The 144,179-nt window shown below is 45.5% G+C and overlaps 1 protein-coding gene and 1 non-coding gene across 2 annotated transcripts; one reads left to right on the top strand and one right to left on the bottom strand.

Annotated features, from left to right (window-relative positions):
• Positions 1 to 18,712: 18,712 nt before the first annotated feature.
• On the top strand, positions 18,713 to 88,629 carry ST6GAL2 (ST6 beta-galactoside alpha-2,6-sialyltransferase 2). Its single transcript, XM_004594233.2, has 6 exons — positions 18,713 to 18,842; positions 54,544 to 55,543; positions 65,131 to 65,228; positions 66,700 to 66,801; positions 68,917 to 69,091; positions 88,355 to 88,629. Exons 2-6 carry the CDS (start codon positions 54,604 to 54,606, stop codon positions 88,624 to 88,626), a joined length of 1,587 nt encoding a protein of 528 aa, XP_004594290.2. The 5' UTR covers positions 18,713 to 18,842; positions 54,544 to 54,603; the 3' UTR covers positions 88,627 to 88,629.
• Positions 88,630 to 104,905: 16,276 nt separating this feature from the next.
• LOC118760783 (small nucleolar RNA U13) lies at positions 104,906 to 105,009 on the bottom strand. Its single transcript, XR_004996989.2, has one exon. It is a non-coding gene; the product is annotated as a small nucleolar RNA U13 (small nucleolar RNA).
• Positions 105,010 to 144,179: the final 39,170 nt, after the last annotated feature.

Raw genomic sequence — 144,179 nt, forward strand, 5'->3', positions numbered from 1 at the left:
CTTGCTGATGCACGCATCTTTCGCAAGCTCCGAAGTCAGCCAGAGCTGGTCTCCAGTAATTACCCATGTTAAAAAAGAAACAGGAGGTACCACTACACACCCCACGTTGGTAAGATCACTACCGAATACTATGGTGAACTCACCGCTTTGGAGACTCAGGCTAAATGAACCAAATTTCAAACACAAAAAAGTACAAACTATCACAACTCACTCAATGTGAAGTAGATGACATGAATTACACTAAACTGGAACAACTGAACTTTTGAATTAAAAATTTCTGAAAGTGGAGTCTTCAGTCATAGGTCATGTTTTAGCATTAATGCACATGCTTTGAGTAGAATTAATATCACCTCTACTAGAAAACAGAAGGAACTCCCTTAAAACTCATTTTATGAGGTTAGTGTTACCCTGACACAAAGAAAAACAAAAACTAAAGCAAAATACCATGAACCTTTAGGAATATGAAGGTAGCAATTCTTAACATAATATCAGTGAATAGAATCAGTGGTATGTGAACTCAGGTGGAGTTTCTGCATTATGACCAAATCATCTTTATTCCAGAGATACAAGGCTGGTTCTATAGATGAGCCTAAACCAAGGCTTCCAACTTCCTTGTTTTCAACGACACTTGGGTCTCATTCCTCGACTGAAAGAACTATCCCTTTAGTGCATATCATTAATTTCATCTAAGTCCAAACAACTTACAAATGATCTAAGGTTTTTCAGTTGTTCAATGAATGTGTTTGAAAGGCAGAGAGGGAAAGAGAGAGAGCATGTGTATGGTTCATCAGTTTGTTCAGTCTCCAGATGGACTGGATGAGGCAGCAACTTGGAGCCAGAAGTTCAAGCCACGTCTCTGGGTAACTGGATGCCTGGAAGCCAAGCACTGGAACCACCACCTGGGGAATATTAGCAGGAAGCTGGAAGTGGGAATAGGGCAGGGACTAGAACCTGGAAACTGGTTCCAATGCTTGCCCTCAGTAACTGTGGGTTAAGGAGCAACACTGTTGATATTTTCATTGCTCACCTACTTACTAAAATGTAACCTAAAAAGGTAGTTATAAATCACCCCAAATCTGCAGTCAAATGCTCTACCACTGAGCTATCCTCCCAACTCACCCCCAAATCTTCATGATGCATTTGCAAGTCATTTAGGGACATGAACAAAGCAGTGGGTGACACACACCTTCCCAGCTGACGACAGCGAGGGACGGGCTGTCCTCCTGGTTATGTGGTTTTGTATTTAGTGCCATATTTCTCTCCCCTTTATGTTTTTGTGGATGAATTCACTTTCATCATGCCCTCCAAGCACAATGTTGAAATGCTATCTACTGCCCCTAAACTCAGGATGGGTGTGAATACCTTATGCAGAAAATACATTACCTTAGATGAGCCTCATTCATCATGATTCATAGCGCTGTTGGCCAAGAGCTCAGTGCTACTCGACAAAGCCTTACACAAGGTGTCGTTAAACAGACACTATATTACATACAACAACCCAAGGATTGATCAATTGAAGAAGAAAACATGGCCAGGATCTCATAGAAGCCAATCTGTCCTTCCCTTGAAAACGGTGTTTGATCCTGATATGCCTTTAATATCCTTTTTGTTCCACAACAGGTTGGGAGGGCAGAAAAATCTTCCAGCTTCTTAGAATGTATGAGGAACATTTTAAGTATAATCTATTAAGATTGCAACAAGTGACTTAGAGATAACAGATTCTTGACTGCGTTAGACATCAGCAAAACTAGAGACTTGCAGTGAGATCCAGAAGCAACCCTGACAGCCTCCTAACAGGAGGTCATAGGTACAGAGCAGGAGGGGACCCCAGGGAGCAGCAGGAGGATAAAATGAGGTCTGTATCCTAGACCCAGTAAGACCCCTGGAGGCCTCCCAATGCTTCTGATGCAGAAGCAGCGGATACTTCATCAAAGATTGTCAGTATGGGTATCAAGGACCATATCCCAACTGCCAAGGAGATCACAGGGAATTTGAGTGCCCTCGTAGGCTGAGAACTCTGAGGTCAGTCAATTCCTCTCAGATTTCCCACATGGGATTGAAGCATCCCATAACGTTCTTCATAGGGGCTGGTGATATTGGAACAACAGCCAGGAGCCCCGGGTGGACCTCAGGAATCAAAAAATAGTAAATTTCTTTCTGGAGAGGAGTTTTCTCTGGTCCTTACTTAGTTCCAGCTCTGGCTCCCCATCCTCTCTTGCACTGACCATCAGGGTCACTCAGGAGCCCCGAAATTAGCTTAGATACACAGAGAGAGACTAACAGAAAGTTTTGGACAAGAAATCAGCTGGCCTATAATTGCTCAGTCTGTACCTTACTGGTCAGACGTCCTGATTTGGCTTTTCCTAGACCTCACTGGGTAGAATGTAGAGTTCAGTTATTCCTCACTTGCCAAGTTATTGGGGATCTCTACTCATCCGCCCAAATCTGTTCTACTCTTCAATTGTTAATATATGGCTTGTTAGAGTTACAAGATTGTTGCGATTGCCCTAGAATGCACGAAGTTCTGTAAAATCTTGCTTGAATACTAGAAACTGCTAAGTTTTAAAAAAGAATACTAATCCTTTCAGGAATTAGGGACAGAAGGAATAGGTAAATAAATTTGGGGATTTAGGAGGTTTCACACGAATTTTAAAACATTTTTCTGTTTCTCTTAAATGATGAGATTTTATTAGGTTACCTAAAATGTTTCTTTTAAGTACTGTACATTTTACCAATGTTTCCTACTATATCAACATGGGATTTCTTTCCACTTGTTTGTAACTGCCCTGATTACTGTCATCAATGTTTTAGAGTTCATGCTATCAAAATCCCTATGTCCTTGGTCAGAATTATTCCTAAGTATTTAATTATTTTTGATGCAACTATAAATGTGATTGTTTAAAATAAATCAATAAAACAACAACAACAAAAAATGGTCTTTGATGTACCATTCTAGATCATAATACTAAGAATAATGAAAATGAACTGTGCTGGGTTTTAGTTTCCCACTGGTGGGCACAGGAGCCAGAATACAAGAGGCGATCTTGTATGAACACAGCATGGGTGTGGACTGGGTTTAGTGTGCCAGATTGGGCTAGACTCCAGCATCCACTGGTGCTCGTGAGAGCCAGGGTGGGTATAGAACAGCCTGAGCTAGGTCTCAGCTCTGCTGAGCCACATGAGAGCTGTGTCAGGGCATGAACCATGTGTGGTTTGCCTATAACACCCAACAGTAGGAACCGGAATGGGTGTGTCAGCTGGACAGGGCCACAGTGTCTGTGCCACAACAGGAGGTGGACTAGGTTAACCTGGGCCAAGAACCCATCTTGTGTGTGAGAGATCTGCCACTGGGAAAAGACCTGAGAGAGCAGCTTGAGGAACTCTTTTGTCAGGATGCAGTCCCTTGCAGATCAAGGCAAGAACCAAGGCAATGAGCAGTCCAGACCAAGTCAGGTTACAGTACCTTCTGGCATATGTGTGTGTCAGGTCTGGGGCCAGGCTGGGCCAATTCACAACACCAACTGTCAGATCTGAGAGCCAGAATGAGGTGCAGGACAATTCGCATTGGGCTGAAACACCATGAAGTTGACATTAGGGCTGGAATTGGGGGCTGGTTGGACTGGGCTCACCAGCATGAGCTGGAACTAGGGGATGGCTGGGCCAGTCTACAGCACCCACTGGCATATGCCAAGGTGAGATAGCCCATACAAGACTGAACCACAGCACACGCCAGTACATGCAAGACCTGGGGGTGGGGGATTGTGAGCCTGGTAGGGGTTCTGTGGGACTTCCCTGCTGGGCCACTACTCCCTTTCGTGAGCTTGAGAGCAGGGACTGGGGGCAGAGCAGGCTAGACATGGCTATAACTCCTGTTGGCCTGCATGTGAACTGGGTTGGGAGGAGAGCCAGGATGGGCTAACTGACTGTATCCACTGGTGTAGGAATGAGACAGAGTAAGGGCAGGCTAGTTGGGCTTTGCCACAGGATCAACTGGCAAGTGCTGGAACTGGGGGAAAGTTCTGTCAAGTTAAACTGCAGAACCACCTGGAGAGTGTAAGATCTGGACTGGTTCCAGTAGGGAAACTGTGGGCACATCTCTGATGAGCTGTGTCTCACACTGGGGAGCATGAAAACCAAGACTGGGAGGTGGGACTGGCAAATAGGTGGTGGCATCCACTAGCATGAGTGAGGGCTGGATGGTGGAGTTGGTTCGGTTGAATTAGGCTCCAACACCCAATGATGTGTACAAGAACTGAATGGGATGTAGAACTGACCAGACCAGTCCACTGCACATGTTGGCAGGCGTAGAAACCAGGGCTTGGGGATAGCCTAGTGGAGATTATTGGGGGTCGCTCTGACTGAGCTGCAGCTCGCAATGGTGTGCACGAGGGTTGAGTATGTGGTGGGCAGGAATGGGCTAGGCCACAGCATCCATTGGTTTGTGTAAGAGATACCTCGCAAATGCAACTGTCCACTATGTGTATGGGCTGATGTGGGTGACAGAATGAGCCAGACCCCATGCTGGTAAGCACACATGGGAGTCAGATCAGGACCATCTCGACTAAATTTCTTTGAGGGGGTCCCCCAGGCTGAACTGCCAGACTCAGAACTCCAACTATGATGGGGAGAGTGGCAGGACCTGTGATCTGACAGCAGAATGCATGTGGCAGACTTGGGACTCCTCAGTTGCTGAAGACGGTACAGTGGACAGCATACTCCCAGATGCACATGGAGGATTTGGTAGTTCACTGGAGCCTGCAGAGGACATCTGGTACCATAACAGAGGAAGGAGGGCAGAACAAATTAGTTAACTACCCCAGTGAAGCTTGACAGCAAATTTCTGGGCAAATGGGGATTCTGAGGTGGACCATGTCAGCCAACGGACCTTGGAAGGATTTCCTCATCCTTGGATCTGCAAGATCAATTGCAGGTCAAAACTACTGCAACCACTTGAACAGAACCCGCAGAATATGCTCTGTATCGGGAACCCTGGGATGACATCCGCTGGTCGCTCCCATCCCTGGGTGCTGGGGCAGGTGGGAGGCTGGGTGTGGCTTCCCCCTTTTTCTCTCCTCTTTCCCCAGATACAAGAAGAGCAAAAAGAAAATGTAGAAATCATTATCTCACCCATTTTCCCCTAATCCCTGACTCCCTCCCACATTAATCAACTATGTAAACATTATCAAAAATAGAATTAAAAAATAGCTGTGGCAAAAAAAATAGCTGTGGCTATTTGAATAATCATATGTATAGATTGAAGGCGAATGTATACTTTAATGTCATTCTTCTTAAACATCCCAAATTATTTAGTAGTACAACTGCTCAAACTTGACATCAGACTGAACTCCTCTCACTTAATATACTGTCGCACTTTAATTTTCATGGCATCCATTTTAGCTGCAGTAACCGCTGGAAATAGAATATCAATGAGATATGATGTCATCATTAGAAATGCTCCCGGAGCCGATGATGAAACTGTCATGTTGCATTTTCTCAGCAATAAACTGAATATTCTGTGCTTCATTTGGGAATGTCACCCATCCTACAGCATCTCAGTGACTTTGTTGTGGTGGAAACTATTTGTGGGGACTATGGGCATAACAATAAAAAAAAAAACAGTGAAATCCATTGGTTCATTAAAGGGCTACCTAATACAATTACATTTCCAACGTGAATAAAACAAATTGAATTTATGAGAAATTGCCAAAAATAACACTGGAATGTGAGTTTTGAACCAGCAGATGAAATGTTTAAATGCATTTTAAAACTGACTTGTTATTCCAAACGTACGAGGGGATTTTAAAATGTTTACCACTGTCATTAAGAAGTGCCAGGGAAGGCTGCAGCCCAATTCACAGTACTGGGTTCAAGTCCCAGGTTCACCCCCAACCATTTTCTTTTACTACACACACCAGGAGGCAGCAAGTGATGGCTCAGTTGGTTGGATTTTTCCCAACCAGGTAGACCTGGGTTGAGGTCTCAGCTCCTAGCATCCTAGATGACAAACACATCTTAAGCATGAACTAGTGAATAGAAGAGTCTCTCTCTCCCTCTCTCTCTCTCTCTCTCTCTCTTTCCCTCTCCATCCCACCCTCCTTCTCTTTCTCTCATTCTCTCTTCACTTTAGAAAGAAAGAAAGAAAGAAAGAAAGAAAGAAAGAAAGAAAGAAAGAAAGAAAGAAAGAAAGGAAGAAAGAAAGGAAGAAAGAAAGACAGACCCTATGCATTGACATAGCGATTAAGGGCCTCACCCTGAATGCACCAGGATCCCATATGGGCACCAGTTCTAATCCCAGCGGCCCCGCTTCCCATCCAGCTCCCTGCTTGTGGTCTGGAAAAGCAGTCGAGGATGCCCAAAGCCTTGGGATCCTGCACCTGCGTGGTACACCCGGAGGAAGTCCGTGGCTCCTGGCTTCGGATTGGCTCAGATTCAGCCATTGTGGCCACTAGGGGAGTGAACTATCGGATGGAGGATCTTCCTCTCTGTCTTTCCTCCTCTCTGATATCTGACTTTCCAACAAAAGTAAATAAATCTTGTTTTAAAAAAGGAAAGGAAGAAAAACTATACATGGATTTCAACTCCTTTTCAAATTTTTCTTGCACCAAAGTAAACTTACTTCAACCCTATTTTTCCATGAATTCTCTGAAGTACCATTACAGAAAGTCAAAGAATGTCTTAAAGATGAAAGAACAGATTGGCAAATCTTACATAGATATGTCTGTATAATATGTAGGCATATCCCTGTACAGAGAGAGACATAGCCATAGTGTCTTGTGTGTTTAGGTGTGTATTATCATTTTATTATCTTTTTTAAGGTAACCAGATAGTAACCCCAGAGGATACATGGAACTGGGAAGAAATTGGAGGCAAGGAGATCCAATTTTCACCAAATGGTGTAACTAAACCATGTAAAGGGTTTAACTGGATGTTAGGACTCAAAGGGGATGTGAATGTGCTCTGACTGCCAGCCTCCTCCCTTGAGCAGCTGGGTAGAAGGTGATGCCAGCAAGCAAGGTACAACCTGCTCTTCCCTTAGCAAGTTTTTCATTGACATTAACTGAGAAAATAAATTAAAACTCAGTGTTTGTCTACAGGATGGCTAAACTTGACTACTACTGCTATTAAACCCTGTGGGTATCCATAACCATTTTATTTTCTGTCAATGCCAAACCACATTTAGTACATGATGGTTTTAAACCAGAGTTGCTTTTAGTATGTGCGGGACCTAAGTCTGTGCAAGCTAGTTTCAGATTTTGTTTGAAGTCAAACCTTTGGTAGTCAAACCTATATCCTTTTCAAAGATGAACGCACAGGACTCCCAGGACTCAACACTGTCCACTGAGCACACAGAGGAGATTTCTTGGGGAGAAGCAGGTTGGAGTGAGTAGGGAGTAAGGGGAGTGTGGTCCTAGTATTGGGGGAGACCTACAGCAGAGGTCCCTTGGTGGCCCAGGGGACATGGTCTTAGAGCAGGGTCTGTGTCCCTCTGATGACTGCTAGGGAGGCCAAGTCTTATCCCAGCGGAAGCTTCCCTTTTGCTTAAGGCTAACAGAGAGGAAGAGCAAGGAGATTTGACAAGGCCTTTAAGTGAAAGCCACCTGGCGCCTTCCATAGAGCACAGATAGGTGATGGGACACAAGTCCGCTCACTTACCTAACAAACATTTACAAAACCAGCAACCCAGTGGATGAAATCCTTGCCTTTATTGATTGAGACACCTAGGCAATGAGCACTTCAAAGATAAATGCTTCCTTAGCGCAACTCATACATGACAATCACCTTCTGCTGTTGCTTCTTGTCTTCTCTCACCCCTGATATCCTGGAGCCTGCTCCATTAGCTTTAGCCCATCGTTTACTCCCTGCAAGTATTTATTTGATCAGAGCTTTACAAACACAACACTCCCACTGCCTGCATTCTGCAACTTCCGATCTTACTCCTCTTCTCTATAACTCTTATTATCACACCATATAGCTTATGTGTTTATTGGTGAAAGTCTGTCTTCTCCCCATCCTGCACCAGAAGCTCTGGGCTATTTGACATGGTTTCTTCCCTCCACAAATTGAAAGGCAGAGAGAGAGAGAGAGAGAAAGAATGTTCACTCACATGTTCGCGCCTCAAACGGCCTCGCAACCTGGGTCAAAGCCAGGAGACCGGAAATCCATCTGAATTTTCCTCGTGGGTGGCAGGAATCAAGAATCTAGGCCATTCTCTGCTACTTTCCCAGACACATTTGCCAGGAAGCCTGGAGAGAAGAGGGAAAATGCAGATTTAAATTGTAGCTCTGATATGAAATACCAGCATCACAAATGGAGAGTAATCCACTGAGCCATGGTGGCTGGCCTTGGGTTGGGTTCAGTGTTGTTTCTCAGCCCTCAAACTGGTGCTAGAACACATGAGGAGAAGACACTTCACAAGTATTTTCTGGATGCAATTACACTCTTTTAAATGCAGCAATTGAAAACACAAAAGCCATTATATGTTCTGATAGTCTATACTAAGAAAACAACATGGCCTGGAGTATCACCAAGTTTTCTCAATATACCTGTTACCTCAGCTGAGATATTAACATGTGAACAAATGAACTGAAGGAGGTAGAAGAAAGTAGAAGTGCGGGGCTCTGGGCCATGGACCACCCACCCACGTAACGTGGTGCAGTGACGGTATTCTTGGTAGAGAAGTACCAAAGACAGTTACGGTGAACATGTCCGTTTATTGGCAACCAAGCACAAGCTTATATAGGGCGGGGTAAGGAAAAACAAGCCTCGGGATAATACCAATATTCCTATTGGGTTAAGCATTTATTACATGTCATTTAACATTAGTATCACATGCATTGTCGGAACAGCATCATGTACCCCACCACAGCTTATGTAGCTCCACATGCTGGAGTTGTTTATTACAAGATCATTACAAGATGGGTGTGGGAGGAGGTAGGCAGGAGGAAGAGGTGACCCAGTTACTGAAAAGTACCCAAATTACCAAAAGAGATTGAGGGGGAGGGAAATATCTGGAAGGATCTGGCCTCCTACCAACTGCATGGGTTCACGGGGGCCTCTTGGCAAAACAAAAAAAAGGGGTCTCTAGGCATGAAGACCATTGGGGTCTTTAGGCCTGTTCCAAGACCAGAGGGGCCTCGAGGCATGCACTGAAGGTAGTCCCACTGACCCTCGCATAGTCTGAAGTAGGCTGAGAGCCATCCTGGTACTCGCTCACCCACACTGAAGGAGACACCAAGCAGATAGAAACAGGAAGCCAAGGTCAGGCAGGTCCTGGGCAGCAGGCTAACTGATGGATGAGGGGGAGAGCTGATTTCTGTGAGCCTTTAAGAGCAACCAGAGGGCCCAGTATGATAGCCCAGCAGCTAAAGTCCTCTCCTTCATGAGCCAGGATCTTATATGGGAATCAGTTATAAAACCAGCAGCTCCGTTTCCCATCCACCTGCCTGCTTGTGGCCTGGAAAAGCAGTCCAGGACGGCCCAAAGCTCTGGGACCCTGCACCCGCGTGGGAGACCTGGAAGAAGCTCCTGGCTTTGGATCAGCGCAGCTTTGGCTGTTGGGCAGTGAATCAATGGACAGAAGATCTTCCCCTCTGTCTCTCCTCCACTCTCTGTATCTGATTCTTCCAACGAAAGTAAATAAATCTTAAAAAAAAAAAAAAAAAGAGCAACCAGAAGGGTCTGGGGCATTTATCAAGGGAGTCTAGGCGACAGGTGAAGGGTGGAGCTCAGGCCATTGTACCCAAGCCAGACTCCTCTCCCCACGTAGATCCCTCTCTTGGTAAAGTGGGCTGCGACCCCCTCAGTAAGTGGGCTCTGACCCCCTCAGTTAATGCTGCTCCAGCTGTTTCAACGCAGCATGCCCTTTTTCTCTCCAAAACTGAAGATCCTAAAGAAAGCTTTTGGATGTGGTCTGACATGTTTACCATATTTGAAATGAGAAATTTCAAATTATTCAGTTCTCTTAAAATGATAATAAGAGTTACAAGACAGGGGGTTCTCACAGCTGTTCTGCCATCAGCCCCTGCAGCAACACATGACACACACAGGCTGGAGAGGCATGACTACACTCAGGAGAGCAGAGAGAAGTTTAGTCTATGTTCCCCTAATGCAGTCCAGTGGGTATGGAAAACCACAGATTCTATCCAGCCATGCAACCATGTGTGTGTTTTCCTAGACATGTATGTATACACAAGCCTATGATAAAACTTACTTTATAAATTATGTACAGGGATATTAACGACAACAACAAAACAAATATAATCTTGTCCCGTAATGTGTCATCTAACCCTGAGGAATTATTCTTAGAATTTTTCTTTTTAATATTTCCAGATCTCCATTGGCGATTAAAATTACAGAGAGGGAAAATTGAAGAAAACAGAAACTATCCTGATGTGGAAATAGTCCTTGGACCTCCAGCACCCTCTCTGAGTAGGTCCCACTGAGCCTGGGGCGCTTGGTCACACCAACAGGCCTACTGCTCTCCTGGCTGGTGGAAAGCCACCTGTCTGAATGTGGCCAACCCTGGGGCACCGCTGAGCATGGCTTCCCGTGTTCTGTGAATATTCTCATCCTATGGATTTTATCACAGTGACACCACCTGTGTGTATTTTGTCTTTACAGTTCCTTGTTGACAAAATGAACAGGAACACTCACCACAAGCTATATAAACTGGAAAGAATAGAAAAAGTGCTAACCTTTTCAGGACAAATTATTCATCATGTCTCTTTACTATTCCAGCTGTAAGCTACAGCTGCATGGAAAGGACAAAAGATTGATACTGTTCCTCTAATATTATGACATGTCACAGGGTAATTGGTTTCCCTTAGCTAAGTCACTCAAAATTTAAAATTACTTATGCATGAAATAATACATTTTACCTTTTTTTTTTTTGCATTGCTGATTGTTGAATTAGGAGATGTATAGCTATCTAAATTGTGCTATTTAATAAATTGCAGTCCATCTCAATCATGTAATATTCGTGTTATATCCTTGGGACACCGTATTGATTTTAAATAATGCTAGAGAAAGTACAGAAAGATGCTGGGAGGAACAGCTTGATCCAAACAAAAGTGTCACTCAATTTAGTGCTTCTTTTGAAAAAACTGCATGCAATTTTGTAACTGTTTGATCCAAAGTTTCTACTTTGTATTCATGCTTCTGACATCTCTTAATTTGGTATCATTATTATCCATTAGTTTCCATGACTAAAGCTATTTTGTGCTATGTCTGTCCTCCTCTTAAAAAAAAAACCCAAAAACAAAAAAATCAAATCTTTAAAAATCACAGTTGGGTTTCAACTTCTGAAATGCGATGGTGTGTTCAAACCTTCTGTAATTGTGCGCTGGCACTGCTGCTCCACCTAGAATGATAAGAAATTACAGCACTAATCAAAGGGAAAATTACTCAGCAGTTACATGGGTTTCAATTAGTCACATTGCCAGCTTGTTAGGGAGACATATTTGAAAGGGTAATCAAAGAAACATCACATCTGGGCTATTTTTAAAATAGACAATTCTTGACCAGTCTTCAGTACATCTTCAAATCCTTCTAAGGATTTGGACCGGAATCAAGTATCCTGCAAACTTTCTTCTTGTGTGGAAGTGAACAAAGATCAACCAAATGAACATAAGCAAGGCTGGCCATCCAGAGCTTTCTGGAGTAACCCTGTTTCCCAAGGGAGACTCAATTGGCAACAAAATGGTTCCAACTGGAAGCCATTATGTGTACTGAAGTAGAGGAGTCCCGGAAAGATAAATGTGCTCTCTGACATCAAAGTCTTCAAAGTGCAAAATAAATAGATACAGGAAAATAAATGTGTACATATATTCGCATAGATGAACTGTACAGTAGAGACCAGCACACTGGGAAGTGAAGAAATTGCATCTTGTGTGGACTCCCAAATAAATGTAGGACTCCCAATGAAACAGTTACACCTTTACAGGGTGACACCAGGTTGTCTACCTTTGTCTATGTATACCATGCCATGATGCATTCACACAGCAGGAAGTTAACTCTGCAACTCTTCCTTAGGCACTGTACCTCTGTGATGCTGTGGGGGGAAATGGCTAGAAGAGGAAATGTGGAAGGAAGGGAGTGAGGAAGGGTGATGAAACCCCTATACCTACAAAACTATGTCATGAAAAACATTTTTTTTAAGTAGTAAAATAAATGATTGTCAAATACATCGCAAAAAAGAAAAATAACAGCAGGTGGGAATCTCACGGCAGAAGTAAGGCAGGCTTGAAATATGCAATGCTTGCAGTTTACTGTTGTAAGGGAATGTTGGGCAGGTTTCACGGTGCAGTTACTGTGTGATTAGTTAACAGCACATTTTGCGTTCAGTGTCTTACTGGGGAAAAAGCTTAAGGCAGTATTAGCAAGCACCTGTCCTCACACTGACTTCCATGTGCACCCTAGAACAGAACCTGACATATACTTGGTCCTCAACAAATCGTTGCTGCAGAAATATAGTAGAAATCAGAATATCCCTCCATAGCAAAATCATCTTTATACTTTTCCCTGACAACTCTGTATTGAGGTTTCCTTATCTGCACCATGGGCCTATTCCCATCCATTAAATAGCAGCTCCTGCTCATTAAATGATTACCATATGTTCAACTGGGGCAGGCACTTTCACGTCAGTATCTCCATCAGTTCTCCAAGCAACCCCATGACATGGGGAAGTCATCTCAGAGTTCTCCTGCCCAGGTCTCCTGCAGTTGCTAGATGGGTGATCCAAGGCAGCCCTCCTCCTTTCTCTATTGGTTTCTGCTCTTCAGTTTTGAACCCTTTAAAGGAGAATGACAGAGACTTTTACATCCCTAGCTTTTTATTAAATCATTACATTGGGAAGAAGAAAGGTTTTGATGGCAAAATACCAACAATTAAGAGTAGAGGTGAAATACAAATGGAAAATGTGCAGTACTGCATGTCAGATCACCTAAGGAGTAAAAGGTGAGTGAGAGCCTGAGAAGACAGCCACCCAGGACATCTGCAAGAACTGCAGTTGAATGAGAAAGAAACAGCAGGAAAGTCACCAAGTCATCACTGTTAACCTTACCAGGAAGGAGAAAGCAAACACACCGCATGCCTGGGACACACAATGCTCTGTGGTTACTGGACTAAAAAGCTGGGGGAAACAAAAGAAAAAGAAAGGAAAGGAAAAGAAAAAAAAAATCACAGTCTAACTCCAAATCTCATCACAGAGAAACAGCAGACAAATACCCCCAACTGAGGGATATTTAACAAGATAGTCTGAATTCTGCACAGATGTGAAGGTCGTGCAACACAAAAACACCAAAGAACATTACAGATCGTAAAGACAGAAAGAGACACAGCAACTAACCAGAACAGATGAGCCCCGGTCAGATCCTGCGCACAAGGCCTTTTGTTTTGTCTTGGTTTTGTTGCTTTTTGGATGTGAAGGACATTGGAAAGACAACTGCTAGTATTTCAGCAGACTGAAATTTGGTATTACCATTATATCAGTGTTACTTCTCCAATGATGATCACTGAGTTCCGGTTATATAACAGTATGTCCCTGTTCTCAGGAAATGCAAAATGAAATATTTACAGACCAGGGGCGTGATGACTGCAACTCAGTTCCCACCAGTTCGGAATGGAAAGAAGATCTAGAAAATATGGAGTAAACACAGCAAAGTGTTAGTTTTGGGGGGATCTGGGAAGCTGGTGTTGCGTATGTCATTCTCTAGAAGACTCAAATTATTTCAGAAAATTTTTAAGAAGCTAATTAAAAAATCAAGGAAAAATTTTGTCCTGGGTGTTTTTGTCCTGAATGGACACAAACAACATAGGACATGGAGCTTTAAATATTTGGGGTGGGCAGCATGGTACCTTGGGCCACACAGCTACCTGTGACAGCGTAGGCATCCCGCTGTGAAGTTATAGGTCTATGTAGATGTTTCTAAACATCTTGGATGTTTTGAATTTCTCTCTGCCTGAGAAGGCTGAAGGAAAAGTGTGAGTGATGACGTCCTGACGGCCTAGGCGTTTGGCCCCCACCCATAATCACACACAGTACATGAGGTTGATTTTCTTCCTGGTGATCTATTTCTTTAATTACATTTCTAACAATTAAGTGAATTCTTTAAAAAAAAAATTACAGATCAGCTAGGGAACAAATGTTTCTGCTCAATCTTGGCATTGTATTCCAAGTTAGAAAGAATCAGAAATGTGTTATACCACTTTGCACTGATGGATTTGATTTACACTTTAAGCAGGTAGATAAAGAAGATTGCTTCTGGGGACATCCGCTTCTCTCAAGGGAAGAAGTTGGGTGTACTGCCTAGTAGTAGAATGGAAATGATGTAAAAAGTCAAAAGTCAATCAGGCCCACGTGACAACAGCTTAGAAAAACCAGTCCTAAAACCATCTGTAAAACAATCTAAGAGGGGCCAGTGTGTGTCACACTAGGAAAAGCCACCTTCTGCGAAGCCAACATCCCTCATACGTACCACTTAGAGTTCTGGATGCACCATTACTTTTTTCAATTCTACTTCTTTTTATTAGTATCATTTTATGATACAGTCCCATAGGCCCTGGAATTATCCTCATCCCCTCCCCAATTTCTTCCCTCTTCACTAAGTTCCCCTATATCATTACTATAATATAGTTCTTCATATATAGTCATATGTCCATCATTGCAGGCATGGACAATGGCAGAGAGTCCAGCATCCTATTGTCAAGATCTAGGAAACACTTTCATTGGGAGTCCATCTTTGTCCGGAAGTAGAGATGCACACTGCATTGTATCCTCACATCTGGATATGATAGTCTCCATTACAGTTACTGTACATCCCCTTAAATGAAAAATCATAATACAAAATCAACGATAGAAAGAAAAATAGAAATTTACAATGACATGAAGTTAAATAAGATGCTACTGAATGACTCATGTATCGCTGAAGCAATGAAAAAAGAAAACCAAGAAACTTCTTGAAGAAAATGATGCTACTGTATGATCTGGTTCATTGAGGAATTTAATGAGAAGAAAGTGTTTTGAAGAGATGAAGCTAACCACCACAACAAAAAAATCCAATCCATGAGATACAGTTTCTGCTGATCTTTGTTGGTGAAATGTGTCTCCTGTAGGCAAAGAATAGATGGGTTTTGTTTTTTAATCCAGACTACTAATCTATGAGGTCTGATTGATGAGTTTAAACCATTTGGATTCAGGGTTAATATGAATGGGTGGTAATTTGGTCCTGTCATTTTAGCAATGTGTCGTTCATTGGTTTAGTCTTCTGTTGTTATTTCACTGTGATGTTCTTCCCATTTGCCTTTGGTTTTGATGGGTGCTATTCCTTTTCTCTCTCTCAAGAGAACATCTTGAAGTACCATTTGTACAGCAGGTCTGAAAGAAGGCTATTCTTTCAACTTTTTTTTGACTGTGGAAGAATTTTATTTCATTTTCAAATACAAAGGAAAGTTTTGCTGGGTACGTTATCCTGGGCCAAAAATATTTTGCTTTTAGAATCTGAAATATGTCACTCCATTCTCTTCTGGCATATAGAGTTTCCTGTGAGAGGTCTCCTGTGAGTCTATTTGGCATTTCCTTATGTCAGTTGATTTTTTTCACGTGCACATTTAAGCATCTTATCCTTATGTTCAATTGAAGAGAGCTCGATGATCATGTGTCATGGTGAAGATTGCTTCTGGTCAACCCTGTTCAAAGTTCTGTGCCCCACCTGGATGCTGTTTCCCAATTCCTTCTCTTTATTAGGAATATTTTTTCCTCAGTATTTCATTAAATACATTTGTAAACTCAGCTTCTCTTTCTGCACCTTCTGGGACTCCCATAACTCTTATATAAGGCCTCTTATTAGTATCATTCAATTCTTGAATACTATTTTTGGCCTGATCCAGCTCTGCTTCCAGCTTTTTGTTTGTTTTCCCCTGGTGGCATGAAATATCATGTCTAATTCTGAGATCCCTTCTTCTGCGTCCTTCGTTCTATTTTGGAGACTCTCCACTGTACTTTCACTTTGCTCCACTGTAGTCTTCATTTCTGATACATCAGCTTTCATTTGATTCATTCCCAGTGTGATATATCCCTTAAATTCCTTGGATGCCTGTTTTGCCTGTTTCTCATTGTTGATAAGAAGGTTTATAATAAGTGTTTTGAATTCTGTATCCCCCATTTCTCGATGTATTCCTCAGTTAGCTACTCTGAGGATTTTGCTCCTTCGCAGGAGAGTCTTCAGCAATATTCATTGTGCCTCTGTCTCTTCTTTTGCTCTTGGTCATTGTACTTCTGGTTAGCAGAGTCTTCTCCTTGGGGCAGGTTTCTAAGCTGTGTCCCCCACAGGTCTACAGCTCAGTTTTACTTATTGCAGTTCATACGGAGCTCTTTGCTTGCAGTCACTTGTGCCACTCTCTCCAGCGAGTTCCAGGTCTGGATTCTTAAGTTAGGCTTCCACCATGGTCTCTGTAGCCCCAGCTCCTGACTCACCACTCTCCACCTCCTGTGACACTGTGCTGAGGTTGCACTGTTGTCTCTGGAACCTTTCTTCCACTTCTGGTTGGAGCAGGTCCCAGGATTAGGGAGACACCAGGTGTCCTACGTAACTAGGTTGTTGTTGGTGCTGATCTTGCTGGAACCTGTTGGCTGTTAGGTCTGGGTGCCACACAGACCTATTTTGACCCATAGGATGCCACAGTAGGTATTATTTTCCTGTGGAACCAGGAGAGAGGAAGGGAGGGAGGGGGAGGAAGGAAGGAACAATAGTGTTCTAAGTAAACGGGCCAGTGGATGCGCTGTGTATCATAATAAGCTTATTCTTTTTGCTGTTCTCTCTCTTTCGTGAATGTCTCCTGAATCTGTAGACCTCCAATTCTCCTTAGCTTTCCAAGGAACAATTCAAACAAGGAATGTCAATTATTTTGTTTAATATTGCATTGCATTTGGATAGAAACAATCTACTTTTTTTATGTTTATCAAGTGACTTCTTGATTTCCTGCGGAAGCAACGGATTAGTCAGTCTAGCTCTCCTTGCATTGATTACCTTGACTGTAAGTAATAAACCCAGACTATTTAAAATTTTGCAACCGTGATTGGCATATTTGTGCTAGGGTGGCAATTCTTCTACAAGCATACGTTTGTATGCTTATTTAACTCATTAAAATGTATTTAAAGGTAACCCAAACATCCACTGTTGCAACATTTATGCAAAAAAGCACTGGAACTGTATAAAAACACACACACACTGTGAGCAGTGGCTAAAACAGATAATTTTAGAAGCTTCAACGCGACGTGTTTTGAGAACGCCTCCTCTGTCACTGATTACAAAATCTGTAAGGTATCTGCTTTCCCACGCTGGAGGACAAGTTTAGTGCACGGGTTTCACTTCTGAATGCGAACATGAACCTTAGGTGCTGTTCGCACCCATTTTGCAGAAGAGAAGAGGGATCCCACAGAACAGCTGACCAACACAAAGCTCCTCCGAGGACAGGCGGCAGGACTCGGGCAGCCTTCCCCTCCCAGACCCTCCAGCCGCTTGGTTCCACGAGCTTACTGGGGGTTAGGGCGAGTGCACTTTCACAGTATTTCACGTTTATGGGCTGAAGTTCTGTTTAGAAACACAGTGTTCCCTCGGGCAGTTCTGCAAATCCCGAGTGTCAGAGACCGTTAACACAACCGGGAAATGCTGAACCTTCTCAGTGCACGCTTGGGATCGAGCCTAATGACTTCTCGCTCAGTCGGTTTTAGTCTAATTTGTCTGATGTTGCGATTTTTTCCTGCAAACTCTTTGAGCAGACCCACATGCCTGCTGTGGGGCAGCGGGACATATTGTAGGCTGAGAACTTAAGCTGAGTTAGGTAGCCAATCGTTCTCTTTAAGAAAAAAGAAAAGCAAAACATGAAACCATTGAGTTCTAGGAACGGTCTTAGGGATTTTTTTTTTTTAAGCAGCACATTTAGTGACAGATCTGTGTCACCAAAATGTTCCTTCTGCAGAGACGGAGGTTGGCGGGTGACCAACCTCCTCGGAGGTCGCTCCTTGGAAGGCCCATCCCGGACCCCTGGGGCGCCCCCACACTTAAGCAGTCTGTCTTAAATCCGCTCAGGACACCAGCCAGGGAGAGGAGGGCGTCGCTGCGCGCCCGCGGGGAGCGCAGCTGAAGTTCAAAGCAACGAGTTTACCAGCAAACAAAGAACAGCGCGGTCTGGGGTCCCAAGAGCAGCTGCTGTTGGCTCTAGAAAACGCCAGGGCCTCGGTGACAAATGCGCATTCCGCGGGGGAACAGACCGACACCCGATCTACCGCTCTCCGAGGCCCCGCCCGCAGGCTCCAGATGCCTGGTCTGCAACCAGCGGGCTGTAAGGGGGCACGGGTTCACCACTTGCCCGCAGGCACCTGGGGTGTCTCCGTTCCGAGAACTTTGCCGCGCCACTTGGCGTTTGGCGCCGACAGGGAGGCAGGATGGGCAGGTGAGGGTCCCCCAGGAGCTCCATCACCTGGCTTCCTAAGTTATAGGTGGTCTGCTCCCAATATCTGCATCCTGGGGAACCTCGGGGAAGCTCGGAGGAGCGAGGGCCCGGGGTTTGGCGAGCGGGTAGAACAAAGGCAGCAGGCGGGCCAGAGAGGATGCCGAGCTCCCCCGCGCCCCGCCCGGCCGCCTCGCCGGCGCTGCCGGGCGCGCAGGTAGCAGGGCGTAGGTAGCTGCCGGAGGGTGTGTGTTTAAGCTGGGGACTCACTTCCGCGGGCTCCCAGGTTTTTCTTCCCGCTACCCACCAGGAGCTCGCATTCCTGCACCCCAACCTCCGGCGGGCATCCGACCGGTCCCTAGGTGCCAGGCGTGGAGCCAAGCGGGACTGTGCAGGTAACCTTCGGAGGAACTAAGGGTGGATGGAGGCGGCGGCTGGGTAGAGACTTGCCTTTTTTAGGCAACCGCGCCGCCCCACGCAGCCCAAGTCTGCAGTCACTCTCCGCAAGAGGCAGGGTTGGGCGCGGAGCCGGCGGGGGTGGGGGGTGCGCCCCGCCTGCGCTGTCCGCTTGTCCGAGCTGCCAGGCCCAGAGAACGCGGGGTGGGGGGTCCAGTGCAACTTCCCAGTGCCCGCTGCGAACCCGCTAGGTGAGCCCAGGCCGGGAGGCGGGAGGCCGGAGGCAACGGGGGAGGGGAGGCTGGAGGGGCGCGGAGCTCGGGGGGCGGGGCGCCGCGCAGCCTCCGCACCCAGGCCGGGAACCGCCGCCCGGAGTCCCGGAGCTCCCGGCCGCGCTCCCTCCAGTCGCCACCGAATCTCGGAACAATGTGGTGCGCGGCTAAGGGCTGAGAGCGCAGCTGTGCGCCGACTCCCGAGGCCGCGCTGCCCGCCGCCGCTCCCTGTGGTCGCCTGTGTCTTCGGCTACCCGGCGGCGCGGAGCAGCCTTGGGTTTGCAGGACTGATCCCATAGGCCGCCAGGGACGGCGAGCGCGGGGTCGCACCGAGTTCCCTGGGCTTGGTAACTGCAGGATCAGGGCGGCACGCTTGGTGTCTGCAGCACCCCCAACTTCCACGGCTCCCCCAACCGGGGGAGGGGAGGGTCCCTGCTACAAGAGGGCGTCCATGTGAGTGTGGGAGCGCGTGGCGCGCGCGCCCGAGCAGAGCTGGCTGCTGGAGAATGAAAATGTGACACGCACGTCCCCGGCTCCAGCGCAGCGCGGCCGGGGCAGCGCCGGGCACCGTGGGCTCGTGCGCTTTGGGCGTTTCGCAGAAGGCTGGTAAGGAAGCAGCGCTTGGTGGGTGCCGCCGCTCTCGCCGTGCGGGTAGCCAGTCCGCCGCTGTGCGCGGAGTAAGACTCGGTGACAGAGTCTGACCTGCGTGGGTGTGACTCTTGGGGGTGCTTGGAGACGGTCAGCGACCTAGAGGGCAGCGCTTCCAGGAGAGAGGGCACTTGTACTCGGTGGCTCTGTTACGTTATTCTGTTTCGACTCCGAAAGAGAGTGGAGATTGTTTCGCTGGTGATTCTTCAACCTACCCTTAAATGCAGAGCTGCACTTCCAAAAGCTATAACTGTATTCTCTTGACTTCTAATGCTCTGTGGCTGTCATGCTTAGGGACAGAAAGACCGGGTACCGAAGTCACTTGTTCTACGTTTGGCAAGCAAAAAAACTCCGTTTGTGGACTGACTTGTCGCGGGGCCCGGGGTGGGTGTTCTTCGGGACTGCGAGTATTCTGTGGGTTGGTCTGTATTGGACTATGCCGGCGCTAGGGGACAGAATGAAGTTAGACGCAGGGTTCGCCACCAGGGATGCCTTCCAGAGAGAGCTGAATAGCGGTGTCTGGAGAGGCAGCGCTTTCCAGGAATTTCAATGAGATTCTTGACGGTTCCTTTCCAGGTCTGTCCTCCTAGTTCTCAATTTGTTTTGTCAGACTGAACTTTCAAGCTGCTGTATAATCCCAGAAACACTTTGGTGGGGAAAACACTGCTCTCTTGGATTTGGGGGGAACTTGTATTTTTTTTTTTAAGATATAATTATTTCTATCGGAAAGTCAGATATACAGAGAGGAGGAGAGACAGAGAGGAAGATCTTCTGACCATTGATTCACTCCCCAAGTGACTTCAACAGCCGGAACTGCGCCAGTCCAAAGTCTCAGGTGCAGGGTCCCAAGACTTTGGGTCCTCTTTGACTACTTTACCAGTCCAAGCAGGGCCGCCGGAATTAGAACCCACGCCCATAAAGGATCCTGTTGGTGAAGGCAAGGACTTTAGCCTCCAGGCTACCGCTCTGGGCCCGTGTTGTTGTTTTTATTGTAGCTGTTGTTTGGGAGCAGCAGCCCTGGTCTGTTTGACTTGTGCCTTCTGACCTCAAAGGGAGCGAGTTGGGCGGGCGGGACTTGCAGCCTGTGACTAGCTGGGCGCAGGAGTCATTGGCGGCTTGCCTCACGTTTTGGGTTGAAAGTACTTTCTGCACCCAATATAAAACAAACAAACAAACAAAAAATGTCGTGGATTAGTTAATACTTTCTTTTTTTTGGGGGGGGGGGAAATTGTGTTCTATATTTTGGGGCCATTTTGAAGTGTAAGTTATGGCTAGTAACGCAGTAAATGCAGTAAAGTGCAGTGCTATGTATCCTGCTGCTGCAAGTTTAGGGTTGAGGCTTCTTCGAAAGGGAAACATGATGTGTGGACTTGAACTCACCTTCACTCAGCCTCCTCATCACTGCTGTCGAACTGACATAGTTTTTATCGCTCTGGAAGCCTATTTGTACTTATATCGTGGGAAAAAAATTGGGAGCACTGAATGGATGTATATTGGGGTCAACATGGAGGAAAACCTAAAATAAATAGGCAGCTCACATTGACTTTTGCAGTGAGGTTATAAGGCGTGGATATACGTCGGGGTACTTGCCTCACTGCTTGTTGTAACAGGTGTACTTGGTAATACCTTGCCTTTCATGTGGGCTGTGGTGACGCATCTGGAGTTGGGGGCTCCGTTTCTTGTAGAGGATGTGATCGGAGTGGCGGCCCTTAGTAGCCTTTTAGGAAGGTTGTGAAGCCATTGATAGAGAGCAAAGACCAGTGTTTAGTGAGTTTATATGTCTTTGTAAAGACTGAGTTGAAGGTATGTAGATTGAAGGAGGATTCAAGGATGAAGTAATTGAACATTTGGAAATATGTGAATGACATTATGCAGATGAGGGCAATCAGGCCCGTGTGCTCCGCTTCTGATGAGGATGATTAAGAGGGATGTGTATAAACTAAAATGGAAATGCCAATGAAGTAGTCACAGGTTGTGGTTAAGAACTTGCAATTTCTAACACATTGGTCACTCAAAACCATGTCAATTAACCCCTTAATGATGTAAATAGTTGTTCACGCTATGTTGTGGCTTTTCCTTGGACAGGATAATATTCTGCCGGCTTTGCTCTCAGACCAGAGATGGTCACCCCAAGAATCCGCTGAATCTAACTGGACAGTAAGAGGCTGGACTCTATGCATGGCACATGCTTGCAATGGAAGAATCATGACTTGATTTGAGATGCAATACTGCAACTTGGATGGAGGATTCCACCATGGGGGAAGGGCAGGGGGGGCAGGGAGAGGGGTTGGGGGAACCCCAGAGCCTATGAGACTGTCAAAAAATGAAATAAAAAAAAAAAAAAAGAGGGAAAGGACTTACTCTGTGGGCTGGGGACCTACACTAAATCTAGGGATTAGGACCGGTGTAGCCAGAGAGACAGGCTCAGCATTGGAAGGGGCTGTGCGGAAATCCCTGTGCCTGCTTGTTCCTGTACTATTTTATCCTGTAGAGTCCTTCTGAGCTGACTTGAATGTGTGGGTCTCTGATGTATGGCTGATAGGCTAACTGAAATCTTACCCTCTGGGGCTAGAATTTATCCAAGCCTTTTCATGAGCTTGTCTTCTTAGAAGCTTCTGTACCTCCTGGTCGGGCAAATAAATGATGGGTTCCTTTATAAGAACTTGGAGATACTTGTCCTCTGGGAAGCTTAATTAATTTGCAGATTTGCTGCCTCTCTCCCTGATATTTGGAATAAAAATATCTTCTGCATGATAATAAGGACCGTCTTTCCACTGTGTTTTTCTGTAAGTATACTGTACTGTTCTCTAACAGTGTTGTTTTTATCCTTCCTGAGCCTTCTGCCATTTGGGCTTAAAATGTAGTCATTTCAATGAACTCTCTGAAGTATCTCAGTCATGATAAGGTGTGTGTTCACTTCGGATTTTCTTGATCGTTGAAAGTTGAAAAGCTCATCCTTGTAAAAGAACTAGGGGAAGAAATTCACAAATGATTGCACAAGAAGTCACTATGGAGATTGACCAGTTTGGGAACGGGAAAGACACGCGTGTAACACAGATAGTTTCAGTGTTCTATGTAGCTACTGCTGGCCTTTATGATGCCTCTTAACACATCTGAAATTGATCCTGATCTGAAATTTCCCCCACCCTGGCTTCCACGTGGATGGAAAACGGTCGCAATTCAAAGAGGGTAGTTACGCTCTATCCTCTGGGTTACATAGTTTTAAAGAGGGATGAGATAGGAGCTGGCTAGGACAGAAGGTGTTTTTGGAATTGGTGGTCTTAGCCCTGTCCCCTGATGGAAGTCCGCTCTCAGCCAGGCTTTTCTGGTGTGGGGAAGGAGTTGTGAAGCTGTTGGAAATGACCCTGGGTGCTGGCTCTGGGGGAAGACTTTCCACACGCTGTTCTGTGCCCCGCCTCCCGCTTTTGGTACCCTTGACATCATCTGTAGGAAAGAATTCTGAATTCAGGTCGTGCACTGTGTTGCCTGGGTCTACTGTTTCACACGGACCTTCTTAGAGATCAAAGGGCCTGGGAAACTGCGGCCAGTGCCCCTGCAATGACTTGCACTGGGGAATCTCAACTTCACTCCGCTCCAAGGGCTGTCAAAGGAAGACTCGGATCAAAACCCTCTCCAATATGTTTTCTAGTGCTGCAATTCCTTAAAATGGGTCGTTGTTTATCATGACATACTTAAAAAGATCATTCCTTGGTGCCCAGCCAAGAGCAGTCGTTTGCAGAATAATTGATAGTAAATGATTTGCAAGCCTTGTGCACCACACCCTAGCAGTCCTGTTTCACAAATCCAAGGAGCCTCAGAGAGAGGAAGTGATTTGGCAGAGCTGGCTTGGCGTCCTCCCTATGAGACTGACGTGCGCGCTCAGCAGAGCAGGGGGAGTGACTCCGTCAGTGGTTGGGTCACCCCGTGAGCTTTTGGCCACGCTGGCTGCAAGGGGAGGACTGTGAAGGAGCCCTGTGGACAGGAAGCCTGCGCTTGTCAGAACCTGCAAGCAGGAAAAAGGCTTCTTTAACCCCCAACTTAAAATCGGGCCATGACGTTCGGAAATCCAGGCAGTCAGTACTGGAGTGGAATTCTGTCTGATGTGAAGGGGATCATATCAAGTGAAATTTCCAAGGGAAAATGTAGCCTAAGATGCAAGGCCATTATCTGCCTGCTTTGAGTTATTTAGTTGGTGCAGTGAGCGGGCTCAGAAACTAGTCTCTCGGGACACTTAGAGATACATTGTCTAAAGCAACAGAGTACACTGTCAAGACAAAACTGCATTATCTTGATGGTGCTCTATTTTCAGAAGTTGATAATTCACACATGAACTTCTACTTCGAGCTGATTCCAGAGTTTGATCGTGGGAGGAAAACACCTTACCCAGTTTCAACAACAAATTATGCCAGTTTTTCAAGTAAAGGTTCTTGCGTGTTGGTCATTGTTGTGTTTCCTAAAGTGATTTTGTTGTAAATTAAATTTGGCAAAGGTAAACCTCTTTAGAAAGTCTAATAGCTTTCATTATTTGGAAAGTGAATGGGAAAAGTAACTTCTTGAACATGTTAAGGATGACTTTTCTGAAATGCAAGAAAAACATGTTCTTTTGCTCTCTGCTAAGAACACTGACCACAAATGGGCAGAAGAAAAAATATTTGTTTTCTAAATAATATAGTTAACCCATTATGAAATAAGTATATGAATAAATGAATGACATTGTTTCTACCATTAGAAGCGGAATCTTGCTTATAAGTTCTATTTTAACATTGGAGAAAATTGTGTGCCATTGAACATCTTCAGATGAAAAAGAGGACAGTCTTTAAAAATAGTAGGACCTGGAATTAGCCTACCCACATATTAATTGTTGAGAGGCACAGTTGTTGAGAGCCAAAATCAGACTGGGCAAAGAACGTCCTTCCTCTATCTTAATTCTGAGAGAATTGCATGTTCTGTATTATATATGGCTTGTGGCATGCTAGCAAAAAAATGTTTAGAGTTTCCATTTTGCTCTGATTGTATTATACGTAGGACAAATGTGGATTACTGCCTCTGATATGTAGCTGTTGTTGGAGTCTGCGTATTTGAAAACATGGATGGCAGCCGTGGGCACCTTTCCCTACTTGCTGACTGAGCAGAGAGGTTGGCTCCTGAGAGGGACCTGGGACCCGGGTCCAGGGCAATGGCCCAGGGAGGCCAGCTGAAATCCTGAGGCTCAAGTGGACCCAATACCTGGGCGACCTGGAGAATGGATCTTTTCATGTTTCACTGGGTCACAGCACCCTCTAACCCCTGGGGGTAGGAGGGGAGAGTTTTGGTTTTGGAAAGATTGTATCTTCTAGTCTCGTAGGCACGTTTTTGAATAATCAGTGAGTACTGGACAAGCGCTGCAAACTTTGCAAAAACAGATTAATATATGTTTACAGTGTGCATGTAGAGTTTGATTTTCATTTGCCAAAGGGCACTTTTGAGTCACAGTGTAGTTTACAAACATCCTCCTCTGCCTTCTGTTTAAAATTAGTACCCGGGAAAGCTGAGTTAATGAAGTTCTCGGCCTGAGTGAATGCAGGTGACTCTGTATCCATAGGCTTCACATCCAAGGACCCAAACCACCTACAGGGAAATATTTGGGAAAAATATTATATCTGTACTGAACAGATTTTATATTTACTGGTAATTGTCTCCTGAACAACACACTACACTAGCAATTTCCATGGTGTTTACCTCATTCAAGGTGCTCTAATTGACCTAGAGGTGATTCAAAGGCAAGGTGTGCATAGATTCTATGCAAAAAATACTCCCGTGTTGGGAAGGGCCCTGAGCACCTGTGGCTGTTGGTGTTCGTGCAGGTTGTAGAACCATTCCTCTGTGTGTATCTAGGGGTGACGGCTTGATGCAGTATCGTCACATTCAGGGGGTTCCACCAAGTAAGCGCTCTCGTTACCTGCTTAAGTAAGAGTTTGAGTTTTCAAAATTGGCTCAATTGTGTAGGGAAGGTGTGCTTTAAAGTAGTTTGCCTGCGTTCTTAAAAAAAAAAAAAAAGAACTGAACATTTTTACACTCATTCTACACTTTGTACCGCAAAGTTACAACATATCATGCTGCGTTATTGTCATACCCCAGGAGAAAATTACGTGTTACTGTCTCACAGCCATCAAAAAAGCAGAGTTCATATTTTTGGTTTGGAGCTTTGCCAGTGTTGTCTCTTTATTTTTAAGCATTGGGTGTAAAACCACAAGTGGTAGAAGAAAGGCTTGAGACTGTATAATATGTCCCTTAAGGCTTAGTTGAAAGACTCCTGAGCCACGGCACCTTGTGTGTTTGTACATGGGATATGTAACCTAATTATAATTATGATGGAGAACCCCAGGAATATAAGCAGGTGTGTTGTGTGCGTGTTCTAGTGGCAGAGCTAAACTAATCTCCCTAACCCCGCGTTTCCATGTGGGTGGTCTCTCACTTAAATTGGATCCATCTTGTATTTTAACATTGCATGAAAAGGGGGCAATTTCTGATGTAGAAGCGAAACACAGAGTAATCCTGCCAGTGGCACGCTACGTGTTTGCTCTGGGAATGACCACATTGCTCTGGTACACAGCAGCAGTCTCTGAATGCCCAGTGAGGTTGGCCATGTCCCCTGGGTGCTGTCTTCTGGGTCCATGCTCAATCCCGAAGGAAGACTTTCATGGCGGCCACTCCAACCTTACTCTTTGCTGCATTCAAAGTCAACTCTACATTGATCAGTCTGCTTCGAAGATGTATTCTTTGTGGAGACGCCCGTTCTTTTAAGTGACAACCTGAGTTGACTCTGTGGGGAGAGGTGGGTCGAACACAGGACTTGGGCACGATTGAGCTTACTTTTTGGAATCCCTGGAACAAAGCAAGGATTGAAGATGCAACGAGGCATTTAAGCACGCCTGTTGTTTGTCCTGTGCAGTTGCTCAGCAAATCTTTCTTTAGAGATGAGGTTAAGCTCCTTGGTATGTTCAGCTGTGATTCCCAGCCTCAAATTTTCTTCCTTGGTACTGATGGTCTGAAGGGTAGGGGGCACAATGGCTGCATTATGAGCCTCAGTGCTTCTGCTGGTAGAATGGGAGACACACTGAAACTCAACACTAGAAACTCGCAGTCACAAACATGGTGAGAATGGTGCAGGAGCTTGGGCAAGCTGTATCATCGGCTAAGACTCATCTGCAACTTGAAGGCCATCTATCTATCTATCCATCCATCCATCTGTCCATCCATCCATCCATCCATCTATCCATCTATCCTCTATATCCATCTTTCCTCTATATCCATCTAACTGACCACATTTACTTTCTTACTACGTTTTTTACTTACGTTTTTCCTACTCCATGCATTCTTTTTTTTTTTTAAAGATTTTATTATTATTGAAAAGCCAGATATACAGAGAGGAGGCGAGACAGAGAGAAAGATCTTCCATCCGTTGTTTCACTCCCCAAGTGAGCCGCAACGGGCTGGTACGCGCCAATCCGATGCCGGGAACCAGGAACCTCTTCCGGGTCTCCCACGCAGGCGCAGGGTCCCAAAGCCTTGGGCCATCCTCGACTGCTTTCCCAGGCCACAAGCAGGGAGCTGGATGGGAAGTGGAGCTGCCGGGATTAGAACCGGTGCCCATATTGGATCCCGGGGCTGTCAAGTCGAGGACTTTAGCCAGCTAGGCCACGCCGCCGGGCCCCTACTCCATGTATTCTTACAAATCAGACTCCAATAGCTTCTGGGTTGGCACTGTAGTGTCACAGGCAGCATCCCATTTGGGTGGCTGTTGGTGCCACATCTGTTCCGGTTCAGATCCAGCTCTCTGATGGTGCTCTCGGAAAGGCAGCAGAGGAGGTCTCAAGTGCTTGCATCCTGGCACCTGCACTGGAGACATGGCCGAAGCTCCTGATTCCCGCCTTCGGTTGCCCAGTGCAGCCTTGCGGGTGACCCATGGGACGGAGGGTCTCTATGCACGCGTCTTCCCTCTTCCCATCTTTCTGTCTCTCTGTGACTCTGCCTTGTCGATTTTTGGTTTTGCTTTTGGATATTATTTTTATGATTTCCCACGATGCAATTTTTTGTAGATTTAGGAATTCTCCCTTCCGCCTCCCCATAAAGATATAAATCTTTTAAGAAGATACTCTATTAACATTAAGTAGAAAAGATTATAGTGTAACAATATCCCCGAAGTACAGGCTGAGATCTCAAAGAAGCAAATGTAGGCATGCCATCAGCTTGCAAAGTAGATATGCCTAAGGTGGTTTCCTAACACAAGGAAAAGTGGTTACAAATGGCCTGGGTGATGCCTCTCCCTGAGAGTGCATGCATAAGCCAGAAGTGCACAGCAACAGGTGGGATTCGCAGGGAGAGAAGAGCACATAAAAGCATGCCATCCTTACCTGCTCCCACCTGACAATTTCCCTTTTCTCGTAAAGACTCTAGAGTCCTGAACTCTTTCTCCCTCACTCATGAGGAACAGGTGGTGTGTGTGGGGGCGTGGGGGAAACACTCATTCCAGAGCTCAGATTTACTCTAACTTTGGGGCAATGATTTCATCATCTTGTTTTCTTGATCCCTTTGAAGATTGCTATGTAGAATAACTGAGGATTGAATCTGCCAATGCCAACAGCTACAATTCGGAGGTGTGCAGCTAGAATTTCCACAAAGCAAACCCACCTGTGTAACCAAAAGACCAAGACACAAACATGCTAGCACCTAAGGACCTCTGCTTGTACCACCGCTAGCCATAGTCTCTGGCCCCAAGGGTTACTATACTACACTGATTGTGAACAGAATAGATTGTTACTGTCACCAGCCTCTACTACAGCTGAGACAAAAGTACTTTGAACAATGTAGGTCATATTTCTAGACTTAAGGCAGAGGGGACCAGGAACGAAGCAATGATGTACAACTATAGTCCAGGTTGGATATATGCTTTGAAAGCATTCATGCTGTATGACGTGTGTTTGTTTTGAAGATCTTGGAGTAAGTCTGGCCATTTGTTGAATGCTATAGATCATTCTTTCAGTTGACCACAACCACAGGATCAAAACTAAGTTGTAACCTACATTGAATGCTAGGATGTTATGTTGTAAACCTCGAAGACATTTGAATGTATCTTAGTGTATTAAAGATGGACATCTTATATTGGTATGGAAAAACACTTCAAAGTGGAATTCGCTTGACTAATGGAGTTTCATTTCATCAGCTTGAATCACAGAATCTAATTTCATTTGGCAAAATGTGAATTTTGAATAATTTAATATTGCAGTGGACACTGACAGATGAACAACGTTAGGAGCTATTTTACATGGCTTATTCTCATAGGAGATTTTTTTAAAGAACTCCTTCACAGAAAAAGTCATCATGACATGGAGGTCGTACCAATTCTTGGGGATTTTTGTTCTCATAGATAAATTGTAGTCTTGTGTTGAAATTGAGAAATGATAAAAACCTGAAAACCCAACCCAGACCTGTATCGTAGCCCACTAGTTGCCTGGCCTTAACTGAAGCATGCTGACCAACTTTGAGCATGAATTCCACTAGACTAAAATACATCAAGAACAGGTATAAAGGTAAAATGATAGGCTAAAATGAAGTAGGAAGAAAGAAGAAGACCAGTATCCTGTGTGGTGGATTCAGTCATTACGTGTGCTGCTAGTCTCTGACACTGGACCTTCAGTTCGAGTCCCAGCTACTCCACTTCCAATGCAGACGCCTGGGAAGATAGCTGAGCTTGAGCTCCTGCTAGTTGAGTGGTTGAGCTGGTCGGAGTCCAAGTTCCTGGTCTCCCTCTGTCCAACAAAGAAACACGTGTTAACAAAGAGAATAGGAAACACAAATGTGATTTAAAGCAGTGTAAAGGATGACAGGCAGATTGCTTCCTCAACAGCAGGTGTGCTCAGATCACATAATAAACATCTGGAATTGTCCTGAAGCCAAAGAATTCAGCCGTTTGGTGCGGGGCAGCGCGTTTGATAGCCGCTTGGGTCCAGTGGTTGCGTTTCTGCGTCTTGAAACGGAAGGCAGCTCTGCCACCTGCTGCTCTAAGCCAGGCTGCTCTGCCACATGCCCTTGGCTGTGTACTTCCCTAACAGCCTTGCAGATCACTGGGAGGCTGCTTCCGGTGCACGCCCATAAACACCTGCACAGCGGCAGAGTCAGCCTTCCGGCTCCCAACAGGAACCTGTGATGCTCCCTCGGACTTTGACACCTAGATTATCCCCTTGTGTGTGGGACTCCACCCAATTCCCCACAGTCATCTGTTTTCAGGTGCTCCCCTGTGGCAGAATGTGAAGAACCTTGATTTTTATTCCCCTGCTGATTCCTTAACCCAGACTTGATCACACAAGGCAAATTTCATCTGGCAGCAGTCTTGGGATTGTATCCAGCCGCTTAGCCCATTGGCTGGTGCTGAATGCCACAGCTGCCTCAGAAAGGTCTGCTGGGGCCTGGCGTGGTAGCCTAGTGGCGAAAGACCTCAACTCACATGCACCAGGATTCCATGTGGGCGCCAGTTTATATCCTGACTGCTCTGCTTCCCATCGGGCTCCCTGCCTGTGGCCTGGGAAAGCAGTAGAGGATGGCTCAAAGCCTTGGGACCCTGCCCCCATGTGGGAGACCCAGAAGAGGCTCCTGTCTCCTGGCTTCAGATCGGCTCAGCTCTGGCTGTTGTGGCCACTTGGGGAGTGAACCAATGGTTGGAAGATCTTTCTCTCTGTCTCTCTTTCTCTCTGTAAATCTGACTTTGTAATAAAAAGAAGTACATCTTAAAAAAAAAAAAAGCAAGCAAGCAAGAAAGAAAGAAACGTCTTCTGAGTGAATGGAGCTGAGTCTATTCAGTTCAAGTGATGGCTGTCCATTTCCTGAGTGTGAGTCCTAAAGCAAAAGTGACCAGGCAGGGTGTTTGTACTCATTCCTCAAGTTCAGTCCTCATGGAGGGAGCTCCCCTAACCCTACCAACACCTTGAGGACCGGGTTCCTGAATCAGCGGGTCACTCTACACATGTTGCGCTATTCTTCAGACTCCCACGTTGAAGAAACACTTTCATAAGCAATGTTGGAAAATCAGCATCGCTTTTTGTGGCACTGGTGAATCTCAGTGAGATGAGCTGAAATCCCAACTGCTGACCGTAATTATGACAAATATGGTTGAATATCTGTGTTCTTCAGCAAAGTGTTCAGCGGGGGGAGGGGAGGGGAGACAGTAATCAGAATATGCATTGGGCAGGATCTTTCCATGGGACATTTATAAAAGCAATCTAGCTTGAATTCTTACCTGTTGGATCACATGCTAACGACGAGAACGCCCTGCATACATTACCCACACCTGTTGTGACAGTGATCGCCGCCTCCAGGGAACGGGGCCGCAGTATAGTTACTGAGCCACATTTTTCTGCCAGCCCAAGTATCATTTATGAACAGGTGATTCGAATTTGGAAAAGATTACTCTAGACTAAGGGCAATGTACAGTGTCCGCTCTTCATGAAGAATTACAAATGCAGTGCCTTGCCCCTGAGTTCAGTCCGACTTCACTGCAGGTGCAGACACGGGCACGCATTCTTAGCCTGAAGCCTGTGGCAGGTGCTGTGTCCATCCTTTCCCGTGCATGGCAGACTCGTGGCCATGACCCCATTCTGCCATCACTCCCTCAAGGAGAGGGCCACAGGCCTGAGGGCCACCTTCTGAGAAAGGCGACAAGGCGCAGCGTGTACCTGGAGTCGTTATAAATATGGCACATTCTGCGTTTTTATAAATCTTCCCAGGCTCACCTCCTCCTGAGCACTGAACACTATGCATCGCTCTGCCCAGTCTTTAAAGAGTTTTGTTGAGATTTTGCGGGCTCGCAGAAGGTCAGATGAAAGCCAAGAGAAAGGGGGCTAGCATTGTGGCACAGCACGCTAAGCTGCCACCTGCTACACAGGTGCCCCATTTCAGAGCACCAGTTCAAGTCCCAGCTGTTCCACTTCTAGTCCTGCTGCCTGCGAATGTGCCTGGAAAAGCAGCAGGAGACTGCAGTACCCAGAACCCTGTCATGGCCACTCCCTTCATTGTTGCCATTGGGAGAGTGAGTCAGAGAACCGAGGCTATCCGTCTCTGTCGCACTGTTTGTCAAAGACAAAAAGAAATCCTTTAAAAGAAAAAAAAAAAAGAAACAAAGCTGAAGACATGCCTGGGATGTGTCAGTTAATTAAAGGGCCCTTTTACCCAAACTAGACTCATTTTCAGTGATAAAACAAACCTTGCTGGATGTAGTGAGAGTTGGAAGTGAAGGATCAGGGTGTGGAATAGTTAGGGTCCAGTTTTGTCAATTTCCCATGAACGGCAAAGAGCCTTACTGATAATGCAAAAGCAAGCAGAGTTTATTGTGCCAGCATGCTGGGGTCAGACCAATCTTGGGGCGCACAGGCCAGCCAAAGAGGGGTCGGACCCTGAACTAGCAAAAGGCTAGAGATTGTATAGGCCCCTTCAGTCGTAACACGCGTCATAGCCCGCGCAAATCCAAACACAGCAATCAGACAGGTCATCTTTAGGGCTTCCAGGTGCAAACAGTCCACTTCGTTCCCAGACACATTATCTTTAAGGCCCCTGGGTCTAGACAGCTCATTCCTGTTCCCACACGCATTCCTGTTCCAGGGACCGATGATTGTGCCATTGTCCTCCTGCACCTGGGTGCATTCTATAGATAAGGCTTGTGACACTGTTCACAAGGTCAACATTTATCGCTAAAGTGGAGTTTTCCCAAGTTCCAGACGCATCCCAACCTAACATACTAACATTATACTAGCACTCTAAGAGAACATGAAGGACTTCTCTGCCACGTTTGTGCGTGCATGAGGTACCAGGATGGTTGAGGGCGACCCAGGAGGAACCCACGGATGGGCGCAGCCATGCGGAGAATTGCACGTTGCTCTCAGAAACACACTCATTGCCTGGTTATGTCTTGAGGTGTGTTATTGCGGGTCTTTGTGGTGTTGTGCCGGATTTTGAGATCCCCAGAAAATTATCGAGTCTGAAGTTGGTGCTAAAGAATCAAGGACAGTTTAATTCAGGCTAACCTAGCAGGGCTTGGGTGGGGGCGGGGCAGCTGCAGCCAAGGCTATAGCAGGAACAGCAGGGCGGAGGGTGGGGTGGGTGGGAAGAGAGCGCGGTTGAACAGCACAGGGTTCTTACACATTTCAGGCTAATTCCATATAATTATACAGTCATGATTGGTCAGTTTAACTGTTAACTTTCAAAAAGAGCAAGTTGGCAGGCTTCTATCGGTGGGTTTGAAGCAAGCAACTTTCAAAAAGTACAACCGGATGAGTTACAGGGTGGTGAATCTTATCTCACACCAGGGACCTCCTTCCTGAGGAGTGCTCTGCCTATGTGACCTGCCAGGCGTCCTGCTGGGTGTCAGGTACACTGTCAAGCCTGGGGTTCACACAGCCCCCAGCCAAGCAATTAAGGCAGAATCACAAAATCAAAAAAACACTTAGGTTCTTTAATGGCACGGCTGGGGACACACTGGCGGGTTCTTCCTGGCCTCCCCATCACCACTCAGGGCTTCCATGGTCTCACACAGGCCCATAGCCATTGCTGGCTACTGTTCCCATGAGAAACCTGTTAGTGTTCCGTTAAGAACTGGAGTTGGGCCCTGGAGCACAGAAGATGGTACTGTTACTTGGGGTAGTATGTCAAAATGAGACAATCTGTAAAAGTTATGCTATATTTCTTAATGATGTATCATACTGTGCTAGCTTAATAGGGTTTACATTACCCAATGGGTTCCCTGCACTTCTTAATTATGTTGTTGGCCTGAAGCAGATTTTTGAGAGCTGATGTGGACAGAAAAATTCCGGAATATTGATTTCAACCCCTCCCTGTGCTGAAGCCAAAGGTCCGTTTGGGGAGTGTTGGCCTCCTGGGGAAGCGCACAATCACTGGGGGTTGGCACAGACTCCCAAAGGCACCCGTGGTTTCAGGGGAATGGGTGGGCTGGCCTGAGTGAACCCTTCCATCAGGGGTTCCGTCTCGGCTTATCTGTTGGATTTCTTCTCTTTCCTTTCCTTTTCTTTTCTTTCTCTCCTTCCGTCCCTCACTGGTTGCAGTGCTTCGAGGAGGCTTGCATGCAGAAAGTGGAAGTACATGCATTTGTGCAGCTTCCTACAACACTGATAATAAGGCTGTAACAAGAAGTCCTGGGTTTGTTTACATTTCATGAATATCTGAGGTAATTGGAAATTCCAGTGGGCACTCCCAGTGAATTGCTATTAAACATTCAATTTACACACTGAAGCAACCTTTGTTCTCTTCTGGAAAGGCCTCCCTGATACGGCTGCCCCCTGCTGGCTGATAATGCAGAGGCCTCGGCCTCACCGCCCAGTGACAGATGAGCAGGATGTCACTGCGGGAATTCCTGGCCGCCGGTCCTGGGGTGGCACTGCTGCCTGGACCCTCAATAGACACATCAAAAGGCTCTCCCTCCCACAGAGGACTGCAGCTCTGTTCTGCAGTTGCTCAGCCACGGCAGGTGGAAAACAGGACAGGGCTCGGCATTTAGCTTACCCTCATTTCAGTCTTCCCCAGTGAATGCTTCACGGACCCCCCTCTCCTCCAGGATCAAAGGTCAGAGTCGGCAGGGAAGGGCCCTTAGGTCTGTCTCCTTTCTTACGCAGAAGGAGCAAGGCCCCAGCCAGCGCCTGGAGCAGGACACCTGTGCAGGTGTGAAGGGCGGGTGGGAAGAGGTTGTGGCGGAGGGGATGGGTCGGTCCCCTTTACTCGGATCAGCCTTGGAGCTGATAGCTACTGTGAGGCCCCTGCTATCAGTCAAGTTAATGAGGAGGACTTAAAAGCAAACAAGCCCTTTCTTCTTTTCTCCCCAGGGTTCTTTCCAGTTCTGGAAGGGCCTGACTGACAGCTGGAGAACCCCTCCCCCCACCCCGCCACCACTGCTGCCCAGAGTCTAGGCCAGGGGAGGGGCTTTTTGCACCTGGTAAACTTGTCCGCCTTGCTTTTCCCTTTGCCTTGGTGGGATGACTCCTTCTCACCCCATCTGGATGTCTCCGCACGCAGAGCCCAGGGTAGATAAAGCCGTCGTTTGGGCCTGGGGGAGAGGCAGAGGATGAAAAGCTGAGACACACGGGGTTTTCTGGTTGTTGAAGCAAGTTACCATGGTTCACAGCACAGATGTTCTCAGCACATCTGAAGGGAAGAGGCAAGCTCTTTGCACACGGAAGCTGCCGCAGGACTAGGCTCCCACCCCTTCCTGTCTGCTGCACCTGTTGCAAAGGTGCCCTTCCCATCCTGGTGGAGATCACAGCTCCTTCCCAGGCCTCCTCCAGCTCGGCACTCCTCTCCTGGGGCACGTATTTTCCACTTGCAGGTATTGTGGTCCCCACCCCAAATACCCTGCAACCTGACCTAAAATACAGGAGCTCATCTGACGCATCTTTGTTATCTCCAGGGACCAGCACCTTCCTTCTATGGACCTCTGCTGAACAGGATAAACTCCTTTCATTTGCTCACCTTATTTTTATCTTATTACTAACTCATTGCCAAATATAATGATGTTCCTTCAATGAATAACATATGTAATAAGGATTATGATGGTGATGATGCTTCATGCTCTCCAGACACCATTGACATACTTGGGAGCAGATATTTAGAGGAGAAAGGTGTATTCTGGGATTAGAAACTTCCTTGAGGAAGGAACCAAATCAGCTCATGATAATTGTCTCCTAACGCCCGATGCCACACCGATGCCAGATTGATGACAGTATTTCACGCTGGATTCTCTCGCTGCTTTCCTCGAGGTGTCATCTCCCTTTGGGCTTGCTCACTTCTGTCTTTCACTGTGCCTCTGGACTGATGCACAGACATGTAGCTTATTAGGGCCGATTCCAGAAACGTCTGACCTACGAAGAGTTTCTTTTCAGTGTCACTGAGGTCAGAATCGGACATTTCATCTAAAATCCACGTGGCTCGGAGCTGCAGTGTGTAAAAGGACATTGTCAAGTGTAGAGGACAACTCCAAGAGATGGGGCCTTGGGGCGGAGGAAGTGCCTCGGACTGTAAGATCCCCACCTGGACCGTGTGTGGGAGTTGTTCATTCTTCCTCCTCCTATCTCTCCTCCCCACCCCACTCCTGTCTCCTTCTCTGTCCTGTTTGTTGTAGGAAAAGCATGAAAAACCATTCTCAAGGCTTCAGTTTCTTCCTCATATAATAAGAGTAAGTGTTGTGGTTCTTTCTTGAAAATGAGTGTGTTTAGTGCGAGCCAGCATGCCTGGATTGTGATCAAGGAGAGCATCCCATGCTCCTGTGAGTCTGTGGAAATGGAATCATCAAAAGAATGGGACTCGCTGTGCGTCCGCCTGTGTGTTCATCTCTCGCATCAGTGGCGCTGATAAAGTCACAGGTGCTTCTTGCATTGTTACAACTGCTTGCGTAACTCTATGACGCATGGAACTCGCCAGGCGGACAGTGCTTTGGGGTGAGGGGGGACTTGAGGGAGAAGCAGCAGGAAGGTCCCCCCTCCCTGTGCACCCCCCTCCCTCGTGTCAGGAATGGCCTTACGGGGAGTTCACAGCAGGACTGGAGCACGCGGATCGCTCATCTGTTGCTCAAGGAGTACTTCTGGTGTCCAGGGAAAGGGCCTGTTTGTAACAGTGCTTCTTCCAGGTCCCTCCTACTTCCTTTACAGAGCAGCACCAGCTGGCCGGTACAGCCAAAGGCTAGAGGTGTAATTAAGGGCTGCAGAAAATGCAGAGGGGCTTTGAAGTTACTTTGAAATAATCACCTTGTTGCTTTTGCCAGGGCTTTTAGAAATGACTTAGCTGGCGGTAGATGGTAGAGGTTGGTGATGCGTTCTGCAGCGGAATTAGCTTCAGAGACTAATGGCCACGTGTGTGGCACAGGCCTGCCTGAGGAATAGCATGCAGATTCAGGATCTTGTGTTGAGAAAGCAACGAGTGTCCTAGGAAACATTTAAAAATAACTTTCTGCCCTTCCCTTCTGATATTTTTGTTTTCTTGCTTTACTCTCCCTCCCATCTCTCTTTATTTGTCATGGTGCTTCAGTTCATCTAAGCCAGATTAAACATTTATGCACGCGCAATTTCCTGCGTATCTTTCCACGTGCTATACAGATGTAAGAACACTTGGAGGATAAATGCTGACACCAAAACTCAGGGTTGGCACAAGAGAGTGTCTTGCTCTTACCTGAACTGTGGCAATATCACTGAATGGTGACTCTGTTGTTTTTATCTCACTTGCTTTTTTTTTCCTCCGAAGATTTATTTATTTGAGAGGTAAACTAACACCGAGAGGAAGAGACAGAGCTCTTCCACCTGCTGGTTTACTCCCCAGATGTCTACACCAGCTGGGGCTGGATCACGCTCTAGGCACAAGCTAAAGCTGCCTCTGGGTCTGTCACATGGCAACAGAAATCCAAGTCTTTGGGCCATTAGCCACTGCCTTCCAGGGACAGGGGCAGGCATCTGGGTCAGTAGCAAAGTTAGGACACAATCCTGGACGCTATGATGTGTGATCCGGGAATCCCAAACAGTGATTTAACCTGCTGCTCCATAACATTCATACTTTATTTTAATTCTGGAACTATGGGTCTTCTGCTTTCCTTGCATGACGTCATTTTCAGGGCAAAGGATTTGCTGATACAGGGACAGCAGCAAGGAAGCCATCGGACCCTTGGTCACTGTATTTCTTGAAGCTCAACTGCCTTTGCATTTGCTGGTCCTATATTGTGGGCGCTGGAGGTTGTGAGATTCCCCACAATAGAGGTAACGCATTTATCTTTTGAATCTCCCTGAACTGCCTCTCCAGAACCCTATACTCCTGGAACATCATGAGTGCTGGAAGTGAATGGGCAGCCAAGGTGCAGTGGACACGTGGATTGCACACACGTTACATGCATTTGCTCTGCTCATCCTTGGCCTTCCTTCTTCCCTTTCCCTAGCTAACTTCACCTACAAGTCACACAAAGGACAACATGATTGACAACTTCAGGCTGTGACCCAGGAGTGCACTGAAGTAAGGGTGGCCTTGCGAGTGAGGATCCCCCGTCATCACCAGGTCACGGGCCCAAGATGCCAGCCCTGTTGGTGTCTGGTGAATCCCCACACTCCAGAAGCCTCTATCCCATCGTCGTAAAATAGAGACAATACTATTTCCTGATGGATTGACTGTTATTTTGCTTAATGAGGCCAAGTTTATTGTTTACGTGGTAGCACACTCGGTCTATAATAAGCCTTCAGTAGAAGTTCAAGAAAGTCTGCAGGGGGGATGGTTGATTCTGTTGTCATAAAGATGATCACATACAAATGCAGATCAGAGACGTTAAATGTCACGTCTAGAGGTGAGCAGGATGCCAAAAAAAATTCTAACTCACGAATGGATTTTCTTGTCCCTTTTGAAATGAAGCCGTGTCTGCGCGAATGAATAAGCAAATCAAATGGAGTGCCTTAAAGGCTTCGAGAAGAAAGAGAACATTCTGGAAAGAACTCAGGCCTGGCTTGCAGTCCCACACCTATCTCTCATGGATAAGTTACATGGGTACCCAAACTTGTTGCATTACAGCATAGCATCTTACAGGCGCGGACCTCCAACCTGCTTGAAGCCACAAAGACACAACAGAGAGAAAAGGAACAGTAAAAAAGTAGCTTTTTTTTAGTGTCCTTGCTATTGCCCAGTTCTCACTACCCCTCCGTTTAGGCAGCTATGAAATATTTATCGGTACTCCAGAGAGCTGGGTACACATGTAGTGTAGAAGTTCCTTTGGGAAAGTCTGTTAGCAGCTCTGCCTGGTGTAGACCATCACAGAAGTCATCAGACTGCAGGAGGAAACAGAGGAAGGAAATTAATGTTTTTGGAGCATCTGTTTTGGAAGGTGAATAAAGCACCTTTCACAAGAAATTCAGTTAACATCCTGTTCTTCGGGAGCTAAGTTGTGTGATACTCCCCAAAATCTTGCAGGGGAAGAGAATGAGCTACGGCTTAATCACTTGCCCGAGAAAACAACTCACTTTCAAAATGTATTTGGATCCGGATATTTATGACTCAGAGGTGTACTGTCTTTGTCTTATTGAAAGGCAAGTTGGATTATGTTTCTGCAAAGGGATTAGCGTTCAATGCCTTGCTACTTTTTTTGGAAGTATAATCAGTATTGTATTCATTCTTTTATGTATCCATCAAACCTTGGAAGTGAAGCGTGCCAGACACTGGTCATTTAAAGATTGTGCTCCGAAAGAAGAGTGATGTGTGTGTGTGTGTGTGTGTGTGTGTGTGTGTGTGTGTGTGTGCTGTGACAGCAAGAGGACAGAGGGCTGCTGAAGGCAGTCACCAGTCCGAAGGTATGCAGCTGTGGGCCGGGCCTGGTCCACCGCCTTCGGGGCTCGCACCTGCTATAGGGAGAGGCTGGCTTTTACAGATGCTCTGGGGCTCCTTGGGCTGCGCTTAGATAGGCATCTCGGCAGTTTGGGCATTCCACTGAGTGTGTTCAGCATTGTTTTCGTGCCAGAGTGCCAAACCATCCCCGGGGGCACATAGAGAACACACCTGTCTATTTTTCCGGCCTTGTCTGACTCTCACTGAAGCAATCACAGCCTACCAAGGGTATAGAATGTTGGGGGAAGCATTTACAAGGCAGGCTGCTGGGCCAGGCCTCTCAGGTTTTTGGTTAAGTGAGTTTGAGTAGAACCCCCAAATTAAAAAATGTGCATTTTAAATACACCTTCCAGACATTCTGAGGTGGCACTAAGCACCACACATTGAAAAGTGCTATTGTTTGTAGCTTCTGTACTGTCTTCCCAAGTCAAAGAGCCAAGAACACACACGCACACAACACACACAAACACAACATACACACAGACACACGCACAAATAAGCATAGTAGCACTTCATAACTCCAAATCCTTTTTTAGACCAGTCTATGTCAGTTGCACAGTTACCCTGGGAAGTGTGCCGAGCTGGGAACTGCTTTTCCTGGTTTGTAGTTGAGAAAATTGAGGATGGCAGAGAGTAATGAAGTGATACCAGGTCACATCTGTAGCCCAGAGTGAACCCCGATGCCTCCAGCCTTTCTTTGGTGGCTGTCGTCCTCATGGCAAGAGGTGGCCACTCCATAGTGGCCTCCCTTGGGAGCACCGTGGCTTGGAAAGCAGGCTCCTCAAAACATATTTTCAACCTCACTCTAACGATTGTGCACAATTTGTGATATAGTCATTTTATTGCTGTGCTTGTTTAGCCTCAAAGATTTTTTTTTTCAGAATTCTGTTTAGCTATAGGCCTTTTTTTCCCTTAAGATTTACTTATTTTTATTTGAAAGCCAGCGTTACAGAGAGTAAGAGACAAAAAGAAAAAGATATCTTCCATCCACTGGTTCAGTCTCCAAAAGGCCATGACAGCCTGAACTGAGTTTAATCCAAGTCTGGAGCTTTGCATGCGGGCACAGGGGCCTACGGACTTTGAGTCATGTTTTGTTATTTTTCCAGTCCCTAAGCAAGGAACCAAATCAGAAGTGGAGCAGCCGGGACATGAACTGGCACCCATGTGGGATGCTGGCGCTGCAGGTGGAAGCTTAGCCTGATATTGCACCGCACTGGCCTGTTTGCTAACAGAGCTTTAAGCACTGCTGAGGCCACCACCCGAGACACCACATCCTACATCAGAGGGCCTCATTTCATGTTTGGGCCACTCCACTTCTGATGCAGCTTTCTCATGATGCAGATATCCTGGGAGGCAGCAGGTGGCTGTTCCAGTGCTTGGTGGAGTTTCATACTCCTGGCTTTGGCCTGGCCCAGCCCTGGCCTATATTGGCATTTGCAGATGAAAGCTGGCAGTCTCTTCCTGTGCCTTATGAAGCAAACGCGCAGCTCCGTGCCACATCATGGCATCTCATTCAACAGCAGCTTGCACATGGAGGAGGTCCTGCAACACTGCATCACCGTGGGACCAAGTTGGCATCTGGGCTTGTGCAAGTATGTTCTCTGGATGTTCACACAATCCCAAAATGGTCAAACAGCACCTCTCAGAATGCACCCCAGACTCTATGCGGCACACCATTGTATTCTGCAAGTATCAACAAATTTATCTGATGCGTTCGGCATCATTAGAAGACCAGGAGCCTATGAGAAGTGGAGCAGATTTCCTCAGATTTTACGCACTCTGTTTCCAGAGAAGGACACCTCAGAAGCTCGAGAGAGCAGATGTGAGCCAGGAAACCTTTATTCTCACTCTGCACCTGCCCCCAGCTACCTTCCTAAACACAGGTCACCTGCCTCATTCTGGCGGCCCGTAGGTTGTTTATTTATATAAAAAGATGAGATTACAGCCTTGTAACAGTTTCTGATTATACAGAATGGCAAGAATGGAGGGAGAAAAAATCCATACTGACGTCTTGTTCTCTGGCTTCTCTGAGAAAAAGAAAATATTTGCATTATAAGCAATAAGCTTGTGACTCTCTTATGGTATATTTTGATTTGGGGATCGGGAAAAATAGATAATTCAACCATCAAATTAATTACATGTAGAGTAGTTTAGTGGTTTGGTTTCTTCTAACACTTATTTTTCTCACCACATTCCGCTGTCTCCGTCTAGAAATGTAGCTTTTAGGCCCAGTTTCGGTTTACTGCCTGGCACATAAAGGGAAGCGCCATACACCTCCATTAATCTCTGCCTGTGCTTCTCAGTTCTTTTTCACTTAGGACTGATATTTTAATTTATTACAGATTTGGGGTTAAAACTTGTACTCAAATGAGAAAGGAAAGCAAGCCAGAAATACTTTTTCTTAGCATGTAACTCAACATACACACACAGCGGCCATACATGGCTTCACTTGAACTTGACATTTCGAAAAAGCCAGAACATGGCTAGGTTGTGTCTGTTTTTCCTTTGAAACCAAAGTAATCACCCTGCACTGTTAAGAAATGGATTCCAGAGAGAGGTTTTCTTTTTTAATCAAACTCATGTGATATCTTAAATAATTTTAGACTGATGAATTCAGTGTTTCTGTCATAGAGATCAAAATTTTCCTTTTTCCAAAGGCAATCTGGGGAGTGTGTATCTGTACTGCAGTTAATGCTGTGTTAAGCCAGTGTAATGGAGCTGCTGCAAACATTTGTAGAGCAAAGGAAAAGAAAAAGAAAACCCGTTATTTAAATGTGCCCAAGAGCAGAAGTAACATGAGCCAGTGCCCAGTGGGGTGAGCGACAGCGTCAGCTCTGCCCTGCTTATGACTGTGGTGGAGGGCTGTTCGTATTTTGCCTAAGCTGCGTGTCCTGTCTGTAATGATCGCTCATCATGTTGTGTCTCTGTAAGTGAATATATGCCAGATAAGTCATTTCCTTTGTGCCACAGAACTGTCTTTAGTTTCTCCATGGGCATTAGATGCCAGATCTCCAGTTGCGATACCGTTTTTATAGTTGTGCAACAGTATGAAGTAATAAAGGAACGCCTGTTTTATTTAGCGATGACATGTTCTTGGCTGACACAGGTAGTACCTTGAGGACAACTTTATCAGTTCCATAAAATTATAGGCTCATGCAAGATAAGGCTTTGAGGCATTGTCTTTTTAACGCGCACCAATCTAGCATCGTGCCTAGACATAGAATGAATGCCTACAGATGGACATATGCACGTGTATCACCGGGGATCAATGAACATTCCCAACGAGGAGCAGTAAAGCGGTTGGCATGTCGTAAGCTATTTCTAGATTGCTAAAAAGAGCTCTCCGCAGGTCAGAAAGAGGTTCTGAGGTTTTGGCAATAAGGAAGATGGGCTGGAATGAGATTACTTGATTCACATAGGCACTGTGGCACAGTCCACCAAGCTGTCTGATTCACAGCGTCATGTTAGAGATGTTTTGAGCTGCCGTCTTCCCCCGGTCATCTTGATTAGCCCACTGATGCTTTAGCCACAACAGTGGTCTCACCCTTCTCTTCACTGACCTTTTGAGAGTCGAGGCTTTCCAACATTTGGTGTTGGTGTCTCCTAAGACACAGCCAAATGTGTGGTTTTACTGAAGTCAGCCAGTCGTTGCAGCCAATAAAAGCTGAGTGGGCCATGCTATCACGTACGCTTCCTTCTTCCTCGCTGCACATACCACAACATAAACTTCTGGAGGTCGCGTCTCTATGTTTCTTTCCAGTTGTGTACGTTAGAGCTTTATTACAACACATTTGTGAGGGAAGACCTCCGATGGCTCTCATAAAAATGCTGCAGCCCACTGAATTCTAGTTATGTTACTAGATGCGATAAAGGCCTTAGAATCACAAGATTTTCAACAGTTGCGGTTCGTCAGTTTCATAGAATGCAGCCCTTCGAAGGCTCTGGGTAAACACGTAGGAAGAATCCATATACAGAGAATGTGTTTGAGTTATAATCAAACGCTTACATACATGGACAGGCGTGTATTTTCAAGGTGCAATCACAAATGTGCAGGAAATGCCTCTGTAAATACAACTTAAACTGTTTTCTGAGACATCTGTTTCGTTCAGTATTTGGATACTAACCCTTCAAATGATATGTATTTTTGTATGTGAGATTTCAGTTCCTGGTTCCCCTCTAATTCTCAGGGCTCGGTTTCATTTCAGTGGGGAGAGGGCTGTGTGGGTCTCAACTGGCATCCACTTAGATGTACGTTGTACCATCCACGCCGCGATCTCACCATGGTCTTCATTCTGTGGGTGCGTTACCATGTGTGATGTCCCCTGCTTCAGCATCTCTGCGCATGCCTGCAGGTCCCCTTTTAGATTTGGGGAGCCTCCACACACTGTGGGCTATATATGGCTGTTTTCTCACGCTATTGTGGGCATGGAAAACTGTGGTTCTGACACACATCACTGTGCCACTGTTCCAAGGACCTGGGTAATTCCTGAAATATTGTGATATCACAAAGTTCATAGGGCATGATAAGTCCCCCTATGTTAGTTTCCTTGTCTGATCAATCCTCAAACTTATCTCTAGTTTCCTTTTCCTTTTGCCAGTTGCTCACATGAATTTGGGGTTTAGGCATGGCATTGGGGACCCAAGGGAAAGCTTGCTCAGTATTTGTTCATACCAATTTATGTCCTTTTTTCCTCACCCTTTGGAATGCGGCTTTAAAACTTAACAAAAGGGCTCGGCAGTGTGGCCTAGTGGCTAAGGTCCTCGCCTTGATCCCATATGGCCGCTGGTTCTAATCCTGGCAGCTCCACTTCCTCTCTGTCTCTCCTCCTCTCAGTATATCTGACTTTGTAATAAAAATAAAATAAATCTTTAAAAAAAATAAATAAAACTTAACAAAAAAAATTCTCCAGTTATTTTGTAACAGTTATCCTTTGGCAATGGGAAATCACCATGAGATAAAAGGAGAAGTGATGGGGAGAAGTTCAGTAGAGAAAGTGCGTAACTTACAAGATTTGTGAAGCTCCATTCTGTCTTTCCCCCAGCGCTGTTCAGTGTGCTCGCTCTCATCTGCCTGGAATCTAATCCACACAGATAGCCAAATGTCTGTGGAACATATGAATGAAGAAAACAATCGGTTATTGTGTACTGGGCAATCAATCCTGTTCTCGTTTGTCCACACTCATGCTTGTACGAAGAAAGCCACCTGTGAGGCCCGTCACTTGGGAACATTGATTCGATGACTGAAAGTCAATGGCATATGTTAAAAGTTAGGAGACATGATTAGGGCTAACTAGTCCTCATTTAAAAAAACACACATTATAAATTCACTTATAATATATAGAGGGAACAGAAATGGATAGAAGAGAGCAAGAGAAATAGTGCAGATTGCCATCTTCTAGGTCACACCCTGAATGCCTGCCACAGCCAGGGTTGAGCTAGGACCAACGCGAGGAGCTGGGAACTCAATGCAGGCCTCTCAGCATTTGAGACAGGTAATCAACTCACTGAACCATTCCTTTGGTCTCCCAGGGTCCAAATCTCAATCTAAAAGGGGACCTGCAGGCATGGGCAGAGATGTTGAAGCATGGGACATCACACACGGCGATACACCCACAGAATGAAGAGCATGGTGAGATCGCGGCATGGGTGGTACAACATACATCTAAGTGGATGCCAGCTGAGACCCACACAGCCCTCTCATTAGCAGGAAGCTGGAAATGGAATCAGAGCTGCCAGCTGAGCCTGGGCACTTTGATGCTGGCTGCCAGGATCTAGAATCCTAAGCTAACTACCTACTTGCTTGGCAATCTTGTGCTGCTCCTGAAAGCTGTGAACTGGATGATGAGTATGCTGAACAGAAGCACCTGGCCCACGTCTAGGTTTCCCTTGAGTCCACTGTGGCACCTCGTTCCTGAGTGTCACTCAGCACCCTCCTGCGTGCCTCTTTCTGTAGGAACTACTGCACAGAGCCTGTTCTGGGCAGCACTGAAAGTCTCATCATGAGAAATGGCTTTGAAGGGTCATGCTTCCTATTAAATATTCGAGTGGACTTTGTATTTGACTTCAAATTATGTACATGGTGACTTTTACAAAAATGAATGCAATTCTCTCCCCCAGAGTCTTCAATGAAGGTCACACTTCTGGGACTGGTGCAGTGGCACAGCATGCTAATCTTCTGCCTGTAGGTGCCAGCATCCCATACAGATGCCAGTTCATGTTGGCTGCTCTGTTTCTGATGTAGCGCCCTGCTAATGGCCTGAGAAAGCAGCAGGTGATAGTCTAAGGCCTTGGGACCCTGCACTCACACTCCCAGGCACACACAACTAGTTCATTTCATGATGTATGTGGATAACGCATCCCAGTGTACACCGCAAGCGTAAGGTCATTAACAGCTTAGCATTTCTTTTAATAAAAACATTCACATTTTATCCTTAAAATGAAACTCCAGTGTTTTAGTGCTGCAACACTGAAGCATCTAACACCCTTACAAAGCAAAGCTCACCTGTCCATTTTTTTTTCAAAGATTCATTTATTTTTATTGGAAAGGCAGATGTACAGAGAGGAGGAGAGACAGATCTTCCATCTGATGATTCATTCCCTAAGTGACCACAATGGTCGGTGCTGCGCCGATCCGAAGCCGGGAACCAGGAACTTCCTCCAGGTCTCCCACGCGGGTGCAGGGTCCCAATGCTCTGGGCCGTCCTCAACTGCCTTCCCAGGCCACAAGCAGGGAGCTGGATGGGAAGTGGAGCTGCCGGGATTAGAACCGGCGCCGTGTGGGATTGCACTGGGCCCAACCTGTCCATTCTTTTGACTAACACCTCCACTTGTGCCAAGGTGATATTTTTCATTGACAGCTATTCCATGAGACAAAAAATTAAATGAAATTACAGACATAATTGCTACAGATAAATATGGACTATTCCTCGTATCATGGGAACTGAGTAAAGAAGTAGGATGTGTAACTGAATGATCTTGCTAACACGTTTTTTTTTCCCTTGACTGCTTGAACGCTGGGAGGTGAGTACAAACAACATCACAGTTGTCCACATTTTGTCAGCTACAGTGACACCAGGTACTATCTAGCCCTACCGAGAGTGGAGCTTTTAAGGCCCCTTACTGGGACTCTTATTTTCCTATCCATAAAATGGGCTTGAATAGAGTTCCCAAAAAGGAACTGTAACGTGTCTCAACAGGTGCCATGAATGCCAGATAGAGAGTAAAATGTGGGTATCCCTGGTAATCCCATGCAAAGCTTGTGGTCTGGGCACGAGAAATAATTTCAATTGCCAGACCGTCCATTTCCTTTCCATAGCAAGGCTGGACCCTGGGAGAACCTGCTGCAGGGGCAGTTTGGATCTGTGGGGATGTACATCATGACCCATGTCTCAGTGGACTGAGGAGTCCTTTACCGTAGGAAAGACTGAAGGTGGAGAGAGAAACCGGGGATGACAATCCTGGGATGGCCCTTACATGGACACAGGGTACTGGGAGACTCCACTTTGGCCGGCACTTACGGGTCACATGGTGTCTATAAGAATACCTCACTGCAACACACAGCACAGCAGACGTTTTTAGACACCTGTTGTGTGCGGGGATAATGGACACATTCTCGCACGTTGTCATTTCAAATGAATCTGTCGTTTAAAAACAGAAGCCAGGATTATCTTCACTTTACAGAATACAAAGGTGAGGGTCAGAGAGGTCCAGAAACGACCCATATTCACACAGTTGGGTACACGGCCTGAGCTCCTGTTCCCTTGTAAGCTCAGAGTCCTTCTGCACTTGGCAGAAGTCGTTCGAGTCTTACCTTATTCTTCTCCTGACGGATAATGTCACCAGAGGTGAGCATCTCCTCAGGCTGAAGTCCAATGTCAAATGCTAGAATTGTGAATCTTTCCAACTCTGGAAATACAGCCGGAAATAGAAACACAATGGTTTCTCTTGCTTGTTTTTGTAGTTCTCTGCTTTAGTTATTTATTCATTGACTGCTTTCAATGTGTGTTGAAACAGAGAAACTGTTATGTCATAGGGGATCTTATGCCCCCAGATTTGATACATTCTTAATAACTGGCCTTGTCTCGTTCCCAACCTTTCTTTATAAGAAGGGATGTCTTGAAGCATGGAGGCAAGCGTCCTCTCTCCCATCTGTCCAAACCCCTCTCTGTCCTTCCCCGAGGTTGGTTCCTGAACAACCTGGTATGTATTTTTATGTCTTAGATTTTACATAAATGGCCCAGTTTCACAGGTTTGCTTTTGCAACATTGCTTTACCCTTGAGTATCACCATTTGAGATTTATCCTGGAGACGGAATTAAAACATTTAGCCTTTTCAAACTGTGGGTCCTGCGACGTACAACGCTTTTTCATTGAGAAAAACCAGTGCTGCTTGGGGCCTCGGAAGTCGTCTGAACCCTAAAGTTGTTCTCGACCCAGATTCTTGTGACACCTCGTTGTCTGAACACAGGTGGACTGGGAATCGAACCACTAGCATGTTTCTTTGTTCCTTCTTCTCTTGCATAAGCGTTGAAATCTTCACTTTCCAGGAATGAAGCTCCTAAAAGGTGAGGCATCATGCTATATGTACACATATCCAACCTTACTTTGGTTTTAATCAATCTTTGTTGAACTATAATAAGCTGATTAACACAGTGAATACATCAGAACATGTTTGTCAGGTATTCAGTGTACAACAGCAGTGTGTTACAGTAGCATAGTTTAGCTTTTACGATGGAGACACCAGGGAGTGGGTTTTGTTGTTGTTGTTGTTTAGTCTCAGTTTCTTTAGTATTCACGAGCTGGAATCAGGATGTAGTGCTGATCTACTCTGGGACGTCAACATCGGGTCGTGTTAGGGGAGGGATACCATCAGGCATGTGCCAGGGGAACTAATCTCCATGCAAGGGAAACCGATGTTTGTTATTTCACTTATCCTACTTTTCACAGAATTACAAAACCTTGATGGGAACAATGGAATTGGCGGAGCTTCCACTTTGGGCCAGGCACTGTGCGAAATCCCGGCTCCTTAACTGTTTGTTTCTGGAGCCGTGATAACTTCAACATTGCTATGGCGTACGTTTCATGGAAGCAGTGATGCTCCAGGAACATGCCCTAAACCATGGAGCAAGCAGAGCTGTCCCATCACCCGGCCTTCTGGTCCAGCATGCGTCACCTTTACTCATTATAACAGAGTCGTGCCTGCAACACCCAAAGCTTAGGGTGAGGATGCTCACCAGTTTGGTAGCAGAACTCGCTTGCCATGGCATGGCTATTGCCTGCCAGCTGGCTGATTGGCCCTAGACCCCTATGAGGGTGGGCAGTCTGCACGGCTGCTCCAGAAGCCTTTGCGGGCCCCCTGCCAGGTGCCTGTCCTTTCGCCCCAAAGCCCACTTACATTTCTACCCTCCAGCTTAGTCTGCAGGTCTGCAACCTTCGAACTTCACCAGCAGACATCATTGCCGATGCGAATTTACAGCTGCAGTCACAAGCCCGGGCGCGCTACTTTAATACCAAGTGTAAATATTTGAATGTTAATTATTGTAAAACAAACAGGCCAGGGTGTCCTAAACAGGAAGCCAGCAGATCTCGGATGGTAGGCAGCTCGTGCTGCGCCCGCACCATGGAGGCTAGACGCCTGGCATCATTTCCACCAACTGAGAGCTGCCCAGAGTGGCTCCCATATGTGAGCTTCTGCCTTGTAAACCATTTCCCATCTGCCCTGCCTCTCGAGCAGAACTGCTGTCCTGTTGAAATCATCTGAGACAGAAAGGCGATGGATCAGCTTGAGAGAACGGCACACCTTCATCCTGCCTTGGCAGGACAGCTGGCCACCATACGGACTCTCAACTCAGCAACCCTCGGCTCAGGCACACGCTGGCTTGAAATGATTAATCCCTGATACATATGCCGTTCCCATTGTCCAACACCAAGCTCCTGCCTCACTCCAGCATTACTTTAATCCACATTCCTCCTTCACAGTGCATTCTGCAGGCCTGGGTTTATGCAACAAAGCAGTAGGAATTGTTTTTGCTTTCCTAGCTGTACAGCAATACCTTGCCATCCCAGGCCTTAACACCTGTATCCTGTATGGAAACGCACGTAGTCACTATACAAAACCAGTCTGGGAGGCTTCTGCAGGCTAAAGCTCTCAGGATATGTCTGGTCTGTGAGGTTGGATTTTGAGACCTACTTTGGGAAGAGAAACAAGAATATTGGGAGAAATGGGATTCCAGGGGATCCCTTAGTTAATTTAGGATGCCAGAAATTAGGCCACAAGGTGAAAGGTCTCACTGAAATGTTAACATTGGTGGCTGAGTATCACCCAGCAATTTTTTTTTTTTTCTGGCTTTGAGATACAAAGCAAAAAGACAGGGTTTTGGGGAAAGCACATTAGATGGGAACCTCTGAGTGCCAAGTGAGAAGACGGCCTGCCGAGGTGTTCACTGAAAAGATCGAACTGGCAGGAATTGCAATGGGATCTGTGAGGTGCTGGGCACCAGTGTCTGGTGCCCATGGGTGTCTGGTAAACAGCAGACATGATCCCCGTTTCTGCTAAAACTACTGTTGACAAAGTCAGCCTAAATATGGAACAACAGAACAGCCATGCACCTGTTTGTGCAGCAAGCAAGGCTACCCAAAACCACCTCAAAGGCTCTGCCAGGGCAATCCTACTGTAGCGTTTTCTCTCATTTATTTTGTTATTATTGTTTTGGTAAAGATTTCTTTATTGGAAAGGCACAGTGACAGACAGGCAGTTTCCATCTGTCGATGCGTACCCCAGGAGCTCCGGCTGTGTCAGGCCAAACCCTGGGGGGCAGAAACCCAAGTCCAGTGGCCTTTGCAGGTGGGCCACCATCTGCTGCCTTCTAGACACATGAGCAAGAAGTTAGAATAGAAGTGGCGGCAGGACGCCACCCCAAGCACTCTGAATGGACTTGTATGGGTCCCAAGAGGAAGCATAACTCCCTATGCTACAATATCTATTACGATTCCACTGTTTCATAAATTCTATTCATTCATCTCATTGATTTCAGAAATCCTGATTGGGACTCTTCTAGTGGTTAGCCTGGGCTGATGGGAAGACAAGAGTGAGTAAACAGATGTGTTGGGACCTTCATTGTGGCACAGCAGATCAAGCTGCTGTATACAATGCTGGCACCCCATATGGCTGCAAGTCCCTGTCGCATATGCTCCACTGCTGATCCAGCTCCCTGCTAATGGTCTGGAAGAAAAAAAGACAGTGAGAAAAAAAAGAAAGGAAGGAAAGAAGGAAGGAAGGAAGGAAGGACGGACCTACCAAATGGAAGACCTCTTTCTCTCTCTCTCTCGCTCTGCAACTCTTTTAAATAAATGAACCTTAAAACAGAATTTATGCTTTTACAAAGTGAGGTCTTTTGGGTCGCCAGCTGCAGCAACGCTGTTCCGAGCAGAGGCCTGCTGTGCCCATGCTGGAGTCACACGGGTCCCCATCCCAAATGAGATCCCCCCTCACAAGGACACTACCCTTCCCGGACAATGCTGTGCCCATGTTGCCTGGATCCCAAGCCTTAGAAACGGGCGCAGGCGCTCTGCTGGGATGGGATGCTGTGCTGGCTTCCTTGGCCTTCCCCCCCCCTCTGTTCTTCTGAACATCAGCTTAAGAACTGGCTGGGACTAGAAAGAGAATGAATTCAGACACCTACCCTTAGGATTCTGGGTTTAGTTGTCTGGGAGATTCTTCCAGACAGACAAAAGAAAGAAAAAACAAAAAAACGAGCTACTGTAAAGGGTTCATGAGGCTGTGAAGAGCTTCCAGCTGGGGAAACACCTTGCTGTCTCCTGCACACTGTTTTTTTCTTAGATATGTGACAAGAACTAATTTTAGAAAAATGATTCTTGCAAGAAAATGATTCCTGTAGGCTATGAAGACACACAAGTATCTCACAATCACTCAGATTAAATCTTCTTTATTATTTCCGTGTTAAACACTCAGATTTAACATTAGTCCAGGCAACTCTAAGACACACACAAAAAAGAAAACTGGCCAGCTGGATGCAATGAACCCATCAATCAAAGTGTATGGAAAAAACAAAACCCCTTTCAAGGAATCCGGTGATAAAAGCTTGTCCACCCCAGGGCTGGAGAACAACCTCATCAGAGTGGCAGGAACTGGAGTTAACCTCTCTATGCCCTTGAAAAAGTGGAGTTAGCAGCCCCAACTGTACGCGGCATGGTAGCATTCCTTTGTGGCAGTGTTTACATTTCATAATTTCATCTGACAACTTGTGATAAATCGGGCCTTTTGGAAAATGTGATTTCTTTCAGAACCGTTTGAAGGAGAATTTAAACAGCCTTTTATACTAGCCTGAATATCCATGGGGGAATGCAACTTGCTTCTTTGTTGGGGAATCCGTATCTAAGAGATGAGCACCGGCTTTGGTGACATGTGGGTATAGAATGATCCAAACAATTTCCAGCCGTCGGGGCCCTTTTATTTTTCCTGGAAAAAAATAAAAAAAGGTTTCCTGGAAGCTTGGCTAGAGAGAAAATAGCAGTGCGAGAAGAGATGGGAATGGAGACAAGTGGGCAGAAGGGCACCCCTGCCACACAGCCCCCTTAGAATCACCCAGGAGGGGAAAGTGTGCCAAGTCCTATGTGCTGGGGGTTCTGCCAGTGTTCTTCCTGTGGGCAAACTGGTAAGAACCCAGCAGCTGCAGCTGCCACAGCCATCCTGGGCAGAGCACACGTGAAGGTGTGATTAGGGGCACTTTGCCACGGGTGCCCGGGGACACATGGTTCTCCTGATGGGCCTCTTGCAGTTCCCCGATGTCACTTACACCACAGCAACTAATGACAGGACACTGCAGAGGGGGTGACAGGTGACTTTGGTTAAGCTCCGGCATGAGAATGTTTCAGATGCACTCCATCAAAAAGAAAAGCGTGTTTGCCATTGCCTAGCCTGCCTGGCATTCCGTGCGTGTGGCCATCCCAAGGAACACCGCGACCCACAGCTGCCATCTTAATGACAATGCGCCTCTCCCTCTCCTGGGGTCACCTACGCCTGCACTCACACGCGAGTCCCGCATTGCGTGGAAGACTCTCCAGTGTTTTCTAGAAGAGGATTGCTACGGTCTTGAGGTTTATTCATTTTGGAGAACGGTCACTTAATTGGCAACGACACGTGTGCGGCCTCAGAAGTTGTCGCAAAGGCTTTTGATGATCACAAGTTGACTCCTGAGTCCGGACAGTGGACCCACGTCTGTGCTGACTGTGCATTCGCAGTCATGGGATTCTCCTTACTGAAGACATGTGCTTCTTTGGTGTTGGGATGCTGATTCCCTCCCGAGATTTTGTGAATTCCCCCCTCTGCTTACTAGGGTGCCTCGCAGAGAACGCGCTGGCTCAGTGTCCCAGGGGCCCCGCCTCTGGGGGCCCCTCTCTCCTGTTTGACTCTCCTTGACCGTCTGTGCGCCCCAGGTGTCCTTCCCTTCCATGTCAGGAATCTCCTTGGCACCTTGACTTTTTCACTCAGTGAAGCCTGTGTCTGACCATCTGAGTCCCGCCTTGCCAGCAAGGGTCACCTCCTCGTCTCATGCCCTCAAGCTAAGAGTCTGATGCAGGAGGGACTGACCCAGGCCGGAAGCTGTTCTCTGCTTCCCAGCAACCCCGTGCATCGTGTCACCTCCCCCACTCTGTACCCACCTCCCCTTTGCCTCTGTCCCAAAGGTCGTTCTCATTCATCATGCCTTTCTCTGAGGGCCTACCACAACTGTGGCCCAATACTGTAGAACCAGGCAGAAAGGCTGCCTTGAGGAGACTTAACTAGGATGGGAAACCAGTATCAGCCTCCTGGCTTGGAGCTTCTCCAAGTTCCTGGAATTCTCTAGGTTGTAAGACTTTCTTATGCTAATGATGAGGCTGGTTACCTGGAAGAACCAACCAGGTGACATGGGAAGTTTGAACTTGCTTGACCTCCTGGGCAAGTAGGGGGGCTGGAAGTTGAATTCCACCCCTTGGCGCACAATGTAATCTACCATGCTTCTGTAATGGAACCCCAAGACAAGCTCTATACACATAGGCTTCGGGGGGACTTTCTGAGCAGTATGATATGATGAGAGGGAACCCCACCAATTCCAGGGGAGAATGGGCTGGAATGGTCCCTATCGCACCCTATATATATTCTTTCCCATTAACATTTATCACTATATGTGCAGCACTTTCCTTACATCTGTTAGTCACTCAGCAATCTATCAAACCTGAAGGGTGTCATTAGGAACTCCCTAGCCTGGTGGCTGAACTATAAGGAACTGTGGTGGCCTGGGGACCCTCCCTCCAGCTGTGTTCTGGAATCAGGGCAGTCGGGGGGGGGGGGGGGACTGCAAACTCAACACATGGGATCTATGCTACCTCCAGGCACTGGGCACCTAGTAGGGGTAGAAACAGAACAACTGAAGCTCCCGCAGAAGATGCTCTTCTGAGCGTCTTCAGATGGCGCATGTCCACAAGCTGCTCACGGCCCGTTCCCGGAGACGTCCAAAACTTGACTATAAGCATTTAGAAATGTGGCCAGCAATTGCATGCAGTCACAACATTCAGGTGTGGGAATGTAAACATTTCAGACAGCGACAATTCTGGGGGAAAACGAACCCTCATCACCGATCGTTTGAGGAACCTAATTTGGAGAATACCGGCTCAGTTGGTATGAGCACACGGACTCAGAATGTACTACTGTTCAGCGTAGGCCCAGAATCAACTGGAAACTTAAGCCAACAATCAGTATGGAAATGGCCGTTGCTTGCGATCTCTGTGGTTTGGGGCAAGTTACTGAATTTCTCTGGACCGCAGCGTGTCCTCATCAGTAAGATGGATGTGACAGTATTCCCCGTGTTTTGGAAAACCGGAAGCAATCATCCAGGATGAGGCACACAGCAAGTTAACTGCTGGTGTTACTCCCACTGTGTCCATTTCTTGGCATCGGTGATTCTGGCTTGGCTGTTAAAGGGGAGGGAATTATTTAGGGGCACCCTGGCATCACATTGTCCCGCAGCCCACACTCACTGCATGCCACCAGGCTTGTGGGAGACTGACAATCTGCTACAGTTGCCACCCTTTCAAAAGACGCAATGCTGCCTCTCCAACAAGACGTTATATGGGCTTAGAGCCTTTGGTGGTCTGCTAAGACAGAAGGTACACAAGCACCCCGGGCTCTCCTTAGGGTGGGCCCCCACTCAGGCTGTCAAGGTGAGGCCGCAGAGGGTGAGGTCGGGGGCTGACCTAGTTACGCAGCCGATGCCCCTGAATGCATGGGCCTCCCAATGCCCCTCCTCACTGCCATCCCCCAGCAGCCCTCAGTGAGGCCGCCAGCAGCACTGTCCCGCGGCTGTCCCACTCTGTTAGGGTAACCTTAATTCCTGGCTCTCTTCCAGGTCGCTCCTGCCTTCCACCGCTTCAGGACCGACCGCAGGCGCCAACCCCACAGCTCTGCGATGAAACTGCACCTGAAGCAATGGAGACAGCGAATGCTCTTGGGGATCTTCGCTTGGGGGCTCCTCTTTTCGGTGCTCTTCATCTACTTCACCGGCACCAACCCCGCTGAGCCCGTGCCCAGCTCCTTTTCCTTCCTGGAGACCCAGGGGCTCCTGCCTGTGCAGGGCAAGCAGCGCGCCATCATGGGCGCCCTGCACGAGCCCTCCTCTCCCGGGAGCGTGGACGCCCGCAGGGCGCTGCCAGAAGGGCAGGAGGCCAGTCCCTTCCACTCGGGGCCCGGCGACCCGCATCCATGGGTGCAGGCGCCAGACAGATTCGAAGACGAAGACGAGTTTTTTCCATCCCAGCTGAGGAGGAAATCCCAAACTGCTTTCTACGCAGAGGATGAAGACTACTGGTTCGCTGCAGCCCCGCCAGGGTGGCCAAGCCACCCCCAGGGGGCCCTGGGGCGCCCCTCCCTGGGGGAGCCGGGTCAAGGTCAGGGGCCCCGGCGGCTGCAGCGGCGGGACAAGAGGCGGCACCTACGGCAGCGCCGGAGCCACGAGCCCTTGGAGGAGGCCGAGGACGACGGGGACCGGCTGGCGGCCTCCATGTCCAGGACTTTCCTGTACCGCCTCTGGAAGGGAAACGTGTCCTCCAAAATGCTGAATCCGCGTCTGCAGAAGGCCATGAGGGACTACCTGGCTGCCGACAAGCACGGCGTGCGCTTCCGGGGCCCGCGGACCGCGCGCCGCAGCCCGGCCCAGCTGCTGTGCGAGCTGCGCAAACGGGTGCACGTGCGCACGCTGGACGGTACCGAGGCACCCTTCGCGGCGCTGGGCTGGCGGCGCCTGGTACCCGCCGTGCCCCTCAGCCAGCTGCACCCGCACGGACTGCGTACCTGTGCCGTGGTCATGTCCGCCGGAGCCATCCTCAACTCCTCCCTGGGGGAGGAAATAGGTGGGTCCACCGGGTGTGGGCAGCATTGGATTTCTGGGGTTAGTGTGGGAAGCTGGGTGCCTAAGTGGAGACCTAGGGACCCCCAGCGTAGGTGTTCCTTAGGGGGATAGGGGGATGCGTAGTGGGTTTTCCCGGAGCAGGACCCTTCCTTGTACTCTCATCTGGTGCCATTGGGGCGGCAAAGCCTGGCACCTGCCTGCACCCTGATGTCTTTTTTTTTTTTTTCTCACCAGTGCTAGCTCAAACCTCTGCCTTCATAGAAATCCTGGCCTGCAGCACAGCCTGGCTCCCCAGAGCCTCTGGACCTGTCTTGTGGTGGGAATATAGGGGAGGAATCCGAGGGGGAGAAGGCAAGCAGAAGGCCAGGGAGGCCACATGCAAGGAGTCGGCGTGCTCTGGGGGGCTCCCAAGGGCTGGCTGCTGATGAGAGTACGGTGTCTCCGTCACATGGGCAGGTGCACTGGACAAATGGCACAGACCTCTGCCCCTGCTCCTGTTGGGGACCATCTCCAACATAGTCAGTAACTCCCTAAGTTTCTGTTTTCAAATGCCCTATGGGCAGTCGTCTCCAGGGAACCCGGCCAGTTTTTTCTTTTGAAGGATTTATCTGCGTGTCTGTGGGGATTGGCAGGTCTGAAATCTATAGGACAGGCCAACAGGGAAATATAGATCGGGAGTTGGGGACAGGGGACTCACCCGGGACTGCAATACGTTCCCAAGGTTGGAATCCTTGCAAGTCCAGTGTTTATTCTTAAGGCCTGTAAGTGCTGGGACGCGGCCTGAGCACAGTGCTAGTGTTTCACCCACGGGGTCTAGCCCCCTTGGCCCCAGCATTGCAGCTCCCTAACTGTGGATACCAGTGTGTCTTGGCTGAAGGAAGCAAGTTAGATTTCAAGTACATTGCTGGCCCAGAGTCCAGGCTGTTCGTGATTGGCTACCGAGGAGTTCTCCATTCTGCCTCCCGCTGCTTCTCCCTTGCCTGAGATGCACAGCCCCTGGCATTTCTGTTCTGTCTCTTCCCCCACTTCTAGGGACCCCTTTGTGCTGCTGGAGCTCCTTTGGGTGGCCAGGCTGCACAGAGAGCTAGCAGATTGGCCCTTGGTACTTCTTCGTTGACTCCACAGGCATGCACTTCCGGTTCTATATCGTACAAGTACCAGTTGTGCCTGCTTTGGCCCCAGGCCACATTTAAAGCAGTGGCATTTAATACTGTCTCACAGCAGATGGCATCAGGTCAGAACATCAGGAAGCGAGTTGCAAGGGCACAGCTGTCTTGTTACAAAGGAGTGACTGCTGTCTGCTGGCTTCCAGCTAAGCCGACCTGTTGGTACGTCTTTGTCCCTGAAGAGTGGCCACGGAATGGCACAATCCTCCTTCGTCACACTCCAAGAGCCAGTCCACAGCTCACGTGTTCTTGGCAATGAGGTAGATGAAAATTGTTTGAAAGTTGAATTAAAAAAAAAAAAGGCACAGAGTCTGGCCTTGAGGTCTGGGGCCTGCGTCCCTCGGCTGACATTACTGCAGACTACTCACAAGAACACGGTCCTTGTGCCGTGTGTAGCCAGAGCTGGTGCAGAGCTGCCTGCAATTTATTGAGAAAGAGCAGCGGCTCACAACTCCCGGGTCCCTGGGGAGAAGGGGCACCAGGACGCCTTCTGGTTTCTGAGGACCAGTGTTAACCCTGGAGAGGAGGCAGCTCAGTGTTAGGCTGTAAAGCAGGCAGTCACTTGCTGCTGGCTTGGCTTTGTTTTTGCACCCCGACATCGTAAATGCAGTGTTTGGATCACTCTTGGATGTCAAGGGAGAAATCCCGTGTTGTTCATTCCTGCATAAATATCCCTGACCAGGGTCTTATAAACTCGGCATCTGTAAGAGTATGCAAGACGCTGGGAAGTCTGTGTTTGGGGGGAATGATGAAATAGCAAATTGCATCTTTCTGAGAGTCTGCACCCACAGTTAACGTGCGTGCTTACATGCGGTGTCATGAATATAAGTGTGAAACCACACTGGAAGAACATGCCTAGAAAGCAAGAAGGCAATCGTTTTGTTTTGTCTGCGTTCCTTGGAATCAGATTTTGTGCTCACCGTGTTAAGTTCCGCAGACTGGCATCTCAAAGCATCGTTGCTCTGTGTGCCCTGCCCACCGCAGCGCATACCTCAAGCACGCTGCAGACCTCCAGCCACGTGGAGCTAAATGTGCGTGGGTCTCTAAAGAGCTCCTTGGGCATTGGCTGAATGAGCATCCAAAGACTTAACCAAATGTCATGATCTTAAAATCTGAGGGCAGAGCCAGGGGATTCCTCAGGTTAGTGGTGCTGTCTCCACCGCAGCCCTGCCCCGAGGCCCCTGGAATTCAAAGCAACTCCCTCGCCAGAGAGAGGGGTCTCCCTCCAGGGGAAACTCAGCCTCGGGTCTGTATTAGCTGCCTTGTAGCGCCCCCTGGTGTCTGTCCCGCTTGCGGTGCAGTCCTGTCATCTGTTCGCTTGCCAGTCATACGGGGTCATATTCTTTGGTCCAAGGAATGTGGCAGTTGTAAACCCCACCAGTTTGAACACTTGGAACTCAACATTTTGGCAAGTGGATGGGCTGTGGGGTGGAGGTACTGGCTGGAGAGAGTTTGGAATTCTGCATATCCTGATCTCAAAAATAGATGGAAGAAGACCTTTGGTACAAGCATCCGGCTGGCTGTTTGTTAGTGGCTGGCATGCCAGAAGGTCTGGTGCAAGACACAAGATGAAAGGTGTTTGGGCCCAACCCTGGCAGCACACTCTGTCCAGCGTATAGAGCACAGACCGGAGACAGCCAAGTCTGGTTCCTGTGGTCGGGAGGAATTTGGAGTATCTATACAGGATAGATGGGGCACAAGTGATGGGCTGAGAGCTGAGGGCTGGGCGTGGAGAAGCCCCACCAGGCTGGGAGGCTTCTCTGAAGAGGTGATTTGGTCTGAGAGCTCCGATGCCCCAATGATCAAGACCTTCCCTGGTGTGGAGTGTGGTGGTGGCAGTCCACGGGTGTAGGGAGAAGAAAAGGCAGTGTCCAGAAAGCCGGGGCAGTGTCACGCAGGTGTCCTTGCACGGCTTCTGTGAGGATTGGACCTCACTTCATGGTTGAAGCGACAGGTGCCACCTGGAAGATGTTCACTGCAGACTCTTTTGAAAAAAGCTTTGTATGTATCGTATGAAGCCTTTTAGCCCCCATGCGATAGATACGGTTATTCCCATTTGATGGGGGAGGGCAGGGAGGCACAGGGGTCTGGATTCCAACCCCTTTTGCCCAGGCTATGGCAAGATCTTGTGGTTCTTCATCTTGGAAAGATGGGCCCCCTTAGGAAGCTGGGAGGGATGGAGATTTAGTGATTAGGGGTGCAGGGGAGGAGACCAGAGCTGGGAGCTTCAGGAGCTCTGGGTCCTGGCTTGTCCTTATCGCTGGCAAGGTATTCCCCAGGGCCTGGGAGGTCGTGTTCTCTAGCTATTGCATGTTTGTTTCCTGCTGAGCGCAGGCAAGGGGGAGGAACGTGGGCCCCAGAGCAGGGCAGTGACTTTGTGCTGGCAGCCTCCTGGCCTGGCAGCTTCTAGACCCCCTCTCAGCCCCCACCGCCTTCCCGTGGCCCCTTCCAGACTCTCCTGCCCAATGACAGCTTCCCAGAATGCAGCAGTCTCTAGACACTGCCTCCTCCAGGCAGGCAGTCTGGTTGCTCCAAAAACTACCACCACCTCTGGAGGTGGTTAAAGCCCTCTGCCTGGTTAACTTGGAACAGAGTGCCCCAGGGTGAGGGACATTGAAGTGCTGGGAGGTCTCCAAGGCTGACAGCCCTTGGGAGTAACTACTCAGTGCATTGGAAAGCACCCCTCCCTGGGGACCCTGGCTTGGTGATTTACGTTTAGACTGGGGTTCTGTCATGGGGCCCACAGCTGAGGTTGGATGCTGCGACCATACTGCTGCTTCCCTGCCCCCTTCCCTTGCTTCCCCATCTCCCTGCTGATTTGCTAGGAGCATCTAGGTCCCTGGACGGTCCAGACGCTCCTCGTACTTTCTGCCTCATCATAGAGTTGTCCCAGGTCACCCGTTAGCACAGTGAGGTCCATCGAGCCTTGAAGGGAATCTGCAAGCTGCCAAGTATTTTCGTAATAATACCAGAGATCTCTTCCTTTGTAACTGTTCATAGTTGCCCTGCGGATGTGAGAGCAGAGATAGGTAAAAGGGTGGGCACCAGACAGGGTAGTGGAGGCAAGGATCCAAGTTGGCATATTTTTCTCGATTGAGCATTGCCACTTCTATAAACAGGTGGCCTTGAGTAGCAGTGCGAATGATTGTATTTATTTATTTATTTTTTAAAGATTTTATTGTTATCGGAAAGCCGGATATACAGAGAGGAGGAGAGACAGAGAGGAAGATCTTCCATCCGTTGTTTCACTCCCCAAGTGAGCCGCAATGGCTGGTGCTGAGCCAATCCGATGCCGGGAACCAGGAACCTCTTCCAGGTCTCCCACGCGGGTGCAGGGTCCCAAAGCCTTGGGCCGTCCTCGACTGCTTTCCCAGGCCACAAGCAGGGAGCTGGATGGGAAGTGGAGCTGCCGGGATTAGAACCGGTGCCCATATGGGATCCCGGTGCGTTCAAGGCGAGGACTTTAGCCACTAGGCCACGCCACCGGGCCCGAATGATTATATTTATAAAGCTTCAGCCCTGGGGTGCCTATGTACTTTAGGTTTTGGGTGAAAAGTGGGAAGTAGGGGTTGTACTTGGCTGTCTCAGGACACAATGGAAACCAGCTGATGTATTGCCTTGTGAGTCGAACCAGTCGATTCTGGCTTCAAGCAGGTTTCACTTGGAAGAAGTGACCGACAAAAATGTTTCAGTGATCCAGATTTCGATGTTTGGCCGATATTTTCTCAGAAAGGAATGAAGTGAGGCTGTCACTTTGAAAAAATTAACTGACTGCATTTGTTTTCAATGATAAAATTCACTGGAAGTTACCTGTGCTTGAACATGGAGGAGACCCATGGTGAGACCCCCTATTACCCTGTGGTCTTTTTTTTTTTCAAAGATTTATTTTGTTTTTATTGGAAAGGCGGATATACAGAGGAGAGACAGAGAGGAAGATCTGCCGTCAGGAGGTTCACTAACCAAGTGGCTGCAACAGATGCAGCTGAGCCAGTCCGAAGCCAGGAGCCTCTTCCAGGTCTCCCACGTGGGCGCAGGGTCCCAAGGCTTTGGGCCGTCCTCCACTGCTTTCCCAGGCCACAAGCAGGGAGCTGGAAGGGAAGTGGAGCTAGCAGGATTAGAACCGGCGTCCATATGGGATCCCGGTGCGTACAAGGCGAGGACCTTAACCACTACACCATCGTGCCGGGCCCTACCCTGTGTTTTTTTAAATACTTAATCATTAAAACATGGAAATGCACATACATTAAGAAAAAAAGATTATTGGGCCTAGCGGCTAAAGTCCTCGCCTTGAACGCCCCGGGATCCCATATGGACGCCGGTTCTAATCCTGGTAGCGCCACTTCCCATCCTGCTCCCTGCTTGTGGCCTGGGAAAGCAGTGGAGGACGGCCCAAAGCCTTGGGACCCTGCGCCCATGTGGGAGACCTGGAAGAGGTTCCTGGTTCCTGGCTTCCGATTGACGCAGCACTGGCCCGTTGTGGCTCACTTGGGGAATGAAACATGGACGGAAGATCTTCCTCTCTGCTTCTCCTCCTCTCTGTCTATCTGACTTTGTAATAAAAAGTTAAAAAATCTTACAAAAAAAAAAAAAAGAAAAAAAGATCATCTGTGTGCTTTTAGGTTCCAACTAACACTTGTCAAGTTTTGCTTAAATTTCAATTCTTTTCTTAAATGGAGGAGACAGATACAGAGGAAGAGCCCCCACAGCTGGTTCATTCCCCAAACACCTGTAACCTTGGGTCTGGGCCAGACTTAAGCAGGGAACCAGTTCTCCTGCCAACTGGGAACCGGTTGTGTGCATTGTCAGGCTACACTATCAGGAACCAGGAGTTAGGGGCCTGAGACAGGTCAGACCAGCTGTCATCATCATTGCCAATATCTGCCCACGTGTCAACCTTTGATAAAGTATCAAAGAATTAATATGTACATCTCTGTGGGAGGATTTTGCAAATAGTCCTCCATACATATAATACATATATATATTAGCAGAAATCAAGTATTGGGCCAGTGGGATAGCCTATCAGCTGAAGTCCTCCTCGCCTTGCATGTGATGGGATCCTATATGGGCACCGGTTCTAATCCCAGCAGTTCCACTTCCCATCCAGCTCCCTGCTTGTGGCCTGGGAAAGCAGTCGAGGATGGCCTAAAGCCTTGGGACCCTGCACCCGCATGGGAGACCTGGAAGAAGCTCCTGGCTCCTGGCTTCAGATCAGCTCAGCTCCGGCTGTTGTGGCCACTTGGGGAGTGAACCAGTGCGTGGATGATCTTTCTGTCTCGCTTACTCTCTATAACTCTGGCTTCCTAATAAAAGTAAAATAAATCTTGAAAGAAGGAAGTAATGAAGGAAGGGAGGGAGGAAAGAGAGAGAGGGAGAAATCAGGTGTCATTCGAAAAACTAGAAGTGGGGCAAGCATTTAGCCTAGCAATTAAGATGCTGGGTCAGTTCCTAGTGATGGGGCTGATAGTGTGGCTCAGCAAGTTAGACCCCTGATGCCAGCATCTCTTGTGGACAGCGGTCCAAACATTCCACTTCTGATCCAGCTCTCTGCTGATGTGCCTGGGATAGCATTGGCAGCATAGGTGAGAATTCTAGGCTAGAGGTTCCTAACCTCGGCCTATTTGGAGAAGGAACCAGTAGCAGACTGCCTTCTTCCTCTCCTCCCGCTTCTCTCTCTGTAAATCTTCCTTTCAAATAAACCTGGGTGAGATGCTAGCCTTCAGCTCCTGCCTCTAGCTTCATGGCTCAAGTCATCTGGTCCACCCAGCCCTTCTAGGAGATCCAGAGGCAAGGAGACAGTAGGGGGTGGCTCAAGTCATCTGGTCCACCCAGCCCTTCTAGGAGATCCAGAGGCAAGGAGACAGTAGGGGGTGGCTCAAGTCATCTGGTCCACCCAGCCCTTCTAGGAGATCCAGAGGCAAGGAGACAGTAGGGGGTGGCTCAAGTCATCTGGTTCAGCCAGCCCTTCTAGGAGATCCAGATTGAGTGCTCAGCTCCTGGCTTCTGGAAGATCCATTCTTGGCCATTTTTTGGTATCTTGGAAGTTAGTGCGTCAGCAGACGGGTTCTGTCTTCCCCCTTCCCACCTCTCAGATGAAGTGAATTGAATAACGACCCAGTTGTTAAAGAGAAGTAACAGACATTAGAAAGTACCAGTTCATCACAGCTCTTTGGTTTTTGAAAATATATTTCTGAAAAAACTACTTAAAGATAAATAAGTAAGCAACGTTTTTTTTTTTTTTTCTGTCGCACTCTGTTATGGTACATATGTATAGTTATAAGCTTCAGAAATAAAGTGTCTTGGGTTATCAGTAGTTTTAAGAGTATAAACGGATTCTGAGACCAAAATATAGCATCTCTTGTTTTGGGTAATTAAGCCATCAAGGTCAAAACCTTTTGAATTTTTATAATAAAGTAGTATTCGGCAAAAGTAAAAACAATTCAGTATGCCTCAAAAAAAGTGAGAACAAGTGCTTAAATTGTACTGTAAAGAAACAGCTCTTAATAGAACGTATTCGGGTTTTTGGAAACATGTGTACAAAGCATCAGTGCCCTTGAATTTAGAGATCAGGCTTTTTGAAAAATGTAGTTATTATTTATATTTGAAAAGTAGAGAGACGGGTAGGCAAAGATCTTCCATCTGCTGATTCACTGACTCCCCCCCACACCAGCAACAGCCAGGACCTGCCTGGGATGAGAGGGCAGGTGGCTGTGAAAATAAGGCTCCCTAAGACAGAGCTGTCAAGGAGCCCAGGCGTGCCACGGCTGTGAGTGCAGAGTGCTCCAAGCTGTTCCTGTGCCTGTCACGGTGGCAGTGTGCAAGCCTGCATACTCATCAGAGCCAGGGTTGAGCCAGGTTTGGACCAGGCCGGAGCCAGGAGCCGGGAACCCAATCCAGGTTTCCCACTTGGGTGGCTGGGATCCAGACATTCCAGCCATATGTGCTGAAATCAGGTAGAGTTGGAACCTGAGCCCTGACCTTTGCTGCTCCAAAGCTTTGCTCGTTTGGGGGTGTTTTGCCACTTGGTGTTTTGAGAGGGGAGGGCTACCAGGTGAGCCAAACTGCCTCCACCTCTCTCTGTCTCCTTGACAACCTGTGTCTTAGAAAACCTTGTTTCCCACCTGCCTGTGTGCCCACTCCTCCCTAACCCCCCGGGAGCTCACGGCCCAGTGTTTAGAGAACGTGGGAGGCATGGCTGCCAGGTGGAAGGGGGAGAGAGGCAGATTCACATTGATCTTCAGGTGTGCTGGGCCTCGTCGTGCCGTTGTAGCTCCTCAGGCACCTTGACAGCTGATGATCGTGGTGGTATCTCCTGTCCTCTTGGACTGCAGGCCAGGCACGCCAGGGCTCAGTGCAGAGGGCTCCACGTTGCTCCTATGCGTGTCTTGGTGGCGGTGTGCAAGCCTGCATACAAGTGACAGCTGTTTGGTTTGTTTCCGTAAACGTATCCAGCACCAGAAGGGGTCAGGAGGAAGTGTAGGTTGTGGCTGCCACTGGGAGAGACACCTGTGGCCTGCCTCAAGGCAGTGACACCAGAGGCCCTTTCCAGCACTGTGGTTCTCATACTAACCCGAGCAGCAGGAAACCTCAGCCTCACAGCCTTCTAGCACCTTCTCCTGCACCCATACGGCTCGCCTTCCACGTGCTTGGGGACCTTAAGGAGAAAGACTGCCTGCAATATATCAGTTATATGATGTAGATCGGTTGTAATTGAATGGACCTATGTAAATGTACATGAATACCTGTACACACACTCAGGTACGGTCAGATGCTGACGGCAAATGGAAAAATGTTTATTTTGAAACCGTTACGGAGAAAGATCTTGAATCTGCAGGGTGATTCCTCAGATGAACTCTAGGACCGGAGCTTGGGCAGGCCACAGCAGAAAGCTGAAGCTAAAGCTGGATCTCCCATGTGGATAGCAGACACCCAAGCATCTTGATTGTCATCCTTCGCCATTCCCACATGCGTTAGCAGGGAGCTAGACTGGAAATGGAGCAGCCAAGACTCAGATTGGCCCACATATGGGATATCCACCTTGCAGGTCATAGCTTATCCCTCCTTGGGCCTCACTCAGGTGCAAAATATCTTGAAATCCATCCAGAGTGTTTCATAATGCCAATCCTTTTCTTAGACTTAAAAAAATTGCACATATACTTAAATGGTGAGGGTACATGTATGGATACACACGCATGTGCACGCACACACATGCACACACACACACCCCTGCCCATGCAGTCCCTATCACCTGAATCAAGAGCTTATTCTAAATTAATAGTAAATCACCTAATAGTGTTTGCATAGCTGTCTTAAGTATGTTGTATGTAATTCGCTTCATGTATTGAAAAATGTGCTTTACCACTCTTTCCTAGATTGTGTGATTTTACAGAGAAGAAAAGTAAGCTTGTCCTTTATGTGCCCTTAGATTCTCACGACGCAGTGTTGAGGTTCAACTCTGCTCCCACACGTGGGTACGAGAAAGATGTTGGAAATAAAACCACCATGCGCATCATCAATTCCCAGGTAAGCTGCACGGGGCGTTTCGCATGCGTGCACTTTGTAGCTAACCAGTTTAACTGGGTAAGTGAGCAGAAGTTACCTGGTTAGCTGTGTTCAGCATACCTGCTTATTTCTATGGGTCATGGCAAGAATGAGCAAAGGACGTGCGGGAAAATGGAAACTGAGAAGAAATGGGTAACTAGGAGGCAAACCGAGAGAAGGTAGACAGACATCTGCAAGACTCCATGCCTTTCCTCCCTTGATAGATTCATGCAGACATAAGCATACATGTGAGTGTATTTATAATCAGATTTGCGTGTTGTATTTCGGGAACTGAGAAAGGCAGTTGAATGAAAGAGAAGCCATGGCAATAAAAAAAAGGCTGGAATTCCAATGAAGAAAAACCGAAGCAACTACTTCTGACAGTCCGTATAGGATAGCTCTGAGACTTTGTAAGCGCACACACTGGAAATGATTTGTTTTAATTGAAAAGGAAAAGCCGCCTTTGCCTTGTGTTCTTAGTAAAAATGTCTTCCCGATTTATGGCAGAACTAGTCTCAGAACAAACCGCGGCAATTTCCAGGGCCTTAAAATTATGTAGAAAAAATGAGGTGATAAGTGATTTATGACGAGTTCTTTGCAGAACAAACGATTAGCTTTCTGCACAGTTCACCGCGCCAGGTAGCCGGCAGCGAGGGAAGAAACAGTTACCATATTCCCTTAATTTATGGAAGTCATTGACTATAAGATCTGACATTCCTTTAATAACAACTTCCCTGAGAGGAGGAGATAAACCCCACCAAATTAACACACACGTCACCTGGAAGGTGCTTCCTAACTTCAGAGCCATTCAAACGTGAGGGAAGACATGTATCTTGATAGTGGTGAGAAACTGCATCCTAAGAAGGGGGGAAATATGTAGTTTATAGATCTCTTATCTGCTAGGACATGAATAGGTGCTCATAATGGGATGCTGGCGCCAGCAGGCAGAGGGTTAGCCTGTTGTGCCATTGCATTACCCCTGTATTTTGCTTTTTTTTTCTTTTTTCAAATCAATAGCAAAAACGATGTTTGACAAGAAAGGCTGAAAAATTCATCCAGTACCAGCCATGACCACAACGGAGGGATTGTGTATGACATTTGTGGCCTCCATCCTGATTCCGTTTATCCATGCCCATAGTTCCCTCTCCAAGTCACATGGCAAAGCGTTTGTTGAAGAAGTTGGGGTGCTGAATTACTTCAGGGGTTCCATTTTTTCAGAAGCTGGATTCCCTACCCCTAGATAAGGGCAGAGACAATGTGTAAACCATGGTGGTTGTTTTGGAAAAAACCTCATTTCCTCAGATATTCTTTAAGGCTATCCGCAGTACAACAGTATTCTCTCTTCCTCCCCTACAGGAAAACAGCCTAAGCTTCTTAAGCTTTCATCCTTTTGAAAATATAATTTTGAAAAACCAAACAGCAGCTCTGAAATGGTTTCTCTGCCTGTTCGCAGATCCTGACCAATCCCAACCATCACTTCATGGACAGTTCATTGTATAAAGATGTTATTCTGGTGGCCTGGGACCCTGCTCCTTACTCTGCAGATCTTAACCTGGTGAGTGGCTCCCCTGGTGCCCCTAGCCAGTGCTCATCCACCGCCTTTGTTGGATGAGCACATTAAGGAATCAGCTTTAACACAGGATGAACCTGATCCTGACTCCTCTAACCAATTACATGTGCATGCATCCCGTCTAGATGCCCATTTACAATTGCATACTTGGTGAGTATTATTTTTAGACTGGAGCATTGGAAAGGTATGTTGAAGATCTAAATGTTTATAAATTCCTAGTTACATTGAAAGTTGGGTTGATTATGCTCAGAATTGTTCCATTCTGTTAGGGTTGTATGATCTTTCCAGGGGTTGTAAGATCTTTTGAAATGAATTGAATATGGTTGGCAATGCAATCTAAAGTCCATGCATTCACTGCCCATCATTATGTAGGTAGTGTTTGTTCCAGCCTTTTCTGAGCCCGTTGAACATGAGAGCTGAAACGGAGTCATTACTGACCATTGTGGCAAGCCACAGCTGCTTTCGGTGGATTCATAGGTGAAGGGCCAGTGAACTTGTATTCAGTGAGGATTGGAAGCTGACACTGGACACTTAAGTCCCTGGCATGACTGCCAATGGGTTCTTGACCAAAGGTACAAATCACGTGGACAGTATTTTTCATAGTCTGTGGGAGGATGTTTTTCTAGCATCTTCAGCGTGTATTTTTGAGAAAGCCCCGGTTGATTTTTAGATGAACCTCCTCCTGAAATGAGTTATCCAGTAAGCGCTGGAGCATTCTCACTCCCTCTCCAGCTGAGAATCCAAGGTTGTTGGCTTTTAAAATTTTCTATTTGTGAACCGAATGAAGGTTTTAGCTGCTAGATCGTTTCTGCTCCTCCTGTTCGCAGCATCTATGCCTGCCAGCACATCCTACTAGTGGACGTGGGCCGCAAGGATGTGGGCCTTTGCTGTCGGGCCGAGGCTGCTGCGAGAGGACCTGAGTACAGAGTGTACAAGTGAGTCATCTGTGACCCGCTCCTCTCACTTCCTAACCGGTGTCACCTGGCTTGCGGGCTCAGTTGTTACCGATGAGCTGGTCAAATCATTCTCGAATTTGTGAAGACCACAGAACCTTTGGATGAGTGAAATACTGCTTGGTTGTCATTATAGTCATTTCCTGCTCGGGGAAGTGTGCATTTTGATGAACATCAACAAATTAATATGCTTGTGTACCCACAATCCCAATCAAGAATTAGTACGTATCCATCAACCCATGTCAATCTTCCCAGTCCCAACTGCAGACCCGGACAGCAGTGAAGTATGTTCTGCCACTGCAGATGGAAAACTTCTTATCAAAATACATTGATTGAGCTCAGGGTTCACCACACTACAGCCATGACCCAAATCTGGCCACCACACGTCTTCATAAATAAAATTTTGCTTGACTTTTGTTTAATCACAGCACACCTGTTCATTTGTTTTCTCTTTCTTTTTCTTTCTTTCTTTCTTTTTTTCCTTCTTTCTTTCTGTCTTTCTTTGCTGCCTTCCTTCCCTCTTTCTTTCTTTCTCTCTCTCTCTGTCTCTCTTTCACTCTTTTTATTTTTACATTTCTTTTACTTGAAAGTTACAGTTACATAGAGAGGGAGAGGGTGAGACTTAGAAATCATTCATCTACTGCTTCCCTCCCCAAATGGCTGCAGTGGCTGGAGCTGGGCCAGTCAGGAGGCAGATGCCTCCTTCTTGGGTTCCAGGGCCATCCTCATTGCTTTCCCATTCACATTAGCAGAGAGAGCTGGATTGGAAGTAGAGCATCCAGGACTTGAACCAGAATCCATATGGGATGCCAGTAACACGGGCAGCAGCTTTACCCACTATGGCAACAGCACTAGCCCCCAAAATATCCATCCTTGCTGTGCATGGCTCACAAATCCTGACGTATACTCTGCTCCCCTCTGATGTAGCCCTCTCTCGTATTGTAGTAAATAGTAAAGCATCAGATCCCACTCCCTGATGACAAACCTCTGAATCTTGCTTTCTCTTTGTACGGGACCTTTCTCCCAAGAAGTGGCGCTGGTAGTGAAGAATCACAGGCTCCCTTCCCCCGCCACACATGCCCTGACCTTCTTAGTGCGATCCTCTGAACTTGACCGTGATTTTGTTTGTTTGTTTGTTTCCCCTTAGTGGTACAAGAAGCCAGATTACAACCTGTTCACTCCATACATTCAGCATCGTCAGAGAAATCCCAATCAACCATTTTACATTCTTCATCCTAAGTTTATATGGCAGCTTTGGGACATCATTCAGGAGAACACAAAAGAGAAGATTCAGCCCAACCCACCTTCTTCTGGCTTCATTGGTAGGTGTATATGGAAGGCTGAAATTGTAAGACAGGTGGGCAGGGTGGTGCCTCAGGGTAAAGACATGGGTCATCGAGTAGGAGCAGCTAGCAGGTGGTTTGGAAGGGAAGTAGATTATGAATGGAAAAAAAAGACATTGTATTCTATTGATTTATTCTTGCCTTGCTAGCTATTCTAAAATTTGAACATGTAAAACAAGGAATGTTTTAGTTTCTTCCAGGATTGTGTGAATCAAGTCAGAACTAGCTAGAACACTCCTGATGGGGACCACTCGGGGATAATTGGCTAATTCACTTGCATGTCCAGACCTCCAGCAGGGATGATGGAGGACAGGCTCAGTCGGGCCCACTGCCAATGCGTCAGCACATGGTCTTTCACATGGTCTTTTTGAATGGCATCTGAAGAGTCCTGGGGAGAACATTCCAGAAGACGGGACAGAGAGTGCTAGAAACACACCACGTTGTGGGTGAGAACAGTGACAGGGCACACCGTGTTCTGGGGAGAAGGCACAGATCCCACTCCCTGATGGGAGGCTTGACAAGGATTCGATGCCATCTTTCATCCAACAGCTGCTCCTGTGTCCCTGGAATGTGGGATGGCTGCTGAATATGCCACCACGGGAGAGTAGGTCATGTGGCAAGGCTGCTGATGGTGACAGCTTCCCTGAGACTGGTGCCAGTGTGCCCTTCAGCTCTCAAAGCCAGATACTCCACTAGCTCTATTCCAAAGTGGGATTTCAGGTAACCAAGTGATCATAGATGGCCCCAACTGATTTTAGCCACACTTTGACGCTTAGCTTTCTTGCTCTGTGTTCCAGTTTGTCGAACCATTATTTCTGATTTGACCTGAGTAGGGCGAGATGAAGGGTTGTTTGGGATCCTCTTGGCATTATGAGAGGCTATTATAGGGCTATTCGACAGTGATGTCCTGAGCCTGCGCCTTCCTCGGGCTCTGCAGTAGGCTGTCACTGATAAAGGAGAGATCCATGGAGATGGCAGTGGCTTGGGAACTGACAGAAGGTGCACAAAGTGTCATGAACTGAGTGTGACACTTGCGGGCTCTGGAGTGGGCTTTCAGTGTGTTATACTCATGCAAAATGCTTTTTACAGAATTTCAGCAAAAATTGCACAGTAACTGCCCATCGTTTTCTTATTTAAGCACCGCCTTTGCTGCCCTTGAAAAGTCATGTCTTTGACACTCTTTGTCTTCCAGTCACACTTTTGAAATCCTAAATTCTTGGTCTTTTGTGTAGGTTGTTCTTAGCCCCGTTGATTTAGGGGAAAAAAGCATAATTTGGTTTGTCAGCCAAGGGTAAACAGTGTAGAATAATGCTTAGACAGCGTCACAGGATGTGGCAGAAGTTTAATAAAGTCTTTTTCATACTGTGGCCATCTCCTGACTTTATAGGGCCAATATTTGATTACAGAAACACTTTCAAAGCACAGTGGTGCTGGAGGGGGAGGCGGCTGTCAGATATACTGACTACTGACAGGTCGTTCTAAAAACTCAAGTTTAAAAGTCCCAGCCAAGAAAAATACTTTGCCATGTGTTTTGATGGAGAGAAACCATGTTGTCCATGACCAGCCTCCCTTCGTAACTGTAGAGAATTGAATGTTTTTGGAGTTCCTTCTTGCCTTTCAAGGCTTCTGTGGTGTGCAAAAGTTGGCTGTCGGTGCCAGTGTGGTTTGGACAGCAAAGATTTCCATCTGAATTCCACTTCATGCTTGCCAGTGGCTTCATCCTTGGACCCCTGCCATCCCCAGCTGAGAAATGGAAGCCAGGCTCAGCCTCTGTGAGGATGAAGTCACAGCCGAGTGGCCCCATGATTTTCCAGCACCATCCTGTCCAATGCGGCAGCTATTACACACGTGTGCCTCCTAAAGTTTCAATTAATCAGAGTTGAATCAGAGGAAAACTCCTTTCTGAGTCCCATAAGCCTCATTTGAGGTTCTCACATAGGCTTCTCCTGGTGGCTGCCAACACAGCGGATCCAGGGCTTTTCCATTTTCACCAAAAGCTGGGGAGGACACCTCTGTCCAGTTTTCCTAACCACTTAAAGAATGCAAAGGAGACAGAAGCTGCCAAGGGGTTCTCAGGTTTCCAGGGGGCAGGCTGTGCACCTTGGAGGGGGAGGGGGACAGAAAATGTGGCCAGGCATTATCACATAACTCATTTACTGTCCTTGGGGCCAGCCATAGTGGCATGGAAAGTTCAACTACAGAGTACGAGCATACAGTAAGAACGTTGGTTTGAGTCCCTTTTAGTCTACTTCCTGCTAATGTTACAGTTCATGTGAACCCCAGGGACTTGCTTCCCTCTGCCACCAGGTATGAGGCAGATGAGGAAACCTAAGGGGCACTATTTTAGCCAAGTGTTGTCATGGGAAGAACAGAGAGCGCATGAGCAAAGGGAAAGCAGCTGAGAGCAACTCTTCAGAAGAAAAAGGCTGTTAAAGGGAAGTGCCTACTGATGCTAATGACAGCCAAATGGAATGTGGGGCAGAATGGACCAGACTGCTGCACATCCCGTCGTGCACAGGGCAGAACCTGTCAGCTGACACTGCAGCAAAGCTCAACCAGCCTGCACTTATTCTGGCTCATGCATGCCCCAGTGGATATGTTCACTTAGCGCAGCCTTGCTTTCCCTCTAACTCAGCTCACATGCAGACCAACGGACTTTGTAGCCCTTGCCAGCCTGCTCTGCTTCCAGTCCCAGCTCTGACTCTGACCAGTGGAAGTAGTGACCCAGCAGGGAAGCCGCACAGCTCCCCTCCTGGGCTCGCTTCCTATCCCGGGTCTTATGTGTGCTGGTGGTATTAGTGGTCCAGACTGGCATGGTTTGTCTCACCTTGGCATTCATCAGCATGTGCTGCAGCCTGGCTTGACCTGGCCCACCCCCAGTTCCAGCTCATGCTGGCTGGTCCTACAACCTAGTCCAGCCCAGCCAGCTACTAATTCCAGCCATGGTGTGAACTGGGTGGTGTTGTAATACAACCTGACTTGTCCTACACCCCATCCTGGTTCTCACATCTGCCAGTGGGTCCAATGAGCTTTCCCAGCTTGTCCAGCTCCCAGACCTATGCCACATACATGCCAGTGGATAGTATAATCTAGATTGCTCTGGGATGCTCCCAGTCTTAATTCTTGTGCTCACCTGCATGGACTACGTTCTGGCAGAAGCGATCCCCAAACTCCTGTATCAAGCCATTTCCTAGTTACAGATCTTGCACATACTGTTGGGTCCTTGGCACAGCCTGGCTTGACCTACCTTCTGTCCTGGCAGGTACAGTGGCCTTGCCTGGCCAGCCCACGCCCATTCTAGCTCTTACTGTTGGGTGCTACAACCCAGCCACACGTGGACCATGCCCAGACCCAGCTCTCATATGGTTCAGTGGGTGCAGAGACCTAGCCCAGCCTGTCCTACATCCACCCGAGCTCGTGCAAATACGAGCAGGTGCTGGAGCCTAGCCTGGTCTGACATACCCTAGACCCAGCCCACATCCATGCTGAAGGATACTGCAACCATGTCCATCCTAGTTTGCAACCACCATCCCAACTCTTGTGCTCACCGTTGAGAACCACAACCAGGCCTGGGTGTTTCTAGCTTCCAAACCAGGCTTGTTCCCAGACAAAGATTTTGTGTGTGCTGGTGGTTGCTCTGACCCAGCCTGGTATAACCCATCCCTTGGCTTGGCCATTGCCATGAGATGATCCAGGCTGACCTGGAGTGGCCCCAGTACCATCTTTTACCAGTGGGTGCTGCAGCCTAGGCCTGCCCAGCCTGCTCCTACCAGCTGACTTTCATGTAAACCAGTAGGTGTGATAGCTTAGTCTAGCCCAGCATGGCCCACACTCCATGCTGGCTTCCGCACATACTGTGTGCTATGGTTTGGCTTGGCCCTGCCTGGTCTGATCTCTCCTCCCCTGCCTCCCCACCCCCCACCAAGCCAACCCACATACCTGCCAACAAGCAATATAGCTCTGCCCAGCCTGACCAACACCCAAGCCCTATCTCATGAACTCACCAGCAGGAGCCATGGCCCACCAGGGGAGTTCTCCAAGTTCCCCCACCAAGCCCACTCCCAGTGCTAGGCCTTTTCCTGACACAGTCTGCCCACCCAGTGTCAGTCTGTGTGTGCCGATGAATGTTGCAGCCCAGCCCACCCCACACCCAGTTCTTGGGTGATCCCTCAGGTGCTATAGCCTGGACCACATGACCTATTTCCAACCGCAGTACCCATGAGTGTTGGTGAGTTCCATGGTCATACCTGGCTTAACCTGGCAGCACTCCCAGCCCTTGAGCAAACCAGCTGGTATGGCAGAAGCCATTAATTCCCCATAGAGACCCAGTTCTCTCGTGAGCTGGTCAGTGTCATGGCCCAGGCTAACATGGTGTGTACCCTGCCCTGTCACAGATGGATACGCTGCCAGATAGGCACCCCCAGCTGTGGCTTTCCTGTGTGTCGATAGGCAGTGATTAATACCAACAACCTCAGCTCAGGTCTCCCACATGGATGGGTATATTGGTTTGGCCCCAAATAATCTCCATGTGCCTCCTCCAAACCACCTGGTCTCAGCACTTTCATTTGCCTGCAAATGCAGTGGCCAGATTGGTGGAATTTCCCCAGAAGTCATCTGTCACCTGTCACATTCTCCCTCAGCAGTCCTGCCTCCCACACAACTCCAGACCTGCTTCCCTGAACAATCCAAGCCCCCCCATACCCAGGAGTGCACGAATCCCTATACCCTGTCCTCTGGTGGTGTGTCATGCCAGCCTTGGGCCCTGCCTGCCTAACCGAGGCCCCTCATGTGAGGGTCCTCAGACCCTGTCAGCTGGCGTGCTGGGATCTGCTACCCACATACATTTAAAAATAAAAAATAAAGAGCAGGCAACTATGCTGGCACAATGATATAGCCGAGGTGAGCTCTCCTGGCACACAGCAGTGCCCTCTGAATTTCCCCTGTACTTTTACAGTCTTTACTCTGTGATCTTGACCTGGAATATGCTGGCAGCTGACATCTGTCTCATCATCCATCTGACCTCCCTAAGCAGCAGGAAATGATGTCATCCACATCTCCATCTACTGTAAGATTTAAAAAATATGTGTGAGATTTTTCTTTCTGTTAACAGGAGGTGTCCTTCAATGCCTCTTTCTGTTCTGAGGTTTTGCTGGAAAATATTGATTTGTCTCTGCACCTTGTCCTTTGCAAACACCATAACCTCTAACATCAGCTCCAGAAGAGAGTTGCCTGCAGTCCACACAGGAACCCACTGCAGGGGCAGCAGGGAAAGTTCCCTTCTTTACTGCTGAGCTCTTCATATGTAAAATAGAACTTCCCAGCATATTGTTTAGGTGTCTGAACCCACTGCCTGCATTTCCCTTCTAGGGGATTAGGAATCTGCAGGCATGGAGTATAGGCCCCCTAACACTGGAGTGTTTCGAATACAGAAGATGTCTCTTGGTTATCAAGGTATAGCTCGCCGATGAGACTGAGAGTCCTATGCCGCTAGATGTAGATGCTGTTGGTGTCATCCAGAAACCTTATTACTGGGCCCTGCATTCGTCCTCTAGAGGGGAGGAATTGTCCATCAGGTGGATGTTAGCCGAAGGCCCTTGGGTACCATCACAAGCCCCAGAGATGCAGTAGGGTGGAAAACAGACAAGGGTCGTACACACCTGCAGTTTGGTTAGTGAAGGCCAGACAGAATGCAGGTGTGTACGTAGAGGTAATATAATTATAAACTGCTGGAAGTGCAGTGAAGGAAAGAGAAAGATGTATCAAGGGCCCCCCTGCTCTCAGTCCAACCAGCTCATGGTAGATTCAGATAATAATTACAGTCAACCACCAACAATGGAATGAAAGTGTTCATGCAAAGATTATATCTGCCCTGAATATTCCAGACTTCTTCTGCTATTATTCTCTGAATAGTGTAGGGTGATACCTGCTTCACAGTATGTGTATTGTATTAGGTATTGTGAATTGAGATGGTTTGAAGTACATGTAGGATATACATAGGTTGTATGCCAATTCAGTGCCATTTTATATAACAGGCTTCTGCATATCTTTTTGGTGTCTGTCCTGGAACCAGTTCCAAATGTATGCTGAAGGGCAAACGTGTTTGGTAAATGAATGAATGTGTTTAGTCATTGACGCTCAAAAATCTGACAAGTATCTGATTCTGATACTGCAGAAATGAAATTTGGATGCTGAAAAGAACAAAATGCAATGATTTGGTGCACAGTTTCTGCGGATAGGTTCTCTGGGAGCCGATGAGCTGGAGGCTACTGACACACATTCCCTCGTGAGGGCACAGTCAAGCTGTGCTGCTCACATTGGGGAAGCTCCTTCCAAGATGGCTCCCTGATGTTTCTGCTGGTGGAAGCTGACTAGGGGATGCAGGCTCTGTTGCTCACATTGGGGAAGCTCCTTCCAAGATGGCTCCCTGACGTGGCTGTTGGTGGAAGCTGACCGTAAGGGGAGTTGTTCCTCATGGTCTGATCCTGTTGATCTGGCTGCTTGGGCTTCCTTAGAACATGGCCGCAGGTTTCCCAGGGACAAGGGATCTAAGAGAATTGAGCAAGAATCTAAGAGGTCTTTTAATGTTGTTGTGGACTGTCACATCCATTGGCTTCTTTGTTGTGGGAAGATCAGTGTTGGGGAGTTTCCAGCTTCATGTTACAAGCTAGTGATTGGATTCATTCCTGGAGTTTCTGAGTGTTTGGAACTGGTGAAAGTTTGCAGTTTTAACAAGTTCTCACGTGGTACCAATGCTCCTGGCCCTGCAGCCATGCTTTGAGAATCATTCTTTTACATTTTTAGAACCTTGGAGTTGAAAGAATGTCAGTTTTCTTGCCCTCCGACTCTATTAGTCACAGCTGTACTAGCAAGGCAGTTTGCACTTGGGCTCAGTAGGAAGACACAGGATTCTTTAACAACTGTAGAGTATGTGTTCATTGCAGTGTTCAAACACAAGGGAAATGATTACTTTTACTTGTGTTTGACTAAAATAATATACTTTTTAAAATACAACTTAAATCTCTGTGTCTTGAATTTTTGTACCAGAAAGCCTATATCCTAGCCTTATTAATTTTTATCTACAAATATTATACTTCTTTTTTTTTTTGAGGGCAGTTGTAAGATTGTCTGCCATTACTGCATGTGTTGTATTGTTTCTGCCCATGAACTCATTGTATGTGTGTGGAATTTACGGGAAATGGCAACGGCAACAGCTGACTCCAGTAGTCCTTCTCAAGAGTGGGTTTTGGTTGCCCTGTCCCAGATGATTGGCTTTTCTGATTAGCAGATGTGCAAACCAGCTGGTAGCTGATTTCAAGAAGCCATCCTCTGTCTTTACTCCTCCAAAGCCCCCTAGCTTTTTCTATTCTTCTTTAAGAAGAAGCTATCATCATTATATGCCTAGCCACGAACAAGTCATAGACAGGTATCAATGGGATGTGCCTCCTCTTGCACTTGAAGCAAGGTCCCACAAGGCTCTATTCCCAGATGGAAAAGAACTTCCCTTCACTAACAGCTATGATCAAGGTTAAAAAAAAAAAAGGTTTCTCTTTAGTATCAAAAAAAAAACCATAGAAACACATGAAATAGGTGTATGTAGTTGCTACTCTTCTTTACTTGTTGAGTGTTTGGGTTGTTTCAGCATTAGGCTGGTGATTCATGACTAGATTACTGTACATACTCTACATACTATAGTTTATTCCATGCAAAAGAATGACTTTTCTTTCCTTCACACTCTTTCCTTAAAGTACATTCCCAGGAATATCCCTCCTGCAGGCCATCACAGAGGCCGCAATATGATTGGTAATGCTTGCTGGCATCTTGCCCTGCTGAGGGTTCCCTAGTGAACCTCTGTAGGTGTTCCCACAACGCAAACAGAGGTGCACTAACAGATGCCTTGGGAATTGAGTATATACACCATCCCTTTTGTCACAGGAAGAATAAAATCATTCTTCTATCGAAAAAAGAAGACTTATTTATTTGAAAGGCAGACTGACAGAGGGTGTGGGAAGAACAGGGAGGGGAGAGAGATCTGCTGTCTGCTGTTTCTTTTCCCAAAAGAATAAGGCAGCTGGCGCACAACCAGGCTGATGCCAGGAACCAGAAACTCTACCTGAGTCTCTAGTGTGAGTGGCAGCCAGGGGTGCAAGAATTTGGACCATCATCTGCTAGTTTTCCAGGTACATTACCAGGGAGATGGGTCAGAAGCCATGCAGCTAGGATTCAAACCAGTTATAGGGATGCTGGCATTACAAGTTAGAGCTGAACTGGCTGTGCCATACTACCAGCCCCCAGGAATACTTATACCCACTGGATAGCACATGCATTTTTAAAATGTAAATGGTCTAACATGAATCAGGATATTTGATCTGATCTGTCAGGCTAGCGTCTTTGGAATAATTTGTTCTTGTTGAGTTTTTCACTATCACCCAGTGAGCTACTTGTTCATGGATGAACATCCTCTCTTTCTTTCCTGAGATTTATTTTATTGATTTGAAAGGCAGAGTTATAGAGAAAGAGGAGGAGACAGCGATGTCTTCCATCCCCTGTTTCACTCCCCAAATGGCCCTAACAGTCAGAGCTGGACAGGCCAAAGCCAGAAATGAGGAGCTTATCCTGGGTTTCCCAAATATGTGGCAGGGATCCTCCACTGCTTTCCCAGGCACATTAGCAGCGAGTTGGATTGGAAGTAGAAAGCCAGGACTTGAACAGGTGCGCATAGTGGATTTCAGTGTCCAAGGCGGCACCTGCACACTCCAGCGTGCCACACAAGTCCCGTCTGTATTTCTTTGAGCCCTAGTAAGGTGCTCATGGTTTTATGCTGTCATTCGGGGAACTGAAGACATTTCAATCGTCCTGCAGCCTGGCTGAGCATAAGAAAGGCTTTGCTGGAGTTCCTTCAGCTTGTGTTTTTCAAGAAAGCGAATGAGCTCATCTGAAGATATGAAGCTTGGAGGACTGGCGTTTGTAGCTAGGCATCCCATCCAAAACACGTGGTCGTGGAACTCATTTATAATGTCTGGTTATTTATTTATTTATTATAGAAACCTCCAGTCAGAACTAATAATATCATCAGTAATATTTCTGAAATTCACAAACACCATTAAATCTGTGTACAAGAATATTATACTTATCAGCAAGTCACAGCTTTCTTTCTTTTCCGTTTTATGTTATATTTTAGAATCTCCTTTTCAAATATGTTCTCTAGACTCAGAATATTAGCACAAAATAACGAACCATGTCCATGATTGTGTAAAACAATGCAGTTTTGTTGGTTAACTTTTCTGTATTTTCCTATGAATCATGAAACTACAGTGGGTGTTACGGTCCAGTGACACAATATAAATGAGCTGAAATTTGTCATCAAGTTTCATTCTTTCATTATGTTTTTGTCTTTAATGCGGTAGGTGCTTCTTAAATTACTAGCTTATAATTCAAATTTAAATTTCCAAACCATCTTTTAGCTAAAAATATTTTCCCAAAATGTCAATTTTTAAAAAAAGCATGTATTTGTTTTAGCATGCTGTGCCACCATGCCAGCCCCTAAAAATGCCATTTTGAAAGGCACCTGTTTTAAGAAAGCAAGTGTTGCTCCCAAGAATGTTCAGTTTGTCATCAATTTTATAAATAGCTTGTTCGCTATTAAGGTGTATTTGTTCATTTATCCATTTATGTATAAAGACAGAAAGGAGCAAGAGACAGAAAGTGAGTTCCCACGCACTGGTTCACCGCTCAGTTTCCTGCAGTACCTGGTGCGGGCCCAAGCTAGTATCCCAAGCTAAAAATTTAATCCAGGTCTCCCACATGGCTGACAGACACCCAACACTAGAGCCGTCATCACGGCCTCTTAGAATGTGCAAGAACAGAAAGCTGGAATCCACAGTAAAGCCAGGACCTAAACCCAACATCTCAATGCTACGGGCATTCCAAGCACCATCCTATGTACCAAGCACTACCCACTAAGAGCAAATATATGGGCAAAACAAGCAATGACTAGATTTCCACTAGCCTGTCATATGCTTAGAAATTCCACATCTACATCCTGTATGACTTACACAGTCAAGTGTGTGCTAGAATTGATTGAAGCTGTTATTTTTTCCTGCTGCTGAAATTAGATTGTTTTATAGCTACAATTCATTTTGCTATTTAATCAAGGATATTCTCATCGAAATTCCACCATTCCTAGTGTTTTTAAACGTTCTGCGAGGTGAGAAGCAAAGTAGTTTGTACACAATCACAATTAAGCTAAACACTAAATGACTCAATCATATTAAATTTTGATAGTCTATCAGTTACATTTAAGCCTGCAAGGCAGATGTTTGTAGAGAAACCTTGTTCGTTTAGATTTTGTGATCATCTCTGCATGCTTTCAATTTTCTTTTTTCCCAATTTAAAGTGAATAAATATGTCCATTGCCGATTATGCTGATTCATGTGGGACATTTTATTGAGACCAGTGGAAATACTTTAGAGTTAGTTTGAGAATTGTGTTGTATTATATAACATAAAAGAAACAGGTAATGTGGCAAAATCACTATTTTTTTCAATTTTTAAAAATAATTTATTTATTTTTTTAAAGATTTATTTTTATTACAAAGTCAGATATACAGAGAGGAGGAAGACAGTGAGGAAGATCTTCCGTCCGATGATTCACTCCCCAAGTGAGCTCAACGGCCGGTGCTGCGCCAATCCGAAGCCAGGAACCAGGAACCTCTTCCAGGTCTCCAACTCGGGTGCAGGATCCCAAAGCTTTGGGCTGTCCTCAACTGCTTTCCCAGGCCACAAGTAGGGAGCTGGATGGGAAGTGGAACTGCCAGGATTAGAACCGGCACCCATATGGGATCCCGGGGTACGTTCAAGGCAAGGACTTTAGCCGCTAGGCCACTGCGCCGGGCCCCATGATTTATTTATTTTTAGTTCAAAGTCAGATATACAGAGAGGAGGAGAGATAGAAAGATCTTCCGTCCATTGAATTCACTCCCCAAGCAACTGCAATGGCCGGAGCTGAGCCAATCCGAAGCTAGGAACCAGGAGCCTCTTCTGTTTCCCATGAGGGTGTAGAGTCCCAAGGTTTTGGGGCATCAAATCACTATTTTTTGAGTCATAATTGCCTGGAAAATATTTTTTCTCATTTGTAAAAATTGACCATGAAAGAGACTTAACTTTTAAAAACAGATTTATTAATTTTTATTGGAAAAGAAGATCCACAGAAACAAGGAGAGACAGAAAAATATCCAGCCACTGATTTACTCCCCAAGTGGCCACAATGGCTGGAGCTGAGACGATCCGAAGCCAGGAGCCAGGAGCGTTTTCTGGGTCTCCCACGCGGGTGTAGACTCCCAAAGCTTTGAGCCATCTCCACTGCTTTCCCAGGTTATAAGCAGGAAGCTGGCTGGGTAGTGGAACTGCTGGGACATGAACCAGAGCCTATATGGGATCCTGGTGTTTGTAGGGAGAAGAATAGCAAGTTGAGCCAGCGCACTGGATCCGTACCTGTGCTGTTTCTGCAAGGGTTGAGTTTGAACACTCACTTTCTTACAAGCATTCTGAGATTTTGGCACTTGCCAGGCCAAGGATGCCAACTCTGAAACTCCCAATAAAATCCCTTGGTGCTGAGTCTCTAGCCAACTTCCCCAGCTGGGTGCTGAGTCTAACCAGCCTGTCCGGTTGGCCACACTCCACATGTGTTGTCATCGTCCTTCGGGGTCTGTGTGCATGGCTTGAGCATGCACCTGTCTCTCCCTCACTTCTGGAGGCCAGCGGCTCTGGGGAGGGCCGTCCCCACAGTGTGGAGTTGGCTGCTTTCCTGACACCCTCACACGGTGTCTGAAGCGCACTCGTCCCATTCAAGTTCCTCACGGAGGGAAAGAAGTACGAACAATATGACTTCTCTCCGACTAGGCTCTGAAGCTTGTGTCGGGTCCCCCTCCACTCCCTCCTGTGTACCTTGTCCTTCAGCTCATTTATCCATTTACCCTTCATCATAGGAACTCAGTACCATGAGGACAACTTTGGATCCTCTGTGTCCTCCTGGTGAATTGTCAACCCAGAGATTACGGGGGCCTTCTGACACAGCGCCTCCTCAGTGGGATGTCCCAGGGCTTTTGGGAGACCTGTGGAAGACACGGCTCAGTTTCACAACACTCCAGAAAACATGCTAGAGATAGGGCCCAAGCGTTCCTTCAAGTCATCTTGAGAGCACTCCTGAGGCTGTCTCCTGCCTTTCAACTTCAAGGGGAGCTTGTTAGTTTGGTTTGTTTTCTTGTAAGAAAGTTCTTGAAGTCATCGATTGCTTGGGCTCTCCCGGTTAGCTAAATGTTGATGCTCACCGAAGAGCCCTGTGGAGTCTGTTCTGCTCAGGCCTGCAGCACTCATGCCCCACTCGCCTTCTGCACTCACACATACTCAACTATTAAGGGTTGCTACAGGCCCCCAAACATTTACCTTGGCCCAGCTCCTTTTCGTTTCTTTGTTTGTTTACAATCATGTACTGCAAAGCACAGCCGTGTTTTCCTCACCATGGACCACCTGTCCCCCAGTGATCCTATAGCTATCCTAATCTGTGAGTGCGCTCTGATGTTCCCACACACACACCTAACAGTGCACCTCTGTGTGTGTGTGTGTGTATGTATCCTTGTTGTTAAGCGACACAGAACTGGTAACGAATTGCTTCCCCAGGTGTCTGTGCATTGCTGAGTCTTGTTAACAACTGGGGAGAACACATGTGTGGATTTAACCCCATTTCTTGTTAATTTTCAGTATTCTATGACAAAGTTTGACTCTTAAACTCAAATGTATGTATGACAGCTCTAAGAAAATTAAAAGGCAAAGAACACATTTTCCAAATAAATTGACTGTGTTAACTGAAAAAAGATTGTTAGCAACTGTTCTGCTTGGGTACATCAGCCCCTTCTTGACTTTTCATGTGCACCAAATAAGTTAAAAATTATTTGTCCTTCCCTTTAAAGGTCATTCCATGCCACCTCTCAATATTCTTACTGTATCATTCGGTCATTGAAACAGTAGGAGAAATTCTGCTATTGCTTAAATTTTAGGATGTTTTTGGCCAAGGTTCATAAGATTGGAAATCATGGATTCATGTGAGCATACAAAAGGAAATGGAAAACCAGTTAGGCAAAAATCTAGAGGAATTATGCAAATAGCCAGTAGAGGTTAGATACCCACACTTGCTTATCTTCCATAGATTTGTAGTTAAGGGTGTCAGGAACTAACAGAAAGTTCCTCTATTTCTGATTTCTGTTTTATTTTCTAGTTTTCTTGGTTTATTTCCCATGGAGACAGAGCTCCTGCCTCCAAAGATGCCTTTGACATCTGGGGTTGCTGAGCTGAGACTGAAGCAAGGAGCTGGGAATTCACCAAGTCTCCTAGAGTGATGGCTGCAGGAACCCAGCCATGAGGATTTGTATCAGCGGGAAGCCGGAGGATAGAGCTGCAGTCAGGGCTTGGGCTGCTCTGTCACTCCCATAAGTGACTCGGACTCCCTACCCAATTCCTTTTGTTTTTTCTTTTGCTTTGTATTTTTACCATTGGTTACATAGTTGAGGTACGTGTGCCTAGGTGGGTCTCTCATACAGGTGAGGAACGTTGTGTTATGGAGGAAAGTGGGTGGGACAAGTGTGTATCTGCAGGGAGGGAAAGTGAGGGGCCATTCCTTGCTGTCAAACTGTCAGTACCCAGGAGTGTGGGGAAGGTCATTGGATGATCCCTTAAAGACCCCGATGTGAAACAATGTTCTGAGGGCATTGCTTGAGTGATTTTGATAGTTCTGAGATGACGTGGGCTTCATTGCACCAGCGTTGACAAAATCTTTCCAAAGTCTGTTGGTTGACAAAGTCCATCTTAGTGCATCCACAGGTCCAAGAACATGTCATAAAGCTTGGCCAGGAGAATTGTTCCACCTGTTCTGTTCTCCATCCTTTGATGATGCACTTGATGTCCCCTGCTGCTGTAGATGAGCTGGCTGTCATGTCCCCAGTGTGCATCTGAGCATCCACTGTACAGGCATCAACAACAGATGAGGCCCAGCCCTGATATATACATTCCAAGATCAGACCACATACATTGTGATTTTCCCTGTGCCCAGGGCTTGAGTCCAGCATTCTAGTTAGGGAGTTCCCCAAGAAACCTCTCCTAGGGTGATGTAGGATCAAGATCGGTCTGTTACATCAGCCAACACACATACTGATGAATGTACCTGCTTGATCAGCTCCACCCCAGACCCATCTTTCACATGAATTGATGAGTACTGCGGCCTAGCCCAGCCTCACCTGCCCCCAGTCTCGGCTCTTACGCTGACAAGCAGGGAGTCCCCGGAGCTCCCCCTACCAGCCTCACTCCCAGCTCCAGGTCTTGCACATGCAAGCAGGTGCTGCAGTCTATCCTGAGATGGCCCACCCCCACTCTCAGCATTTGCCAGGAGGTTCTATAGCCTGGTTTAGCCCAGCCTACCCGCAATCCTAGCTCTCACAGAGGGTGAAGCAGCCTAGCCCAGGTTCCCAACCCCAGCCCTCATGTGAACTAATGTTGCATCCAACTTGTCCTGGCCTGTACTGTCTTGACTCTCAGTCATTCCACTTTGGACTGTGGACTGTCCCAGCCCAGCCCAGCCTGCCCCTAGACCCATATGTTGGTTGGTACTGCAGCCCAGACTGACCTGGCCTCCCCCAAACCCCAGCTGTCATGTTCGCCAGAAGGAGCTGCAGCCTGGCAGGGGATTCTCCAAGTTCTCCTATCAGGCTTGCTCCCAGCCTCAAATCTAACATGTATTGGTAGGTACTGCAGCCAAGCCTGACATGGCTGGTCCCCAGTCCTGGCACTCACAATTACTACGGTAACCTAGCTCATCCTGGCCCATCTCTAGAACTGGCTCTCATGTGACCCAGCTATGCCACAGCCTAGCCCCCTGCCTGTCTCACCCAGCTGGCTCTTGCAAGAGCCAGCAGTTGCTGGAGTCTGGCCCAGTCTGTCCTGCCCCCAAACATAGCCAACACACAGTGCTGCAGCCTTGCCCATCCCATTCTTCCCCCAGCTCCATTTCTTGGACTCCTCAGTTGGAGCTGCAGCTTAACAGGGGAGTTCCCAGAGTTGGAGCCAAGCCTGTTCCAAATCCAGGATATTGCATGTGCTTGCAGGTGCTTGCAGGTGCTTCAGCCCAACCCGGCATGGCATACCCATGATCTCAGCTCTCACTGATGGGTGTTGCATCCTAGCCCAGCCAGGTGCAGGCCATACCCTGTCCTGGCTGTCATGTGTACCAACAGACACTGCGGCCTGGCCCAGCCTAACCTGCCCCCATATCTGACCCACACAGATGCTGAGGAGTATTCAGCATTGCCTGGCATGGCCTGCTCCCAGCCCTAGTTGTTATGTTCCCCAGTGGGAATTGTAGCCTAGCAGAGGGGTACCTCAAGATCCCCTACCAGGCCCAGGATCTCACATGTGCTGGTATGTGCTGTGGCCCTGCTTGGAGTGGTCTTTTCTTAGTCCTGAACTGTGCATGTGCCAGGAGGTGCAGCAGTCTGGCACAGCCTCGCCTCCTCCAAGCTCCAGCTGCTGCAAGCTGCTGGTAGATTCCTGTCAAGTGAGTGCTGTGGTCCAGCCTGACTTGGTTCATCACTGTCTCCAGCTCTCCATGCAAGCTGCTGGATACTGCAGGGACAGAGGAGAGCCCAAATGTCCCTTACACAATCTGCCCCCTTCTCCGGCTCTCTCCTATTCTGGTGGGTTCTGGGCCCAGTTTGACATGACCCACCCCCTGCTCCAATACTCACAGGGGATAGTGCAGCTTAGCACAACCAGGCATGTGTCCCAACCCCAGCTTTTGTGTGCATCGCTTGGTTGTGGGTTATGCTATTAAGGTAGGCTCCTTGGCCTTACCCAGACATGCCATCAGGTTCCTCCCCCTAATATTCCATCTCTGCTCCCTTGCCTGTCTGTGGCTACACTGGATGGATTTGTGGATCCTCTCAGAAGTTATTTTTTCCCTGCCAAATACGCTGTCAGCCACTCTCACTCCAACACATCCCCAATTCCTTTCCTTTAGGCTAGGGTTGTGTATCTCAACTCTATGTTCCTCACCTTCCCCACATGTCTTTTAAAAGAAGAAGAGGAGGAGGGGGAGAATAGAAGAATAGAATGGGATTCTCCCCTCCCCTCCCCAAACCCTCCCACCATGGTGGATTCCTCCACCTTGTTGCATAACCACAGTTCAAGTTCAGTTGAGATTCCCTCATTGCAAGCTTATACCAAACCTAGAGTCCAGCATCTTATTGTCCAGCCAAGTTCAACAGCTTCTTAGGTAAACCCTCTCTGGTTTGAAGACAGAGCCAGCAGAGTATCATCCCGATCAATTAAAAGCTCCAACATACCATCAGCAAAAATTTACATCATTATGGAATTAATTGACATAGTAATGAGTAACTAATATGTTAAAAATAAATGCGAGTTCTTAACCACATTCTGTGACCACCTCATTGACATTTCAATTTTAGTTTATACACAATATATAACATACATAACAGAACATGTTATACATAACATCATATCATCTTAAATTAAGGCAAACGTATAGAGGGGAGAATCCCAGTACCTATGAAACTGTGTCACATAATACAATGTAATTAATGAATAATAAAAAAAGAATAGAATGGAATGGGATGGGATGGGATGGGATGGGATGGGATGGGATGGGATGGGATGGAATGGAGTAGAACAGAATAGAATAGAACAGAACAGAACAGAATAGAAAATAGGCAGCTACAGTAGCACACTGGTACAGTTAACACAAATTTGGCCTTAACCTGCCCAGAAAACCTACCTGCCTTAACCTCTTTTCTCCCAGCAGTGTACCACTTGCCTAGGTACCAGCTTAACCAATTCAATTTCTTAACCAATAGATGAAACACCTGCCTCCCCTCTAAGTTATTTTTAAATATGAAGTACTTAAGTAAGAAACTACGTGAGTGATACTTGGTTTCTTACTTTGAAAACATCACTTTTTGCCAACATCTGTACAGTAAGTTCCCAAATTGTGATGCGTCAACTTATACTTTTTTTGATTTTGTAACGATGTAAAAGCATCTTTATTTCGGAAGAAACCGTTCTTGGCTTGTTGAATTTGGATCCCTCCAGGGTAGGGGTGGGAAGTCGGGTCTTGTGTATGAGGCTGGGGAGTGGTGGCCCCAGCTCCCAGCTTTGAGGGGCAGCCTTCCAAGCCTACAGGGCAGTTTTGCTGGGATGTAAGGTAGGTGAGGTGGGTTCATTGTAAACTCAATGAGGTGACTTTTAGAATGTGCTACATGTTTGGTAGATTTCTATTAGACTAACTTGGCCCTCAGTATAGTCAACAGGCCAGCATTGATTTAAGAACTTTTGTTAGTCATCCATAAATAGATGAAAAGAGAAATTAAAAATGTTTAGAAACATTTTAGCTGTAGCTGTCAACCATGGCACCAAATCAAAGTTATTGTTTTTCATAAAGTGTTTTTTGCATAATATGTGCATATTATGAGAAAAACTTAGTTAAAAAATTTGCAGTAGGGCCCAGCCATGTTCCTTCTCTGATGCTATAATCTGGGCCTCCGGGAGGTGCATCTCCTGTTCCCTGTTGGCACCAAGAAAATCACAACGGCTTGGAGCTGACCCCACAGCCATGGAAGAGTGGAGGTCAGTCGTAAACCAAAAGGAAGAGAAGAGGGACCGATGTGTAACTTGAAGTTTACCAGATTTTTTGCCTGTGTAATCTTTTGTTGGAACTATGTTTCAATCTCAAACACAATACTGAATCATGGCCCTCAGATTTTTCAAGCAGAACCTTGTTGTGTGTGAAGTAACATCTGTTTCCTTCCACCTGTTGTCTACCAGGCAACCCTTTTAGATTTAGACTACACCTCCACCAGGCAGCTTTCCGTGTTCCTGCATTAATTGGGCAGTATTGTGTTCCCCTGTAACAAATCCTAGCTCTAACAGGACGAAACTCTGTGCCTTTATATCTTTTCATTTTTCTTCCAGAGAAGGGGTCTTTGATGTCTTAAAGAAGTTTCAAGTTAACGGTAATTCCAATGGTGCTAGGATAGGAACACTTATTAGTGCTGATCAGGAATAAGATCTGCTTATTGATGAGCAGAAATTGGAGCTTTTTGAAATATTAAAAGTAAGCTATTTTATTTGGAAATTTTACTTAAATTTTACTTAAATTACTTGCCTAAAAACTAGAATGACAAAGAGAACGGATAGGATTGGGAGGGGGAGCGATTGTGCAGAACTTCCGTCCACCGGTGGTTCGTCCCCGCAGGTGGCTGCAACAGGGACATCAGGTCAGGTTGGAGCCAGGCTCCAGGGACTCTCAGCTGGCGTCCACAAGCATTGGGCCCATCTGCTGGATCAGAGGCAGGCAAGCCAGAACTTGAACTGGGGCTCCAATATGGGAACCCGCTGTTCCTGCTGTGCCGCAGTACTGATCCCAAGGAAACAGTTTTAATAATAAGGGTTCCAGTGAGAAGCAATCCTTTTGTTAATGGAAATCTTATCTGTTTGTTTGTAGTAAGCTTTATTTATTTATTTTTATTGGAAAGACAGATGCATAGAGAGAAGGGGAAACAGATTTTTCCGTCTGCTGGTTCACCCCCCAAGTGGCCACAACAGCAAGAGCTGAGGCCATCTAAAGCCAGGAGCCAGGAGCTTCTTCCAGGTCTCCCGTATGGGTGCAGGATCCAAACGCTTTTGGCCATCCTCAACTGCTTTCCCAGGCCACAAGCAGTAAGCTGGGTGGGATGTGAACTGGTACTCATATGGGATCCTGGCACTTGCAAGGCGAGGATTAAGCCACTGAGTCATCACCCCAGGCCTTGTTAGTGTGAATCTTAAACTCTGTCTGCCAACCCCATTTCTTTCCATTCAAAGCCACTACTTTATAGTAGCTGTTCCAATATACGATTCAAGGGACTGCTTTATTGCATAGCAGTCATAGCACTGAAAGCCAGATTGGTCATTCGTATAGAATGTAATATTCACTGTCTAATGTGGGAGTCGCAGATGTATCCCGGAAGTGTGGCCACCTCAAGCTCAAGGACATTTTCCCACTTCTCGTCCTGGGGTTGCATCCCATGAAACTATCCATACATCAGTTAGAAGAAGTAGTGACGAGCAGTGCCAGGCAGGTGTCTGCGGCCACAGTCGTCCTATGGGTTGCCACCACTCACTGGTCGCTCCTGCCTCTGTCTGGCAGGAATCCTCATCATGATGTCCATGTGCCGAGAGGTTCACGTATACGAGTACATCCCGTCCATCCGGCAGACGGAGCTGTGCCATTACCACGAGCTGTACTACGACGCGGCCTGTACGCTGGGCGCCTACCATCCCCTGCTGTACGAGAAGCTGCTGGTGCAGCGGCTGAACACGGGCACCCGACGAGACCTGCGTCACAAGGGCAAGGTGGTCCTACCCGGCTTGCAGACTGTGCCATGCCCTGCACCCAACCACGCTGACCGCTCCCCTTAAAAATGCAACTCACAGGAATCAATGTGCAATAAGGTACTACTGTGAACCTGGCCGTCACACGAGAATACTTGAAGATAGATTTTTAGACATGTGCTGTTGAGTCTTTCAATTGTAATCTAGTGGTGGCCATCATAACGCTGTTCCCCCTGAGTGTGTGTTACAGCTTTGAATATGGAAATGGATTACAAAAAAAACCCTAAGGATGAGAAAAAAAGATAATTAGGAAACAAACGCATAACCATGAGTACAATACCTCTAAACATGTTGTTCATGATGAGTACCTGTCACCGGGGTTGGTTGCAATGACAGGTTTCAGGGACACTCCTGGTAACATGACAAGGTTTCTTTCTAGAAACATCCAAGGTCACGTACAGACTACCTTGTGGCATTTGTACATGCATTTGTCATTAAGTTTCCTAGGCCTTATATCTGAATTTTCATCAGATGTGTTTAAAAGCAAAAGCAAAAACAAAACAAAACAAAACAAAAAAACCCACAGAATCTTCTCTCAAGTACATTTGTTGAGCCGTTGTATTTCTCCTTTGCTTCCCATCATCCAACGGATGCTTTGCTGACTTTGAGTCAGGGTAACTTTCTGGTACAATAACATGGCCATCTGGAGCAGTCCAACATCAAACTATACCTGATGCCTTACCGAGGAGGCTTTATGGGCAAGTACAAACCGAATCAAGGGGCTGGATCTTTCTCACCTCAGCCTTTTCACCTTGCGACCGCTCCCTTGCAGGTGCACCTGCAGCTCATACACAGCCGGTGATATACTTGGCAGTTGGTACAGCCTGGCCAGGGAAGGCAAGACATGCCCTTGTTCCTTCCAAGCCGGAAGGAAGGTCTGTGGAGCCACCACTCTAGGCTGCAGGGGGTGCACGATTGAGCATTATTATGTTTTAAATTTCCCACTGGCTCTTATCAACCAATGGGAAATCAGCACTGAATTTTCACTAGTTCTTCTTATTACAAACGTTTCGGAATCCAGTCCTTGTTTTCACTGATACATTCCATTTCAGCAGCTTGACAAAACCATATTCTCGAATAAAGCTAAGTGAAAGCATTGCTTTTTATTGGAAAGTCAGATATACAGAGAGGAAGAGCTGTCCGTTGATTCACTCCCCAAGCGACTACCACAGCCAGAGCTGTGCTGATCTAAAGCCAGGAGCCAGGAGCCTCTTCTGGGTCTCCCATGTAGGTACAGGGTCCCAAGGCTCTGAGCTGTCCTCCACTGCTTTTCCAGGCTATGAGGGAAGCAGGATGGCCGGGATTAGAACCAGTGCCCGTATGAGATCCTGGCACGTGCAAGGCAATGATTTTAACTGCTAGGCTACTGTTCTGGGCCCCATGGATTGCATTTTAACAAGGAAAATAAATTATCTCTGTTCTGAGGGGAAGGTTTATCTTAGCTTCTATCACTTAAACATTAATAACATGTTTTCCTTTAAATGGACTAGCAAAAAATGGAATACTTTAATTAAACCTATTCTTATTTCACTGTTAAAACCACAGTATATCTCAGTGGTGTGGCTAAGGCTTCTTGACAGTTACAATACAAGTCTAAGTACAAGTCACTTGGCAAGTGTGTGAAAGGTACAAGAGTTTAGTGGAAAAGATTTCAGGATTGCATTTTTTTTCCAGAATGTTCTCAAGGAAGAATAGTTTCTAGAACTGGATGCCTTCTGTGTGGTTGGTCTTGCACTGGCCAGCAGTCATGTCTGTGACTTGTTACGATTGTGGAATCCAAGTCATTGAAGAGTATTCAGCCTGGAGACTTCCTAATTGAAGCTCCATTTTCAGAATCACCAAGTCAGTGACCAGGGCTCATGACATGTCTAAGATGGCCACGCTGCGTTCCTTGCCACCTTTGGGAAAGAGCTTGGCCATACTTCGCTGTGCATGGTGAGTTCTGTGACTCTGGGACGCAGTGAGGCAGCTCTGTGGTGCAGTAATCCAATTCCTGAATCTCTCTGGATTTCCCAGGCCTGGCTTGTTTGAAATGCCTGCAACTGAATAGGTGCCTCTCACTTGGATCTTAAGAACTTGATTAAATAATAATTCTTTGGAATCACTGTAAACATTTAAGTTCAAAGCCTCAAACAAGACTGCAAGAACACTTAAATGCCATGTTAAGTGTGAATTCATGCACTCTTAGAAGAGTACTCCGTTTTACTGAGGTTACAAAAGACTGAATGGCATCAAGGAAATTAATTTTCTTTGAATTTATTACAACCTTGCAGGCTCTTGGGAATCAGTCTGTGGAATATTCAAACAGTGTGGTATGTATTTTAATATATCATTTTTTCAGGCATTTTTCCACTTAAAAGCTGAAAGTATTTATCCTTTCCAAAATAGTAGGCAGTTACAATTAATGTGATGCCCATTTTTGGTATTGGCCAGATGAGGCCTAAGGGACAATGTTTGGCCAGACATTGATTCAAGCTTTACATACCACATTTACTGGGCTCCATTAAACACAGGCTCGGAAGTAGGTAACAACAGGATGCATCCTATCGCATTTCTCCCAAGTTTTGTGGCTTCCAGAGCTCCCTCTTGTCCCGTAAAGGGCCATTGGTAAGACGGCAGGGGTCCACTGAAAGACACTAGGGTTCCTAGTACACTCTTAGGACTAACAGCCACTGTGTTACATTGTACTTGAAAATAATTGGACTTTATCTTTTGTTGGTCTTGTTATGCCAAGAAACAAGTGACAATTGAGCTGCATGTGGATTCTGCCTCATTGCTTCTCTCTGAACCACACGCTGCCCTGAGGTAGTGTGTGAAGGACATCGAGTGGCCATCATTTCCTGGAAGTCAGTGCCCTGCTCCCCTGTGGCTGACCTCCCCGCTACATTCGGACAGAGCCACTCTTAGAAAGAGCTTTGTGTTCAGGGCCGTTTCAGAAGCCGTCGAAGGCGCATGTAAGCGTGGAGGGCATGCATTCAAGGGGGTCCGTGAGTGGCTTCCCCCCACCTCCCCGTAACTGTGTCTTTCTTCATTTGACTGGACAGAGTTCCTGGTACCCTGCATCAGAAGTAGCAGTGGCCAGATGCTTTGATCTCTTGCTCCCTCTGTCAGACGGTCAACCCTGGGCTGCCCAGGAGTCCTCTCTCGTTATAATCATAGACCTGAGCAAGAGCGATGCAGCCCATAATCATGAGTATTTTCCAAACTGGAAAATCTGGGAAACCAGGCACTCCGTTACGTATTTCTGAGCCAGTCCACTGTGCTGGGGCAGATCGTATGCGGTTGCCTGCCCCTTCTGAGTAGGCACGCTGGACATCAGATGCTTCAGCACCTGCGTGAGTCTGTTCAGTGGAGTCAGGTGGAAGTGAGGGATGTTGCCTAATGGGAGAGTTTCGTATGCTTCTGTGATGACTCGAGTTCCCTCCCTCAGTGTAGGCACTCAAGGTTTTCTGGTGTGTTTCTCTTAGCTATGGGAAGAGACAGAGGAAGGAAGTGGAGTGGGGCTGGGGGAGTTCCTGAGACATCAGTAATTGAACAGCTAGGATAAACAGTCTGAACATATTCTCTCACACTGTGTTGGTTTCTGACTCATAGCTTGAGTACACGTAACAAGTCGGAGGAGGCTGCTTCCCTTAGAAATTAATTTCTTGGGGAAAATGGGCACAAGTTTTCAGCTCATTTTTTTTATATACTCTGACTCTTCCCGTCGTGAAATTATTCTGCATGTTTCTGTCCCTTGGACATTATTTAAATACTTGATAAATGCAAAGTATTTTGCTGTCAGTTCAAGGAAATAAAGCGTAAGTTCTGATTGTTGTTTTAGCAAATGAAAAAAAAAGAGCCTTTTTAGTAAGGACAAATAATGCAGAATATCCTTTTACGTGTTTCTGCTGATGAAATTTGAAGAATTGAAGCATCACTGTAGTTCTTAGGCTTAGTGTCAGAGTGCGTGCATGGAGATATGCAGTCACGTATACACGCATCTACACACATGGTTGGTTTCATAATGTCTTTGTCCATCTTTATGGCTGAAGCTTCACAGTTCGTTTTGAGTCATGTAAAAGCTAAGTTTTTAAGAGAAGGAAGAAAACTGTTTTTGTCCTTTTGTTTAAAAAAACATTTTTTTTCAATCCTCTACCCTGCCCCAACCTCCACGCCTCACACACTCCTGCTATACTTCGTTCATTCCATCTATAGGATGGAAAGTTTTGAAAGGTATGCTGTAGGTTGGACACTGCTTAAACATTGTACCCTCCTTAGAGGCCTGGTTTAACTCTAAACTTTTAAAGAGAGGTTTCTGTAGAGCTCGTGGTTTTTACAAGATTAGGGGAAGAAACTTTTATGATTCTATGGACAGTCTTCTTGGAAGGTTTTAAAGAAATGAAGTGCATTGGTGTGCTAAAACCTAGTATTTATCACACACACATCCTGATAAAATACTTCAATTCTTCTGGTGGAAACCAGTGAACTTTTATAAACAGCTTTGGGAATTTTTTTGTATGATAATTTTTAAAATGCAATGTGTACTAATTGAGGGTTGAGGTTTTCCAGGAGTCGCATTTTAAAAGTGTTTGTACACATTTTAACACTTGGATAGTTTCTATTTTGATTTTGTATATTTTTATGTATACGCAGTGTACAGACTTTTTGCTTGTAAATAAAACATGTTTTCATTTGTCTAGAAGTTTCTCTGTCTTAATTTGCGAAACCTCCACCTCCGGATGAGTGAGTGACAAGATCATGAGTCATTTCCGGGGAAGAGGGGCCACACCGCTGAAATCTCTTTAGAAGCCAAAGTGGCAAAGGAGAACCTGCAGTGTCTCTAAAGAGTCCTGAGGGTGCAGTCTGGCCTGTGCCATGGGGGTGGCGTAAGCAGGGGGCTGCTTCTAGAGGCTAATTGCCCTGTGCGTGGGAAGTGCAGTGGCAGAACCCAGTGGAAAAGGCTTATTTAGGCTGACAGATGCTGCTGTTTGATGTAGTAATCCAACCTTTTGATTAATTTACCGCCTTTATTAATTTATTCCCCTTTCACTTAAGCCATGGACAATATAAATAAGTTATTAAAGGAAAGTTCAGAGCAAGCCAAGTCATCTGCAACCCTAATGGCAAAACAGCCCATGGGATTTCTATACTTGCCACTTAAAGGGAAACGTGACTAATTAGGCTGCTAGAGTTACTTGACCGTGTGTGCATCTGGTGGGAACATGAAGGAATGCTCACATCCGAGAAGCCTCCAGGGTCTCGATGTGAGCCGATAGGCAGGAAGGAGACACCAGTGACTGCCAGTGAATGCCCAATCTGCAAGACTTCTTCCTGGTGATTAAAACAAAGGCTCAGTCCCTCACGCCCTGATGGGAAAACCTGGGAGTGAGATAGCCTGAGGATAAGATGTAGCTGCGTGTTCGCAGAGCTCCCGGGGCACTCACAGGAGCCTGGGAGTTGAAATGGAAATGCTACTGGGAGGGTGAAGGAAAAGCTTCCTTAACAGGAAGAAAACTGCAGAATGTGCCCATGTTTACAATAATGGAAAACAGCATGTGTTGAGTAATGCTGTTCTTGGGAGATTGCACAAAAATCTAGCTGGTGCCCTGTAGTCTATCCTGCCTGGTGCCCTGTGGTCCCATCCTGCTTGGTGCCCTGTGGTCCCATCCTGCCTAATGTCCTGTGGTGCCATCCTGCCTGATGCCCTGTGGTCCCATCCTGCTTGGTGCTCTTTGGTCCCATCCTGCTTGGTGCTCTGTGGTGCCATCCTGGCTGTGCCCTGTGGTGCCATCTTGCCTGATGCCCTGTGGTCCCATCTGCTGCCTGGTGCTCTGTGATCCCATTCTGCTTGGTACCCTGTGGTCCATCCTGGCTGTGCCCTGTGGTGCCATCCTGCTTGGTACCCTGTAGTCCCATCCTGGCTGTGCTCTGTGGTCCCATCCTGCTTGGTGCTCTGTGGTGCCACCATGGCTGGTGCCCTGTGGTCCCATCCTGCTTGGTGCTCTGTGGTGCCATCCTGGCTGTGCCCTGTGGTCCCATCCTGCTTGGTGCTCTGTGGTGCCATCCTGGCTGTGTTCTGTGGTGCCATCCTGCTTGGTGCTCTGTGGTGCCATCCTGCTTGGTGCTCTGTGGTGCCATCCTGCCTGGTGCTCTGTGATCTCATTCTGCTTGGTACCCTGTGGTCCATCCTGGCTGTGCCCTGTGGTCCCATCCTGCTTGGTGCTCTGTGGTGCCATCATGGCTGTGCTCTGTGGTCCCATCCTGCTTGGTGCTCTGTGGTGCCATCCTGCCTGATGCCCTGTAGTCCTATCCTGCCTGGTGCTCTGTGGTCCCATCCTACTTGGTGTTCTGTGGTGCCATCCTGCTTGGTTCTCTGTGGTGCCACCATGGCTGTGCTCTGTGGTGCCATCCTGCTTGGTGCTCTGTGGTGCCATCCTGCCTGATGCCCTGTAGTCCTATCCTGGCTGTGCTCTGTGGTCCCATCCTGCTTGGTGCTCTGTGGTGCCATCCCGGCTGTGCCCTGTGATCCCTCCCAGCTGGTGGAGCTGTGTGATGATGCCTGCATATGAGAAAGGGATCTGTAATCCTGTATTTACAGCAGCACAATCTACAATATCTAAAACATGGAAACAACCTAGATGCAAGTACAAAGAGGGGTGGTTAAAGACAGCATGGTACATCTATTCCATGGAATATTACTCAGCCATTAAGAAGAATGAAATTATACCATTTGCAACTAGATGTTCCCAACTAACGACCATTATGTTCAGTGAAATAAATCAGTCCCAAAAAAACCAAATACCATATGTTCTCTCTAATATAAGGAGACCATCATGCATATTGGAATGTACAATGATGGAGTAAAAGAAACTACCATATCCAGGTGTGAAGACGCAATGCAACATGCATCCCTACTTCGGAATCAAAGATGGACTCCCAATGAAACTGTTGGACATATCTAGACAATGGGATGCCGGACTGTCTGACATTGTCTGCACCAACAATGTCGGGGCACACATAGATAACAGACTGATGGAATCATAACTCCTGATGAGGGACTGTACTACCGTAACAATATGGGGAAAATCAGTCCGGGGGGGGGCATGGGAATTTATGCGGGGCTGGGGGAAATCCCAGACTCTATGGAATCGTATTATAAAATTCAAAACTTAAAATAAAAATTACAATCAGAAAAGCCATTAAACTTAAAGTCACAAAATTAAAACAAAAAGAAAAATAATAATGGCAATGATAAGGTAACACCAGCAGCTGCAACATCATTTGCCTAACAAAGTCACTGCTTTAGGAACAAAACTACCTTATTCCTAAGGCATATTCAGTTAACCCAGCATTCGGTACTCAACACTGAAGTGTTGTGCTTCGCCATTGGTGAAATCTACTGGCAAGGAACAAGGCCAGTGCTTGGTAAAGCTTGAGGGACATCGCTGGTGACCAGCAGGTGAAAAGCCAGCAGCTCTCCCAGCTCGTCCAGCAGTGCTGCACTCACAGTCACATTCCAGACGTGAGAAACAGAACTTTACTCTTCTGTAACTTAAAATTAGTTCATCTGAGTCCTCCCACATGAGCTCTAGGCTAGCATATGTTATCTAATCAAAGACATCATTCGGTGTCATGTGCCTGTGCAGCCCACCAATGAAAGATGTAATTAAACTGAAACACAAGTCTCGCATCACACTATGGTGCGCATCCCTGAGCACCCTGTTGGGACTGCACGGGCGAAACGGGGCTAGTCATAAGCTGAGACAGGAAGCTTAAAACACACTCTATATTGTCAAAATTTGGTACGAAAAGGTGAATATTAAATAGTAATGTGCTCTGCCGATGACATGTTGAGCTAATGTTGTAAACGTGTTTTGAAATAAAAAATACATTAGTAGCATTAATTGCATCATTCCTTCCTATATTTTTTACAATTTTTATTAATATAAAGATTTTATGCATGCCATATATACAGTTAAAGACAATCATACTTCCCTTGCTGTCTCCCTAAAACCCCTCATCTCCCTTCCCCCTTCAGTATTTCCAGAGCCATGATTTAATGCACTCTTTATTTAAAAATTTGCCATTAATCATTATTGAGCAAGTAAAATGTGCCACTAATCTTTCAGCAAGTGAAAAGCAAAAAAAACCCACAAGACCACTTCTCCACTCTGTAAGCAGAGGCTGAAAGCACAGTCCTATGCCAAAGTGGCCAAGAAAATTCAAATTCAGTTTGTTCTCACATTGCATCTCCAGCCACCTGAAATAACGTATGGTTTTTCTATTTGCTAAGAAGTTCTAGAGCTTTTAAGACATTCCGTGATCCCCAATCTGCCTGAAACTGGTCGCTTAAGATATTGTCAAAACATTCCATTTCAGAGTCTCTCTCTTTTCTGAATGGCCTTGCAAAGCAGTCGTTTATGTTAGTGGTGTTTTTCTCCCAAGTTGCGTACTGCACCATCAGCAGCCATGATGCTACTCACTTTTTTTTATATATATGTATATTTTTACTAATATTTTGCATTATGTGACAGTTTCACAGGCTCTGGGAATTCCCCCCTCCCCCTCCCCCCCTGGTGGATTCCTCCACCCTGATGCAGCACCACAGCTCAAATTCAATCAAGATTCTTTCCTTGCATACATATACCAAGCATGGAGTCCAGCTACTTAACTTCTCTTATCCCCAAGGTGCCTTCCAAGGCGGTGATGCATTCTGCAGTTAGGATAGCCAATGCTTTTAGACTGTCAATTGGCAAACAGTGATCGCAAGATACATTGCAATGTCAGAGACATCAAAATATGAGAAAAAATGAAGCTTAGTGTTGATGCAAAATTGTATTTTCAATCTTAAATGGGCTTATTTCCACTCATTCTTCCAGTTGTACTTAAACTCTGTGAGCTCTTTTGGCACGGCAGACTAAGACTTTCTAAAAATTCAGTTCTAGAAAATTGCGAAAACAGTCAAAATAAAACATTTATAAATGTGTAGAAACTAACCAAAGCCTCATAAAAGTGAAGAACTGAATGAACACTCAAGAATAATGGCTAAGAAAGAACAGTGAGCTTTGGGTCTGGCACAATGGCTCAAGGGCTATATCTTCATCTTGCAAGTGCCAGGATCCCATATGGATGCCAGTTTGTGTCCTGGCTGCTCCACTCCCACCCAGCTCGCTGTTTGTGGCCTGGGAAAGGAGCAGAGGATGGTCCAAAGCCTTGGAACTCATTAAAAGTCACATTGTTAGTGATTCTATTCTTTTACCTGGTTCAGCTCTTCATGCAAAAAGTCCAATCCCTAAGGTGCTTGTTAAAAACTCTCCATGGAAACCAATGAACATCACAGTGATCAATACAGTGAAACAGTTGGGCCTACCAAGAGACTGAACCAAAACGTTACAAGGAAAAAATGGGGAATGAGATGTTCGTGGTGCCCTTTGAGCATGTCTGACATGGTCCTCCGATTCCAGACAGCTGTACGTGCAGGGGTTCCAGGAGACATCTGAAGAGCCCAGTCTCCAAAAAGCCAACTGATGGAGCATGTAACCAACATGCCCCAATCCACACATAGACGTTTTGGGAAAGATTGAGCAATGCATTGGCTCAAAGTGTTTAAGAAAACTACTGTTCTACCTTGAGATGAATAATAGGCTAACTTAGCAAAAATTTTAACAGCTACATATTTACAGAACTAGTCTGAAAGTAATTAAACATGTAAGTGACAATAATGAATAACCATGGATAGTACCTTGATTTCCAGAATGATTCCATGGTATTATTTAAATGATTGGTTTACAAAATAAAGGCACAAAAAGTATATGGAAAAATTAGAATCCACACACAGGGGAAAAATCAATTGATAGAAACTATTCAGAAAGAAACCCAGTTACTAGATTTATTTTCCAAAGATTTTAGCTCAGATATTATACACTTGTTCAAAAGATTAAAGATAACGGGGCCTATGTAAAGCTTCTATATGGAATGGTTCACAAAATAGAGAAATAAGCAAATATACAGGGAAGTATAAAAAATAGAAATCTGGTGTTGAAAAGTTCACCTCTTTTGGAAAATTCACTAAACTTGTTCAATAGCAAGCTTAAAAGAGAAACGATAATTCATGAAGGGAAATTGATTAAATTTAGCAAGTTTAGGTCACTGAAAGAAAAATAAGCAGTCTCGGAAACGAGCAGAAAATCATAGATCATACCAACATATACAAGACAGGATTTCCAGACAGAGAGGTGAGACACAAGACAGGAGGAATATTTGAGCAAATGCTTGAGTTTCCCAAAATTGATCTATACCCTGAGAAGCTGTGCAATCTCAATACAGATTGATGTCAAACACAACCACAGTTAGATGCAGTATAGTCAAATACAAAAGATAAAGGTCAAAAAGTTTTGGGGCAGCATTGGTGCATAGTGGATTAAGTCACTGCTTGGACCCCTGCAGCCACAGTGGAGACCTGGGATGACGCTCCAAGTTCCTGATTTCAGCCTTGGCTAACGCCAACCATTGTGGCCACCCGGGGAGCCAATAGATGCATGATCTCAGCCTTTCCCTCTCTGTAACTCTGTATTTCAAGTAGATGGGTGACAGATAAAGATTACATAGATGATGATGATGATTGATAGATAGATGATAGAGTTTTTTTAAATGAGAGAATGTCAAATCAGCAAGAGAAAAACTATTCTTTAAATATAGGCAATCCTCTGTGGATATAATCCTAAAAGTAGATTAGCAGCTACTTTTTCATCATCTCATGCAGACCGGAAATAATAAATGTTAAAGTCATGAAGAAAAATCCTGCCAATCAAGAACCAAATAGCTAACAGGATATAGATGACACTGTTTTTACATAGAACACCTTGTGGAATTTACGCAATCACACAGATACATGGAAACTGTTAGACTTAATGAATAAGTTCAACTAGGTTGGAGGATATCAAACAAATATTAAAAAATACCAGTTATACATTCTAGCCAACATTCCAAAGGTATATTTTAAAATCATATCATTTCCAACAGTGTCAAAAGAACAAAATGCTGAAGAATACTATTTTTTTAAAAATTATAGGACATAGTACTTAAGACCACAAAATTTCATCTAAAGGTTTTTAAGAACTTCTAAAAATGAAAATATATCCCTTATGCATGCATTGAAAGGTTTAATGTTGGTACAATGTAACGTTAAAATGTCATATGGGTTCAATATGAGCCCTGTCGAAAATCCCAGTTTCCTTTTCTGGCAGAAATTGACAACTGACCAAAAACTCCTATAGAAATAAAAAAAGACCTGAATAATGAAAAGAATCTTAAACACGAATGTACGGAGACGCACATCTCCTTATTTAAACACTTCTTTCAAGCATGATGCCAGAATTGGAAGCGGTACCACCATGTCAGCCTAAATCATTTTTAGTTGTGATACCTAAGAACAAGAGATAAAAAAAAAATAGATAAATGGACACTACCTAAATGAAAGGCATTTGTGTTTTAAAAGGCTTAATCAAAGAAGTGGAAGGAAAAGGCACAGGGGGAGGAAATTTTGCATATCATAATGTGATGAAGGCCTAAGACCCAGAGGTATTAAGACCTATTATTACTTGCCTTAGTGTATCTGTTACTATTGCTCTCGGTGTCTGGAGGCACCAGGTCAGAGTTTGCATCTGGCGATGGCCTTGTTGCTTGTGAAGTACCTAAGTGATACATCATGGAGTAAGAAGCAGAAGGGCACCTGTCTGTCTCCTCTCTGCTTACAAAACCAGCAGTCAGGTAGGGTCCATCCTAAGAGTTATCTATTTCTAAATTCTTTCCTTTTCTAAATATCATAATCATGGTGTGTTTCCATAATCAATACCTAAAAAATGGGGCTAAAGCCTTTAAACCGCTCAAATCAATCCAAACTGTAGCACAATCAAGAAGCCCAATTTAATTGGAAAAAAATGGAATAGATTTTTTTTCAAGGAAGTTAAGCAAATGGGTATTATATACATGTGTGTTGGTCAGTTTCCATCACGAGAGCAGGTTTAATTTGGCTCCCAGTTTTGAAAGTGTGCTGAGATTGGACAGGTCTCATTATTTCAGCTGTGTATTGAGGCTGGAGCAGCACACTGGCCACCAGAGAGCAGAGAGACGGGTGGGGTCTCCACCCTAGCAGCCTAAACCAATCGAATCCAATGCCCTTCTCAAAAATGTCATGTTTAAACACCACAATTGGATTAATCTCCGTCCTTAAACCAGCACTCAATAACCCTAATCCATTCACTTTTCATATAATTCTGAGATTAGATAACACTTAAGATTTTACAAAACTGAACAAACTCAAAACCATTGAATTTGATGCTTTCTAGGGTAAATATATATATATAAATATATATATGCATATATATGTATATATGAACCATAACATGTAAAGATGTATTTGTCTTAATAAAGCATAACATCTATTTACACTTTTTAGAATTATATGCATATTTATAGCCAAAAATAAAACCAACGTTGTATCAAATAAAATCCTTGACTGTACAAGTGAGCAGCTGCCTATAGTAAGTGTGAATTAGCCAACATCCCACTGTCACTTGCCCACATCACATCCTCATGTCTGTCCAGCATTCAACTACATTCCAAACAGATCTGCTGCCACACCCCTCCCTGAAGCCCAAAGCCTGAAATCTGGTTCTTTCTCAAGCTCTCCCTTGTCCCTCCCTGTAGGTCCCCTAGTTACAGCTATGTTCGCCATGGCCCAGGGACAATGGCAGTCAATGTCACTCTCACCCTATGAGTGGTGCAGTACTGGAATCTCCGAGACAAGCAAGTGCAGTGTTATCTGAAACTCAGCCCAGATCCTTTCCTTTGGCTTTGGATTTAGCCTGCAGCAAGAAAGAGCAGGGAGATGCTCCCTGTCCTGTGTCCTCAGGGTCTAATTCTGCTTCTCCAGCTACTTTTCTCATTCTTAATGGTGGGGACACTTTAGCCAGTCTGATGTGGATAAAAAGCAAGTCTTCCTGATGGAATACTTTCCTAAAGCTCTTGTCTTAAAACTGAGTCGTGATGAATGAAATTCAGAAGCCAAAAATTCTTGCCTTTGTTTCTCTGTGCTTTCTAGGTATGCCCCTTCTCTTAGGGCCCATAGCAATAAAGCTTGACTCCTTGGCCCATGGCAGGGGAGTCACTGAGATTTTCATCAATGTTTCTTGACAGGCAACCGAATCTCTGAATGAGATGCATATTATAAAGTGTTCATGGCCAAGGGTTTGCTTCTTATCCACACAGTCCTCTTGCATAATATTTTTTTGACACTTGAAGATTTATGTGGGACTTACATAATAATATGCAGAATTTATCTCAGACACAAAAATATTTCTTCCTAGCACACATCTACCCTGAGTATCTCTGAAGATCAGCAGAGAAATTTCGGAGCTAAAAATGATTATCTCTGTTTACATATGTTTTCATTATCAACTGGGGTATTTATTTGATCCTTTGCTGCTGTCGCTGGCAGACAATCAACACCACAATGGTCAGCTTTGTAGTTCAGCAGGCTGAGCCACTTCTTGCAACAGCAGCATGCCTGTTGGTGCCTGTTGAAATCCAGGCTGCTCCAGTTCCAATTCAGCTCCCTGCTAGGGTGTCCGGAGAGCAGCAGAGGATGGTCCAAGTGCCAGGGCCCCAGCTACCCAGGAGGAAGACCCAGATGGAGTCTTTGGCTCTCTCTAGAACTCTGCCTCTACAGTGAATAAATACATTTTAAAAGAAAAATTAGAAGTCACAGATGAATACAGATAATGAAAACACTGAAGAATATCTTAAAGGCACGTGCACAGCAAGATTTAATGCTGTGTTAGTAAAGCATGTTGCTGTTGCCATACCTTCCAAACACTGGCTTTTGTTTTGCCTACTGTGCAACTCAGTTCTCAGCACACCTCCCACGCAGTAGGTTGGGAGACAGGCTCCCACAACCAGGGGCTGTTCCTCTACTTCCTTTGCGTGTGACACAGGATGAGAAGGGAGAGCCTGCAGTATCTCATGCAGGCCCTCGTATCTCCAATGCAAGAAGAAGTTCAGAAACAAGATGCAGAAAGGATGCGTAAGGAGGAGTACAGACAGACAAGCTAAAGTAATGTTATGGCGATATTGTAATGGGCTTCAGATCATAAAAAGGATGCAGGTGGTAGCTGTATTGGACATGTCTAACCAACCACAGTAAGTCCAGATTTACGCTGCATGGAAGTGAGAATAAGGGTAGGGATTCAGATTTGCAGGCAGGATTGCAGGCAGGGAGGTGCTGGCGGCTTCAGCTCATGAGCTACCATGAAGGGAAGCAAGTAGGACAGAAAACCGTATCTGCCTTATAATCCCTTTATTTCTCATGTGCATGCACAATTCAGAAAGTTCATAGAACTAAAGACAAATGGGATTAATGCTGTACCAACACAGTTGTGTAGGGAGCTAATCCTCCACCCGAAATGTCAGTATCCCATATGGGTGCCCTTTGAGTTCTGGCTGCTCCACTTCCAATCCAGTTCCCTGATAATGGGCTGGGAAAGCAGCAGAGGTCGGCTCAAGGCCTTGGGCCCCTGAACCCACATGGGAGACCCAGAAGAAGGTCCTGACTCCCAGTTTCAGACTCCCCAGCTCTGCTCATTGCAGCCATTTGGTGAGTAACCCACTGCTTGGAAAATCTCTCCCTCCCTATGTTTTTATTATATATATATATAGCTAGCTATATATAGCTAGCTATATATATATATAGCTAGCTTTCAATCAAAGTAAATGTCTTTAAAAAGATTAAATGGAATTAAAAGATAACGTTGCAAAAATATTTTAAATCCAAATGGCTAATATACATACAAAAACTATTTAAGCCCCTTAGCTATTAGGACACATAAATAAAAACCACAATGAATAAATAAAAACCACAATGAATTCTGCTTAACTCCAGTGAGATTGGCCCACATTCAGAACTTTATTAACACCTGCTAGCAGACATGGGTGAAAAGACAGCCTAGTCCACTAGTGGCAGGAATGCAGACTAGAGCAGCCACTATAGCAATCAGTATGGAGAGCCCTCAAAGAACTAAAAATTGATTTGCAGTTTGACCCAATTATCCCACTCCTGGGAATGTATCAAAATGAAGTGAAATCTGCATATGAGAAAGCAATCTGCAACTCTATATGTATAACAGCACAATCCATAATGCAGACGACATGGAAACAACCCAAATGCCCATTGAGAGAGGAATGGATAAAGAAACTGGCACATCTATTCCATGAAATACTACACAGCCATTAAAAAGAATCCAATTCTACCATTTGCAGCAAAGTGGTCCCAGCTGGAGATCATCTCACTCAGTGAAATAAGCTAATCTCAAAAGGACAGCTATCATATGTTCTTTCTGATCTAAGGCAAAATGTTTTGCAAAACACAAAACGGATATTTAGGTGAACAAGTATATACATATATTCTCATAGATCAACCGTATAATGAAGACTAGTATACCAGAAAGCAAAGATAGATTGCAGCACTCAACCCTACTCCTGCAAAATTGGAAGAGTCCCAGTGACACAGTAAAAAATACCTTGACAGTAAGATGCCAGATTTTCTACCGTTGTTTGTGCCTACAATTCCATGATGCACTTAAATCACCGAATGTTAACCCTGTAATTGTTACTCAAAAAAAAAACCATAGTACAGTGATAATATGGGGGTAAATAATTGGAGGAAAAAAGTTGGAGAAAAGGAGGAAAAGGATGGAATTCCTATACCTGTACAAGTGTGTCATGGAAAATAATAAAAATAAATGAATAAATATATTTTAAATCTACACACAGTACCTTGTAAAGATCTCTTGTATAATACACAAACATAACTGACAAATGTTATAATCTTTCTCACGTAAACACATACATAGTTTTTCTTTTTAAAGATCCATTTCTTTTTATTGGAAAGTCAGATATACAGAGAAGAGGAGAGACAGAGAGGAAGATCTTCCGTCCGATGATTCACTTCCCAAGTGAGCCGCAATGGCCGGTGCGTGCCGATCCGAAGCTGGGAACCAGGAACCTCTTCTGGGTCTCCCACGCGGGTGCAGTGTCCCAAAGTTTTGGGCCGTCCTCGACTGCTTTCCCAGGCCACAAGCAGGGAGCTGGATGGGAAGTGTAGCTGCTGGGATTAGAACCGGTGACCATATGGGATCCTGGGGCGTTCAAGGCGAGGACTTTAGCCGCTAGGCCGCTGGGCCCAACACATACATAGTTAATTTTATATATTTAAACACATATGAACAAATATAAGCTATACATTTGTGCTTATATTATTTTTTTTCCATGTCAGAAGGGTAATGTGGCAATGTCGTAACAAGGTTGAAGGGAGGCACATGTCACACAGACATGTGTAAACTCAACCAGCACACTTAGGAACCACAAAAGGATCACTTATATGATTCTTTCAATAGTGTTTATCTCCAGATTATGGGAAAATGGCTGATTTATATATTGCCTTCATTTTAAATCACACAGTTTTGAAGTATTTACAAATGTCTCAAAAAATTAAGTGTCAAAGTATTTGGGAGTCCAGAGTGAAGGAAGAGAACCTTGATGGAAAATCAAAGAAAATACAATCCTTGCATTTTATTTACTAATATTTTTCTTTTTTATTAATATAAAGAGAACAGAATGTATGCATTCCATAGGCACAGTTCAAAGAAAACAATCACAGTGGCTTACTTCCTTGCTTACACTCTCAATGCCCGTCGCCCCTGGCACCGCTCACCTCTTTTCAACAGTACTGACCACAGCCTCATGCATGTGTCGCGACACACCCTGCCAAAGCACCCAGTGACCAGCTACATCACTGCTCCAATCACCAAGGATGCCTGGGCTCAGCCGCTGCGTCCCAAACCAGCTGTGTGACCTTCGTACATTATTGCTTCTCATTGCTCAGCCTCCTCATGTGTGAAATACAAATAATCACTGTGCCCACTCATTGCATCACTGCAATCATTAATCTAGACAGTTCATATAAATTATTTCACACAGACTGACACCTAGTGAATATGAAGCAGGGTAGTGTTATAGTATGTTGATCTTCCCAGTCTAATACATCTAAATCATTAATGGAATTGAGCATTGATGGATGCTGAGCATTGCAGATGGTTGCTTCTTCAGGGAAGTTTCATCCGCTTGCATGTTAAAAGCAAACAGAAATAAAATCTTTGAAGTGAAGATGTGTTTTCAAGACTCTCTAAACACAGCTTGGCAGGAATCCTCTTTCATGAAGTGAGAAAATATGGTCAGATATGATTTTGAACTCTTTTTCTCATTGCTGCCCCTCTTATCAGTATAAGGGATCAACCCCTGCTGTCAACGGGACTGCAATTGTTGCGCCAAGGAAAGAGCTAAATGTGTCTACAGGATTCTTTGCACAAGCTGCACAAACTCTGATAGGCAACATCGAGCACGCCCAGAGGGAAGGGTGTTCCCCCTGCAGCACAGTGGGCACTGCCTTTCTTCTCCGCTTCTCACTGCTTCAGCACTCCCACTCGATCCAATTCCATCGGTGCACCTGTGACAATGGCTTGCAGGGCCAAGTGTCATGGTTACAAGAGCCCTGAATTATTCCTCCTGCTTCAGAGGTTGTTTGGGCACTTCCTCTGCTCCTGTTTTCCTGGACACTCTGGCAGCTGTTTACATTCAGTTGTTAAGTCCATCAGGTCGCATGGTTTAACATGGACTAATTCACACCTTTAGCAGGTAGTAATGGCTGTCAGCTGGCTTTCTGTATTTCTCCTCTGAGGGGCACTTATGTTATAGTGAGCCACAGCAGCTTCATTGCAGGTATCTTCAATGCTGAATTCTGAGAAGGTGAAAGGTGTCAGGCCACTGAGGCTAACACTACACAGCTCACACAATTTGTGCCATATTATATTTTACAAAGCACAGAGGTGGAAGACAGCCACAATATGGATTGGGGAAGGCAGTGGAGGCAGGCAGCAACATTCACCGAGGGACATGCAACTCAGAAAGCGAAAGCTTGCAACCGATGAACATCTTACCAGACTTAAGGATGAGCCATCATTCACTCCACTATCAACCAATACAGATCTCTGTATTTTCAACACCGAGCTGCTCCTGCACTAAGTCAGGAGTGAGCTCATTTCCGGCTTGATGTATTGAACTGGTCCCACAGGGAAAACAGTACTGAATTAGCATCCTACAGGCTCTACCCAAGATAGGTCTGGGTGACCTTGTACCTAATGATCAGCAAGCCTAGACCCCCCCACCCCCCAGTGCCACATCAGGGAAAACAATACCAACTTGGCAATCTTCAGATTCCACTCAAAATAGGTCCAGGTGGCCTCCAGACTTAATAGCCCACAGGGCCAGACCTCCACTGGTGCCACATTGGGTTCCATTTTGTGTGCTGGAGAAAAGGCTATGGGTCTGAAGGAATAACATAGGTGCTGAGCTAGGGGAACATTCACTCGTGACTCAACCCATTGCATTAGTCTCACTGGGAAAAATTATCAACTTGACATCCTACAGATTGCACCCAAAATAGGTCTGGGTGGCCTTCAGACCTAACAGCCAACAGGTTCCAGCAAGACCAGCACCATTGCCAACTCAGTGAATTAGAATAGCTGGCATCCCCTTAACCCCAGGCACTACTCCAACCAGCACTGGGAGAAAGGCTATGCAGGCAACTGTGCAACCCCAGAACAGAATCATAGGAGGTGGAGAGTAGTTAGCCAGGAGCTGGGGCTATGGAGCCCATGGTGGAAGCCTAGTACAAGAGCCCAGGACTGAAATTCAATGAGCACGGTGTCATAAGTGGCTGCAAATGAAGAACTGCATACCAAACATGATCAGTAAAACTCGACTGATAGACTGGTAGCCAACACAGCTTGGAAACCTGCCCTAAAGAGAAGAGTCTACTAACCAAAATAGTAATGACAAGAGCAAAGGAGACAGAGGTGCAATGAATATTACTGATACCTCCCCTGCAAAGGAATGAAAGCCTTTGTCAAACTCAGAATTAATGGAGGAAGACACAGAGGAAATGGGGGTAAGAAAATTTTAAAATGTGTTGTAAAGCTCCTTAAACAGCCATAAGAAGCACATAATGTTACAGGGTGCGAGCAAGATCACACCAGACATGTTTAAGGTTTATTAAGGAGTTTTTAAAATTTTTTTGGTAGTTTTAATTTATTTTATTATTTCATGTTATGACACAGTTTCATAGGCTCTGGGATTCCCCAAACTGCTCCCCAAGCCTTCCCCCCATATTGAGTTCCTCCATATTGTTACAGTAGTACCATTCATATCCAGTCATGATTCCTTCATTGCAGGCATGGACAATGCAGAGGGTTCAGCATCTTCTTGTCCAAGCAAATTCAACAGTTTCATCCATAGACCATCTTTGGTCTGAAAGTAGAGCTGGCAAAATATCATCCCCTCCAATGAAAAGCCACTACACAACTTCAACAATAGGAAAAAACATGGAAATTTACAGCATCATGAAGTTAATTAACATGTTATTCAGTGACCAGTCTGTTAGAAACTGCAAGTTCTTAACCATATCCTGTAACTACTTCGTTGACGTCTCAATTATAGTTGATACACAACTGGCTGCTATACACCTTAAAATAGTTATATGGTACTATTCAGCTGTCTTGCGTCCATTTTCATTTATATATTTAGCACCTTATAGTATTCAAGTGTGATTTTTACTGAAATTCACGAATTTTAGGGTAGTCTAAACAGACTTATAACTCTAATAAGCCATATGTTAACAATTGAGGAGCAGAACAATTTTAGGAGGGGTGTGCAGAGAAATCTTCAATACCTTAATGAGAAATAACTGATCTTTGTGTTCTACCTAGTAAGGTAAATGGTAGTCCAAGCTGACTTTTTCCCTGGCTGTTCTAAGGAGTCTTTGTTAACCAAGCTGGGTGATAATTGAGCACACTAAAAATAGCAAATCACAAGTCCATATGGCAATCCAACCAATCATAATCCAACCAAACATAATCCAAAGAGGAACAAATGGTCATTATCCTTAAATCCATCTGTTAAGCTGAAGACCTATGTCCCAGCTTCCCCAACAATATAAGCTATCCTAAGAGACATGCAATAAATAACCTGAAACACTTAGAAAGTTGCAGGCATTCACCTTTCCATGGCTTCTCTGCTCACATTCCATCACTGCTAGGCCTCATCTCTCCTGGAACTCCTGACAGCACACAAACCAGAAACAACATTACTATATCCATTGTTTAATCTAAGCATTACACAGGGACCATACTCAGGGGATTACCTGTCCTGGGTCGGCCAAGAGTCAAGGTGCCAGAGAAACGGAAGCACCTGACCAGAATGAGAGAAAGCCCCTGCTTCACGGGACCCTTTAAAGGGGCTTGTGAGGGATATGATTACACAACAATGCAATACTGTCCCCTCTCAGTTGATAGGTGAGCCACAGGTGGGCAGGAGCGAATACCTACGTGGTAGGGGGGGAGTGGCTGAGGATGGAATTAACATTCCATTGCTGTTAGGACCCACCTTCAGGAGAGAGAGGGTGGGAGACACAGCCAAATTTCATTTGCCCACTGTCAATGGGCGCTGGCTATCATTGGTTGCACCCCATAACAATATAGGAGTTCAAGGAATTTAAAGAATATGTCACACAGGAAATAGTAACAGTGAAAAAAAATCAAGCAGAACTATTAGAAAAAGCACACAATGGAGCAAATTAAAACTTCAGTGGAAAGCCTCAATAATAAAATCAGTGAGGCTGAACAAAGAATCTCAGAATTGGAAAACATTTCCTACAACAATGGAGGGAAGATCAAAACGCTGGAAGATGAACTGAGTCAAAAGTATTCAAGAATTAAGGGACACTATTCAAAGACCAAATACAAGAGTCATGGGAGTTTCAAAAGGCATAGAAAGAGAAACTGGATTTAAAGATGTATTTAATGAAATGATAAAGGAAAATTGAAATACAGGAGGGACACAGAACTTTTTATAGCATTGATCAAAAATAGTGTTTGTCATGACACACGATAATCAAGATCTCTTCAACTGAACACAAAAAGATTCTTAAAAATACACATGGGGAAAACCAATTAACAGAGAGAAGAACTCCAATTAGACTCACTGCTGACCTCTCAAAGGAAACTCTACAGGCCAGAAGAAAATGGAGTGACATATTCCAGATTCTAAAAGGAAAACGTTGTCAGCCCAGAATAACACCCAGAAAAAGCTTTCCTTTGTCTTTGGAATGAAATCAAATTCTTCCACATTACAAAAATACTCAAAGAATTAATCTCTCCCAGACCGCCCCTACAAATGATGCTTTAAGATGTTCTATTGACAGAGAAAAGGAATAGCACCCACCAATACCAAGATGAACATGAAAATGCCCCAATGAAACAACAAAAGACTAAATCAAACAATGAAGGAGCCATTGCTAAAATGACAAGGTGAGAATTCAACCATTCAGCCATCCTGCTGGGCCCTGAATTCACTGTTAATCACAACAGAAGTGTAGTACCTTATCTCAAAGGAAGTTCTATTTTCATCAAAAGAGATTAGTATGGTCACATTCCACAGTAGAATGCTTGGGTTTAATTCTCAGCACTGCCTCTCCACTCCAGATTCCCACCAATGCATGCACAGAAAGGAACCAGCAATAGCTCAAGCTACCTGCTCCCTATAGGAGCAGCACCTGAATTAAGCCCAGAGGAGATCTGGACGTTGTGGGCATTTGGTGAGTAAACCAATAGCTGAAGGATCTCTCTCTTTCAAAAAAATAAATGTGTCAAAAAATCAGAAAATTCTACTGGTTCATATTGAGTGTAACCTGAGAAATATGTATTGTAAAATGTCTGGGAGTGTTATATATGATCACACTAGTCTAACCATTTTCTCACATTGCCTACCAGGTTGCCAGATTTTACTGAGTTACACATTTAGAATTCCTCAAAAAATCCAGCCTGCTGGCAGGGTGTTCTGTATAGGGACCCTAATCTGATATTACCCAAGATTATTTCATGGCTAGTTGACTAGTATTTAGAAGACAAAAGCTTTGTCTTCTACTAACCCCTCTGCTTTTCAAATACACACACATACACACACACACTACTGACTTGTTACTGGGCCACTGTCACTGCTATGTGAATCAAGATGCAAATTAAGAGCGAGCTGTTCTCCAGGTCACCAAGTCACCAAGCTAAGCAGGGGCATCTGTTGTCCATTAACCAGTGGAACAGATATGTGGGTAATAGACTTCACCATGACTTAAAGCTACAAGTTAAGCTTCTTTGGAACAAGTGGCTCTGTCATCTTGCACCTCCTCCATTTGCATGGAGACTTTGGCCTCTACCCACACCTGTGAACAAAAAGAAATTCCTAGGACCACATGGCTAATAAAAAGAATTTGTGGCGTCAATTTTCCACTGCTTTTGCAGGGTACACTGACACATTAAAAACGGAACATCCCCCAGGAAACTGACTATAAGAATAGTTGGAGGGAGGTTGTTTCTGACTTGTTCACTGTGACTGCAAGGAAAGATGCTGGTGGCGTTGATCTACACTAAGTGGTAGCCCTTGGCTGATGGTCTCACAGGGTTTCCGGGGATGGAAAGAAACAACAGTAGATTTTTTATTTTTTTTTTCTAAAAAAAAAGGATCTATAGGTGCACTTTTAAAATGGCCACATTAGAGTGAAGCCAGGAGCCAAGAATTCCATCACAGTATATCATGTGAATTCAGGGACCATTTTCTGTTGTCTTTTCAGCAACATTAACATCACACTGAGTGAGAACAGAGAAGTTGGAACTTGACAGGCACTCCAATATGGGATGCCAGTGTTGCAAGAAGTTTAATTCACTGGCTCCAAAAATGGAAAATTAGTAAATTGCCTCAAGAAATAGAAAATGAACTTTTTTAAAGTGACACATCATGAAGATATTTATGCCATAGAAATTTTCCACAGTGACTAATAGAGGTGGCTCGCACATCACACAGCAGCTTAGGACAGACTGTGGGCACCACGCATTCTTCCTGCCACCTGCTCATAAGCTTGTCCAAAAAGAAAAAACTTTTTAAGTAAAGTATTATTGTGGCAGGTTTGGTGGTCACACATGGACTCAGCAACTGAGCTTCCAATATCAAGGCACGGCAGCAAGCTCTGCCAGGCTGTGAACCTATCTGTAATAGAGGCCAACACTCATTTAGCACCACTCCTCACAACAACCAATCTGCAACTTGGTTGAACACATTGGCTTCTGTCCCAGGTGCTCCTACCACTGCCCTTCCCCTTGAACTTTTAGGTGTCATCAATGGCCACACGACACACAGAACAAGACTTCTCACCAGGTAACTCCTTTGTTGATGCAGAAAAAGTGAAAATAAGCTGATACTCATGGAACACATGATTTTATCACATCCTCATTCAGCACAATTATAGCATCAGTGAACAAACAACAATGTAGTAGATATTCTGAAATGTGAATAATATTTGTTGTCTATTTGCCCAAAACTAGAATCAATGGATACATCTCTAGCAAAATATCCATTCTGTTTCATGTATATGACTTTGGATTTTGGCTAAATGAACTTGATTATGTAAGTAGAATACAACTGGATGTGCATTTGTCCAATATAGGCGTGTTGGGTGATTAAAGCCATTTTATGTTTAGGAGATTTATTAATTAAAAGTCAGAAAACAACACACATGAGAGAGAAATTTTTTCGTGTGCTGATTTATTCCCCAAGTGCCCCCAGCAGTCCTCGGTTGATTCTAAAGCCCACACCTGGGAACTTAAACCAAGTCGTCTAAATGGGGATCAGGAACCCAACAACCTGAGCTATCACTTGGAACCTCCCAGAGCATAGATGAGTAGAAAGCTGCAGGCAAGAGTGGGACTGGGCCTCGAACCCATGGACTCTAATATCAGACATGTGCATCTTAACCACTAGGCCAAATGGCCACCACTAAAATGTTATTCTTACATGTACAATCGCCTAGATCATTTATGCACACCTGCATTTATGGTGGACATTCAATCCTTACCCTGCAACTCTCCAAGTAGATTCTTACATTCTACCAAAAAATGACTGCAAATCTTTTAAGGTGATGACCACAATCCCTATCTTAACTTCACTCTTTCCTCAGATACCTTACAGGGGACCACAAGTGTATCACCTTCCATGACTCATTCTAACATATTTAATATGTTCAGTTCAGTTTTCATATAGATGTGGAAGGAATAATTCATCACTCATGCAGAATCAAGCCTGGACATTTTGATTTTTCTCTTCATGTCTTTGGGGCTCTTAAAAGAAAGGCTGAAGTGGTAAGTATAATGCCATATTTCACACGGGCAAATAACAGGACAATGACATAACCAAGTGACTCTAGAGTTTGAAACAGTAGTGTTTGGCATTAAAATTTTTATGAACCCAGATATCACATTTCCCAAAGAAATGGGCATGTAGTTTACTAAATTCTCTAGCATTTTACTGTCAAACCTCTTTGGTCACCACAATCCCTTCTTCAATATTTTGAACCCTGTCCAAAGGTGCTTAGAACTGTTCCTTTCTGATTATGGCAGACAATATTAAATGATTTCCAAAAATCCAGGGTATTCTCTTCCCCAGAAATAATGAATACTTTTCATCTAACACTAAGACAGATGCTTCATTTTGTATTTGCAAAGTGATGCTTCTCAGAGAAATAAATAACTCCTCCAACCACCTGGGAGAGGGAGTTCTATGAGGTACTTGTTGGTTGGGGAAGTTCAGACCTATCTCACAACTTCGCATACTTGAAGCCAGAATACAGCCTGTGTCATATATTCCAAATGGGTCGAGTTTGAGGCAATTTCTATGATGGGAGAAGAGTGGCAGACTGATACTACAAGGAGATGCTATTCAGGTTGTAGTAGGATGAGTGTAAAATGCAGGAGAACTTTACTATGGCCACCGTGAGATTTAATGTCCTAGTGTCTCTGGCAGTTGTGTGTGAAGCTATAACTGAGCCTAGCCAGTGGATGTCCCCCCACATCCAATTAACACAAACATGTTGTCCTTCCCCACCTCATTGGATGTCAAGGGTCATGTGACTGTGGGAGGCTACAGGTCAGCATGTCAGGTCAAGAAAAAGCTTTAGCTATAAATCCCTGTTCTGTCAGCATCGATGTGGCTTGGACCATGTACTAATAAAGCCCGTGACCTTGGGAGTATGTGAGTAGTAAGCTGTACTGCTCGGCTGTGTTGCTTGACACTGCCTGCAACAGTGCATCACCAGAAAGAGAGGAGTTTGGAAAGACTGGCTAGTTTGCAAGCTAAAATAAAAGAGGGTAGGTAGGGAACCTACATACACTGAGGAGCCCACAGACAACAACCAGACCCATCAATTTTTAGAAAAAAACAAAAATGCCTTTGAACAGTAATTCATTCTATCACAAACTTGTGATATTGTATTAAGTTCAGTAAATGAAATATCTCTGCCCTGTGGCTGATCTCTGAGTGATCAGGTTGATGCAATGGCTCAGAGACTAAATCCTCACCTTGCCAGTGCCAGGATCCCATATGGATGTCAGTTCCTGTGCTGGCTGTTCCACCTCCCATCAAGCTCTCTGTCTATGGCCTGGGAAAGCAGTAAAGGATGGCCCAAAGCCTTGGGACCCTAAAACCATATGGGAGACATGGAGGAGGTTTCTGGTTTATAGCTTCAGATCAGCTCAGCTCTGGTCATCGTGACCATTTAGGGAGTGAACCAGTGGTTGGAAGATCCTTTTGTCTCTCCTCTCCATAAATCTGATCTGCCTTTCCAAGAAAAAGCAATCAAATCTTTTTTAAAATTCTAAAAAATGTCTTTCCCTAATCCACCCTTTCAAATGTTTCAAGACATCACCAAGGCAGGTGTGGTATCTAGAAGGAAAAACAGACTTCTTCAAGTCTTCTAAGTCTCAGCTTTCAGGCATAAGAGAGAGTGGGGTTCCAGAGAACTTTGAGAACATTTCTCTGCCAAGGACACTGTTGGTGATTTCAGCCTTACTGCAGAAGTGCAAAGTGGACTGGGAAAGCTCATGTTCTCCACAGAGGCTTCCCCATTCAATACCCTAAACTTCTAGTTAAGAGCCAATGTTGTAGCAAAGCGCATCCATCCACTGCCTGCAACAGCAGCATCACATGTCAGAGCACTGGCTCACATCTCAGCTGTCCTGCTTTCAACACAGTTCCCTTTCTAACAAGCCTGGGAGGCAACAGAAGATGACCCAAGTGTCTGGGCCTGTGTGGAAGACCTGGATGAATCTCCAGACTCCTGGCCACTGTGGCTACTTAAGGAATGAACCAGCAAACAGAAGATCTCTTTTCATCTCTTTCTCTCCCTATCACTCAGCCGTTAAAATAATAAAATAAATCATAAAAAAAATAAACTTCCTTTTAGCTGTGAAGACCCGAAAAAAAAATGAACAATAAAATCCCTCCCGGGTGTTAGAGTCACAGGCATCACTGGACAGGGAGGCTCCTTCTCAATTACGAAGGAGAAGCAGAGTCAGGCCAAGGAACTTTGAGAAGAGGGCTGGCATGCTTGCCAGGAAGGTCTTCTCCCTTGCTGGCAGCCAGTGACTGCCGTGCGTGCCCCACTCATGTCTTCTCCAAATGGAATATTTTTGCGGTGAATTTCTTGGCCCTGTTTCAATGTGAGCAGCAAGGTGGAGTCAGAGAGAGCCAAAGAGGGAGGAAGACAGCTCGTCTGATTGAGTTTGTCAATCCAGACGGAGCTGCATTCAGATCTGATGAAGTCAACTGCATTTAATTAGAAAATACATACTGTGCTGGCTGCACGAGGAGGTGAGCAGCTGTGTTCTCGATTGGAAATGAAGCCTGAGATGAAATCAGCCTCATTTTTTTTTCAAGACAACTGTGGCCCCCAACTTTCAACTGGAAATAAAATGTGCATTCAGCTAAGAGCTTTTATTCACAGCTATCTCTTGTCACACCTGACTATCTTAGAGGATTCATCAGAACATAGCAATCTAACTTCCTACTTGGCTTCCTAGTGGCTTAACGTCCACTAGACAGGCAGGACATCAACATGAACTTGAGCTCATACAACCAGAACCTCCAGAATCCATAAGTGCTGTCGCTGAACTCACTTGCTGCTCCTGCTTCTTTCCACGTGGCTGGTTGGGGCTGTTGCTTCCCAAGGCACAATCCTTCACAGACCTTCCTCTGTGGCGCCAAATGTATGTCTTATCTCTGCTTCTTTTTCTTCTTTGCCTTACACATTTGCAGTTTATTTTACAACTCTTGGTCCTCTTTGCCATGCTGTTGTCGGTTTTTAAGGCTCAGCCCTTCCTGTTAAAATAAAACTTAGCTCATAATTTACTTCCAAATCTGTCTTGACTGCGCTGTGCACCTTGGCCCACCGAATGAATACCTGTTACTATGCAAGAACAAAATTTCATTTACTTAGGGCTAATTAGGATGCAGTCTGGGAGACACAAATGCAAACAACCTTGAAGATGTGCGCCAAACTTCCACGCAGCATCTGGTTTTATAGCTCCCACTTTCAAGGCACGTGGTAATGATCTCTCCTGATTGTCAGGAACTGTAGCTGCTGGAGCAGAGTTAAATTGCTTTATAAGAAAGCAATTGGACACAGTCACAAGAAACTGGAGGAATGATCTCATAAAAGAATGCAGAGGCTAAAGAACTTCCTTCCTAAATGAGCAGGTCCATATGTGCCCAAGTGCTTACGTGTAAAATACTTCAAGTCAAAACTTCAACAACAAGAGCTCTCTAGCTCCACTTAGCACATGGAATCAGTACTGCTCCATGTTAATGGTTTTCCTTGGCATGAGTAAGGATATACACAGATATCTGGAGAATAAAAGAAAGCACCGCAGCAATAACTGCTGGCTTAGCACCAAGCTTTATGCTCTATCTTGCCTTTCAAGTGCTCAGATAGATCACAGTACCCAGCTTCTATATTTTTCCCCTGTTTCTATTTTATTTATTACTGTTTTTTGATGATCTTACATATTAGAGTACAAAGGATCAAGGGCTACAGGAAAGTGGGTAAGAACATTGTTTCCACACTAATATCATCATTTTTTCCCCTGAATCTGGGGTCAGGTGAGAAACAAAGGGAAAAGCCCCACCCAGTCTCCCACCCATCCCAGGTCCCCAATGTGGGGCATGCTCCGAGGGTCCTGCTCAAGCAGTTTTGATAGTTCAACAGTTCTGAATTGCTGCCAACCTCGCTATTCCAAACACGATGAAATCTGTTCAGAATCCACTGGCTGACATAGTCTCTTCATAGTTGGGGTCCTGAGACCAGCAGTTCAGTTGGAGGGATCTCCAAAGAAACTCCGTCTGAGGTGATCCCAGACCTGATTCTTGTGTGTGCTTGCTAGTACAAGGTCCGGCATAGTCTATCACCCCAATCAGCTCATGCACACGCTGGTTGTTGCAATTGCTGGGTCAGTTCCGCTTCCAACCCCATCATCCACTTGAACCAATGGGTGTTGCAGTCCATCCCAATCCTGCCCACTTCATACTCAGCCCTCATGTAAACCAGTGGGAGTTGCAGCCTAGTTGGGGTGACTCCCATTAACCCCCACCAGGACATTTGCCAGTATGTACCGCAGACTTGTTCAGTCTGTCCCACATCCCATTTAGCTCTCGTACATGTCAATGGGTGTTGAAGCCTAGTTCAACCCAACCAACCCTAGTATCCAGCCCACACACATACTGGCGAGTGCCTTTTTGACTAGCCTCCCCTGCCCCGTCCTGGTTTTTGTGCTCTCCGGTAGGAGTGGTAACCCAAGAGGGAGGTGCCCACTATTTCCCTACTAGGCAACTCCCACTCCCTGATTATGCATTCTCCAGGTGGTTCTGGAGTTTAGCTTGATAGATTAAGCCCCCAGTGCCAGCCTCTGCCATCTGATGATGTGGCAAAACCCAACCAACCCTCACCCACTCTAATTTATGCTTGCACCAGTCGAAGCAGTCAGCCCAACTTGGCTTTTCCCAGATCTAGCTCACATGAGGCCCACGGGTGTTGTATCCCTGCATGGTCTGGTCTGCCCCCATCCCAACTCACGCTCTCCAGTGGGAGTGGTTGTCTAGCAGGGGAGTCCATACTCCCCCTGATGGCTTTGCCCCCTTCCTCCCTGGTTCTCACATGTGCTGGTTGGGTGCTGTGGTCACATCTGGTACGGCTCACCTCACCTTGGCATTCCATAATTTGCACTGGTTTGTGTCGCAACCGAACCTGGCCTGACCCACACTCTGTTCTGGTACTCGGTTTTGCCAGCGGGTGATGTGAACTGGTTCAGCCTGGTCTGCCCCCGACCTATGCCAAATGTATGCCAGTGGGTATCTTTTCTCTGGCCTGGTCTAGGTTTCTCCCTATCATGGTTCTTGCACTCACCTGCAGGGACTGTGTCCCAACAGAGGAGTTTCCCAAGCTCCTCCATCAGAACCTCTCCTTATGCCAGATATTGCGCATGTTGGTGGTTGCATGGGCCAGCCCTCCTTGCTGGCCTTCAATCCATTCTGGTTCTTACTGTTGGATGTTTCAGCCTAGCCAAAGCTTGTCCATACCCAGACTGCTCATACCTGGCTCAGTAGGGGCAGAGACCCAGCCTAGTCTGTCCTACATCTATATAGGCCCTCCAGAGCACCAGATGTTGCTGGCATCTAGTCTAGTTAGGTGTGCCCAGCCCCAGTTTACATTTGTGCCAAGGGAGATTGCAGCCATATCCAGACCAGAACACAGCCCTCACTCCAGCCCCCGCACTCTCCAGTGGGAACCCCAACCCAGCAAGGGTGTACTCTCACAGCTCTCCAACCGAGTTTATTCCCAGCCCTAGATTATGTGTGTGCCAGTGGTTGCTCTGACCCAGTTGGCTTAGTCCCTCACTTGTCTCAGCCTTTGCCTTCGATGCTGTGGCCTAGTATCCCTGACTCATACAGACCAGTTGGCGTAAAAGCCTAGTTGGCATGACCTGTGCTCCATCCTGATTTCTGTTCTTCCTTGTGAGTTGAGGTTTGCTTGGCCCTGCCTGTTCCGCCCCCTTCCAGTTGCAGCTCGGCCCACCCCACATCCTGTTTTAGGATGCACATTCTGGTGCTACTGCCTTGACCTGCCCAGACTGCTGTTGGTTCCTTTACCCATAAGTGATGGCAGGTTCTATGGTCACACCTAGCTCAGCCCATCACCACCCCAGCCCGCGAGCTAACCAGAGGGACTTGTATTTCCACAGGGTTGGCCCCACACTTCCCCCACAGAATTTACCCCCGGTCCTGGTTCTCTCGCATGCTGGATAGTATTTTGACCCTACCAAGCATAACCACTGTTCCACCACCCAGTCAGGTACTGGCACCTAGCCCTGCCAGACAGTCCCCAGTCCATAGCTTTCATGTGGACTGGTGTGTGGCAGTCAGTGATGCTATTTCCCCTACAGCCTATCTCAGGATTCCCATTTGGGCTGGTGAATCAGTCTGACCCAAATAGATTTTATGGACTCTCCCCTCCAAGCCACCAGGTCTCAGTCCCATGCTTACCAGAAAGTTCCAGGACCCTGTTGCTGGGAATCACCCAGAATTCATCCCTCACCTACAATTACACTGACCTTATTCATATGTGTCCCTAGGCAGCAATTACATATCCCAAAATCCCCAGAGCTTGCCACTGGGCTGCCAGCAGGCAGAGCCTCATGCCCAATAGGCCGTCCAAAGCCTAGGACTCAATCACCACCTGGTGGCAGTGACTTTAGCCAGAGTCCCCAGCATTGGGTCCGGCCTGCCTGGGGTACCCCCTACACTGCAGGAAGCTGCTTTTGCCCCAACCCCATGGCTCAAATCTCAATAGGTAGTTTTTTTTAATACACTTTATTATTGTTGTTATTATTTTATAATACAGTTTCATATTCCCTTATCACCTCCCCAGTTTCTTCTCCCCCCCCCCCCCCAGTTCCTCTATATCATTACTAACATTTAGTTCTTCATACTCTGTCATATGTCCATCATTGCGGGCATAGACACTGTCAGAGAGTCCAGAATCCTATTGTCAAGATACAGTAAACAGTTTCATTGTAAGTCCATCTTTGTCTGGAAGTAGAAACGCATACCACACTATATCCTCACATCTGAATGTTAGTCTCAATTTCGCAGCTACTGTACATCTCCTTAAATGAAAAGTCATGATTCAAAATCAACAATAGAAAGAAGAAGGATCTTTTCCTTATATTCAATTGAAGAGAGCTTGATGATGATGTGTCTTGGTGAAGATTGCTTTTGATCAAGCCTGTTGGGAGTTCTGTGCCCCTCCTGGATCTTGTTTCCCAATTCTTTCTCTAGATTAGGGAAATTTTCCTTTATTACTTCATTAAATACATTTGCAAACTCAGCTTCTCTTTCTGCACCTTCTGGGACTCCCATAACTCTTAGATTTGGCCTCTTAATAGTGTCTTTCAATTCTTGAATACTTTTTTTGGCCTGATCCAGCTCTGCTTAGAGCTTTTTGTTTGCTTCCCCCTGGTGACAGGAAATATCTTCCAATTCTGAGATTCTTTCTTCTGCTTGCTTCATTCTATTTTTGAGACTCTCCACTGTACTTTTAATTTGCTCTACTGTGTTCTTAATTTCTGATATATCAGCCTTGATTTGCTTTATTGCTTCCTTAAATTCTTTGAACTCTTGCATGAGCTTCTCATTTTTGATCAGAAGTTTTAAAATGAGTCTTATGCATCTGTGTCCCCCATTTTCTTGATGTCTTCCTCAGTTAACTCTGAGGTTGGCAAAGGCTTTTGCTCTTTTGCAGGGGAGTTTTCAGTAATATTCATTGTGCCCTTGTCTCTTCTTTTGCTCTTGATCATTGTACTTCTGGTTAGTAGAGTCTTCTCCTTGGGACAGGTTTCTAAGCTGTGTCACCCACAGGTCTACAATGCGATTTTACTTATTACGGTTGGTACACAACTTTTTCTTGCAGCCACTTGTGCCACAACCTCCAGCGAGTTCCAGGTCTGGGTTCTTATGTCAGATTTCCACCGTGGTCTCCACAGCCTCAGCTCTTGGCTCACCACTCTCTACCTCCTGTGATACCGTGCTGAGGCTGCACTGTTGTCGCTGCAACCTTTCTCCCACTTCTGGTTGGAGCAGGTCGCAGGATTAGAAACACCAGGTGTTCTATATAATTAGGTTGTTCGTGGCGCTGATCTTGCCGGCACCTGCTGGCCGTTAGGTCTGAGTGCCACACGGACCTATTTTGGCTGGTACGCTGCCAGAGTCAGTATTATTTTCCTGTGCGACCAGTGCAATCATGGACCTCAGCAAGTTCTCGCGAGATCAGCACATGCGCAGTTCACTATTGTCCCCTACAGTCCCAAAGCTATTGCCACAGTGCACAAAATGGCACCTGATGTACAACCACTACAGTTCTTGATCTGCTGGCCGTCAGATCTGAGGGCTGCCCAGACCTGTCCTGGGTGGAATCTGTAGAATGCCACATCATTGCAGTTCACTGAGCCAGAAATGAGCTCACTCCCAGCTCAGCGCATGCTCCGTCCCTTCCCTTGCCCTTTTCTCCTTTCGCAAAATGGCGCCCAATTCAGCTCTGAGGAGCTGACTGAGCTATGAAATCCACTCTGTTCTCGCACTGCCCGTCTGAGATCTGCTGCTCTGTCTCTGCTCCTGGTCAAATCAAATGGACCAGCAGGACGGACAGTTCTTTGTCTGGGTTCACCACCCGAGCTCCCAGTGAAAGTCCCTTCCCACCTGGTTGCTGGTGGCGTTCCAGATGCTGTTGGAGTTTAGATCGCCGTGCTGGAGTATCAATCTCTGCAACACCACACTGCTGTGCCGACTGCTTTCCTGTGTCGGTCAGTCTCCAGGTACCCCTCTGCTGTTGTTCTGTCCCTTCCTATTTCCTAAAATATGTCCTCTCTGCTTCATCCTGATTAAATGTTTTTCTGTCCGCATAAATGTGTCCTTACCCTATTCCGTCATCTTGATTCTCTCAATAGGTAGTTTTTTAAAAGGAGATAATTCTCCAGGAATAAGAATCCTTTACTTTATTCTCCATATGTTTTTTTTATATATAAAATTTAGTTCAGAAAGTTAGCACAGTAAGAGACAAGCAACAATTAATAACTACTAATAAGTCAGAAGAATTATAGCAACATTCCATAATAAAACTACCATAAGTACAACTCTTCCCTTTGGCTATTATTAATTACTAGTTTTTATTAGCTGTTGTTAACTATTAGTAATTATTAACTATTACTACTTATTAATTAAGAGAAGAGTGACTTGAATACAAACACTTGAACACAAACACTGAGATGCCACAATAGTGGATCTAATAGCTGAAATGTGTATGTGACTGAAGGGTAGATAGTGTATACATAGAGGGTAGATACACTGGATGATCCATGTCCTGGGCAGGATGGAACGGGATGGAATGAGATTGCACCATGCTACTCTGAACATTGTGGAATCAATGCCCTCTAAACCATGACAGCCAAAACCCTAGACTTCCTCACACCATAAGGTTGAGTGTTCAAACTGTGTGCAACCCTAAGACTTTGGGAGGCTCAAGGATTCTTATGTCAACCAGCACCTTGATCATGCTTTGTCCTGGCTTGAGATGTTTAGGTTGGCTGGAGAGGGCTGGCATGAGACTTTACCCCACTGCTCAGAACAGTGAATAATTTAAAACATATCTGTTGTTTGCTTCTGAAATCTCCCATAGAATCTTTTTTGGGCTATGGTTGGCTTCGGGTAAAGGAAAGTGCAGAAAGCAAACTCAATAGACGGCAGCAGATGTCCAAGGACACATATTCCCAATATAGGCACCAAGGTGTTCTATGTCTTCTCAGGAAAGACTCAGTTGGAACCTATGTTTTACATTTTCATGGCATCTGAACTTTTCTCTTCTATCACTTTATTTTCCCTCTTAGAAATCAATTAAATAATATTTAATTAGTAAAGGACCTTTTTGGTCATATTCATCAGTTTTATTATACAACTCACAGAGAGTCCAAATTAAACATTTCCATTAACTGGCAAAGGACAAGGTAAAACTGTTAGCATAGAGTGACAAGCAAAATGACCGGAAGAGTGGAGGAATATAAACTTTGTATTGTGAGACATGAAAGATCAAAGCTGAGTTAGGGTAATACGTCTGTTTTCTATGCACAGTTTGGGTGGCTTGGTGCAAAGTATATTGCCAGTCCTAGATTGTTAGACTAAGAGGTAGCACTTGATAAAGTTTTACTCTGCAGGATGGATAGCAAACGTCTAGCACAAACCTTTTCAAGGTGCTTTTACTAGACATCCATACAGAGAGGACTGAGGGAAGAAGCTGGGATGGGAAGCCCCAGAAATCTGTTTGCCCCCTCAAACCATAGCTGGTAGAATCTGCCTGGTGTGATGTAATGAAAAGAGGGTAGGTATTTTAGTGTAGTCTGCTTATGCAGGTTTGTCTCAGTGACAGCTCTAAGGTTGTATGAATTTCTGTCCTTGTCTGAGTCCATGAGAAATAACCTTCAAAAGGGGAAATTTGTATCCTGGTTGCTGGTAGTAAGGGATATGGGAGACCATTCTTCCTGCTTATGTTGATTCTTAATTTTAATCGGCTCCAAATAATGTCTACACCAAAATGGCAAGCTTTGCAGGTGGCATAGCTTCCAACTCATACAGCTCTTTGAATCTCAAAACCTTGTGTTAAGGGTTCATGGATTAGTGTTGCATGGAATAGGACTGCAGCTTAATCCAGTTGAGGTATGTGAATGTGTCTTGGAAGGTTACTGGATTGGATTAAGTCGCTACGGTGAAGCACATGCTTGAGGCCGCACAGAGTGCCTAGGAAGTGTGTGCTTCTCGTCTCTTTCCAGCTTTCCCTTTCTCCACCATCCTATCAGACACCAGAGTGATGGGACCACCTCATCGTAGCCTGTGAGCCTCCACAGCTGTGGGCCAAAACAAGCTAACTTCACTTTGGAGGTTAGCGCCTCTCAAATCTGACTTACAATCATGCACACCTGTCCAGTGAGGGAATTCAGTTTTGAATTCTCCCAAAGATGGATTAATACATATTTAACAGAAAAACGTTGTGTATATCTTTTAACATGATAAAATATTGACATCTGAGTCTAGGGCTTAGGCGTATGGCTGGTCATAAAATTATCTGCTAAATGTTTGCCAATTTTGTAGTAAAGTGTTGGAAACCATCCTGGGTCCCTGGGTAATGTCTTACCTGTGGGTGACCCTTTTTGTATAGCTTCCCCACTTGGAAGACCCACAGGTGCACTCTCTGACTTTTGTGTGAGTTCCATCATGTCTCTAAGAATTCTGCATTTTCTGGGAGTTCATATCATCCTCACAGAGTTCTGACTCACACTTCCTGCTTCTATAGAGTTCCTATTTTCTAAATCATAGCCTGTGATTTTGTGGCTCCACTTCAAAACAGAGAGAGATCTAACTAAGCACCCCCTTACCTTAGATTTCCTTGAGAGACTCTGAGCTTTCTGAAACTCAGATACAAAAGTGTTCACACTGTTAGCTGTTCGGTGTAGCTGAATATGGCGAATTTCTGCTCTGAACAAGTGTCCTCTGTTAGGTGTGCAGTTCAAGCACTACCATGTTAGCTTTCCTCTCCTTCAGTCCCTTTCTGGAGCTTGACTTCACTCCTCAAGGGCCCATCCACACCAAGTGTTCCACAGATATCCATCTTCTTCCTAGAGCAGATCTACCCAAGAGAATTAGAATGGATAGGAGAAGCATTTATAATATTAAACATTCTGCTAAGTTCATTTTAAAAAATGAGAAGAAATAGTTAAAGCCCATTTTGGTCAAGTATCTTAGTTAATGTGATATGTCTAGATGACCAACCTGTCAAGGACGGAAATGATGTGTCATCTCACATTGTCATGTTTTTCTTTTTCTTTTTTTTTTCATATCGTACTCTGCAAATAGTTTATTTCTTGAAATGCTTACTCCAAAACATGATATATTCTTTTTACAAAATCATTAATTAGTGACTGAAGCCTTCCAACATAATGCAAGGTTTTGATAACAAAATGCACAAATAAATACTTTCATCAGTGAAAAAAAATCTAGTCTGTTTTCATCTACATGTTAGCTGCATTTTATTTTGTATATTTTCCTTTTTCTTGCCAGATTTTAATATCATAATATTGTGTGCTGCTTTTCTATATCGATTGTCTTGAGCTGGAGGCGATGGAGATGCAGAAGACGTGAAAAGAACTCTGTCCACCGCAGTTAGAAGAAAAGCACACGTTTCTGCCTCTCCTGTGCCCAAAAGAAATACACAACCCTCCAAACCGTAGGCAGTGAGTACCAAGATGGCTGCAGAAACACCCCTTGTTGAAGAAACCCTTCCCACTGATTCTGCGGCACTGGGAGTGGGTTGCCAGCTGCCATGCAGGTGTCCTATGGAGAGCACCTGTTAGACTCTCACTGCTCTGCTCTGAACCTAGTACCTTGCCAATGTGCCTGGGAAAGCGCTGACTGATGAGTCAGGCACCTGAGCCCCTGCCATTGACATGAGACATCTGCTCCAGCCACACTCAGTCCTAGCTGTGGCAGGTGTTAGGAGAATGAATCAACAGATTGAAGATCTCTCTCTTACTCCTGTTTTCTGTGTGTCACTCTGCTCTTCAAAGAAATAAATGAACCTTAAAAAACAGCCAAAATGTCTAGTGTCTATTTCATTTTAGTATTTAGCCATTTGTTGTGTTGAAGTATAATTTTACTGATCTTGGCAGATTTTAGGATAATCTAGACTGGCTTGTAACTCTAACAAGACATTTGTCAACAATTAAGGTGCAGAACATTTTTTGGGGGGGGGTGTGCAGGAAAGTCCCCAACACCATGGTGAAGAGTGACTAATCTTCGTGTCCCACCCAGCGAGGCATGAGCAAATCCATGCCAGCTCTTTCCTGTCAGATTCCAAGCTCTACCTTTTGTTGTTTGTCTATGTATTTTAGTTTTTTTTTTTTTAGTTTGTATGATTGTTTGCTATGAGGGGTTTTCGGAGCGATCCTGATGGTCATTGCAAGGGAGGGTGGGGGTCCAGAGGTGGAGCCAGGCTCGGACCAGAGAAAGCTCTCCTCCCTGGTCCCGAAGGACGTTTATTGTTCTTCTGTTTCTGCGGACCACTCAGGGCTTCTGGTTGTCTTTCCGATGACGTTGGTTTCTGCACGGTAGTGTTTGGACTTCTTCCATCCCCAGCGGAAGCTCCTGTTGGGGGTGGGTGACCTCAGAGTACTCGGCCTCTGAGGGCATCCAATTCCCTGTGGCCTCCTTGGCAGTTGGGATATAGTCCTTGTTGCTCGTATTAATAGTTTGTGGTGAAGGTCTGGGAGTCTTCATGGTTGGGATCCAGGCTTTCTCCTGAATGGTACCTTATAGCCATTTTAAGGTATATAGCAGCCGGTCCTGTATACAAGCTAAAATTGAAATGTCAATGAGCAAATCATAGGTTGTGGTTAAGAACTTGTTTTTTGGTTTTTTTTTAACATACTGGTTACGCAAAACCATGTCAATTCCATAATGTTACAAATTGCTGTTAATGTTATATTGGGACTCTTAATTGACTGGGATGATATTTTACCAGCTCTAACTTTGGACCAGAAATGGTCTCCCCAAGAAACTGTTCAACCCATCTGGACGATAAGTAGCTGGACTCTATGTTTGGTATATGTTTGCAAGGAAAGAATCTTGATTGAATTTGAACTGTAATACTGCACCAAGGTGGAGGAATCCACCAAGGGGGAGGGGCATGGGGAGGGATGGGGGGATTCCCAGAGCCTATGAAACTGTCACATAATGCATAATAATTAATAAAAAAAAAACCAGCCAAAATATTTCTGACTTTCATTTATCCCGCTATACATTTCCTAATCACTTTCAGCCCTAAGCATGCTAATACTCTTGCCTTTGTCTAATCATTTCTCACCACTGTTTGTTAAAGTGAAATATACTGCTTTGAATCTAATTATGTTTTTGATTTTTTACTCCTTTTCAGTGAGGCTCCTGTACACATGAAAATATTATCATCCATAATATTTGCATATATTTTCCCTGGGTAATTTTTTGTCAGGTGAATTATCTTTTTTAAACATTTATTTACTTTTTTGGAAGTGCAAATTTACAGAGAGAGAGAGAGAGAGAGTGAGAGATAGAAAGATCTTCCATCTGCTGGCTCATTCCCCAAAATGGATACCGTGGCTGACGTTGAACTGATCTGAAGCCAGAAACTGGAACTTATTCTGAGACAAGGCTTTGCAATGACCTCCACTGCTTTGCCAGGACACAGGAAGCAAGCTGGATGGGAAGTGGGGCGACCAGGACACAAACCTGTGCCATTGTGGGAGAGAGAAGGGAGAGAGGATAGAGAGTGAGAGAGAGAAAGGGAGCGAGAGAGAGAGGGAGAGAAGAGAGAGAGAGGGAGAGAGAGAGGAAGGAAGAGAGAGAGAGATTCCTGTTACAGACAGAGAAAGAGCAAATTTATAACTAACATTACAGGGGAAAAGCATAATTGGTCTTCCTTACTGTGTTTGCAAAGGTTTCCCTGGTTCATATTCATTTCAAAGATTCTTGGGACCACATACACAAAGAGATGGGGTGCTTCAAAGAATTCATGGGAAAATAAAATTAAAATATAAGTTTATTCTGCTGTAAATAATTTTAAAATCTGTGCATGTTTTTCTATAATATGTGTTTCTGTGACCTTTTCTTGTAGTCCCCTTGTATAATGAGCCATAAAATCTCGTGAGAGGAAAGAGAGCCACATTTCATGCCAAATATTTTATTTTGGTGTTATCAACACACGTCTGATGAACCCAGGCTATTTGTAAAAGGAATTTCACAGGTAAATCCACCAGGGACCATGAAAATCTTCTGCAATGCGGGAGAAAGGAAGGTCTAAAATGACTCTGCATTCCACTACAGGGCCAAAATTGTGAAGGAAGAAGACGCACTTTGCCTACATGTGATGACTTTGGAGACACTTGGGGAGTACATGTGTTGGGGAGGGAGTGCCTTGAAAATGTCTCTCAACTACTAACCCCTTATTGTATTGTCATGGATAATAAGCCTAAGTGTTTCCAAGTGACCGTAGCACTGTAGCTATGAGGTTTCCCTTGGCCAGGGCCTTGAGACGTCCTTGGATGACCAGTAACAAGAACACTGCCTCAACAGCAGAGCAAACGTTCTCACCTGGGCAGGAAAGCCTAGAGGACCAGGAAGCAGGGTTTTGGGACAAGACACAGAGCTAGCAATGGGCAAGAACACCCAACTGATCCAGATGAGGCTTTTCAAGTTAAAAGAAGTTCCTTCCAGCCATGAGGTCTATCACATGCTAAGCATTCCACGTAGCCCCTGATAACAGGAAGTTGGGGTGGGGGTAGATAAAAAATGTATCAGATGGTTTGAGGCTGGACTCCAAGGGAACTCATCACCCTGCATTTTGGAGGAATGACTTCAACAGCACATGATAGGGCTGCTACTCCTCTCTGAAGTCCTGTTGGAGATTCCATCCCAAATACCTTCAGTAACCAGTCTGCCTTAAAGCCTGGAAATAGACAGGAGACTGGGAGACAATCCTCAGGTCAAGCTGCCTTTCCAGCCAACATACCTCTGACATTATTTTGCCCTGTGTCCCTATGGCCCATGATGCAGGGCCCAGTCTCCCAAGGGTTAACTCCACAGTTTAGTTTGTTTCTCTAGGGATAACAAGATGGGCAATCTTGGCCTGTTACATTTAGCCCCTGGCTTGACCTCAAGTTCCCCCTTCCTTGCTTCCCCTTTTTTAAGATGCCGCCAGGGGAGCTTAGGAGTTGCTTGAGCATTGGGAAAATACTGGGAAGAACTAGGCAGACTATAAAAGAGGCAGGCCAACTTCTAATAAACGGCATTCTCTTTATAAGAATGACCCACTGCGTGTTGTCTTTATTGTAACCCTAGTCCCTCCGCTCGACTTGGGGTACATGGCGACACGGGCGTTGCCGACACCATGAGATCACAAAGAGATAAAGTTTAGGGGATGGATGGATGCCAGAGGCACAGGTGGGTGAGTGCACACAAAACACGGCAAGGTGGTACCACGCGAAATGCAGAATCCAGGCAGTGAGTTGAACTCATTCCCCGGGGCAGCCATAACAAAGTCAGCAGAGACAGAGTGACTTAAACAACAGACATTTATTTTCTCACAGTTCTGAAAGCCAGTGGGCCTTCGGAGCCCCTCTTTCTGGCTTGCAGATGCTGTCTGCTCTCTGTGTCCTCACACAATCTTTCCTCTACGCATGTCTGCATCTTAATCTAGCCTTTCCATGAGAGCCTTAATCACATTGGACAAGGACTCCACCCAAATAACTTCATTGCAAACCTCAATTACTGCCTTAAAGACTCCTAAGCAGTCCCATTCTGTGCTACTGTGAGTTAAGATGTTAACATGTATTTGAGGGAGACACAATAAACCCCTCACAGAGTGTCAACTATAAGAGTTCCTCCAGTTTTGCTTTCTTTTTAAATATTTCCAGATTAAAATGCTGCAGGAAACTAAAACCAGGCAGATCTGTTTCTTATAATCCTTCTGCAGAGTTTGACCAGAGACACAAACCTGCTCCTTCAACTAATAAAGTGTGAAGTTTCAGAGATCTTATACACTCCCTGGCAGATGACAACCCTCCCTGCTCCTTCATCAACCGCAATGAGAGGACAGACTGCAGCCTTGTTTTATTTATAATGGTTGTTCACAGTGTCATGACCCCTAGAAAGTATCTTAATGCTTTTGGGTAAGAGAAACAGATGATAGGAATCAACATCACAGCCTTAGAATGCCTGTATTTATAGCGAGAATTGTTAAGGAAACTAAGCTTGCTCTCCAGCCCTCTGCAACATCTCACAATAACCCAGAAGTTAAAAAGGGCAGGTGCGGTGTTTAGTAACATCTGAGGGAGTAGCATGTGAGCATTGAGAGAATCAGGCCTGCCTCACACATTGGAATCTTCAGGAGCAATAAAGCATCAGTCTCTGAAGGATCACAGTTGCATAGAACATTGGAAAGAATTGTAGAGCTGTAGATGCAAGTATGAGCCTACTAGGAACCACAGGAATTATTCTGTGTGCTTTTGGATTTAGAGATTGGTACACTGCCGTGTCAAGGTTACTGAGAATTTTAAGTTCTGGTGAGAATGAGGAAGCTAAGAGTGGAGAGGAGTCTTTGTCTTAGAAGTCTCAGCAGCTGCTCCATGGTAACACCGCGGTTCAACAACACCTGCAGTTAGGGCTGTGCTGATCTATATTCAAGACTTTAACAAAGGAGATGGAAATTGAAATTAGTTGTCACCCTCATTTTTCATATAGCTAATTCATTGACTACTTATGCCAGGTAGAAAATGGATGTGTTACACAATTTCCAGAGAAATCCAAGAAATTGATAGAGATCTAAGCTCGAATGTTGCCGTGGTCGTCAACTTTAGTGACTTTGGAAAGGTTGTGGTCTCTGCCACGGCGTGCTTTTCTGTTAATTCATGTTGACAGCTTTAATCTATGTCCCAAAAGAGCAGAGAGGAAGGAAGGAATCAAAATATCCCAGCTGTCACTATTGATGACATCCCAGGCAATGAGATCCATGTGTCGCATGGGGCATGGATGGTCGTGTTTCACACGCCAGGGGAAGGCAATTGGGAGTAGCAGGACACATCCTTGGCATCACACACAGTCCTTGGGCTTATTTTGGATGAAGTTCATTGAAAACACGCATGAATGAGTGCAGGTGTGTGGACTTAGTGCCAATTAAAGATTGTGGAAGAAAACAGATATCACACTCAGATGGCTTTATTCAAAGAACTTTAGCAACGAATTCATTTGTAAAGATGTGGGCAAGATATCAGGGAAGGAAAGGGGCAGCATGGTACCTAGGACATCTCGGGGACTGAAGGAGCAAGAGAAGGAAGAATTACCCAGACCCCAAGAAGGAAGCCAATAAAAGTGTATCTTTCTCTACGAAGTCTAGCTTGAGGTGACTCTGGAGAGAAGGAACAGAAGAACAAACATCAAGTCACATTCTTCTTCTCTCCTTCATCTAATCCCATTATATCGTCTGATCTGTTATATGGTTAAAAGCATGAGCTCTAAAATTGTCTGCTCAGAACTAACCCAGGCTCCTTTACTTACATGGGTTAAACAAGTAATGCAAACTCTTAAACCACTCCCAGAGAACAAGTCAAAATCTATTGAGCATTCCCAAACATTGGGCCTTCTGTAGCAAGGTAGGAGGGAGGAGTTGAGGCAACTGGCCTGGTAACAAGGCTCTTCCTTTTCAGGGAGATGCCCCTCTGCTGAGCTGCTTGTCACTGACAGATGTGGGGAAGCATGAATGGCACCTGCTAAACAAATCATATCTACTAGATGTTATTTGTTGAACTCCACTAGCAGTATTACTCCGCTTAATGAATGACTTCTACTAAATAAACCCAGTCTTTGAAAGCCTCCCTAGGGAGACAGCCACATAGACCGTTCAACTCTCCGGGAACATGTGGAACAATCTCAGATTAAACCCTCTTACTGTGCACATCTTCACAGAAGGCTCTATCGATCTGGGCTGCAACTGTGTCTGATGGGGAAAGGTGAATCCTGGTGGGCTGTGTGGGAAGCCCTAACCCCCTTTCTCATGAGGACTTTGAGCCACCTGTGGCACTTAGGGCAAGGTTAGATCTCGTATATGACTGAGTCTGATTTGACAAATCTGAACAAGTACAACAAGGAGGCACCCTTGATTTCTAAAACATAGGACTGACGAAGCTGCATGCTCTCAGCATCCTGCAGAGGCCCATGTGGATTTTGCACCCTGGTCCTATCTTGTCTTGCCTGAGTCCTTTCCCTGAATTGGCTGACTTGGTTGATTCTGGACATCAATCAGCGATAGCGGGCATCTTGCACATGCTCAGTAGAAGCTGTCTTGGCTATGTCACCAGGCAGCCAGATGTTCGGTTTCCTGTGGTTCAAGGTGCAGTTGGAGGAGCAGTGCCAGCTTCTTGAGCACATTGTCAGACCCACAGAACCCTTATCTATTTTAATTAGGTTGCAAGCATGTTGGACCAACACTAGCTTGAGAGTTTCCACTCCATTTCTGCTGGGCTTTTGAGGCATTTCAGGCATTTCACAGCTATTTGAAATAGCAGCCAAACATTTTGTTATTCATTGCCTCAAAGCTAGGCCAGGAATTAATATTTAGTCTACGGCACAGACACAATTGTTCTGAATGATTTTCAGATATGCTATACGAACTCATTTCTGTGGTTTGACTGCACCTAGCAGAACTATATGTTGGAAACTTAATGCTTCATGTAACAGTATTGAAAGGGAGGGCCTGGCAAGAGGTGATTGAGCCTCATGGGGATAGTAGATCGATTTTAATGGCGTTATCTTGCTAACGGGTTCATTATAAGAGTCAAAGTGTAAGACGACAGAACATCTGAAAGACGCAGACCTTTGATCCTGGCACTCCTAAGCTTCAGGAGCATCAGCCAACACACTTCTCTTCATTGTAACTTATGCAATCTCAGTGTTCCACTTTCAGCAACAGGAAACAGCCTAGAACACCTTGACAGTATGATACTACTTCTTCTACTTTTGTCGTACCTACAATGCCATGACGCATTGAAGCAGCAGTATACCAAACTTGTAATTGCTACTCAAAGCCTGCACTACCGCGGTAATATGGGCGAGTAGGGAAGAGAGAAAATAGGAGAAGCAGACAGGGATGGAGAGGGAGGCATCACTGCACCTGCCACCTGCATCACAGAAAACAGTAACAACAACTGAAAGAAAACATGCTATTCTTTCAAAATTTTTATTTACGTATTTGTTTGGAAGTTACAGTAAGACAGGGAGAGAGAGAGAGAGAGCTAGCTTCAGTCGGCTGATTTATTCCATAAATGGCTGCAACAGCCAGGTTGGAGCCAGGCAAAAACCAGGAACCAGCAAGTTCATCCAGGTTTCTCACATGGGCTGCAGGCGCACAAGCACTTGGGCCATCTTCTGAAGTTTTTCCCAGGCCATTCATGTGTCGCTAGATCAGAGATGAGGTACCCTTGACACAAAGGACCCTCAGATGGGACGCGGGTGTCACAGGCATTGGCTTTATCTGCTACAACACAGGACTGACGCAACACACCATTGTTGAAGTGGTCGGGTGCTTTCACAGTTCCATTTTCCTAAGTCTTGGGGCCATTGCTGACAGCTAATGAGCAAACAGATGCCTTGTGCTTGGGCAGAATTTAGGAATCTACTACTCTAGGTAGACTTCCTGTAGGAAAGGGGGAAAAAGAGCTATACATAGTACTGATTTGAGACAGCACAACAAAATATAATTGGAAAATGTGTGATTCTTACACACTCTAAAATCAAAAGCCTTCCACCCTATTCCCAAGATAATGAGTAAATCTGTGTTCCTCAAAAACCACGGGACAAATGAAGGAAAACACACAAGTGGAGGGGTTTCATGTTTTTTTCATGCCTGTATTTAAGCAACATTGATACACAAAGGGGATTTGTTGAAAGTCAAGGCTAATTTTCCTGTTACTGTGTACTGAAAAACCACTGTATAAAAAAAGAGATTTTATACCAGTTCTTCATTATTAAAGTTCTAACAGAACAAAAGGCACTTGCAAAGTGTTGATCTGACAAAGGGAAACTATTCAGAATATATACATATATATACATAAACATACACATTAACATATAAAGAATTGATGTAATTACAGTATTGCTTAGCTTATGGCAAGCTATTGGGGAAGGGAAGTTTTTTGCTATCATTTTTTAAAAAGATTTATTTATTTTTATTGCAAAGTAAGATATACAGATAGGAGAAGAGACAGAGAGAAAGATCTTCCACTCAATGATTCATTCCCCAAGCGGTATCCATGACCAGAGCTGTGCCGATTCTAAGCCAAGAGCCCATATCCTCTCTGGGTCTCCACACGGGTGCAGGGTCCCAAGGCTTGGGCCATCCTCAACTGCTTTTCCAGACCACAATTAGGGAGCTGGATAGAAACCAGAGCTATCAGGATTAGAACCGACGCCCATACGGGATCCTGGTGTGTTTCAAGGCGAGGACTTTAGCCACTAGGCTACTGCGCTGGGCCCTACTATCATTTTTTTAAATTTCATTTTTGATGATGTTTACATATTTGATTAGGGTGGGAAGGGTCCAGGCTCAGGGATCCAACACCCAGGGATGGGGAACGGCCACCAGATGCTACCCCAAAGTCCCTGATGTGGAGCTTGCTCCACAAAATATATTGTTAAAAACTCACTAAAAAAAATTTAGCAATTCAGTTAAAAAGTGGAAAAAGGATCTGAATAGGCAAATCCCCGCCCCATCCCCGAAAAATACAAATGGCAGACAAATATACCAAAATATGCTGAGTATCTCTAGCCATCATGGAAATACACAGTAAAACTTTAGTGAGGTATCATGTGACTGCAGTTAAAACAGCCCTATGAGAAAGACAAAAAGGAACAAGTCTACTCAGGATGTGAGAGGAGTCATTCCATGCTGTCGGTGGGAACGCAAATTAGTGCAAACAATATGCAGAACAGCATGGAAGGCCTCAAAATAAACCAGAAACAGAGCTAGCACGTAGCACAGCTCTTCCACTTCTGGGTATATCTGTCCAATGGACTTCATGCAGCTGCAACAAGAATGAAATCTTAAGGTCTGCAGCAGAACAGATGTAACTGGAGTTTATTCTGTTAAGCTAAATAAGCCAAAAATAGCAAACCACTGCCTGTTCCATTTCATATGTACACACACACACACACACACACACACGCGTGTGCGCGCACTGGGTCTTCAACTTGGAGTAACAAGAGTAGAGGGTGGAGATACGAGATCAGAAGGAAGCCAGGTAACGACACGCAAAGCAGGTAGATGCGGCTAAGCCCGGATGTTGCGCAGTACCGTGAACGGCTGTGGTTCACACAATGTGGCAGGCATGGGAAGAACGGGAGGAGAGGAGCTTGTAGGCTCCACACACAAAGGCAAGATAAGGAAATGGAAGGGCTGGCTGGCTAAGTTCATGCTTTGTAGTTGTGTTGAAATAGTGTATTGCACCCCACGAACATGTAGAAATGGTACATGTTAACCAGTTTTTTTTTTTTCAAAATAGAAAAAAAAGAAACAGTCCTTAAACCATTCAGGTCTGTCCTTGAGATAAAGTTCTTGCAGGCAGCAGAGGACAGAAATCTCTGACTTGCTCCAGAGAAAAGCCCTTGGTGACCTCATGATGACAGAGAATGTGTCAGGTTGAGAGGAGTCAGGCAAAATGAAATCATACATTTTTATTTTAGAATTTTAAAAGTCACCGTGTCTATGCAATTTTTAAATTTTTTTTTTCTTGATGTTATATGCAATCTTCTACAACCATACAGCCGGGGCAGAGAAGGGAAAGCTGTCACATCCAATTTATTTGCAGCTGTGTTCAGCATGTGAAATCACGACACAGATCATTTTGTGCGACACAGAATTTTACAATTCCTCAGAGCCAAATTTTTAGATGAAGTCCCTGGGTATGTAATTAGCAGCTGGGAGAAGTTTTGTGGCTTTTTATTTTCCCCTCAAAGATTTCTGAGGTGCAATAAAGACGATGTCTGTTTATCATCTCGTGGGTTTAAAGCAGACATTTATTAGGTTACCTGAATAACATCGGTGGCATCACACTGACGCTGACACTGGTAAACACTCTGGAAACGGAATTGCACAGGGAATGAGAACTGTCTCAAGTCCTAGTTCGTGACCTTTGGTGTTAATGTTCATCTAATGTGGCAGGAAGCAGACCCTTAATTTTCAGGCGACTGTCTTGGAAGATTACATTGCCATTTAATGTAAGATTTATTTATTATTTAAACAGAAAGTGACACTGAGACAAGAAGAGAGAGAGAGAGAGAGCTCTATGCTCTACTGGTTCATCCCCCAAATGTCTCTAACAACCCGAGCTGAACCAGGCTAAAGCCAGGGGCCAGACTCTATCATCAGTCTCTCCTGTGGGTGGCAGATGTAGGTGTTTAAGCCACCTTCTGTTGGCTTCCCAGACGTATGAGCAGAGAGCTGGATTAGAATCAGCACAGCTGGGATTCAAACTAACATTGCAATATGGGGTGCTGGGCAGCGACTTAACACATGATGCCCCACCATGTAGTTGTTTCGTTTGCCTCAAAGGCTCATCATTCTGATCAATTCTTTTTACTCTGCAGAACAAACTTGGTAAACTCACAGCAGGACGGGACATTGTAGATTGGTGACCAGGATAGCAAATAAGACATACACAATTATTATGCTAATATTATTAGAAGCATGCTCTTCAAAAGATGCAGCAGAAGATTATAAATGAAATCCAGAACAAACAGATTAAGAGTAACGTGGGGTTGTGGGAACATTCGGAATCAGAGCCAGTTGCAGACAAAGTTTCACAGAAAGGAGGTCAGTAAAGGGTACTTCTAAAATTCATGGGAAAATGAAATGAAAAGATAACTTTGGGTGCCAAAATTTTTGAAATCCATGCATACTTTTTTTTTTTAGTGTCTACATTTCCCTTGAACTTTTCGAAGATGCTTCTGCTCTCACTGGTTTCCTAAGAAGAAAGCAAGGTTATGTTTTTTAAATGCCTGAGGCCGGTTTGCAACTGGCCCTGGTCCCTACAGGTCTGAAGATTACCCTGGATTAGCCCACCTTTGCCCCTCTATGACATCTTGGTTGGAAGTCAGGTCCAGAGTATAACTATGGGAGTTTATCAATCATAAAAGCAAATACTCATAAACAACTTGAGGCCCAAAAAGGTCATTAATAGACAAATTAGTACCAATGTACTGCAAAATTTCTCCCTTTCCGCAGGAAGATTGGTGTGATCACTATAAGAATATTATGATTCCTATTTGTAAATCAGATGAAAGAATAATATCTAAAATTAGGTTGTTACTGGAGGCCATGTGATACATTCTAAGACTTAGATGGATATGCCAACGAAGTGAGCATCAATACTCCTTGAGCATTCATACTCCTTGCTCATTGTTTAATACTCACAATTACATCTGCCTTCACAGATATGCAACAAGTCAACCCCTCACACTATGAGCCTGCCTGCAGGCTGCTGAATTCTCTTATCTCTAAAACAACCACTACTTCTATGTTTACAGTAGCAAAAAGGCAGGCTATCATATTTATTTTGTCTTAACATCTCATGTAGAGGCAGGGATTTGGCTACAAACGCCTTTTGGGATGTCCTCATTTCATGCCAGAGAGCCTTGGTCTGATTCACAGCTCTGCTTCTAATTCAACATTCCGGGGGGGGGGGGGGCAGTGATGCTGCTTCAGATGGCTGGGGCCATTCATGAAGAAGACCTGGACTGAGTTCCCTATTCCCAGTTTCAGTCAGGCCCACCTTTGGCCATTGCAGGCACTGGGACAGCAAACCAGCAGCAAAAGGGTATCTCTACTCTTTAACTGTCAATTTAAAGAGAGAGGGAGAGACAAAACAAAACAAAACAAAACAAAACAAAAAAAAACCCTATATTGTTCTTCTCCTCTACACCCACAGGGGATTGGTTCCAGGACCTTTTATAACCACCACAATCCATGGATGTTCAAGTTCCTCATATGACATGATATGTTTGCATAGAACTCATCTATTTTAAGCCAGCTCTGAATGCCTAATACAATGTAAATATTATGCAAACAGTCACTAGGAAAGAAAGTCTGTGTATGTTCAATACAGACACAGTTTTGCATATTTAAACCCTACATTTGAATGAACCCATGAATGCGCAGCTGCAAATAATGCTGCATTTGCTAGTCCTGCGACGGTTGTTGCAAATGGACTCTTAATCTATGCACAACCTATTGCTAAGGGAACTGTGGCAGCGTCCACTCTAATGTGCTTGCTGATTCTTCTCTATGGAAGGATTTCTGTGCTTTCTGCATCTTATCTCCTTCCAGGATTGTTGATAGCCACCTTGACAGGTCTCGGTACCAATGACGCTTAATTCTCACACATCCACAATATAACGTGTCATGCTAAACAACTCTTGCTTAAAGAGGTAAACATTTTGTGTTTCCTTGTTTATCATCCACATATGTGGTCTTCCCAATTCATCCAAGATAAGGAATTGTGAAAATGCATTAAAGGTTTGCTCAATTCTCTGTCCCAAGAAATTCCACCACACACTATAATAACCAGTCAAAGAATATACACTAAAGTGGGAGGTGGTCATCGCTCTCAGAGCTTGGATTCCTAAATCCTACACCAAGAACTGGTTCTTGAATCTACAAAGATACATGGTATAAATTCCTTACTTTTAATGCTTTTTGCAGTAAGCTCTAAACTCATTGATCTATATTTTTGAAATAAATATCCTCATATTTTTTCTTTACTTCTGGATCCTTTGTTATTAATTTCACCTGGAGACAGAGAGGAGATCCAGGCCTCAGATGGGAAGTGGTCCAGGACGTTTTGTGGCCAGAAACCTCCAGCATGTTTGGGGCCCGTTGAATCTCTGAGAGGTGGCCAAGTTCTACTCTCTGGAACTTGAGATGGTGTCGTTTTACAGGGCCAAGGGAACTTTGCATCCGTGATTTATTTGTGGATTTTGACATGTGGGGGTTTATTATCTGTCTTTTTTTTTTTTTGCATTTTTTTTTTATTATTTAACTTCATTAATTACATTGTATTATGTGACACAGTTTCGTAGGTACTTGGGTTCTCCCACCCCTCCCCAAACCCTCCCACCATGGTGGATTCCTCCACCTTGTTGCATAACCACAGCTCAAGTTCAGTTGAGATTCCCCCATTGCAAGCATATACCAAACATAGAGTCCAGCATCTTATTGTCCAGTCAGGTTCAACGGCTTCTTAGGTATACCCTCTCTGGTCTGAAGACAGAGCTAGCAGAGTATTATCCCAGTCAATTGAAAGCTCCAACATACCATCAGCAAAAATTTACATCATTATGGAATTAATTGACATAGTAATGAGTAACCAATATGTTAAAAGTAAATGCGAGTTCCCAGCCACCTTCTGTGACGACCTCACCTATACTTCAATTTAGTTTATACACAACATATAACATTCAAAACATAACATGTTATACATAACATCATATCATCTTAAATTAAGGCAAACATGTGGTATTTAACCTTTTGTGATTGGCTCATTTCCCTTAGCATTATGGTTTCCAGTTTGGCCCATTTGGCCACAAAGAACTGCATTTTATTTTTTTTAATAGCTGAGTAGTATTCCATGGAGTAGATGAACCATAGCTTTCTTATCCAATCCTCTGTTGATGGGCATTTTGGTTGCTTCCATGTTTTTGCAATTACTGATTGTGCTGCTATGAGCATAGGAGTGCATGTTGGTTTCTCATAAAACAATTGTTCTGGATATATTCCTAGGAGTGCTATTGCTGGGTCATACGGTATGTTGAATTTGAGTTGTTTGAATGTTCTCCATACTGATTTCCATAGAGGCTGTACCAGCCTGCAGTCCCACCAGCAGTGGAGTAGGGATCCCTTTTCCCCGCAACCTCGCCAACAAGTGTTGTTGGTGCTTTTATTCATGTGGGCCAGTCTTACTGGCGTTAGTTGGTACCTCATTGATGTTTTAATTTGGATTTCCCTTATTGCCAGGGAACTTGAGCATTTTTTCATATGTTTATTTGCCATTTGGGTTTGTTCCTTTGTGAAGTGTTCGCCCATTTCCCGTGCCCATTTCTTGAGTGACTTGTTTGTTTTGACATTTTGGTTGTTTTGTAGCTCTTTGTATATTCTGGAGATCAGCCCTCTATCACCTATGTCGGGTGCAAAGATCTTCTCCCATTCTGTGGGTTGCCTTTTTACTTTGTTGATTGCTTCTCTATCTGTACAGAAGCTTCTTAGTTTGATGAGGTCCCAATTGTTTATTTTGGTCTCGATTTCTACTGCATTTGGAGTCTTTTTTAGGAAGTGAGGGCCTACCCCTAAGTGTTCCAGTGTGTTTCCGACATTTTCTTCCAAAAGTTTGAAGGTTTCTGGATGTAGGTTTAGATCTGTTATCCATTTAGATCTGATCTTAGTGTATGGTGAGAGATGTGGATCTATTTTTTTGTTTCTGCAAGCTATTAACCAGTTGTCCCAACAGCATTTATTGAACAGACCTTCCCATTTGCCTGGATTGTCGTTTGACTTTTTGTCAAAGATTATTTGGCTGTATCTGTGTGGGTTTCCTTCTGGTGTTTCTATTCTGCTCCATTGATCTTCCTCTCTATCTTTGTGCCAGTACCACGCTGTTTTGATAACCACTGCCCTATAGTATGTCCAGAGGTCCGGAACTGTGATTCCCCCTGCTAACTTCCTGTTCTTCAGGATGGTTCTAGCTATCCGTGGTTTTTTGTGCTTCCAGATGAACCTTTGGATCATTGTTTCCAGTTCCATGAAGAATGTTTTGGGCAATTTGATTGGGATTGCGTTGAATGTATATATTGCTTTTGGCAGTATAGACATTTTAATGATATTGATTTTACCTATCCAGGAGCATGGGATGTTACTCCATCTTTTGAGGCCTTGTTCAATTTCTTTTTTAAGTAGTTTGTAGTTTTCTTCGAATAAGTCTCCTACATTTTTGGTTAGATTTATTCCCAGATATTTCATACTTTTCTCTGTTATTTTGAATGGTATCTTGCTGGTTAAGTCTTTTTCCATCTTGGGGCTGTTCGCATACACTATGGCTGTTGATTTTTGTTCATTAATTTTATACCCTGCCACTCTACCAAACTCTCGTACAAGTTCTAGCAGTCTCTGTATTGAGTCTCTTGGCTCTTCTACATAAAGAATCATATCATCTGCATATAATGAGAGTTTGACTTCTTCGTTTCCCATTTGGATTCCTCTGATTTCTTTTTCTTGTCTTATGGCCTCAGCGAGTACCTCTAGGACTATGTTGAATAGTAGTGGAGAAAGTGGACATCCCTATCTTGTTCCAGATCTCAGTGGGAAGGATTCCAGCTTTTCTCCATTCAGTATGATGCTGGCGTTGGGTTTTTCATATATGGCTTTAATTATGTTGTGGATTTTTCCATCTATGCCTACCTTGGTTAGGGTTTTTAGTAGGAAGTGGTGTTGGATTTTGTCGAAAGCTTTTTCTGCATCTATTGATACTATCATGTGATTCTTGTTTTTCAGTTTTTGGATGTAGTGTATCACATTTATGGATTTGCGAATGTTGAACCATCCCTGCATTCCAGGGATGAATCCTACTTGATCTGGATGAACGATCTGTCTGATGTGTTTTTGAATTCTGTTGGCTAGGATTTTGTTGAGAATCTTAGCATCAATGTTCATCAAAGAGATAGGTCTGTAGTTTTCCTTCTCTGTTAGTTCTCTGTCTGGTTTTGGGACTAAGGTAATGTTGGCTTCATAGAATGAGTTCAGAAGGGTTGCCTCTTTTTCTATTGTTTTGAAGAGTTTGTAGAGGATTGGGGTCAGTTCTGTAGAATGCGACAAAAGCGTAAGTGGAGCAGCATAGAACTACAGGGAGAAGAACGTGAAGTTCCCTGGACAGTGTGGAACCAAAAAAATCCACACAACTCGGAAGAGCAACCAGGGAAAAACAAAACGGAGGGCAGGGAAGACGACTTTCCGCTCCTGACCTGCTGAGTCACCTTTGAATACAGACGCTGAAAGCCGCCGACCGACCCGCAGAGGCTGTGGCCGTGAGGACCAGCGGTGATCGGGACCTGCTGGCATCTGCTCACCCTGGTCACCAGGACCCGCCATGACTCCCACCGCTGCGGACACCAGGACCCTGAGTCACCGGGACCCGCTGGCATCCGCCCACCCTGGTCGCCAAGCCCCGCCGGGACCGCCCCAGCCTCCAGGTCCCACCCGCCTACACCCGCGGAGACCAGCAACGGACGCAGTAGCTGGGAGACGCATCCGCGGCGAGGGTTCCCACCAGAGGAAGAGGCAAACTGCAAGAACCTGAGGTTTGAGTGAGTTGGGTGGGGACAGTGGTGGGTTGGAGGCTTCGGGAGTTGGACCCCCAGGGGCATGCACAGAGCCTGAACACAATTGGTGCTCGTCTCCCCGCCCCTCCCCCCCCCCCGAGACTCCAGCGTCTAGAGACACTGGGAGAGTGCCTTGAAACTGCCAAAGCTGTGTCCGGGAGAAAGGCAAAAGGCACACTGAATACTCCCCCGTGCCTTTGCGGTCTGGCACTCAGCTGGGCGGTGCTATCCCACAGGAACCCAAGCACGCCTCTGGGCTGGGCAGTCCCGTGCTAGCGCTGGGGCGGTCAGTCCCCTGCAAGCGCTGGGGTGGGCGGGCCTGCGCAGGAGGTGCCTCCAGAGAGCACCTGGAACACCCCACGCCCTATAGTCCCGTGCTCCGAGCCTTGTGATCCTGCACACAGGTGGTGCACACAGAGAGTGCCTTCACTCCCCCACGCCCTGTGGTAGCATACCTGTAGGGGACGAGCTGAGAGTGCGCTTTGAATCCGCTGGGCCCTGGAAGTGGCGCCCTGAGGTCCAGTGTTCTGGAGACGCACCAAAAGTGCCTTGAAAATTCCCACACCCTGCTACTCCACGCCTGCAGACTCCGATCTCTACAGGATAGTGCTTGGAGACCCCTCAGCACACTGGTGCCTAGGTCTCTCAAAAAAGAAACACTAACACAATGGGAAGAAATGCCAGAAAAGGTAATGATCCAGATGAGAGTGCCAACACCCTACCAATAAAGAATCTAAAGCCAATGTCTATTATCTGTCTTATCTCTGTGACCCCAAAGTGATCCAGGAGGTGGAAGATCTTTCCCTTTCTGTCTCTCTTCTCTCTGTAAATCTGCCTTCCCCCAGCGTGATTTGCTTCAAGAAGGTTTATAATATGCATTTTTTATTTCTTCAGTGACACATGGGTTATCTAGTAGCATGTTTTATTTAACTTCATTTTGTTGTTAATTTTCTATTTTTTTCCTGTTGCTGATTTTGTTTTATGGCTTTTCATTTAAGGGGATACAGAATAACTGTAATAGAGACTATCACATCCAAGATATGAAGATGCAATGCAGTGTGAATCTCTACTTTGAAGTCAAAGATTGACTCATAATAAAATTGTTCCACGTATCTTGACAATAGGATGCTGAACTTTCTGCCATGGTCCACACCTACAATGTGAGGATAGGTTTAAATACCAGAATGATGGACTTAACAATTGAAGATGGTGTTTGAGTGTTCAAGCTGGTGTCCCAAGGTTCAGCTCTGTACTTGTCCTTACATTATTCAACTCTTCAAGCAAACTGATCTTTGATTTTGCTGCCATAGGAATCACAACTATTACAAACCCTCGAGAGTTGCCTGTGCGCTTTCCCATGAAGGTGAACACTTTCCTATGCCTTTCCCTTGGAAACTAGCCAGACGCACCAGAGGGAGCACACAGGTGACAAATTCTCCAGAAAACCTAGAGGTCTGGAACACCGGGGCAGTAGAGGAGCCCAAAGTCCTGAGGACAAGGAGCTGGCTGTATGTATTGACCCACTATTGCTGAATGGCATGCTGAGGGCTTCTTATAAGAAACTGCTGAAGGGTCAAATTGGTTGTTGTATTTTGCGTTTCTGCTAGCAATGCATGAGAGTTCCTGTCACTCCACATCCTCTCTAGCGCGTGAGGTTGTCAGTGTTTCAGACTGTTTAGCCTAACAGGTAAGTAGTGTGATGTCACTGTTTCATTTGAAATTCAGTAATGAGATGACATTGATCAAATCTTCAGTTAATTGTCATCTACCGATCTTTTTTGTGATACACTCAGGTCTTTTGCTCTCTTTTTAGGCAAGTTGTTTAGTTTCTTATAATAATTCATTATCAGATGAGTGTGGAAAGTATTTCTCCCACTCGATGGTTTGTTGGCTCACTTTCTTGACACATGTGTTTTTAATAAAAATTGCAATAGCATAATAAATATCATTGAATAATTTAAAATAGGGTGCAATAATTCCATTTCTATCTGCTTCCGTATTAGACACTGCATGTGAATCCATACTGATACGTCCCAATGGCACGCATTTACTGGCTCAGCCCTTTGTGCATTCAAATTGACTCTCTGTGAGCAGAGGAGCTGGAAGACAGGAAGGCCAGCTGAACCAGCCTGATGAGACCAGGCATGACGGCAGACTCCCCACAGCAGCCTCTGGAGCATCAACCCTCTTTTGACTACCAAAAACTGCTTGGACTTCTTCAAAACACTGGGAAACAAAAGACTATTTCTCCCCCTTTTACAGGAAGATGAGCAGGTGAAACATGTCGGTGTACCCAAACAAGCAGACCTGGACTGAATCATTCAATGCTGAGAATCCGTTGTCTTGAATGCAAAGCCATCTACAGTTTACTGAACAATTGTCAGGGAAATAGTAAAATTCAAGGAAAGCATCTGTTGAAATAATAAATGTCATTTTAAGCCTGTTGCTGTTGGCTCAGTTCTTTCAATATACAGACTTCAAACTCTCTCCTCAGGGGCAGTGGTGGCAAAGTGCTG

Source organism: Ochotona princeps, chromosome 8, assembly GCF_030435755.1.
Source record: "Ochotona princeps isolate mOchPri1 chromosome 8, mOchPri1.hap1, whole genome shotgun sequence".
Classification (NCBI taxonomy): Eukaryota; Metazoa; Chordata; class Mammalia; order Lagomorpha; family Ochotonidae; genus Ochotona; species Ochotona princeps.

Excerpts from the sequence above, each read along its gene's own strand:
- ST6GAL2 (XM_004594233.2), top strand. The coding sequence starts at position 54,604 with ATGAAACTGCACCTGAAGCAATGGAGACAGCGAATGCTCTTGGGGATC. Across the intron at positions 55,544-65,130 it reads CTCCCTGGGGGAGGAAATAG|ATTCTCACGACGCAGTGTTG; the intron begins GTGGGTCCACCG and ends ATGTGCCCTTAG. Across the intron at positions 66,802-68,916 it reads ACTCTGCAGATCTTAACCTG|TGGTACAAGAAGCCAGATTA; the intron begins GTGAGTGGCTCC and ends GTTTCCCCTTAG.